This window comes from Mytilus galloprovincialis, chromosome 2 (genome assembly GCF_965363235.1).
Source record: "Mytilus galloprovincialis chromosome 2, xbMytGall1.hap1.1, whole genome shotgun sequence".
NCBI lineage: Eukaryota > Metazoa > Mollusca > Bivalvia > Mytilida > Mytilidae > Mytilus > Mytilus galloprovincialis.
This window is the reverse complement of record NC_134839.1, coordinates 19134195-19278373: the sequence shown is the minus strand read 5'-3', so window position 1 is coordinate 19278373 and position 144179 is coordinate 19134195. Positions and strand designations below refer to the sequence as shown.

At 32.6% G+C, this 144179-nt stretch overlaps 2 protein-coding genes across 2 annotated transcripts; one reads left to right on the top strand and one right to left on the bottom strand.

The window, feature by feature from the left end:
- Positions 1–50141: 50141 nt before the first annotated feature.
- Positions 50142–91817, bottom strand: LOC143063057 (L-fucono-1,5-lactonase-like). The gene is made up of 8 exons (XM_076234979.1): positions 91670–91817; positions 61656–61817; positions 60267–60343; positions 58956–59113; positions 57775–57822; positions 53979–54092; positions 52908–52974; positions 50142–50403 (listed from the first exon to the last, which is right to left on the bottom strand). Exons 1-8 carry the CDS (start codon positions 91692–91694, stop codon positions 50215–50217), a joined length of 840 nt encoding a protein of 279 aa, XP_076091094.1. The 5' UTR covers positions 91695–91817; the 3' UTR covers positions 50142–50214.
- A 7193-nt stretch (positions 91818–99010) lies between these two features.
- On the top strand, positions 99011–115521 carry LOC143063056 (6-phosphogluconolactonase-like). Its single transcript, XM_076234978.1, has 5 exons — positions 99011–99168; positions 104862–105062; positions 106001–106143; positions 114476–114616; positions 115311–115521. Exons 1-5 carry the CDS (start codon positions 99042–99044, stop codon positions 115425–115427), a joined length of 729 nt encoding a protein of 242 aa, XP_076091093.1. The 5' UTR covers positions 99011–99041; the 3' UTR covers positions 115428–115521.
- Positions 115522–144179: the final 28658 nt, after the last annotated feature.

Below are 144179 nucleotides of genomic sequence, written 5' to 3'. Positions count from 1 at the left end.
AACTAAGGCTTCCAGCTCCCTCTTTTTTATTCTATTATATTACTTAACTTTTTTATAAGTACACTTAGTTTGTGCAAGCGAATGTACTTCCAGTGTGACTCAGTTTCAAAAATAACTTGATAGTTGCTTAAAGTATATCATATTTTTCAAACGACATAATATATGTATAGAGACACCTGTCTTCTGTTGAATACAATATAAGTGCTTCCCAAGAGACTTTTGGTTATGTGTTTAGTTGGGTTGTTATTTCGCCTTCGTGTAAGCGACATCTTTTTCTGTTCATATCAGTATATATCAAATGGTCGTGTTGCGATGTAATAGAAAAAAAGGTATGAAGAGAATTATAAAGCCATAGTTTTAATAGAGATTTTGTTGATAATACTAACTTACAGAAAAAAAAACTGATAAAAAATTAACGGCCGATATATTTGAAACACAATTGATTTATAATCCTAACAGGTGTCGATAATAAAATTACAGTAATTTTTTTTGGTCAAAATCCATTGCAATTCTAATGACTGATTTTATAGGCTCAGACACATGATGGTTTATAGGTTGTTATTCGCTTTGAACTAACTATCACAAACTTCGAGCACGCTTGTATCTGTACTATGTGTTAAGCCTTTTTTATAACTTGTTTCTTGGTTTTTATACGCCCGTCTAAAACGGGACATATTAATATAGTATACCGTTGTCCGTCCATCCGTCCGTCGTCCACACTTGGGACAATAAATAAAAAACGCTTCCACCAACTTTTATGAAACTTTGTTGAATTGTTTATATCTATTGACGTGAGCTCCATTTCGATTTTTATAAATTTTAAAAGATTTTACGTTTCCATGTCATGAATTTTTATGTTTAAAAAAGGGGGGATTTTCCTGTTTTCGGACAATCACTAGTAAACACTTTCACAAATTTTATGAAACTTTAGTGAATGGTATATATCAGTTGACTTAAGCTACGGTTTTGTTACCTTTCAATTTTTATAAATTTCAGATTTAACGTTTATCAGTTCTGAATTTTTACATTGAAAAAAGGGGAATTTTCCCAGTTTTGGGACAATAACTCAAAAACACTTTTACCAACTTTTATGAAATATTTACATTTTTGGAGTAATGAGGTATTATGAATAAAAAAAATAGGCCTTTTTTCCAGGTTTTTCGGATAATAAATCAAAAATGCTTTCAGCATTTAATGATGAAACTACGATGACTGGTTAATATCTATTAAGCTAAGTACCCTTTTGTTTTTATACAATTTCTGATTTGATGTTGTACAGTTGTGGAATTTTTCTTTCTTCTGAAAAAACGTCGGAAACGGCCAAGGAAATTTATTCGTTGAAAAAAAAAATCATTTAAAGCATACAGAAAAGGGGAGTATCATGCGCTTAATGCGCAGCTCTTTATTTATTTATTTGATGAGTCAAGTCTTTTCAACTGATTGTATAAGAAGTTTTATAATATGCTGTTTATCACTGTTCAATGTTAAGGGGTTGGTTGTGCACCTAAAACAAGTTTAATCACTAAGAGTTATATTTATGCGCCGTAAAATTATTTTTTCTCGAATGAATTGAATTGTTTTAAATTTTTCATTTTGGAATCTTTTGTAGCTTGCTGTGCGGTATTGGGTTTCCTCAATGTTGAAGACTGTACTATGAATTATACTTGCTTACTTCATCATCATTTAATGTCTGGTGGAAAAAAATGTTTCTCTTGCAATCATACCACATCTTTTTTTTTTTATGAAATTATGAATAAAACAAATAGTATTCGTGAGTTTAGTTACAAAGCACGCCATTCACGAATTGAGTAATAATACACCGAGAGCGCGCGGCAGCGTTATATATTTTCATGTGCCATACATGCTATACATATATGAATTTTTATATATGTAAATGTATCAATTGGTGATGCTTTTTGTACTTGCTATAGGGGAAACTAAGAAAAAATAAGATAGCAACGTTTCTTCGGTATTGATTACGTACGGTACCAAAAATACAAGACGAGAACCAGTTACTCATTTTGATTAGTAGGAAAGGTAGAAAAATAAAGGGTCCTACTAAAATGCGCCCGGGAGCGCCCGGTTGAAGAAAAAGCGCCCGGGGAAAAGAAAAAGCGCCCGGAGAAGAAAATATAGCGCCCGGGGACAGAAAAAGCGCCCGGGGAAAATATATAGAAATTTTATTGGCATAAGACAAGTTTGTTAAGTTATGAACATTGATACATTGATTTTTTTTTATTTTAGACAAGTAATTTGCAGATTCAGATAATAGACATTTGTAATAAAGCACAAAAACAAGTATGAATGTTTCAATTTTAACAATAATATACGAATACTTTTCAAAAGATTGATAATAATGGATCACAGTTTTTGCTGAAGATTTATAAAATGTAAGACACCAAAAGATATGTTTTTCAAAAACGATATCAAAATGAAAAATGTATAAGACAACCCAAATTTCACAGATAAATATTAATTTAATCAAAATTAAAATTAAAAGAGGTACACATAATAAATCAGCACATGAAAAAAGCAGAACTATACATGTACCGTAGTTAAAACAAGGGGGTAAAACATAGGTGTTTGGTTTAAATTTAAGTCTAAGCATTAAAACCCTGATAAGCATAGCCATTGAACATGTTGAAGCAGTTTTAGTTTTATAAAATGATATAATATCTGTATAAAAAAGTGTTCACCATGCAGTTGCGAAAATATTAGACCTCAGGCACCGATTATTTTTAAATAACAAAATATACATTTTGATCGAGGACAATGTCTTTCATGATTCTTCTATATACTCTTATTTATATTTATTTACTTACTTATATACAATTTTGAAATCTAAAATGTTAAAGTGCAATTACACTTTAGATGTAGCATCGTACATATCCTCATTTATATTAAGGACAAAACAAGCAATCATTAGTTATTTTCTAAGGAAAAAAAATATTGTTATAAAATATTATTATTTTCTTCACCCGGGCGCTAATTTTCTTCTCCGGGCGCTAAATTTCCTTCTCCGGGCGCTTTTTCTTTTCCCCGGGCGCTTTTTCTTTTCCCGGGCGCTCACGGGCGCTTTTTAGTATGACGTTTAAAACTTTGGTTTTATGCCCAAGTCACACTAGACCACTATTGCGCCACGCTCACCGCGATCTAAAAGGTGGGTCACGGTACAAGCAGAATGAAAGTTTGGATTTTCATTGTTTTCACGATGCTATTACATCCTAATTACGCTTCTACAATGATCCAGCTACGGGTCACGTTCTCATCACGCTTATTCTACGACTTCAATGCGATAATCACGATCTTATATGTAACGTATAAACGACAATTCGTGCTCGATTTATTCGATGCAACACGATCTAAACACGCTTCTTCTGCGATTATAGAACGCTCTTACATCGATCAGTCTACGACCTTTCCACTTTCATACCGTGATCTAACTACACTCTCGTCAATATCGTCAACATCATATTCCATATAAATACTGTTTATAAATACTGTTCCATTTAATTCCTTCTAAATGTCATTAATACGTAGAATTCTCGAAAACAACACACTCAGGCATACCACCAAAATATACCAGAACTAGTGGGCGTGATAGTAGGGATAGAGGTAGAATCAGAGGAGGCTCTGATACGAATTCTGATCCAGTAGACATGTCGGATCAACCTATCCAAGCTGAGTCACGCCTCATCCATCGAGATCAAATAACGATATTTTATTGAACAATAGAGAACATGATATAGATGTGTCAAGCATGGTTGTGCTTTATCAGACCTTGACCAAATTTCATGGTTCAGTGGTCAAAGTTAAGTTTTTGATATTTAGTCTTTTTTTTTTTTTTTGGACACTATATGCAATGTGTCATCTTTATTTGGTGTATGGAAATATTTAATGATAAAATTATGCATGTCAGTCTGGCAGGTTTTATTTGGCCTTGACCTCATTTTCACTGTTCATTGCTCACTGTTCAGTTTTTTTAGTTTTGGTCTGATTTTCTTAAACTTTAAGCAATAGATTAACTATATTTGCTGTATGGAAGAATTGTAAGCTGTACACTTCAGCCTGTCATGGTTCAGATCCTTGACCTTAATTTCATGGTTCATTAGTCAGTGTTTAGTTTTTTCGGTTATGTCTGTTTCTTAGAAACTATTAGCAATAGGTCAATTATACTTAGTGATTTATTGTCAGGTGTACATGTATTTCTTGTTTTGTTTATATGACCTTGACCTAATTTTCTTGGACCATGTTAAGTTAATGTAAGAGTTGTAGTAAAGCTTTATATTTAGGACTATCAACATAGAGGGTGGGCAGGATCTTTTTCGGGACGTCGGGATCGGGTGTTTTTAAGCTCGGGATTTCGGGATTGACCCTTTCGGGATCCGGGATTTCTTTTTTTTTTTAAATTCGGGACCTCTAGATTTCATTTTTGTAAGACCGGGATTTCGGAATCAGGACCCCTCCGACCCCCTCAACAAAATATCAATGATTAGTAAAGAAGGCGAGACATTTCAGCGTACGTGTGAACTCTTGTCGCAATTTGAGAAATTTTAAATAATTTGATTAAAGCATTTATCGATATCGCCTCTTGGTTGATACTAAATAAAAAATTATATTTTTTGTAGCTCGTCCGCTCCCATTTTATATTCGTTATGTAAACAGAAAGTCACAACTGTTTTGTTTTACCGGGATCACGAAACTTTAATCCTGTTCAAAATCAGGCTGATAATTTTGGGCATAAAAATCTATCTTGATCAAAATAAATCTTGCAATTAGCCCTCGAAGTGGGATATAGAGAGGGGGTAATGTTGAGGTTACAAAAAGGGGATGTTGGATAAAGGATTATAAAAATTGGGGTAATGAAATCAAGGGAACAACAAAGATGGGATCTGGAGAACAAAAAAAGTGGAATTTAGGAAAAGGCGCACACCGAGTCACTCCGACCTCATTCACGTGAATGATATAAAATTCCACCTGTAATGTCGGAATAAGATTTAAGTGTTGTTTACTTTTTGTTGGAGGGGAGGAGGAGCGGGCATTATGGAAAGATCTCCCATCTCTGACTCAAATATGTATAATTTTATCATATGTCAAGGGTTTTATAATTCTCCCTGACAGCTTCAGACATAATAATTTTGTACCTTTTATTTTTTTAAATAGACAATACCCTTTTCTTAAATTGAGAATGGAAATGGGGAATGTGTCAAAGAGACAACAACCCGACCATAGAACAGACAACAGCAGAAGATCACCAATAGGTCTTCAATGCAGCGAGAAACTCCCGCACCCAGAGGCGTCCTTCAGCTTGCCCCTAAACAAATATATATATATATATATATACTAGTTCAGTGATAATGGACATCATACTAAACAAGTTAAACACAAAAAACTAAAGTTAAAAATAATACAAGACTAACAAAGGCCAGAGGTTCCTGACATGGGACAGGCGCAAAAATGCGGTGGGGTTGAACATGTGTTTGAGATCTCAACCCTCCCCTATACCTCTGGCCTGATTAGTTTTCCCAAAATAATGTATTTCAGTTAAAAACAGAATAATTGCTGTAAACCTCGCGGGACCAAAATTTAGCATGAGTAATTCTGATTGAGATTCGGAGATGTGGACCACAGCTTGTTCTTGTTGTAAACAGAGACGATGGATGCCAAATGTTAAAACACTATTGGCATCTGAATAGCTAAGTAAATAAAAACCAAAAACAGTGAAAACATTATATAATTCATTTTATCTAGTTAAGAAACTAAAGCCGTCTTTAGAAGGAATATGGCATATTCATCAACCTTATACAGGGAGACTGGGAAAAGAACAGCTTTCCTGGGTGTTGTTTTTATCTTTTCACCGTTTTTTTAGGTTGCCAACGAGGATATATCACCAAACCGGTAGCCAGTGCATGAAATCACGAAATTTTATGTTAATAACATTTCCTGTTACAATATTTTTTATTTACTTTACATTCAGGAATATTTCTCTCGGCTTCGGTTAAACTATTGTATCGTTTAGGGCTTTATAGGCCAAATTGTAATTGCTTTCAGCTATGAATAATCCTTTGAAAGGTTACATTTAATACGTGTTTTAAGAGCAGGCATACATATGCTTTGATTACTACAGACAACAAATGGAAGATTTAACGATGTTGACTGGCTATATAGCCCTTACACGATCGGCTTACATAAACGTAGATATATATGTTATATTAAATGCACATTTACTTTTTAAAGAAGTTTACAAATGTTTTGCAACGATGCAAATACTAAACTTGGGAGTAAAAACAAATATCTTTATCAATGATTCAACATACCAATATCTATCTGATTTAACAGATATATAGAAAATATTTAGTTGACTCTTGAACGCAAATAACAAAATAGGGAAATATAAAATTCATGGTTTTAAACAAGGGAAATAACAATTGCATAATAATCCTGCGCCACATCACAAAATTTTGCTGGTGCGTTGTTGTTCTATCTTTTCGGGGTAAGGTAATTAATGTGTACATACGGGTTCACACATACACACATATTATATATTTAAAGCATAAAAACAAAACTTCTAAAGTGTAAACAATGAATGAAAAAATAATTTGATTATCCATTTTTTCAATATCTTTGATTAAAAAAAATTAAAAATGAAGATGAAAATTCAACATTTTTCATTTTTCAATATTTAAAGGCAAATTGAAAAATGCTCTACGTTGGAGCATTTTTCATTTTTCAATTTTTAAAAGCAAATTGAAAAATGCTCCACGTTGGAGCATTTTTCATTTTTCAATTGTTAAAGGCAAATTGAAAAATGCTCCACGTTGGAGCATTTTTCATTTTTCAATTGTTAAAGGCAAATTGAAAAATGCTCCACGTGTTAGCATTTTTCATTTTTCAATATTTTAAGGCAAATTGAAAAATGTTTAAGGTTAGCAATTTCAATATTTTGTTCTTTAGAGGGCGGTTGAAATTTGTTTTTTTCTAAAACAATCAAATTCAAATGTTTTGATTTATTCAAATTGTTGATAAGATGAAATCTTTTAAAGACAAACTTATCATTACTTTTTATATTATCCTCGTGAAATCAAATAATGTAATCTCATGAAAATTACAAATTTCAAATCGCATCACGAAAATGATTTGTCAGAAGTGACTTCAACACATGTTTGTTACATTTATCAAACCAATTAATTTTAAAATTTGTAGAGTATTTTGCAAAATCTATTTTTTCAGCTTAAAATGAAAAATGTTTGGCGTAAATATACACGGTCTGTTTACCAGGATACAGTAGTTTTCGTTTGTTACTGTGTTATGTTATTGTTTTCGTTCGTAATTTATTCATAAATCAGACCGTTAGTTTTCTTGTTTGAACTGTTTTACATCTGTCATTTTGGAACCTTTTAATGACTTTGCATTGTCATTCATACCCCAACTTTTCCCAAAACACGAAGTTACATTCACAAATATGTCAAATTAGTCTGATTAATAAGACAAGTTAGTTTGACTTAATTTTAACTAACATCTAATTATAAAAAATAAATATTAAAATGAATATAGATATTTTTGCAGAAATAAGTGATTTTTTAATAATTTTTAAACTTTTTCCCCAAAATGGAAGTTAAATGGCACAATATGTATAAAACTTGTTTTCCTAATTTTTGGCAGGTAATTTTTTGATAATATTCATTTGAAATGAATTCATAGTAGTGTATATTGAATAAAATAAGGATATTATCCAGAAATCTGTGATTTTTTATTGTTTTTTTTTCATCTTTTCTCCCAAAAATTAGGTTAATTCCCTTATAAGTCCAAAAATTGAGTTTGAATACTAAGACATGTTTGTTTGAGTTAATTTTAACTAACTACTAATTATCGAAATTGAATATTTAAAAAATAACAAAAATTTTCCAGAAATCATGGGATGTTTAACCTTCATTGCATTTAAATAGTTTTATATTGTCTAATAGTTTTATATTTTAATTTTTGTTACACGATGATAGAATGTTGAGCAAGTAAGCAGAACAAGAATAGTAATTTTCCAAGGAAAATTCAAAAAAGAAAGTCCCCAATCAAATGGCAAAATTAAAAGTTCAAACACATCAAACGAATGGATAACAACTGTCATATTCCTGACTTGGTACAGGCATTTTCTATTGTAGAAAATAGTGGATTGAACCTGGTTTTGTAGCTAGCTAAACCTCTTAATAATACAATAGATAAAAAATTTTACTTTTATTTACTACAATTTTGTTTGTAAATACACTGTATCAATATTTCGAGGTTTTGATAATTGCTGTTCATAATAATAAAAACATATTGTTATGCGTACATTTTTGTGTTACCTTCATATTCAATTCTAAAATTATATATATATTATTTTTTAGAATATACAAGACTATCAAACGGAGTTAATTGAGGATCGAAAAACCCAGAGTTTAAAACAAAAAATGAACATACAATACCTTACACGTAAGATGAATACGTTAGCTGTTGATACGGCTCTATGTAACCCAAAGACAATTGTAAAGAAATTTTGGGCCCTTTAATATTTGCTGTTCAGTGTGAGACAAGGCTTCATGTTAAAAGGCGTGCTTTTACCTATAAATTTTTACTATTTACAATTTATGACATGGATTGAGAGTTTAACTCATAAACACTTACACCATATTTTCCAATTTTTATTAATTAAGAATTAAAAAAGTGATTTGAAAGTTTTCAAAATCATTTATGTTTCAACTACTAATATTCAAGATTTTGCATTGTTGACTGTCGTTAAAAGCCAAAAATCTTTCAATTTTGTGTTTTTGTAAGACCCAATCCACTCTGAATATCTATCAATAGTTTAGTGGAATAGAATGAAGTGCAAAACACTAAAGAGTGGATACAAGATTCCGAAAATACACAAAACTCCACAATTGTTACTCTAATTACATTTTTTGTTAATTTGGAATTTTACAAAATGTGTATAATTCAGCTTTGTATGGAATGAAATGATACTACATAATGGCATGAATACAGGTTTCCTATCCAGTTTATACATTGAATATCTCAATACATGTCATTGTATCATCATCGGAACATAGTCATGTACGTTTTGAGACTGTCATCAAAGTGAGAGGTTTAACCCTATAAAACCAGGTTTATTCCACCATTGTCTACATTTGAAAATGCCTGTACCAAGCCAGGAATATGACAGTTCTTGTCTATTCGTTTTTGATGTGTTTTGTCATTTGATTTTGCCATGTGATTATGGACTTTCCGATTGGATTTTCCTCTGAGTTCAGTATGTTTGTGATTTTACTTTTTCTAACTAAGCCGTAGCTGGTTAACCAGTGTGCACCACTATTTTGTATGTTATTTCTTCATAGACAAAAATAAAAAAACAGTCAATCCTTACATATAAAAATTATGGGATCAATGAACATCGGTCAAAATTGTTAAAAAAGTGAAACAATTGACATTTGTTTTCTTATTTAGTGGGATACGGTGTTATACATATTGTCCTTTTCATTCTATATTTATAGAAAACTAATCACTTTAAATAAAGAAAGAATCTAAAATATTCGAAATGGTATTGTTCTGGTGTGTCATTTCATATTCATTCATATACTTCTTCATTAATGGATTGGCTACCAATTATTACTGCATTAAAGAAAGACTCAATATCTAAAAACCCAGAATTTCCCTACGTTTTAAAAATTTAAAAAGGATAAAATGAAACTAGGATTTCTAAAACAGATCAAGAAAAAAAATGTTCTTTACAAGCATGACTAGTTTATCATAAAATACACTTAATAATTATACAATATACATAGATCTGTGATAAGGGTCTTGTTGTTGTGGGAATATATAAATATTTGTCCACGTCCACTCTGTGTTTTTGTTAGATATATTTTTTACAGTTTGTTTTTATTTTGTACTGTTAAACCACTGTCCAAGGTTAGGGAAGATTGACACCCTCTAATTAGTTTAACTCCGCAACATTCTGTGTGTGCCTGAATCCAGTAAGGAACACGTAATTGAGTGGTTGTTATTTGTCGCTGTATTTTATATTTGTTTTTTCGTTCTTTATTTGTTAAGAATTTTGGCCGTTATTTTTTCTCTTTGTCATTTCTGGGCCTTTAATCACTACAAAAGTCAAAAAGTCTGAAAAGACCAGTTTATGTCTTGATTTGCATGAATTTTTACTCGACATTCTCCAACAGTATGACTTGTGTCCTAATTTTTCTTGACAAATTCTCATTTATATCAAATTTGTCTGAAATTTTCTGGACATATTCTTGACATTCTGAATATGGTCTTAAAATTTCTCGACAAATTCGTGACATTTTAATACTGTCTTGAAATTTCTCGACATATTCTCGACATTCTTATTTTTTCTCAGTATGGTTTGAATATTCTGAACATTTGGAATTGTGTCTTAAATTTACTTGACAGTTCCGAGTTTTACAAATCATGATCAATATTCATGATAAAACTTCAATCTTTATTTCTCTTTACATGATATACTGCTGTTTTAAGTTACACTACTTACAAAAAATATGAAAGTTAGGCATGAAAAATAATTGGAAATTTGGGTATCTAAATAATTTTACAAATGCAAAATATGGCTATGAAATCTAACGTATAAAATAATTTAAATGTGAGTTTTTAAAAAAATTCAAATTTTGATTCCTAAATCTTATTTATTAAATGATTAAAACTGTTTACATATTTCATTCTACATTCATAATATTGAATGTTAATATGGTAAATAATTATTGTACAAAAATGTGGTGTATATAAATGGCAAATTATGGTGATATACAAAGCATTCATTTAGCAAAAGAAAACTGTGTGTAATGTCATATATTCCTTTATTATTGGTTTGGCTACCAATTATTGCTGCATTAAAGACATATTCAGACATTATTAAGAATGTCAAGAATATGTAAAGACAGATCTAGACAAATTTAAGACAGTCAAGAATTGGTCGAGACTAATCCAGACTCTTATCAGACGAAACAGGAAGTGTCGAGAAATTTTAAGACAATGTTCAGACTGTCAAGACACTTGTCAAGAAAAATCAAGAAGCTTATTAGACAAATTAATACTATGTCAAGAATTTTTAAAAATTATTCAGACAAATTAATAATGTCGAGTAAAAATTCATGCAAATTCAGACAAAAACTGGTCTTTTCAGACTTTTTGACTTTTGTAGTAAATAGCTGACTGCGGAATGGGCTTTGCTAAATTTTGAACTTCTCCAAGTTTGCTTTTCTTTATCCTTTGGATGAAATTTCGTTATAAAGACATTGATGTCATTCTGGCGTTCAATACAGTGAAAAAAGATCTAGTTCTTCATTTGGTTGAAATATTGGAGAAACACAGAACAGATCTATTAAAAAAGAGGGACGAAAGATACCAGAGGGATAGTCAAACTCATCAACCGAAAATAAACTGAAAACGCCATGGCTAAAAATGAAAAAAAAGGCAAACAATAGTACACATGACTAGGGGTGATCTCAGGTGCTCCGGAGGGGTAAGCAGATCCTGCTCCACATGTGGCACTCGTCGTGTTGCTTATGTGATAACAAATCCTGTAAATAGTATAATTTATATTCACGATTTATATATGTGTAAGTGTAGTGCTGGTATAATTTGCTACGTATTCTAAAATACTCATAAAAAATGAAAAAAAATATATCAGTTAAGTAATTTGAAACCTATTTATTTGATCATTTACATTCGCGAATTCTATAGTTGGTTATACTTTTTATAATACTTTTGGCGATACTCTTGTGTAATTTAAGTATCACTAATTTTGTTTCTTAGCATTCTTACCTATTTGTCTTTTTAATTGTCTGATCTTCGAAAATGATTTACATTTTCTTACAATTTATTATCACCATTTTACTACATGCACTTTCTCATGAGTTTACAACATACAATGTAGTATTATATAGTTGGTGTATGTATTTCACGTTACAAGACGTGATTTCTAAGAATGAATTCAGTTCCCGGTTAAAAGCTCTGTTTTTCAGGATAGAACAATCAATAAGTTTAGATAAAGATTTTATTTATTTGTTTTATTTTGACATTCTGTACAGTGTAACGTATAAACATGTCGAAAGCAAGGCTTATAGAGGACGAAATTCAAATTTAAATTGAATATAAAATTTAAGATTCTTAAAATACAGTTATAAATTCTTATGTAGGAATAATTGTCCAATCAAATCACATCTTTTAATGTTTACATCAACAACTGAATCATTATTGTGAAGTCCTTAGATGATGTAAACTTCCCACTAACACCATATTCCATTACACCATTTATCATAAATTATTACACCATACACTTTGTGCCATTACACAATACAAGTTACACTTTTGCACCATACACCTGACACATGCTTTCTACACCATCCGTAATTACCCATAATGCAATTTGATTTCAAAGAAAGCTTCAAATTTATTTATTTATTTAATTCACAATATTTTAAAATAATATATAAGATTAAAAAATCAGTTATATATTTTGCATAGTTTTAAACCTTGATAACCACACTTTATATACACGTTACGCAATCACATCATTGTCATAAGGACAATCTGAAAGGAAAATATCAATATTTCTGTTATTTCGCATCAATGAATATACTTTCAAGGAACAAAGGAGAAGGTTCACGAAGGGTTAAAATTGGCCCTGATTTTTTATGTTTTATAAATCGGGCCAAAAAATTACAAATTTCACATAGGAATACTTGTGATAATACTATTAAGACAAAATTAGTTTTTCTGGCACTTTCCATTACAATTTATGGAGCTATGACCCCTTAAATAAACATTATAAGTATTTAAAGGTCAATTTTGGTACTTTTTTCCCATTTTAAACAATTAAAGGATGATTAGAAACCATACCACACGTACCGTTAGTAGTCCTTTGTTTATTGTAGTGTCATTGTCATTTTTTTTAGTTTCTTTTAAAGCACCCCTTCTGACATCGGACTCTGACTTCTCTTTAAATGAGTTTTGCTCTGCGTATTGATGTGTGTTTGGTTTTTTCTACAGGAGGTACTAGAAGAGGGGGGAGATCTAAAAAAAGGATGTTTAATCCCGTCGTGTTTTTGCGCTTGTCCCAGGTCAGAAGCCTCCGACCTTGGTTAGCCTTGAATTTTGTTTTTATTTTGTTTTTATTTTATTTCATTTATATGTTTCGGAGATAAGCGTAACGTCTATTTCTACCGAATTAGTACAGTTTGTTTTAGAAGCCAGCTGAGAACCATCTCCGGGTACGGGATTTCTTCGCTGCGTTGACGACCCGTTAGTGGCCTTCGGCTGGTATCTGGTCTTTGATCGGGTGGTTGTGTTTTTGATATATTCTTCATTTCCAATCTTAAGTCATTACATAAACATTATTTTTGTTTTGGAGGCAAACAACGTAAACAATTACCAAAATACATGAATGAATATATATATTAATGAAACTCGCAGAACTTGCCAATACCATTTTGAATAATAAAAACCACTCTTTTCATTAAGGTCAATTTTTTTCCTGTTGATGAAAGAAAAGTTAACAATATCAATAACATTTCAACTCGTTCAATAGTACAAAAGAAATGTCAAGTGTTGCAACTTTATTTTCTATATTTCAATCTGCTATTTTCTGAATAATTTGAAATTCTTAATTTAATGTCAATATTTTTTCATTGGTCCGTATTGATTGAAATAGAAAACAACATACTTAACACTTATCGAAGTTGCTTATAAAAAATCTGTTTGCTAAATAAGATAACATACTATTTTTTTTATCTTCTATTAAAGAACATTGTAAGTTCATTCCAAAGCAGAAAGCGATGTCGATAGTTTTACCTTCAGTCCTTAACTTGAGTGAACAAAAAGCAGAGCGCTATATTCAATGTGAATATTTTAGAAGTTTGCATGAACAAATGGGCATATCTTTGGTGCAATCTATGTATCTACGAGGTCCGTTTGCAGACAGTAATAATGATTTATTCGCTGACACTGTTGCATCAAGGGTGACAGTATTTTGAATACTTGAGGAACATTAACCAGGAAATATTACTTCGATTAAGAACGATGAAACGTACTTGAATTGGAATACGATGATGATATCCTGATTGAGAGGAAGTGACAAATTCTAATGTTAGAATGGATTGATTTCCTGAAAGAAGAAATGTATTACGACCAAAAGGCAACCACAAAAAGGCTATTGGTATGATAATGGTATCTCGCATTTAATATAGACCATTCTACTTCTGAAATAGCATGTATGAACATACTCAGGATGATTGACAATATCTTTTGTTGTATATTCACTGTTCAATATTTTGAGATATAAATACATGCTGTGTATGATAATAAAAAATATAATTATAAGTATATATATTTTCTTTTCTATTCATCTTTAATTACTTCAATAATGGTTGCAATTTGATTACAATACCATTAAAAAAACTTTGGGTTAACACACGATAGCTCAAAGAGAAATTAGATCAAACCAGGAAATAATAAAAACATATATATCAAATTTAGTCCTGGTATCTATGATGACTTTATATAGGTCAGTTGAAAAAAGAACAAAATATGGGAAAGATATTCCATAAATAAAGGCAACAATAACTGTTCAAAATTGATAAATCGATTGAGAAAAGACAAATCCGGGTTACAAACTAAAACTGAGGGAAGCAAATTAAATATAAGAGGCGAACTACGAAATAACAGAAAAATAAAACTGAAATGTAACATACACAGAAACACAAAAACGAACAATAATATAACAATGGCAATTTTCCTGACTTGGTACAGTTCCTTTTTTTAAGAAAAAAAATAGTGGGTTAAAACTGGTTTTATTAAAACTCTATTAGATGACAAAACCGTTATAAGTACTATATTAGCAAAATAAAATCTTTTACGTATAGGTTACAAAATGTAGAAGTTGACAAATAATCTTGCTTTCATCAAGATTTCGACCCTGTTGCAAGGTCCGACAAACTTAATATTGAAGTCCGATAGTTTAGTGTTTTTAATGCTTAATTTTAAAGTGGGTATTTTTTTCTTGCTGATGCCGGCACTCTATCATTTTGATTTTTGTTTTGAAACAACGAATATTCCTCTGGAGAAAAAAACATCTGTTTTTACTAGATGACCCAATTTCTTGTTTTTTTTCTGCTTTTTGTATGTTTAACAGTAACAAAGATAGCAAAAGCGAAGGAAGTAAAAACAAAAACCTGAAATCTAATGCTTTGTAAGACGAATATCACTTTTACAGATTATGATTTTGCTATAATGGCAAAAGAATCTAACTGACATATAAGGGATCGTTTATTTATATTAAATTGATAGTGTATTTACGTAAACAAGTTTGCTTAATATGTAGTTTATAATTATACAAGTTGCTATCACAGTTAATCATAAAACGATGTCTCATTATATAAAATGGTAACTAAAATAAGTTACGTATTTTGTATGACATTTTGATGATACTTTATTATTATTATTGTCATAATTCCCTCCTGTCACTTGTGACGTTAGCCTTTAACTTTTTAAATCCTGAATCCTGAATCCTGACTGTTTGTAACACTAACTTTACCAGCCCTCAATATTTTTTGAACATGTCAAAAAGTTTGAGATTTATTACGTTCATTTCTATAGTTTTACCATATAAACACAAAATACATTATTTTTTACTTTTCAGTAGTAATGTTCATTTTGTCAAATGCCTGATTATAAAACTATAAAGAAAAGAATCGGGACACCAATATTTATAATTGGCTCATTATTTGAGGAAAAACATACGTTAAAAAATACCAAATACCCTCTTTTTGATGTATTAAAATAGAAGGGATCTTTTTCCCAGGAATTGATTTTACACCAGGGCTATTTCTACAATGTATTTTAATATTTAATAATATTCAATAAATTCCATTGTCATTAGTACAGTAGCAGAAACTGAATGGTATAACTGTTTCTATCCATTTTATTTTGGTACCATGCAATCATTTAACATGTCAACAGATTGCCTTCCTTTTTTCATTTTAAAACTGACTATATGGTATAGTTGTGCTCGTTGTTTCAGGCCTTACATCGACCTATAGTGACTTATATTAACGTGGCTAACACTCTTTAGATTGTTGTCTCATTGGTTATTCTACCACATCTCCCTTTTTTACATGGACATATTTACTAGGATAGCAAAATGTAGCAAAATCATACCTTCAATCATCAAAACAGATAATATACTTTTTGGTGTATATATTATTTATTTATATTTACAAAAATAAAGCACGAAAATGTAGCTTCATCGACATCTAGCAACAAATTTCACTGAAAGCGATAGCATATCAGTTCTGGATAAGATGCACAAACGGCATATTCACTAATATGTTTTTGATCACCTGAAATAACTTATTACAGTGACTTGACTGATAGTGTTGCTATCCAACAATTGCAATTCATTCAAAATTTTGACCAAATTGCAATTTGTTTTATTAAACCAAATTGTTCAACTGGTCAGAAATTTGAACAAATTGTTCAGTCAAAATGTGAAAGTGCAAGGTGATAAAATAAATCATACTTACAATCCTATAAGACTTTAACTCCACTGTGTTGATGTTATTTTTAAATTAGTTTATCAATCTGTATAGTTATATATAGCTATTACCATACTAAAGGTGAACTGTTTTATTTGTAATTGCTATAAAAATGTCCAAACTAAGCTTTTATATAGTTTTTCTTTCAAAATGTATTCTATATTCATAAGAATCACACAGTATATGAATAAAAACATCATATTGAGTAAAATAATTTGTAAAATTGCAATATATTTGTAGGAAGGGGAGATAATCTTTTTTGGTTTCAAAAAGTCTTTATTCAAAAGAATAGTATTTTAGGTTATTTCCCAAAGGAAACTTATCAATAGCATATTGTTATTTCACATATAGTTTACTGAATATATGATGTATTATTTTAAATGATATATGATTCTTATAAATATAAAATCCTTTTCGAAAGAAAAACTATATAAAAGCTTAGTTTGGACATTTTTATAGCAATTCAAAATAAAATAGTTGACCTTTAGTATGGTAATGGCTATAATATAACATATATGATATAATATAATTATACCAATTGCAACTCATTCAAAATTTTGACCAAATTGCAATTTGTTTTATTAATCCAAATTGTTCAGCTGGTCAAAAATTTGAACAAATTGTTCAGTCAAAATGTGAAAGTGCAAGGTGATAAAATAAAATATACTTACAATCCTATAAGCCTTTAACTCCACTGTATTGATATATTATATCATATATGTTATATTATAGCCATTACCATACTAAAGGTCAACTATTTTATTTTGAATTGCTATAAAAATGTCCAAACTAAGCTTTTATATAGTTTTTCTTTCGAAAAGGATTTTATATTTATAAGAATCATATATCATTTAAAATAATACATCATATATTCAGTAAACTATATGTGAAATAACAATATGCTATTGATAAGTTTCCTTGGGGAAATAACCTAAAATACTATTCTTTTGAATAAAGACTTTTTGAAACCAAAAAAGATTATCTCCCCTTCCTACAAATATATTGCAATTTTACAAATTATTTTACTGAATATGATGTTTTTATTCATATACTGTGTGATTCTTATGAATATAGAATACATTTTGAAAGAAAAACTATATAAAAGCTTAGTTTGGACATTTTTATAGCAATTACAAATAAAACAGTTCACCTTTAGTATGGTAATAGCTATATATACCTATACAGATTGATAAACTAAGTTAAAAATTACATCAACACAGTGGAGTTAAAGTCTTATAGGATTGTAAGTATGATTTATTTTATCACCTTGCACTTTCACATTTTGACTGAACAATTTGTTCAAATTTCTGACCAGTTGAACAATTTGGTTTAATAAAACAAATTGCAATTTGGTCAAAATTTTGAATGAATTGCAATTGTTGGATAGCAACACTATCAGTCAAGTCACTGTAAGCATAGAGAAAACTAACGCCAAGGAGTCGTTCATATATGATATATACCCTATTAGCATCACAACATCAAACATTCATCGTTTAGTCGTTCCTCTTTATATCCATATCTGCTGTTATTGTTCTGACTATTTTGATAAGGACTTTAATCTGCATTTACTTTAAAAAGTAATAATGTCACTAAAAAATGGTCAACCAGTTAAATATATAGAAAGGATAATCAGAAACCATCCTACTAAACTTTTCTGTTATGTAGGCAGAAAATGATAGTCTTTACAAAATATACGAATAAATAAATGTTAATGAAAATGACAGACCTTGTCAATACTATGCCCAATAATAAAAAAAAAAAACATTCTATATTCAATATTTTTTCTTTAAATCATTTGAAGGAAAAGTTAACAACATCATCAACACTTCCACTTATTCAAAAGTACATAACAAATGTCATTGCTTTACTTTTATTTACACATTTCAATCTACTTTTATTATTATAACGTTTATTTTTACATTCTTTATGTAATGTCATTTTTTTTTATATTGGTCCATATTGATTGAAATTGTAAACATCACAATAAACACTCACCAAAGCTACTTATAAAAGATCTGTTTGATAGATTAGTTATCTTACTTTTTTCTTCTATCTTCTATTAAAGAACGTATCAAGCTCATTCCAAATTAGAAAACGATGTCGATCGTTTTACCTTCAGTCCTCAATTTGAGTCAACAAAAAGTAGAGAAATATATTCAGGATGAACATTTGAGAAGTATGTATGAACAAGTGGGCATTGGTATGGCACAATCTTTGTATCTACAAGGTCAGTTTGCAAATATTAAAGATTTTTTAATCTTTGACAAAATTGGATCAAGGGTGGCAGTATTTTGAACACGTTAGGAAAATGAAACATGAAACTGCAGAGTACTTCTACTCTTTGGAAAATTTATTGGAAGATAATAACCATAAGACCCATTTGAATTGGAATAATCTGATGACATTATGATTGGGAAGGAAATAGTCAAAGGAAGTGAAACAAAACAATAAAGTGGGAGTAATTGTTTCCAGGAGACGAAATATGTTTCGACCACAATGCAATGAAGAAAAGGCTTTTAATTTTGGTGTATCGCATTTGAAATAGACTAATCTTTTTATGTATGGACATGTGTTCAAAACATGAACATGAACGAAAAGGTTGACTTTTATCTACAATAGATTTTGTTGTATATTCACCGAATCAATATTTTGGATATGAATAATTGTTGTAACTTATAATAAAACATATAGTTCAATAAAACTTGATTAGATGACAAAACAGTTATTAGTGCTACGATCATCTACATAATTATCAAATCGCTCTTAGCTGGTCATTATTTCATATCTTTTTCGTGTATTTTAAAAAATGATAACAAAATCATCTTGGTTTCAACCAGATATTGGGCTAGTTGCGTTGTTCGACAAACTAAATATTGAATCAATGAATGTGTTTGTATATAGATGTTTTTGTGTTCTGATAAATTGTTCCTTTTAATATTGTTACATGATGATGACTGATGTACCCATATTTTGACTATCTTATTTATTATGCCTCTTTACTTCACGCATCATTGTAAATATATCGGAATTTGATGAAACTGTCATCAAAGAGAGAGGTTAAACTCATCATAGATACCAGGACTAAATTTTGTACATACGCCAGACGCGCGTTTCGTCTATAAAACCAGGTTTAATCCACCATTTTCTACATTTGAAAATACCTGTACCAAGTCAGGAATGTGTCTATTCGTTTTTGATGTGTTTTGTTATTTGATTTTGCCATGTGATTATGGACTTTCCGATTGGATTTTCCTCTGAGTTCATTATTTTAAATCATTAATTTTCAAGAGGGGGGTTTTGCTGACACATGCACTTAATTATTTTGATTGTTTTTAAACAATAAATATTCCTCTGGAGACAAATCAAAACATAGCTGGTGGACTTTTAGTTTCAATGGGTATCACCAGCTTAGTAGTCCGTGTTTCTGGGTATTGTATTGATTTTAAACGTATTCTTTTTAAATTGTCCCTTAACAAATTATTTAAGGAACTAAGGTTCCAAGTACCGTCAGCAAAGTTACTATTTTGTCATTATAACGGGACTATATACTTGCTGTAAACCAACTAGTTTTCGCGAGCAATTTATTTCCCGACTTTCGCGAGTAGAAAAATATCCTGAAAATAAATTGTCTCGAATATGTAGAACTTGTATATCTACTAACTTACCTATAACAAGTAAATTTGAAAATCGTGAAATGAGCTAGAAAGGGCTAACCGCAAAATAAAGTATCCGCGAAGATAAGTTGATTCACGGTATCGCATGTTGAACAAGTAAGATGATTCAAAAAGTGTGGAGCTTAATTAAGATTTAAACTACCTCATGTATCGTTGACCTTTACTAAGATGGATTGAGATTACATTAAAGTCCATTCTTGATTATATAGCTTTTAAGCGTTTCGAATTATATGCGTATATAGCTATGGCATAAATTATTTTGAAGTTGAGAGTCCTGATGAAGATAAATCCAGGAAAGAACTCTTATTTTTGTCATATCCGGAATATGCATGAAACGTTTGTCACTGGAATAACACACACTACTTTAAAGCAATCAAACAAATCTCAATAAATAAAAGTTTTTTCCTCACCATTTATTATAAATAGCTGTATAAAACTGACAAGTATCCTGAAAATTCGTGCAATGGCCCCTGTGTCCCTCGGCATGTTCTTAACTCTTATTAAGGCATCTAGACACAGATAACAATTGTTAAATATAATGAAATCGTCATACTTTTTTTCAAATTAAACAAAATTGTATATACCATAATATGTAAGTTAAGTTCGGTTTACACACTGCAAATTTACCTTCAAACAAATTATAATCTGACAATTCTAAAAAATATCGTCCTAAATCATGTCAGTACCGAAGTATTGACCACTGAGCGATAATACCCTCGAGGGCGGATAATCCACCAGAAGTATTGACCTAGTAATGTAAAATTTCAAAACAGTCCGTTATAAATTCAATGTGTCTGAAGCGCTTTTCTTGATTAACCTTCATCAGGAACGCATAATGCCAATATTTTTAGAGCCAATAATGCATAAGAATTGCGATAAGTGTTGAGCCTTACGACCAATGTGATGGATAGTAGTGCATATAAGAACAAAATAACTGAGTTCCCGTTGGTATTGAAAACTGTGTAATAAACAAAGCTATCCTGATAGTTAACTTGAGGTTGTTTACCCTAGTCCTTTTTTTTTACATTTTTATATAATATCAAAGTGTTGAAAACAATATTATTCTAACTTTTTTCAAACATATGTTGGATAGTTAATAGGATGTCAAAAATCGTTTTCGAAACCCTCCAAAATAGCAAGTGGCACTAGATGTGCACTCATCGTTTTTATTTAAAATAGTGGGAACATTAATGGAAGATAACAACAATAAGACGTACTTGAATTTGAATAGCATGATGGATTTCTTATTGGGAAGGAAGTAGTAAAACAAACTTTAATATCGGAAAAAAATTGTGACCACAAGACAATGACAAAAGAGCTATTGTTTTAGTAATGGTGAATCGCTTAAAATATGCAGTCTTCTAATTCTGTATAAACATACATATAAGGAATTGTTATTCATATTGAATTGATAGTGAATTTGTGTTAATAAAAATGCTTATGTTGTTTAGTTAAATCTTAGTATATATCACAGTTGATAAAAAGGTGTTTCATTATTTTAAAATGGTAACTTTAATGTGTCGTATCTATTTGTGCTTTTTTTCAGGTTACTTATGACGTAAGCTTTAAACTTTAAAAAGCTTCTTTATGACCTTAAGACTGCATCTGGAACGTTTCAAGCCATCAATATCTTATTTACGTGTGAAATACAAACTTTTGGAAATTAATTTATCTTTAATTTTGAGATTTATTTTCTTTTATTTCTTAGTTTTACCATATCAACGCAAAACTTGTTGTTTTGAACTTTTCTGTAGTAATGTCCTCTTTGTCAAAAACCTTATAATAAAACTGCAAAGAAAAGTGGTCAGGTTTTGAGCCCAGAAAAATAGAGTTTTTGAAAACTATTTCAAATTAGCAGATTATGCTTGGAAATGAATAAATGTAAATATATAACTTATTTGATGTTATGAGGTTACAAAAACATATATATTTTGATTATTTGTAATCATCGAGTTTAATACATGTGAAGCCATTAAAATATGGATAGAATAGTAAACACAAGTGTTCAATAAGTGCATAATTTGTAATATAAAACTTGATTAAATGGCAAAACAGCTTTTAGTACTATGATTATCTAAAGAATGATCGAATCGCTATGAGCTGATCATTATTTCAAATCTTTTTCATGTGCGTTATTTACTGTAAAATAACAAAATCATCTCGGTTTCAACCATATTTGGAATAGTGCGCGGTCCTACAAACTTATTAATGAACTCTGATAGTTGGTTGTTATAGCATCATTAATATACAAGATTTATTTTTTAAGCTTACACTTAGCAATTGTTTCTTTAAGAACAACAATTATCCTGATTTAGAGTTATTTCTCGCAATTTGATTGGCTGATATTGTCCTAATAAACTTCCGTACAATTTTTTATTTCGTCAATTCGAATTATCTCCCTTATTTATTACGTCAATTGGAACTATCTCCCTTATATCATTGACATAATAAAACAAATGAGTGGCTTTATATCTTTTGTAGTCCTAATATTTTTAATTTTTCTCAGTTTTAGATTAAATATCTGAAATATATTTGGTTGATATTGTCCTAATATTGAATTTGAATATATTAATATGTAATATAACAAAATCAAGATAAATTCGTTACACAGTGTCTAATTGTCCTAATACGAAATTTATCGCGTCAATACAATTCATATCTGGTTCGGCTTCGCCTCACCCAATAAGAATTTTATTAACCCGATAAATTCTCGTATTAGGACAATTGCACACTGTGTAACTAATAATATTCCTTAGGCGGGAAATTTAAAGCTTGATGACGAAGGAAATCATCCTCTCAGTAGTCCGTGCTTTTTGGATTATTGCATTGATTTCAAACGTACTTTTCCTAAATCTTTAACGTTTACGAACATTTAAGAAACTAAGGTTTCAACTACTTCCATCAATGTTTACTTCTTTTTCAAAATAACGGGACTATATCCCTGTAACGTGATGAATATGTGAGACGATTCGTTAGTTTTGGAACCTGACTAAGATTGAAACTTACCGAGGCAAAGTTGGCCTTTAAGATGGATTAGGAAATAACATGTTAAGTCCCTTTTTGATAGTATAGCTTTTAAGCGTGTCAAATGTTATGCACAGATTGCTATTAAAATTTAAAATTTTTGTGTAGAATCCAGAATCCAGACAGCGCATTGAACTCATATGAACATATCATTTTTCATATTTTCTGAATATGCAGTAGAAATTTGTCACTGGAATATCACAAACAATATCAAAACAAGCAAACAGACCTAGAAGAAAATAGAATTTTCATCATCAATTTGACTTTTTCTGAAACTACTGGGCCAAATTTAGCTAAACTTGGCCCCACTTATCATCGGGCATCTTGTTTAAAATTGTGTCCGATGATCCTGCCCATCAATCAAGATGGCCAACATGCCGTTTTTGGCTCATATATCTGAAACAAATGCATTAGTAAAAATGTTCATCGGGTTAAGATCTTTCTGCCCTGATATTTTCTGACGAATCAGACAAACCGTTGTTTTGTTGCTGCCTTTGCATTGGTAATTTTAAAGACATTTTGCAAAATAATCAATATACAGATTGTCCAAATTGTTACTGTGTTCCCTATACTAATGTGTCTATTCTTTATTTCAACACTTGCCCAAATATACCGCGAAATCGCGGGAATCTTCTAGTTTACATCAAAATAATTTTATTTATGTGTTTACAAGTTAATATCAGAGTTGATAAAACGTGTTTTATTTGGAAATGGTAACTTATATAAGTCGTATTTTAAATTTGATAACTATTTAAATGTCAATTTGGTTATGTTTTATTTTTATTTGTAAAAAATATGGTTACTTGTGACGTTAGCTCTGAACTTTTTCAATCCTTTTTAGACTGTGTTTTTCTCACTAACGTTACGAGCCATCAAAACACATGCATTGTACACAAGAAATGTCAATCATTTTACTTTTATTTTCTATATTTCAGCCTACTTTCTTATTGTTCTGATTATTTTCATGATCTTTATCTAATGTCATATATTTTTTTATTGGTCTTTATTAATTGAAATGAAAAACAACATTATTAAAACCTACCGAAGTTTCTTATAAAAGCGTTCGTCGGTAAATAATTTATCATACAATTTGCTTCTCTTTTAAAAAGCACATTGTAAGCTTCCTAAGCAGAAAACGATGTCGATTGTTTTACCTTCAGTCCTCAATTTGACTGAACAGAAAACAGAGAACTATATTGAAGATGGTGATTTGAGAAGTATGCATGCAGTTGACATATCAAATGTGTACTGCTGTTATCAAGGAAGCCAGTTTGCAGACGATAATGAAGTACTTCTCGCTTACAACAGTTCACCAATGGGGAAAGTATTTTAAAAACTTCAGGAGGAAAATAAACCAGGACATTTTACTTCTTATCCCTAGAACATATACTATGGAAACTGAAAACGATTAGAAGTACTTATACTTCAATACCTGATGACATTATAAATTTCGAAGGAATTAAGGAAGCAGTGAAACATATTAATTATGATGGAGGCATTGTTTCCGGTAAAGAAGAAATCTATTGTGACCACAAGGTAATGAAGAAAGAGCCTTTGTTTTTAAAATGGTGTATCACATTTTACATATAATATTTTTACTCTGCATGAACAGGAATTAAGAGAAAGAAAACAAATAGAACGGTTGACCTTCATCTGCAATAACTTGTGTTGAGTAGAAACTGTATGAACATTTTGTTATATGAGGTATTTAACATGTTTTTGGAAAGATTGGAACTTGTAATAATAATAAAATATATATTTATACATATATCTTGCTTTTTTTTTATATTTATGTTCCCTTCTTAGATTCATCATTTGCAAATCTGTGTGATACTTCAGTTTTTGGTGGGATTCGTGTTGCTTAGTCTTTTGCTTTTCTATGTTGTGTACTCTTATTTGCCTGTTTGTCTTTTACTGTTTTATTTTGAAGTTAGTATCCACTTCGGTTTTATTATGTATATCTATAATAAAGTCAATTTATAAAAATTAACTGTTTGCAAAAGAATGAATTATTTTAAATATTATGGATGTTCTTATCCCAGGCAGAAACCCCTAGCCGTATTAGATAAAACTTTTTAGAACTTTTTGTCCTCAATGCTCTTTAAATTTATATTTATTTTGGCTTTCGAACTTTTTTTATCTGGGCGTCACTGGTTAGTCTTGTGTGGACGAAACGCGCGTCCGGCGTATAAAATTTTAAACATGGTATCCTTTGTTAGCTATAATTCGTGTGTTTCTCTGTTCTATAAGTTTTCCAATTTATTTGTATTGTACTCCTGTCATGTAATGTTATCATTTTAATGTTATGTTTAACATTGTTATAAAAGCGGGAGGTTTGGCATGCCACAAAACCATGTTCAACCCACCATTTTTTTTTAAATGTCCTGTACCAAGTTAGGAAAATTGATATTGTTATATTATAGTTCGTTTCTGTGTGTGTTACATTTTAATGTTGTGTTTCTGTTGTGTTTATATTTGATGTGTTTCCCTCAGTTTTCGTTTGTAACCCGGATTTGCTGTTTTCTCTATCGATTTATGAATTTCGAACAGCGGTTTACTGCCTTTATTTAGCCATGGCTTTGTCAGTTTATTTTCGACCTATATCTTGACTATCCCTCTGGTATCTTTCGCCCCTCTTTTCTAGCGTCACTGATATGTATTTATTCGGGTTTTTACAAATTATGATAAGTACTTAGTTCTGTCATCATTACAACACAATATTGGTTGATGCACGATATATCCATACACAAAATTCGAACAATAAAATTGAGAATGGAAATGGGGAATGTGCCAAAGAGACAACAACCCGACCATAGAGCAGACAACAGCAGAAGGTCACCAACAGGTCTTCAATGCAACGAGAAATTCTCGCACCCGGAGGCGTCTTTCAGCTGGCCCCTAAACAAATATATATTGGTTCAGTGATCATGAACACCATACTAAACTCCAAATTGTACACAAGAAACTAAAAGTTAAAATAATACAAGACTAACAAAGGCCAGAGGCTCCTGACTTGGGACAGGCGCAAAAAATGCGGCGGGGTTAAACATGTTTGTGAGATCTCAACCTTCCCCCTATACCTCTAGCCAAGGCAGAAAAGTAAACGCATAACAATCCGCACATTAAAATTCAGTTCAAGAGAAGTCCGAGTCTGATGTCAGAAGATGTAACCAAAGAAAATAAACAAAATGACATTAATACATAAATAACATCAGACTACTAGCAGTTAACTGACATGCCAGCTCCGGACCTCAATTAAACTGATTGAAAAATTATGTCTTCATCATATGAATATCAGGCACAATCCTCCCCGTGAGGGGTTTAGTATCATACATGCATTAAAAACATAGATAAAATGAAAATAGAACAAAATAAGAGAATTATTTGTCGGAAAAAGTGCCAAAAAGTTCAACATCTGCTATAAACACTTTTATGAAAAGTTAGCAAAAATGTTTTATTATCATCTTAAGAATTATCAAATCGCTATGAGTTGATCATTATTTCAAATCTTTTTTGTGTAAGTTACAAATTTCAAAAGTAACAAATCATCTTGGTTTCAACCAGATTTCGGTTTATTTGAATCTATTCATTAAAGTTGGGTGCTTTAAAACTTTAATGGATGAGAATATTTTTTTCTGTTGACACGTGTACTATATAATTTCAATATTATTTTTTTTAAACTACAAGTGTTGCTTGGGAGCAAAATGGAACACATTGCTGGTGGCCTATAAATCTCAAAGGGTATCAGCAGCTCATAAGTGCTTTTTGTGGTATTGCAATGATTTCAAACGCACCTTTCATAATTGTCTGTTTAAAACATGTCCAAGATACTAATGTTTCAACTACTTCTAGCAAATCTGATTTTATTTCGTAAAAACAACGGGATCATATACTATATACTGTCAAGTGTTGTACAAGTCATACGATCTATTAGAAAAAAAACACCAGATCTAGATAAAAACTACCTCAGGCAAAATTGACCTTAAGTAAGATTGATTTTGAAATTACTTTTTTTAAGTCCCTTTTTGATAATATTGCTTTTAAGCGTTTCGGATGTTATGTTCAAATGACTATAACATGTAAACGTTTTTATTAAAGTGTCTTGGTGAAAACAAATCAAGAAAGAGCTTTGGACGTAAATACACTATTGTGTTTATGTTCAAATGACTATAACATGTACAAGTTTTTATTGGAGAGTCCTTGTGAAATTAAATCAAGAAAGAGCTTTGGACGTATATACACTATTCTTTTTATATATTTTGAATATCAGAAAAAGGTTGTCACTGGAATAATACAAATTTTGAAAAAAGACACTTGTGTAATAACCAGTGATAATAAATAGCTGTATGCAAATTAGATATATTCTGACAAATCATTCAAAAGCCTCTCCGCTTTTTGATATTTTTCTATATTTTACCATGTTTACGGAGGTATCTAGACATAGAGCATGTAAATATGGCTCCTTTCTCCAAAAGCCAATATATTCTAATTGCTATAAAAATGGTGATTAGTTGGTTTTCAGATATTAATATTTAATTAAATCTGTGTTTTCATATTCAACACAATGGCACAGCCATCATATGCAGGTCAAGTTCGTTCTCGACAGTGTATATGTTCCGTTCAATAATTATGCTGCTAGTGGGAGAGGAGGGGTCTGTTTTTACTAGATGACCAAAGTTCTTGTTTTTTCATATTTTTCAAATGGTTACCAGTAACAAAAATACCAAAACCCAGAGCAGTAAAACATAACCTGTCTGAAATGTGTATCCTTTTGCCACGAAATACACGTTTACACATTTTTATTTTGCCTTAATTACAGAATAATTTAACTGACAAATAAGAGATAACTTATTTATTTTTAATTGATAATCAATTTATGTAAATAAATTGCTTATATAGGATTTTTTTTAATCAAGTTTATATCACAGTTGATAAAAACAAGTCTTATTATGAAATGGCAACTCAAATGAGTCGTATTTATAAATGTCGTTTCGGCTATATTTTTAATATTATTATGTGTCATCGTGGTTACTTATGACTTAGCTTGGAACTTTTCTAATCCTTTAGAATGTGTTTGTACCACTTACGTTCCAAGCCATCAACATTTTATGATCTTGTGCAATACGTTTTTAATTTAAACCGGAATGTTTCTGAAGGTTTGAGATTTATTTACGTTTACTTCTACAGTTTTTCCATAATTTGTTATTTTGTACTTTTCAGCAATAATGTTCGTTTTGTCAAATGCCCGACTTTAAAACTATAAAGAAAAGAAAAGAAAAGGGGTATACAGGCCCGGTTTTGGACCAATAAAATTTAGTTTTTGAGAACAATATATAATTTTCACAATTGTACTAAAAAATGCATAAATAAAGAAATAAAGACAAGTACATAAGATTTTTAAAAGCGTTTGACCCTCACAAACATGTTTAGCACTGCCACATTCTATTAGTAAAAAAATAAAATTGAGAATGAAATTGGGAATGTGATAAAGAGACAAGAACCCAAAAAAAGAGCTAAAACCAACAAAAGGCCACCAATGGGTCTGTGCCTGTCTGAAGTCATCAGCATGTAATTCAGTGCTTGTCTGCTCACGTTTATCACATCTCTATTTTATTATCAATTACACTGTTATAAATAAAGTTAATAGAAGTATACCGCTGTTCAAAAGTCATAACTCGTTTGAGAGAAAACAAATCCCGTTAAAAACTAAAACCGAGGGAAACACAGCTCTCGACAAAGCAACATATATAGAAACGAACTATTAGATAACATCATTCATATTTCTGAATTGAAACGGGACATTTTTCGGGAAAAAAATGAGAAAAAGTTTTAAAAAGGAACATTTTAAGAAATAAATATAAACTAGCTTATTTATTTCTTTCATTTCGGAGCCTTCTGTAGCTGAGTACGGTACAGGGTTTTGTTGTTGTTGAAAGCCGTACAGTGATTTATATTTGCTTGAATCTTCTTAACTTCTATACCTTTTTGGTTATAGTCCAGTCAATATATGATTTAACCTCAAACTAATTGCAACAGGGAATGTTTTAGTTCTAATCTATAGCATTATGCCCTTTATATACACACAAAAAAAGTCCCATATAATCTAACTTGAGGAAAACTCAAAATCAGCATTTTTAATTTCCTATGGAAATTAACTTGGAAGGGGAGATAACTCTTGTAAAAATGAGTCTTTTTTGGTCAGTTTTTGGTTGTTTTTCTTGAAATTTATGCTAAGTATGATACTTTGATTGGGTTAAAAGTTTGTATTTGACTAAATTATATAATCTTCTGCTCATGAAATGTACAAAACCGAAGTGTTATGGGTAGTTTTATTTTCTTCGTGCATTTTTCATTAAAGAAATTGCAAATTTGAAGCTTTGTGACAATTTAGAAAAAAAATAATGTGAAAATTTAGTATTGTTTAAATATGTATATTATATTTTTTCAGCAACTTACTTATCTAAAGAAACTTTAAAACACAAAAAGAAGAATACATGCTTATTTTTTTTCATTAGATTTGAGATTCTTTACATTTACATTTTGAAAAATTCAATAAATGGTCAACAGTTATCTCCCTTTTCAATGCAAATCTCTATAGGAATTTTAAATGGTGATTTATTTTGTCTTCCTCAAATTAATTTTATGGGACTTTTTTCTGTGTATATTTGGAATATAATGCTAAAAATTAAAACTTAAAAATCGTCTGTTGCAATTACTTTCGGGTTAGGGTCAAATTTATGCTAGATTGTCTGGACTAATAGTCGTCTCATTGTCAATTGTACCTCGTTATTAAATTTGAAAAGACTAAATATACTAGTATTGCAATATGAAGTCAAACCATTTCTTCAATCTTCCAACCATATATATATATAATATATAAATTGCGATAGATAAACATAAAGCATCTTTGATACCTAAAAAAGAGTTTCACAAAAAGATGGTTGCTTCGCCTGTTTTTGACTTATTGTCAGCTATTTATTATTTGTAACCCTCGGTTTTATCCATGTACTGCCATTTGACACGTTGTATGCTAACCCTATATTTGTTTGTCTCTCATTTATAACCAAGAGACAAACAGAAGTCAATTCACTAATGTTAATTATTTCTGTTATGCAGGCAGCAAGTCATAACAAATTTTTAAATATAGGCATAAATAGATTTAAGGAAACTGACCGCCTTAGTTTGTCGATTCCATTTTGAATAATAAAAACAAATTAATATGTCAATATCTTATCTGTTGATCATTTACAGAAAATGACAATTTGATTAACACTTAAACACATTCAGTTGTACTCAAGAAATGTCAATTATTTTACTTTTATTATGTTCCATATTTAAACCTACTTTTTTATCGTTCTGGTTATTTCAATAGTCTTTATCTAATGTTAGTTATTTTTCTTGGTCTATATTGATTGTATTGGAAACAGCATAATTAACACTTACCGAAGTTCCTTATAAAAGAGCTCCGCCGTAAATAATTTATCATACTATTTGCTTCTTTAAAAGAACATTGTAAGCTTATTCCAAAGCAGAAGATGTCGATAGTTTTACCTTCAGTCCTCAACTTGACTGAACAAAACGCAGAGAAATATATTCAAGATGGCGAATTGAGTATTATGCATGCACTTAACATATCAAAAGTGTACTGTTGTTATCTAGGAGGTCGCGCTAATGATGTTTTACTCGCTTACAACATGATGAAAGTATTTTTGAATACTTCAGGAGGATAATGGACCAGAAAACTGCATTTTACTTCTACATGTTATCACTAGAACATATACTATGGAAACTAAAAACGATCAGAAGTACTTACATTTGAATACCTGATGATATTATGTTTGGAAGGAATCAAGGAAGCAGGGAAACAAAATAGTTATAATGAAGGAATCGTTTCCGGGAAAGGAGAAAGCTATTCTGATCACAATGCAATGAAGAAAGATCTTTTGTTTAAAAAATTGTGTATCGCGTTTGACAAAGAATACTCTAATTCTACATATTCTGCATCCACAGTTGACTTAAATCTGCAATAACTTGTGTAGATTAGACACTTTATAAGCATTTTGTTATATGAGGAATTGCTGTAAATAATAATAAAATATATATATATGTATACGTATATCTGCTTTTTCTATTGATGTTCCCTTCTTAAATATATCTTACAAATCTGTGTGATACTTCTAACGTCACTTATACGTATTTAGTTGTTTTTTCTAAATATGACAAGTAATAATTTCTTAATTTTTAAATTAATTTTTACATCCTTTTGAATATATCACTTTGAAGCGTCTCGGATCTTATGCTCAAATGGATATAACATTCAAAAGTTTGAATTTGAGTGTTTCGGTGAAAATTATATATCAATATACTAAATAAAAAAATGATTGGGAATACGTTAAAGTAATAAAAAGTCAAGAGAATTTCAGAACGCAATTTGGTTCCGAACAATATCTATCACGCTTTGTGCATGCAGACTCCATGCGGCCTTCACGTGATTTTACTATTTTTAGAATAATTGCATAGTAACCAAATGCACTAGATTCAACCTTTACTAATTATGCAACATTTTCGAATAATTCTCTAGAAAATATTTCAATAGGTTCTAAAATTTATATTGTAAATATACACACTGCAGTTATTAATAGATAAATAAAAAAATAACTTGTACCCTTTAATACATCCAATCACAGCGTTCTTAAGTTGACTTCCTACGCCCTGTCTTGGGTACACAAAAGGCCAACCTAATGCTGGGAAAATGTAATACTACCGTTTTCCCTATACATCAAACATCATGAAATTGAATATTTTGTCCAGAACTATACGAATGAAAATTATAATAGATCCAAATTTTATTCAGATTGTGTACTATAAAGAAACCAAAGTTTTTTTTCCGATTTATTTACATAAACTTATTAAATCAGCTGCAGCATTACTATTATATGTAGACCTTCATTACATAAAACAATGGAAATAACATTGTATATTGATATAAACGATAAAACTTGTAAAAAATAAATAAATAAATGAATATGAATATAAATAAATAATATTAGATATTTCTGTTTTGCAGGCAGTAAGTGGTAACCAATAATAAAATATATGGAAAAATTAATTAATAAAACTGACCGCTCCCTGTCGATTCCTTTTCCAATAATAAAAAACATTAATATGTCAATATCTTATCTGTTGATCATTTGAGCAAAATCACAATTTGATTAACACTTAAACACATTCAGTTGTACACAAGAAAAGTCAATTGTTTTATTTTTATTTTCCATACTTCAACCCATTTTCTTATTGTTCTGATTTTAACATTCTTTATCTAATGTCATTTATTTTTATTGGTCTATATTGATTTAAATGGATAACAACATCATTAACACATCAAAGTGCCATATAAAAGAGCTTCGCAGTAAATAGTTTATCATAGTATTTGCTTATATTACAGAACATTATAAGCTTATTCCAAAGCAGAAAAGATGTCTATTGTTTTACCATCAGTCCTCAACATGACTAACCAGAAAGCAGAGAATTATATTGCAGATAGCAATTTGAGAGGTATGCATACAGTTGACATATTAAACGTATACTGTTGTTATCAAGGAAATCAGTTTGCAGACGATCATGATGTTTTATTCCCTAACAACAGCTCATCAACGGTGAAAGTATTTTGAATATTTTAGGAAAATTTACCAGGAAACTGCATTTTTCTTCTAAACACTAGGACATATACTATGGAAAAAATAAACGATCAGAAGTATATAAGATTGAATACTTGATGACATTATGAATTTTGAAAGAATTAAGGATGCAGTAAATCAAAATAATAATGTTGGAGGAATTGTTTCCGGGAAAAAAAATCTATAGTGACCACAGGGCATTAGAGGAAATGTTTCCGGGAAAGAAGAAATTCATTATGACAATAAGGCAACAAGAAAGAGCTTAAGTTTTGCAAATGGTGTATCACATTTAATATAGAATATTGTAATTCTGCATGAACATGTGTTAAGAGAAAGAACACAAAAAGAACGGTTGACTCATCTACAATAACTTCTGATAAATAGACACTATGTCAACATTTTGAGATGATGTATGGCTGTATAATAATAATAAAATATTTATTTATACGTACATCTGAGTTGTTTTTTTCTTTCTATTTATGTTACTTTATTACGTTTATCTTGTACAGATCATCGTGATAAAGTCCGTTTGACTTCTATAAATCTTCATAAAGTAATTCTTAAAAATTCATTTTTAGAAATAATTTTTTTTTCTTCGTGTTTGTTAATGTTTGATATATACGAACTCTGACTGAATATCACATTTTGAACCAATAATCAAAAAAATTACTCATTATGTCTCTATGTTACTTCTATATTTTTGTAATATAAAATACTCTATTTTTTTAATACAAAATACTCTATTTTTTAATATAAAATACTCAATGGAGTAAGTATAAGTAGTGTAACAGCCTTCCATTCATAACAAAAACATTAGACATGTGCTTTAAACCTGTTTCATTGCACACTGTGTCTTTACTCGTTTAAGTAACTCTGGTCATGTGATTACTGAGCTTTCTGTATACAATGAAAAATACAAAATCCATTATCATTAAAACAACATATGGGTTGAAATATGTTCGGATAAACAAAATCATAAATACATCTGTCAATTGTAATAGAAAAAAATAGAAGAGCAAACAAGTTCAATATACAAATGTATGTCATAAAAACTTCATACGATAGTTAACCAGTTATTAGTACAATGATCACCAAAAGAGTTATAAAATCCCTATTACTTGAACATTATTTCTAAAATGCTTCGTGTATGGTACAAAATGCAAAAGCTAGCATAATCATCTTGGTTTTAAAACTAAAAGCACCTGCACTATGTAATTTCGATTTAAAAACAAAAAAATTGGTGAAAATTGAATACATTGCTCGTGGTCTATTAGTGTTAAAGAGTATCATCAAACCCCTTGATATTGGGGTACTTATTGATTTTAAACGTACCTGTTTTTACATTTACGTTTACAAATTATAAAAGTAATTGTTAATTATGACGGAGCCTTTTTATATTTAAAACAATAAAATGGACCATAATATGCAAGTTAAATTCGATCTTAACCGTATGCAACAACTGTTTCAGAGATACGCTGCAGGCGGGGTATCTGTCATCACTTGATGAGCAATATGCTTGTTTTTCAAATTTTTCAAATGGTTACAAGTTACGAAGATAACAAAAAAAAATTATAGCAGTAAAATCCTAATTTGTTTGGTTTGAACTATTTTTGCGACAAACATTACTTTTACAAATCATAATTTTTGTTCTAATGACAGAATAATCTAACTGACATATAAGGGATGGTTTATTTACATCAAAATGATTGTAAATGTATGTAACAAATTGCTCATGTTGTTTAAATTTTATTCCAATTGTATATCACAGTTGTTAAAGGTGTCTCATTATAAAAGTGTAACTTGAATGACATTTCGGTTATATTTTATTATTATTTGTCATGATTATTTCGGGTTACTTGTGACGTTAGCTCTGAACTTTTCAAATCCTCTTTAAGACTGTTTTACCACTATCATTACAAGCCATCAATATATTATGAACTTGTGAAATACAATTGCTTGAAGAAAAAAAAAATTTAAAAAATGCATCCACAAGACAGTTTGAGATTTTCTTAAGTTCACTTCTAATGTTTTACTGTATAAACGTTATGCTCGCAGATACTTTTTTTCATTATAATATATACTTAAAAAGTTAGGCAACAGAAAGACAATAAAGAATGTGTTTAAAAATACTTTTGTTAAGGTTTTTTGCAGTATTAAAAAATGATTTTTTTTTTTTATTTCTGAATCCCTTACACATAAGTGTACTTTTAAAAATATGTAAGGTAACTTTTAAGTGAACATCAATATGCGGGCCAAATAAAAGACTTTATGTTCCTATTACTTTTCATTCGTTCATCAGCTCTTGACAAATATGTCGATAAACCAATATACTCAATTTAATTGATCGGTTTATTTAATTTTGAGAAGATTCAAATTATTTAATTTTATGGTGGATCATGATTCACTATACTCCTCAGTATAAACAAAAAGAGATATGCTGTAATTACCAATAAGACATGCATCAATATTTCGAAGCTTTGTATCTAGCATGATTTGTCGAGTTTATTTTACAAAAAACGTTCAAACGAGATCTGTGTATTCAATTACATTGTTCATCAATAAAATCATTACACATGTATCATCCAGCTTATTTATTTTTTCTGAAATTGTTTAAATTTCACAACGGTTTAATAATGTTACTTTAATTGTTCGTCCATTTTATTGATTTTTAATTTACATTGTGTCAAAGACCAAATTTTACATTCAGCGTATGTTCACTTGTGTAAAAAAATAAAAGAGGGACGAAAGATACCAGAGGGACAGTCAAACTCATAAATCGAAAATAAATAGGTCTTTCGATTGAGTAAAGCCATTTCAATTGATATTTTATAGTGTGTCTTTCTATGTTGTGATATTACACTAGTTTTTCAGATAAGGGTACCATTAAAACGTTTAAACCCGCTGTAAATGATCGCACCAGTTTCCATTTAGAAATCTGATGTTCAGTAGTTGTTGTTTGTTTGATGTGGTTCATAAGTGTTTCTCGTTTCTCGTTTTTTATATAGATTAGACCGTTGGTTTTCTTGTGAATGGTTTAACACTAGTGTTGGGGCCGTTAGAGCTTGCTGTTCGGTGTGAGCCATGTGTTGAAAACCGTACTAAGACCAATAATGGTTTACTTTTATAAATTGTTACTTGAATAAAGAGTTGTCTCATTGGTACTTATACCACATCTTCTTATATCTAAATACAAACAAGTTAAAAAAAAAAGAAGGACTTTAAACAATTTAAACTACACGTTCCAGATGACATCTTTATTAATTAGTTGAATATCATTTAAAAACTTAAAACCTCTTGGGTGTCCTCTTCTCGTGTACAAGAGTCGTACTTTCGTCCACTGGACAGATCAATTCAAATATCTAAAATTGATTTTGCTGTTTATCAGACAGAAGTTCATTACGTTTCTGAGTAAATGTTTATGATTTGATGATTATTTTTGGAACGATCACTAAACACTCGAATATTATCAGTAACATAGTGTGCTAGTAACCTATTAACCTATATATGTATACAGACAGTAAAGTCCAAATGGGAATTCGATTGAGTAAAGCTCTCAACCCATATGGAATGTCCTGTTCCCATATATATCGTATAAGGTCACAAGCTAACTTTGTAACGAATTTATCTTATCGACTATCTAGTATCTAGACTAGTGGCCTATCAAAGTGATCAAGTCTATACTATCAAGACCTACTGCCATTGGGTTGTACAAAAGCAAATGTCAACAATAAAAACTTGTTAGCTATTAATGTGTTATATGAATTTATTTTAATCGTTCATTACCAATTTCTTCGTCTGTTTAAACTTTTCAGATATTTCCTCAACACCGTGTTTTTGTACATTGGGACGTTACACCACTACTAACCGTGACATGAAATAAACCACGCCGACCAAACCCATATGAAAAATTACTTAGTCTCCGCGCGGTTGCTTTTGACCAGTCAAATTCATAGAAATTCATAGCAGGTAAAATAGTGGTAGATTCACGCTGATGTTCTCTCATGGGCCTTGTAGCCCAAGGTACTATATTTGTTTCCCATGATGATATTTGAATACGGTTTGACAATAGAATGTATTGTTTGAATGGTCATTTAAGAGGACAACCATTTTAATCATTGGGGAGGGGATTTGTCATCATATTTCTCATGTTTCTTTCTAACGTAAATATGGTCAGATCTTTTTTTTATCACAAATCCAAAAAATGGCTTAAAAATTTTAAGACAACCCCAATCCCCCCCAAAAATAGTATTCTCTGAAGAATAGTTTAGATGTATTTACTTAAATGACATCGCTAATCTGTTTAAATTGATACACATACAAACCAAAAGCGCCGTCAAAATGAAGTATTTAGTTTAAATTTCATGAGATTATGAAAATCTAATAGCATAATAATACATCTGTAACTAGCTTTGTTATTTGGCGAGCGAAATAAGACATAAGTGATATTATTATGAAGCATATATAAACAACTTGACATATAGATATTCCAAAGAACTATTAAAAAAATGTCAAAATGATGACTTTCTCATGTTTCTTATCCGATAAAAAAAATTATAACATCTACGGTCAGTCATTGGGAATTGCGTGTGATATACAAACTTGCAAGGGTCTTCAAACTGTGAAGTTAATCAATTGTGCTACTTGAGATCCCCTCGGCCCTGATGCAAGTCTTCGAGTTGTACTTTTTAAAGGTGTCGCATAACACTAAAGGGAGATAACTGTATATTGAACTACTTTTCCTCGACTTTTCTCATCAATATAAATCAATTAAAAGTATAACATCAAGCCGACTCTTTCTTCATTGCAAGGGTTATATTCCCACTTTTATGTTTTAAAATCTGTCGAAAATACTAAGTGTATGTATTGAAAAGACAGTGCAGGCGATTTGGTGTCACGATATCTCAGTAGCATGGGTTCGAATCCCGGTGAGGGAAGAACAAAAAATTTGCAAAAGCAAATTTACAGATCTAACGTTGTTGGGTTGATGTTTAGACGAAAAACAATGCTAGACACAATTTTTTTGTTCTTCCTTCGCCGGGATTCGAACTGATGCTTCTGAGATATCGTGACACCAAATCACTTTCACTGCATCCGGCGCGCTAGATCACTCGACCACCTTGGCTTAAAAAAAAGCTTTCGGTGGCCGGGTGTTACCTTTCCTCGTCAGTTTTAATCTAGCGTCGTAATACAGTACATCATGTATAAGGAATGAAGATGGTATTGCTACACATCAGCTGAATTATCAATAGTAAAGGCTCCTACAACTTTATGCAAGATACAGTCACAGAAATATATATATATATATATGGTCAGTAAAGTCCATATGGGGATTCGATTTAGCGAAGCTCTCACTCAATATGGAATATCATGACCCCATATGTATCGCATAGAGGCCTATCAAAGTGATCTAGTCTTTAATATTAAGACTTACTTCAATTGGATTGTACAAAAGCAAATACCAACAATAACAACTTGTTACCTTTGAATGTGTTTAATAAATTCATTTAACCGTTCATTACCAATTTCCTCGTCTGTTTAAACATTTCAGATTTTTCCTCAACACCGTGTTGTTTGTACATAGGGATGTTACACCACTTATAACCACGAAAAGAAATAAACCACGCCTACTTACCCCATATAAAAAATACACGGTCTCCACGCGGTTGCTTTTAATTGCAACCTGTCTTTTTCCCTAGAAATGTTTGGGAGGTAAGATAATGGTAAATACAGGCTGATTTTTTTTCCCAAACGCACTATAGCATCATATTACCATTTTTTTCATGATGCTATTTAAATATATTTCATAAAAGAATATTTTGTTTTTCTGTTTCTATAAGAAGACAACCATTTTACCCATGGGGGAGGGTATTGGCAAATTTGATGAGGGCAGAATATATATATATTTCCAACGTAAATATAGTAAGAATATTTCTCATCTCAAATAAAAAAAAATGCATCAAAACTTCAATACAACCCCCAATTCCCACAAAAATGGTCATCTTCTTTACTTAAGTTTGGAAAAAATTTAACTTAAATGGCACGGCTCACCTTTTTGGATGGCTATACATACAAACCAAAATGTGCGTTAAAGTGAAGTATTTAGTTTAAATTCAATTGGATAATGGAAATCTAATAGCATAAAATGATACATCTGTACCTATGGTCAAGCTTTGTAATTTTGCGAGCAAAGTAAAGTATAATCAAAGAGCAGATTGCTCTGAGGGATACGATTGCCGTTGTTTCATTGACACATGTACATGTATACATGTAGCTGGATAATATTATTTTCAAAACTAATTCAACTGTACGTTTAAAATAGTTACAAAATAGCCAATCACGGATAAAAGTGTATGAACAATGTAATCAGGCCTATGTTTTATTTTTGTACTATCAATTCCAAGTTTACTTTCCACAGCAGTCACTGAGACTCAGACTCACAGGCACTTGTTTCTATCCATTGAAAGACCCACTATCAATGTATATTTACTCGTAAATATACGTTGATAGTGGGTCTTCCAATGGATAGAATTAATTGCCTATGCTCAGACCACAGGAGTTTGAAATCCTATCAATAAGGGAGTAAAAATATACCAAAGTCGACTATCACAGTAGAGCTTCTCTCGCTTCTCTCTTCGATGTGCTCAGACTGAGAGAAGGTATTTCATTTCGTATCTTAATATGAGGCAGGCATTACCTGTAAATGGGGACGAAGTCTGTATGAATTATTTTTTTGTAACTTAAATATTTGTTAAAAAAAAAGAAACGGAAATACGGTAACGTTTCCGATTTTGGTTCTGTTGTTAGGGATTTTAATTGTGACGTTATTTAAGTTATGACGTCATATGCAATGTAAACAAAGAAACGCTATCATCAGGTAACGTTTTTTATTCATATCAAGGAATTATTAAAAATGAAATTGGAATTGTGTTCCTTCCTATTTTATACTATACTGATAAATATATATTTTACTCAAAGTTTCATACAAACGAGACCGGAAAAAGAAAGTACATTGTAGATTTCTGCGCAAATCCGGAAATTCAAAAACGCGACAAAAAAAAAATTGAACGATTTTGAGTTCATTAGTACAATGAAAATATCGGGAAAATTTTCCCGACTTTTTTTTTTTTTTTTATTTTTTTTTTATTGAATTTTCTACTGTTATTGGGGACTTCGTCCCCATAATATGAGGCAGGCATAACCTGTGAATGGGGACGAAGTCTGTATGTATTATTTTCTTACCTCAAACATGTTAATAAAGGAAACGGAAATACCGTAACGTTCCCGATTTCGGTTCTGTGGTTAGGGATTTAGCTGTGACGTTGTTTAAATTATGACGTCATATTCAATGTAAACAAAAGAAACGCTTCCATCAGGTAACGTTTTTTTCAAATCAAACAATTATTAAAAATAAAATTGTATTGAGTTCCAATCTTATATTTTACTAGACTGATACATATAATTTTCTTTTCAAAGTCTCATGCAAACAAGACAGATTTCTGCGCAAATGCGGGGAAAACCGGAACAGGAACTAGATCTAAAAAAAAAAGTTAACGATTTTGAGTTCATTAGTAGAATGAAAAATTCGGGAAATTTTCCCGATTTTTTTTTTTATTGATTTTTCTACCGTAATTGGGGACTTTGTCCCCATCACCTATTTTCCTACATTAGTTCTAGGAGGAACCCCATTCCTAACTTTTTAAATATGTAATTTCCTTTGGGTCAGTGATCATGACTCCTTTCCGTACACATTTATCGGTTTAAAATGCGATCGTTTTTAATATGACGTTTATTGACAGAACGAGCTGATACTCGACGTGTTGTTTTGATTTAAAATTCACGGAAGTTACTTCCGGAAGGGAGACAACTCGAAACGATAATATGGAAGACTCCATTTCGTCTGAAGGGGTGTTCTACAATGAGGACAACCTTTATTTTAATTTAAATGATGCATATGATTTAAAATTATGCAACAACAACACGTGAAACTGCGAGCTACTGCTCACTGATGATACCCCCGCCGCAAGTGGATAATATTAATAGTGTAAAAATATGCAAGTGTTCGGTAAACAGGAAGTTGTCGAGTGATGAATCTGAAAACGCATCACACGGTATAGCTGACTTATAAAAATCCTGAAACCAAATTTCAGAAATCCTTGTATTGTAGTTCCTGAGAAAAATATGACGAAAATTTTAACTTGGTTATCATGTGTAAAATCATACAAGTGTTCGGTTAACAGGAAGTTGTCGAGTGATGAATCTGAAAACGCATCACACGGTATAGCTGACTTATATAAATCCTGAAACCAAATTTCAGAAATCCTTGTATTGTAGTTCCTGAGAAAAATGTGACGAAAATTTTCAACTTGGCTATCATGTGTAAAATCATACAAGTGTTCGGTAAACAGGAAGTTGTCGAGTGATGAATCTGAAAACGCATCACACGGTATAGCTGACTTATATAAATCCTGAAACCAAATTTCAGAAATCCTTGTATTGTAGTTCCTGAGAAAAATGTGACGAAAATTTTCAACTTGGCTGTCATGTGTAAAATCAGACAAGTGTTCGGTAAACAGGAAGTTGTCAAGTGATGAATCTGAAAACGCATCACACGGTATGGCTGACATATATAAATGTTGATACCAAATTACAGAAAGGGTGGATGTGTAGTTCCTGAGAAAAATGTGACGAAAGTTTCATGGGACGGACTGACAGACGGACTGATGGACGAACGGACGGACTGACGGACTGACAGACAGAGGTAAAACAGTATACCCCCCCCCTTTTTTTAAAGCGGGGGTATAATAAACTTCAATAGCAGAAATACATAGAAAAGATCCCATGAGTTATAAATTAATTAATTGAGTGGAGAATCAACAGCAACCATTCAATCTAAAACCCCTTGAAGTCAAGAAAACTATACGCATGCGCATAATTTCCAAAACAAACCCTGGAGCAAGAACGTATATTAAATGTTTATTAAACGACCTAGATGGTTCTCTATTTCTTTATGGAAGTACAATCTCAAATATCAGTTTCATAACGGTAACATATAAAAAAAATTATATAATTTGGTTCACAAATTTGAATTTTGTGAACGGAGTTACACTTACCTGATACGTTTACATAATTGGATATTCTCTCCGGTATTTGGTCTTATCTCGCTCAAGCGCTAAGCTGATCTTTTAAAAATCATCTACATCTATATCAGTTAAGCGCTTAGAACCTCAGTTTTCTCCGGCGAAAATCCAGCTGAATTCACCAATAGAAATTACTGAGGGGAGGAGGTGAGTAGTATATCAGGTGAGTGTAACTCCGTTCACAAAATTCAAATTTGTGAACCAAATTATATAATTTTATATTCACTCCGTTACACTTACCTGATAGGTTTACATAATTGGATACATCCAGAATTCAAAGCAGTACTTTGTTCTGTGGTTGGTAGTAATTTCTTGTTCAATTTATATATATACATTGTACAATAAAATCACTCCTCCTCTTCTCCATGTAAAACATCATCCATTATTTACACAATATTAAAATGAATATTCTGTTTTTCTATCATTCAAACACTTTTTGACTATATTCATCATCTAAAATTCCATCGCATCTCGTCGGAAATGAGGATTTTAATATCTATATATTATATATATGAATGTACAATATTTTTTAATGTTTATTTTTATATATTTTTCTTTCTTTTTTCTTATTCAACAATTAAAACAAGTGAAACTGCGAGCTACTGCTCACTGATGATACCCCCGCCGCAAGTGGATAATATTAATAGTGTAAAAATGTGCAAGTGTTCGGTAAACAGGAAGTTGTCAAGTGATGAATCTGAAAACGCATCACACAGTATAGCTGACTTATAAAAATCCTGAAACCAAATTTCAGAAATCCTTGTATTGTAGTTCCTGAGAAAAATGTGACGAAAATTTTTAACTTGGTTATCATGTGTAAAATCATACAATTGTTCGGTAAACAGGAAGTTGTCGAGTGATGAATCTGAAAACGCATCACACGGTATAGCTGACTTATATAAATCCTGAAACCAAATTTCAGAAATCCTTGTATTGTAGTTCCTGAGAAAAATGTGACGAAAATTTTTAACTTGGTTATCATGTGTAAAATCATACAAGTGTTCGGTAAACAGGAAGTTGTCGAGTGATGAATCTGAAAACGCATCACACGGTATAGCTGACTTATATAAATCCTGAAACCAAATTTCAGAAATCCTTGTATTGTAGTTCCTGAGAAAAATGTGACGAAAATTTTCAACTTGGCTATCATGTGTAAATTCATACAAGTGTTCGGTAAACAGGAATTTGTCGAGTGATGAATCTGAAAACGCATCACACGGTATAGCTGACTTATATAAATCCTGAAACCAAATTTCAGAAATCCTTGTATTGTAGTTCCTGAGAAAAATGTGACGAAAATTTTCAACTTGGCTATCATGTGTAAAATCAGACAAGTGTTCGGTAAACAGGAAGTTGTCAAGTGATGAATCTGAAAACGCATCACACGGTATGGCTGACATATATAAATGTTGATACCAAATTACAGAAAGGGTGGATGTGTAGTTCCTGAGAAAAATGTGACGAAAGTTTCATGGGACGGACTGACTGACGGACGGACTGACGGACGGACTGATGGACGGACTGACGGACAGACAGAGGTAAAACAGTATACCCCCCCCCCTTTTTTTAAAGCGGGGGTATAATAAAACGCTTGGTTCTAGATTTCTCAAATAGAATTTCGTGAAAGTAGACTCTCTACTCCAGTCTGCTGCCTCCATGATGGATTTCATAGATGACCCATTAAATAGGGCCAATGAAGGACCATTAGCTGTTGTCATGGTTGTACTATGTGCCTTGACAGACTTATTTTTGTCATTATATGCCATTTGGATGGTTTGGCCAATCCAATTCGAAATTGTCTGACTAGAGACCGGGTTGTGCGGACTATTTACACTTAAAAACAATTTACTGTTACTTCTGTCACAATTACGGAAGTTATCTGTCATTTTCATATAATAAAACAATGACCTTTTCGGATTCAATAATTTGTTGTCCTTAAAACTTGGAACAAATATTTTCGAACCATTATGTCCAGGACGATCCTGCTTTGAAAGGCCTTCTCTAATGAAAAACACACCAGTACTATGTACACTAATATTACCATCTCCTATTCTCAATGCTTGAAGATCACTACAGCGTCTGAAAGTAGTAATAGCGAATAAGAAAATAGTTTTCCAAGTAACATATTTTAAAACACTGTTTTTCATTGGTTCAAACGGACTTTTTTGTAACATGTCTAAAACTTTCAGAAGATCTCATTCTGGTAAAAGTTTAATTTTAGGTGGTCTTGAATTGAATACACCTTTTAACAGTCTTATTATGTATGGATGTTGGCCTACAGGAATTTTGTCTATAGGTGGTAGCACTGTAGATAACATGGACCTATATCCAGCTATTGTTCTATATTGAAGTCCCCTAGTGAACAGACCTGTCAAAAAATCTGCTAACTCTGTCAAAGAGGTAGTATAGGGATCAATTTCCCTTTCATTACACCAGCTACAGAATTTTTTGAATTTGCCAGAATAATCTTTTTGGGTTCCTGTCCTCCATGAGGCAGACAATAATTGTCTAGTGTCCTTAGAAAAGCCTCTCTTTTTAAAGAGTCTGTTGATAGAGGCCATACAGTTAGATTGAATATTTCTGGATTTGGATGATAAATCCTTGATTCTGGCTGGTGTAAAAGATTGCTTTTGATTGGAATTTTTAAAGGGTAATCTACTAGTAATTTCAACAGGTCTAGGTACCAAGGTCTTCTTGGCCAATGCGGTGCTATTAGAAGAATTTGACACCTGTACTGGGACATGTGTTGTAGAATTTTTGGTATTAGGCATATTGGAAGATATGCATACCCGAACAGGTTCTGCCATGGAATCGACAGTGCGTCTAGAGCATAAGCTTGATTGTGAGGAAACCATGTGCAAAAAATCTGAGTCTGTTTGTTGTGGATTGATGCAAACAGATGTATTTTTGGTGAACCTAGCTTTAGGAATATTTTTTGTGCTATAGATTTTTCTAGTGGCCAATCACGTGTGTCTTATTTTGTTTCTTGACAATAAATCCGCTAGAATGTTTGCTTTGCCCGCAATGTGGGCTACTTTCAATTGAATCTGATGATCAATTGCCAAATTCCATAATTCCCAAGTTTTTAGACAAAGAATCATTGATTTGGTCCCCCTTGACGATTGATGTATTGTACCACCGTTGTGTTGTCGCACCGAATTAATACATTTCCCCCCTCAGTTGGGATAAGAAGTGTTTTATCGTTCTTATCACTGCTTCCATTTCTAAGCAGTTGATATGGAGTTTACGGATAGGTTCCAAGTTCCTTGTGCTATCTGAGTCCCCATGTGACCTCCCCAACCCACTGATGTTGAGGCATCCGTTGTCATATTGGCATGGGTTTCCCAATGATTTAATGATCTCCCCTTTTTTATGTTGGTTTGATTTAACCACCATTTTAGATGGCTTCTTAAATGTGCAGTAATTGGGACTTTGAACTCCAGATTCTGAGAAACTGGTTTCCAAAATTTCAACAGATGTATTTGAAAAGGTCTCATGTGTAATCTTGCATTGGGAATTATTTCTAAGCAGGATGATATTATCCCTAGAAGAAAATCTCTGGCTTTTACTTGATTTTGAAGGATTATTGCTTGGGCTGAAGTTATTAATTTGGACGTTCTTTCCAATGTTGGCAAAACGATCCCAGATCCAAAAAAAAACATTGCCCCTAAGTATGTTATCTGTTGTGATGGATCCAAAGTGGACTTTTTAAAGTTTATTATGAATCCTAGTTCGACAAGGAGATTGAGTACTAATTCTCGATCTAATATTATTTGACCTTTTTCCTGATTCAGAAGGAACCAGTCGTCTAGGTAGACAACCAGTCTTATGCCCCTTGACCTTAGATGGGCAGCTACTACTGCAACAATTTTTGTAAAACCTCTTGGGGCTGAGGTTGGACCGAAAGGTAGAACCTTGAACTGAAGAGCTCTCCCGTTTTTTAGACAAAACCTCAGAAATTTCTTGTGGGTTTTGTAAATTGGGACGTGTAAATATGCGTCCTTTAAGTCCAGACTGATTCCCCAATCTCCTTGATTCATCAGATTGAGAACCGTAGAAAGGGAATCCATTTTGAAATGTTGTTTTCGGAGATACTTGTTGGGGGGTTTTAAGTTTATTACTGGTCTCATGTCCCCTGTTTTTTTTTGGGGGGGGGACAAGAAAAAATGTGCTGTAAAAACCGTTTTCTAATTCGTTCAGAGGTACATATTCTACAGATTCCTTTTGTGCTAGCTCTCTTACTTCTGTATCTAAAATATCTAGATCTTTTGCAGATACACAGGAGTATTTTATTCCTGTGTTCTTTGGAATCTCTAAGAATTCCAGTTTGTAACCCTCTTTTATAACAGAAAGCACCCATTGATCGTTTGTTATTTGCTCCCATTTTTTCAGAAAATAAATTAGACGTCCCCCAACAGGTATCTCCGGATGACAAGCCATGATATTGCTTACCTTTAAATAGTCATTTTCTTTGTTGGTTTTTTCCCTGGTTGCCCCATGAGGGACAAAAATTAGTTCCAGATTTCTCAAACTTATTGTCACTCTTGTCAGGTCTTGAAACAGTGCTTGTTCTCTGAAAAGAACGCTGAGTACTTGGAGTAGATTTAAAACTGTTCTGATTAACATATTGCTTTACACGTTTTGCTTGCCAATCACTAGAAGCAGCGTTTTTTTCTTTTACCTAGAAAAGACCAAGGTTAATTTCCAATATGTAACTCAGGAAGTAATTCCTTAAGTTGTATGTCTTTTTCTATCCTATCTTTCAAGGTTTGTTCACACTTGTCACCAAACACTCCACTGCTTGAAAGTGGTAAAGAAATTAAAGAATTTTTAAGTTCTTTTATATCATTTAACCCAGTATCTTCCATTACTAGTTTTCTTCTAATAAGGTGATGAAAAGCACCTGCTCTTGCAACCTGATCAACACTTTTTGTTGACATAGCAAAGATATCACGGACTTGTTGTACTGCCCTATCCATATTCACCTCTTTGTCTAATAATGTTTCTAATAATGTACCTAATGCCTGTTGCATGTAAGACGATGAAACAATACCCATTTTTGCAGCAGCTTGTCCTTGATAAGCCAATTTTTGTACTGATTTTAGATAAGGTGTATATAAAGACTTTTTCTTATTAGACACTGTAAAAGCTTTTGGACCATGTTTTTTAACTAGTAGGTCTGATGTAAAGCTATCTAGACTAGGTATACAATGTTTTTCAGAACTTTCATGTACTGGGAAACACAACTTATATTGCTCATTGTATACAGTTATCTTTTCTGGTTTTTTACAATGCCATGATCCAGAAAGAATATCAATCTGACTTTTGTCTAAAACAAGTCCAACTGACTTAGAAACTGATTTAGTTTTGGCGTCGTCACCAAATAACTGTTTAAGATTGTCAATACCAGAGTCTGTTTCCTCAGTTTCTTAACACTTTAAATATTTACTGAACCTAGCTACAGTATTATGGTTTTCATTGTCACTTCTCATTGAAGTCCCATCTTCTTCATCTGAGAATATCCCAATGTTAAGTCTCTCTGAATTACCTGGTGTCAGAGACATAACATCTCCATATAAATTTTCCTCTGCCTCATTATCTGTAGGCAAATTTACATCAGGAGTTTGTGTTTCTTGTAAAGGTCTGCGAGCTCCCGAAGAGCCGCTATCCTGTTGATTACAAGCAGAAACATTTTGTACCTGCTCACCCGAAGTGCCAGGGTTTTGACTAGTTTCCATAAAATTACAAATTTTATCTAACCTTGAATCAAATTGGGCAAACCTGCTTTCCCATTTCTGTTCTAAGGCGTCTAGTTGGTCGTCCTTTTTCTTAGTAGACCTGCTTTTGCTCTTCTTAGATGAAGAAGAAGAACGAGTACGAGCCGCCATCTTTGTCGTTTCGTTCGCGTCAGTTGACAAACTGGGACGTTCCTGCAAAACGTCGTCTTCGCTATTTGAACCGTTCAAAGCGACTTCTGCCATAATGTCAATTATTTTAAGACTTCTAAACTCATAAACTAAATATTTCAATATATTTTCTCAGAGCGAAAACACGACCGGCTGGATTTTCCCCGGAAAGAAGATTGAGATTCTAAGCGCTTAACTGATATAGATGTAGATGATTTTTAAAAGATCAGCTAAGTGCTTGAGCGAGATAAGACCAAATACCGGAGAGAATATCCAATTATGTAAACCTATCAGGTAAGTGTAACAGAGTGAATATAAAACTCCACTTCAGTTCTTAAATGACGGAAATAGATTTATCGGAATTCAGAGAATTCTCGCATTTTATCAAAACTGGGAATTCCCTCTGACGTGTTTCTAGATTTATAAAAATACTAAATATAAATACTGCTTAATTCTGATTTTCCGTGTTGTTTAAAACACGCATATAAGTCAATGGAATTATCAAACATGAAGATTATGAAAAGAACATTATAGGAAACTTGTTGAAGTTCAATCCCTTTGTTTGTTTTTACTTTTTAAAGCAAGACAATCATAAGAATCTGAGATGTTCTTTAATGTTTAGAATAAAACGATTGACGTGAGGGCAATGCTCTGTACCACCGGTATAAGTCTACAGATTGCTTGAAAGCAATCGTATCCCAAAAATAATATTTTGAAGAATCTATAAACACCTTGACACGTAGATATTCGCAACAACTATTAAAAACATGTAAAAATGTCGACTTTCTTATTCGATAATGAAAGTATAACACCTAGGGTCAGTCATTTGGAATTGCATGAGATATACAAACTTGCCAGGGACTTCAAACTGTGAAGTTTATCAGTTGTGTTACTTGAGATCCCCTCGAATCTGATGCAATTTTCGAGTTGTACTTTAAGGTGGCAACTTATTGAATGGGTCCACATATAAACGAAACGTGTTGGCAAAATGAAGTATATCGTTTAAATTTAATTAGATAATGAACATGTTATAGCAACATAATACATCTGTAACCATGGCATAGCTTTGAAACTGTGCGACCGAAGTAAGGCATAACAAAATATTATCAGAAAGAATTTATAAACAACTTGGCATAAATATTTATAACACTTTCTTATCCGATAATGAAAATATAACACCTAGGGTCAGTCATTAAGAATTGTGTGAAATACTAACTTGCAAGGGACTTCAAACTGTGAAGATATTCAGTTGTGTAACTTGAGATCTAGGGTTGAACTTTAAGGTTGCACATAACACTATTTGGAGATAAAAACGAGGTGAACGTAAAAAAAAAGTAACAGCTTCATAATGATAAAAAGTAGTGTCCTATGAATTTTTTGCAATAAAGTATGTGTTCAAATTTGTGAAAGTTTATATCCTTGTCAAAGTAAGTATTTTGTCAAAATTTAATGAAAATAAATTTTCATCAAGGTGTTTAGTACTATCGAAAGATATCTATAACGAGTCGAAAAATGATGATTCAACTGTTCGCAATAGTCATATCTACATGTTCGTCAATATATGAATATTCATGGGTGATTTTTAATATTTGATTCTATTGGAATTTCTTGATGTCATAGTCCATGATTCATGGGGTCTATCTGAGGTCTTTCTTTCTAGTCGTTTTGAGAATGTGTATACAGTTATCAAATTAAAGGTACCAGGATTATAATTTGATACGCCAGATGTGCGTTTCGTCTACATAAGACTCATCAGTGACGCTCAGATCAAAATAGTTATATATAACTAATTGTAATGAATTATAACTATACAGAAAAAAAAAAGAAAAAAAAATTCTTAAGAGGTAGAGATTTCCAGGTTGAGCATTAAAAGAGGGGCATAAATCCTGATAATTATATACATAGCCAGGCGAATTTATTTTGGACTCTTCTCTTTTCTCTATGAATCCACCACTGGTTTCAAAGATATAAACTCATGATCTATGGTAATGTACTTATGTAGTTTGATAAATAAAAAATGACGTAAAAATGTTCAATTGTTACACAATTAGGCAGCCAGGTCAAAGTGTGGTAATGTTCATTGTCAGCTTCAATACATTTCCAACTTAAACAATGAAGACTAACGGATAAAACATAAATGGCATAGTTGTTTATTTATATACGATTAATCTGTCATACAATCATTATTCTATACAAAATAATATTTTTTATAACTGTAATGAATAAAACTTCTGGCCATTTTCTTTGAACAATTTTTCTTTATCTTCATCAGAAAGGGATGGCAATAAGTCATTTAACAAGCTGTATACATCCACATATTTACAACCAGCTTGTGAACACACTGGCCAATCCGAACCATACATACAACGGTCTATACCAAAACATTGGATTACGTGCTGTAAATATAAGAGCTCAGATTAGAAAAAAAGCACAGATTATAAACTTCGAACATGCATGAAAAAATAAATGAAGGATCGAATGGATTGATATTGTTTACTGTTGATTCCTCATTATACATCAAATACCATTTTTCATACATATCGTGGTTACAGGTTCACCACTAATTTAAATGTTAAACGGTGTTCAAATTTCGATGAAAATACTTTTTTTTTGAATCTACGAACATGTGTACCTACGAAAATAAATGAATCAACATTAACAACAATCGACAATTAATGCATGAATATTCAGAACGAATGCATGTAAAGTTGCAATATCCTGATTTTAAATAAGATCGATTGTGAATGTGTTGAGTGGTAGAATACATGGTATCAATCTGCTGACAGCAGATCACCTCACATGGTCACATTATCTTCAGGGGTCTCATGGGGGTTTCATTGGAGGGGGTATAATACGCATCACGCTTAGACCCTGATGAGACCCATTCTGTACTCTGGTCCGTCATGTCTTTACTCTTAAACATGTTAAACGTTGCTTGCTCAGTATAGAACAGCAGCAAATAGCATCCTTTTACGGTCTTAAGTTTCAGCAAGTAGATTGAACATAAGACCTCCCGTATTCGGAACAGCATGCACACTATCCAAGTTAGTTAAAAGACAGATAACCACATAATTCAGTTAATTTTTTCCTGTTTAATTTGATACAGTTAATAGAAATAGACTTAAGTGTTTTTAGTAATTTTGAACAAATTTGACCAAGACGCGGAACATTTGATGATAGCTTGAAATAACCCATTTGACGATGGGGAGATATATTTTAACAATGGCACACCGCCATCCTAAAGCAGGTCATAGAGATCACAGTATGCAAGGATTTAATTGTGCACATTACTAATCAGTATTTCGTCTACTCTGCTTCGTTGTGTTATAGTCTAGTGTGATGAAAGACAAATACCGATGAGGGTTAATTATCAACCAAACAGCAACGCAACAAAAATATCAAAATGATATTTCATAATTGTGTTTACATCATATTAAATCAATTTACCATATAAAAAATATTTGCAAAAATTGGTGTGTTTATTTTGATAAAAGCTGTTTTCCTAACTAAAACATGATATTTAAATATTTTTAAAATATCTTTTAATAAAAGATGTGGTAAGATTGCTAATGAGACAATTCTAAACAGGAGACCAATTGACATGGAACTTAACAACAATAGGTCACTACACAGTCTTAAACAACGAGTAAAACCATACCGCATATCACATATAGTCAGTTGTAAAAGGCCCTGAAGTGACGCATGTTAAACAATTGAAGCGAAAAAATGTATGACATGATTTATATTCAAAATAATAACCAAAAACACATAGAGTATTGTTCTTTATTGCTTTTATTAGCTTTCAACGTTTAAATATTTAGTTTTGGAATTGAAAATATTTTGGCCTGGAGCATGACTGGATACAAATAAACAGCTGCGCCATGAGCTCATTATACACCCGACGTCTTGTGTGGAAGTTTTATGCAATAATCATCAATAGTTTCTGAGAAAATCTTAAGCAATAACCATTTATTGTTTTTGAGACACGGCGGGACATGTGAAACCCCCACCCTGTTTTTTTTTTACAAAAAACTAAATATCCCTAAAATAAAATTTTGAATCAAACCAAATTTAGATTAATATAACAAAGAAGTGTGTAAAGTTTTAAGCAATAATCATAAATCGTTTTTGAGATACGGCGCAACATGTAAAAACCCCCTCCCCCTTTTTTACAAAATACTCAATAACTCAAAAATGAAATTTTGAATCATCACCAAAAAGTATACAGATCTTTAGATTAATATAACAAAGAAGTGTGTAAAGTTTAAAGCAATAATCATAAATCGTTTTTGAGATACAGCGTGACATGTAAAAAAACCCTCCTCCCTTTTTTACAAAATACTCAATAACTCAAAAATGAAATTTTGAATCATAACCAAAAAGTATACAGATCTTTAGATTAATATAACAAAGCAGTGTGTAAAGTTTTAAGCAATAATCATAAATCGTTTTTGAGATACGATGCGACATGTGAAAAAAAATACACCCCTAATTTAGTTACAAAGTGCCGTAACTCAAAACGTTTAAATCTTATTTTCACCAAAAAGTATACAGATCATTTGACCATTATAAGAAACAACTATATTAAGTTTCATGAAATTTGGATAAGTCGTTCTCAAGTTACGGTGCAACATGTTTACGCCGGACAGACAGACGGACGGACAGACAGATGGACGGACACCGGACATTTGTATACCATAATACGTCCCATCAAAATTTTGACTGGCGTACAAAAATTGACAAAGAGTGCAGCTGGTGCAAGTAAATGTATTTCGTTAATGTTATTACATGTATGGCAGGAACTCAGAAAAAACACCAATGGTAAATAGTAACTTGCATCATGATTAGTTGATTTGAGAGGTCCTTATACATGATAATTGTCTCAACTATTGTAACTTACGTCAACATATGGTTGGAAGTCTTCTTTCTTCCAATGTTTTAGATCTCCTTCATTTACTAGTCCAGATCTATAAAACATTTTATTTATTTTTATTTCATTCGTTTGCTACTTGATAACTATATCTGTTTGATTTTCATGTTATAATACTTTAACAAGCCTTCATCATTGCCTCACACAATATAATTGTTTCATATGTCTGCAACGCGAAGGTTTCAAACAGTATAGATAGGAGTATTCTGGAAATGCATAGTGTCTGTTCTGATATTTCATTTCATTGTTTGATTATTCAAGTGATTGATTTTTGGTTGCTTATTCCATGCATTAGGAATCTAACCATACATTCTGAAACTTACATTTTACACCATATCCTACATGTACTAGGTAACTTACATTTTACACCATACAGTGAGAAACTTTTTCATTTTACACCATACAGTGAGAAACTTTTTCATTTTACACCATACAGTGAGAAACTTTTTCATTTTACACCATACAGTGAGAAACTTTTTCATCTTACACCATACAGTGAGAAACTTTTTCATTTTACACCATACAGTGAGAAACTTTTTCATTTTACACCATACAGTGAGAAACTTTTTCATTTTACACCATACAGTGTGAAACTTTTTCATTTTACACCAAACATTTGGAAACTCACATAATTTTTACTCCATACATAAGAAATCTTACATTTTACAACGCACATTTGAAAACTGTCATTGTAATGTTACATTTATCATTCCACAAAAGTGAGGGATTTGGCTAGCCATAAAACCAAGTTCACTCCATTATTTTTTTCTTAAAATGTCCAGTACCATGTCAGGAAAATGGCAGTTGTTATCTTTCAGTTTTCGTTTCTCTACATGTGTTGCATTGTAGGTTTTTTTTTTTGTTGCACTTCATTGTTTCTGTTGTTTCGTCGTGTTTTCCTCTTATACATGTAGGTGATGTATTTCCTTCGTTTTAGTTTGTAACCCGGATTAGTTTTCTCTATCGATTTATGATTTTTGAACAACGGTATACTACTTTTTGCCTTTATAAACATTTTACACCATACATTAGGAAACTTACATTTTACACCATACATTAGGAAACTCTGCAATAGCTGCTATTTCCTCTTTCCAAGGCGACATTTTTCCATCTTTGACGTAGGGTTTAGCAATATGATCAACAACAAACTTTAATCTGTATAAAATTAAATTATGAAAAAAGCAGTACAGGTAATCATATAATTAAACTAGAAAAAATACCAAGTGTAACTAAACGTTTTAAGGCGAAGTGTACGTAATTAAACTACACAATGGATTTTTTTTAAATTTTACATGTAGATTCTGCTTGTAAAAATAAATCAGAAAATAAAATAAAAAAAGGGGGTAACCGTTTTCGTTTTTGAGATACGAGCTGTTGAAGTTAACAGCATCATACACCAAAATTACAAAGGATATATAGGGAAAATCGTGAAATTCGGCAGAAATTGTTACATTTCCAAGATTTTCTATTATATTAGACAATCGATTTTTTTTAAAATTTATGAGACGATTCTAAAATGTCTGAGGAATCGATTGGTGCAAAGAAAGTCCTTAGCAACCGTGCTACTTTTCAAGCTATAACCTGTTAAAGTTGAATCTTGAGTGTAAAAAAACAAAAAAACAACGACAACGTTATTGACGTCGCCGCAACAGTTACGACGCTTCATATAGTTCTATACTTGTATGAAATATATACCGTTTTGTTGGAGTTTGTGTTGCTCGGTCTTTAGTTCTTTATGTTACGTCTTGTGTACTATTGTATTGTATTTGTCTTTTATATTCGGGTGCGTGCGGAGATCGCCAAGCTAGAAAACTGTCTGGCACAGGATAACAAATCAATATTTAAGCAAATTTAAGTTGTGTGGTAATTCTTAGTACATTTGGGTAAATTAATCTTATCTTTGTGCCGCATAAGCATCTCTATAATTCAACACATCGCTGAGCCACGACATTATATATTTTATGCATTGCATGCGCTTCTTTTTATCACAATCCAGACCGGCTAGTAACCGTTGTATAACTTTACACGTCTGAAGACGAATATTTGCGTGAAACATTTTTGTATGATTTTTATTTCTGAAAATCAATCTGAAATCTACAACAGTCCTTTCCCGAAAGTAGGGCTGGACCTTTACTTTTATGTGCATTCGGGATTGACACAAATTGTAACCCGAATAATTCAGTCGTATTATTCAGCTAATGTACGATTACTCCATTTCTCGTGTGGGAGAAAATCGGACATGGAAAGGGCTTGAATTATTCGAGCTACTCAAATTAAAACTCGGGAATATATTTCTAGCTGTTCGGAATTCGCGGAAACAAATGATTGTTTTTCGGCATTACGGTATTGAATCAATATGAGAGATACCAATTTTTTCTTTTAACAAATTCGAATACTAGTCAGTTTATAGGACTTTAGTTTGAAATAGGGGCGGTAATCCATTCATTTTATCCAATGGGGGGGGGGGGGGGGGTCAACATTGATAGTCAAAAAGCCTTGAAATATTCGATAAAAAACGTTGAATGTAAATTATATGAACTCCAAAGTCTCATATTATAAGACTAGTAAACCACAGGCTTCTCAATTCTTGTATGATCATGAACTAGGTGGAAAACTATAGCTGACCGAGTGCGAGATCCTCATGGATAATCATCGAGGTCGTTAAACACACCTTGCCGTAAACTTGGGTTAAATTTAAAATAAAATCGAAATGTAATAGTCTGAACACATTTCACCTCTCATTCCACTAAATATCAAATTGCAGTTACAAGTATTACAAAACTTCCCTGACCTCTTTTCTTTAACCATAATAGAGGGAAAGGGGGCGGAGGGATCCAGATCCCGTAATCCCGGGCTTAAAAACACGACATCCCGAGGTTCTGAATTAAAAAAAAAATTAAATCCCGACTACCCGAAATTCGGAAATAGAATTCCCGGATCCCAAAAGGGTCAATCCCGAAATCCCGAGCTTAAAAACACCCGATCCCGGAGTTCCGATAAAGGTCCTACCCCCCCCCCCCCCCCCACCTCCTCCCCCCCGTAATTCTATATTCTATTCATTCATAATCTTGAATTGAGACTTGATACTTCAAAATTACATTCTCTAATTTTGAATGATGCACACAGCTAGACACAATAAAAGAAAACAGATTTCGCTATATATCTCTTCGAAATTGGAATTTGTGAAAGAAGAAATGACATGTTATATTTTATCTTACATGTGTACTTTCAATTTCAATATGGTTCTTAATTTAGATTTAGTTTTCCCATAAATTGCGGACGGAATAGAAGACACCTGTTTACTTTCTGCACATGTAGAAAAAGTTGAAAACTGGGAGTTGAATGACATAATTTTTACTTACTTTTAAGATAAATGTTAGAGTGAGACAACTTTTAAGTTACTGAATAATTTTTGGGGCCTAATTTGTTTATTTTTTGTTTGTTTTCCGTATTTGTTCTTCCGACCTGTAAGTGTTGCACTAGTAGTCAAATTATTCTCTTGGTATCGTCTGATTTCTTATATGAATATAAATCATGTCCTTAAATTTTCAATTGCACAAAATACGAACATTTCAACGTCTTTTAAATTAAACAATTAAATACACACGTCTTTCATTAATTATTTGTAACCTATTATAAAACTTTACGTTGAGTAGCCTACTGTGTTTTCCGTTCAAGACTACGGCTTTTTAAAACGAAATTGTTGGGTCCATTCAGGTTCATTATAATTAATTTGATATCAATAGAAGAAAATTGTTACATGTTTATTTGTTTATTGTTTATAATTTTGTTGTGAGGCGTTTTTTTCTTTCTGTTGATATCATAAACACGATATGCCTTCTCCTACGCGTCTAAAACAAAAAAACCCAGTGTTTTTAAATAAGTCAAGCTGCACACAGAACAACGTACAGAATGATTTGTAATTGGAGTTATTTAGATAATTTCTATGAGGTTTAAGACAGCTTTGGAGTGCTTGTTGGATTCATTATAGACCGCAGAAAGTAGTTTCTCTTTTGTGTGTCCTTTCTTGGAGTAAGGGAGATAACTTGCGTAACTAACGACGAACGTTTTTAATCCCGTATTCCGCTAGAGGCGTGCAATTACGTACACTTCGCCTTAATAGTATCATACTAATTATAAGATGACTATAAGATGCAAAACTTTTGTTTGAAAGCACATGCAAATAAATAGAACAATGTTTATTGTATTGGAGGTCTGTAACATAGAATTATACATGTAGTTCAAAAAGGTTCTAGGAATCGGGTGTTAAGTGTTTGTCGTTTGTTGATGTGGTTCATAAGAGTTTCTTGTTTCTCATTTTTATAGAGATTAAACCGTTGATTTCCCTGTTTGAATGGTTTAATACAAGTCGTTTTTAGGGCCCTTTATAGCTTGCTGCTCGGTGTGAGCCAAGGCTTTGTGTTGTAGACTGTACTTTGACATTTAATGGTTTACTAGCTATAGTGCTATTACAAATTGTGACTTTGATTGAGAGTTGTCTCATTGGCATTATACCACATCTTCTTATATCTAGTTTCTGTAGCAATTGCATTATTAATAATTTATTTTATGGCTATTTGACCTTAAACTAAAATGCTAACATTAAGTTTTGACATCAGTGATTTACAATCAGTGGTACCCCTCAAACTGATCTAATCACAAAATTAAACAAATTTACTACGCTGATGACACTGACGCTAGTAAAAGCAATGCAAAGTCTGGCAATTTGACCGACTCCATTATATCACTAGATGTAACACTTTAAACTAATTTGATCTAGTTTTGTGAGCATTATTAGGCATTTAAAGTGCTTATATGTCAGATAAAAAAATCTTACTTTGGTAAAAGTCTTATAATATCCGGAATATACTTCAGCAAATGTGGCCTAGATAATATATAAAATATGTATAAAATTTAAAGTCATATGAAACCTCAAATTAAAAAAAAAATAATGTAAATGTTTTTTTTTATAACTAAATGGATAGTTTTCATTATAAAACTTATGTACATATACATTTTTCCAAATTTAGAAGAAGTTTACTATTGTAATTGTTTGCTTCCAGGAAGCAATTCTCTGACATTTTTTCCATATGCAAGTGACCTTAGCGTGACCTTAGCTTGACCCTACTCGTACAAATCCGGTGATCGCAGTACGCATGGGTCTGTCACTGAAAAAAACTATAATTATCTGATTGTACATGTTATACATGTGCTCAATATCTATGATTCTTTGTTGATTGTTTACTATAAGGTGACAATCGGTAAACTACGGCTTCAAAACACGACAATTATAAAAAAATATAATTATCTGCCATATTTTCACATCATAACAGACGGAGAGAGAAAAAATTGACGATTATACAATATGTTTGAGGTAAAAATTATAAAATCGTGCACTAAGTTTATGATATATAACATGCATTGGTTCACGAATTAGATAAAAATTATTTTTTCACCAGTCACTCGTTTCATATTACTTTAATCTTATTGTTGATGTAAACTTAAGAATGATATCTAGTTTACTGTTATTTTTTATGTTAATCAATTGAATATTAACAATGTTAATGTTATTTTATATGTAATGTAAACTTATTGAATAATAATTTTAATGTTATTGATGATATTGATGTAAACTAATTGAATAATAACAATTTAAGGTAATGTTATTAATGATGTAAACTTATTGTGTTATAACAATTTTAATGTTTTTTTTTATGTAAATTAATTGAATAGTAACAATTTCGCAGTATTCATTTGGGTTGTTGTTTTATAATCAATGGTCAGCACTATAGATGGTTGACATCAATCTGTAGAACAAAAGACAGACATAAAAGTTATGCATAGTTTGTTTTTTTTTTTTCTAAACAATGAAACATTCTAAAACTACTAATATGATATGTTAGTTTATAATGAGAACAACACTATTAGTTTTTTTCTATAAGTTACTTCATATGTTCATAAGTTAATATTTGACCCTCAAAATAAAAAAAATAATGTTGTGTTCCATGTTTGACAAACCTGAGTAATAGGTCAAATGTCAGTCCTCTGTCTTCGAGAACTTTTAATCCTTGAAAAACATCTTGGCGAGTTATCCATTTCTCATCCTCAAAATCTAAAATGTGTCGACATCCTTTGAACAGCTGATTTTGCTGCATGTCGTCCAATACTTTTGGCAGCTGAATCAAAAAAGAAAAAAAAAAGATATGCTTGTTACGGGATCTTTAATAGTTGAATATGCAGTATGGGCTTTGCTCATTGTGGAAGGCTGTACGGTGACATATGGCTGACAATGTCTGCGTCATTTGTTCTCTTGTGAAGAGTTGTTTCATTGGCAATCATACCACACCTTTTTATATGTAATATATTGATAGCTCTTTTAATATAAAAATAAGAAAATTTAGTACTATTTTCAACAACGAGACAACTATAACATAATATAAGTAATAATAAGTCACCGTGCAAACTTTCACAATGTGCAAAATGCATATCCTATAAATGCAAAATATACAGAAGGAAAATAACGACAAAAACAATGGCATGATCTATGACACAAAAATAGCAGTATTATCATGCAAACGCGTATTAAGCTATGGATGTTATGAGTATCGTAAAACTTTTTTTTATATTTTAAAGATTTTTCTGTAAGAAAATTAGAGAGTATGAGATTTTTATAAACACTATGAATAGAGCATGAAAACGCATTTATCAAACACTGTCAATCTGAACAGTATATTTTCAAGTTTAGTTTCAGCAGTTTAAAAACAAAAATTCTGAATATTTATTTTTTTAAATTGCGAGACAATTCAACCTAAAATAACTATCCAGAACAATAATGAACCATAAAGGCCTCTAAAAGTCTAAGTTATCATTGGCAAAAACATCTAAACAACCTTTTGGAAGACTTTTGAAGTTTGCAGTTTGTCGGATATCTTTTGCTTTTCCAAAGTTTTTCAAGATTACAAAACTATCTGGTCATGTATCATTTTTATCCTACCTTTGTCCCTATTAATATTCATCTTCATCTGCTTTTGATTGCTAAATTATTCAATATAAAGTGGAACCTTTGTTATCCGACGCACTACGGGGCCAGAAAAAAATATTTATGGATTATGCAGGATGTCGGAATACTCGGGTATTTTCTACAAGAAAAACCATATTTTGGAATCATCATTATGTGTCAGTTAAAGCATGATGTTTCAAAAATCATGTGTCGAATTAAGCAGGTTACACTCTACTCAATGACACAAAATCAATGCACTAGTAAGCGTGTTATAAGCTAAGCTGTCATAAATAAGTAAATAAAACCATGAGTATTGCATGAGTACGTACATCGGTACTGGTGAGATCGAGGCCTGCTACAACACCTTTTATGATACTGTGGTTCTTTGCTAGTTCCATTACCCATTCTTTAAATAAAACGAAAAGTAAAATAATGTTTTCAATGTCGATCTTTAGAACGCATCATTCCTTCCTGTTTGGCTAAATACATACAATAAACTCATCAAAGATACAAAGCATATACAAATAATGTAATGGCCAGACACACAAAGACATGCTAAAAGAGGAATCTTTCAACTGCATTGAGGACTCGATTGAGGACCTACATATAATAACCCATTTTAATGTATAATCAAAATATAAAGCCTGCGTCACAAAAGTTCGCTTGATACGGCGCTTGATACGCGTATTTAACGAATATACACTTAAGGTATCAGTCTGCGACGATACAATGCCAAGCTACCCCCAAGACTCCTTAATCATTTAATAGCGCATGCAAAGCGAGGAAGCTGCATTTAACAATTTGAGGAATAAATGGTTTGACTCAAAATGGTATATTAACATAAACGACTTCTAGCAACCTAGGCGAGTACGCTTCCACGAACCACAGAGATGGTCTTTTAAATACCAAGAAAACAGAAAACACGCACTTATATATGAAATGTTCATGCTTTATCGGTATTAAAACATTTTACTACTGTGGATTCATTATTATTCTTAAAATATTATTGTCCTCGCATTTCGTGGGTACAAGACTTAATAACAACCACGAAATATCAACGAAAATACATCTCGAAAATTGGTACCAACTAAAATGAATTAATCTGTAATCAAGAAAAGAAACATAACATAACCTAACTTATCTGGAACATTTCAAATACCAGTAAATATGCAAAGTCTTGCTTATTAGTAAAAAGTAAACAAAAAGACCCAGATATATATATTGAATTATAGAAACTGAAGTGTGAGTGATAAAAACTACATTCATTATAAAACCCATCGAAACGTGAATATTTTAATAATGATAAACAATTAAATGTAACAGTTGTTGTCAATTTAGAACTTTTTTCTTTTCCATATGATATTACATTAAAAGTTTGAGCCTCTAAATCATCATTGGAAAATTGTCATATATAATGCGTTTATGCAATATAATGTAATTTGATGGGACTGTCATACAAGTGAGAGTTAGCTAGCTATAAAACCAGGTTCAATTCACCATTTGCTACATTTTAAAATGCCTGTACCAAGTCAGAAATATGACAGTTCTTGTCCATTCGTTTTTGATGCGTTTTGTTATTTGATTTTGCCATGTGATTATGGACTTTCCGAATTGATTTTCCTCTGAGTTCAGTATTTTTGTGATTTTACTTTTTTCTTCATTACTGCACCTGTAGCGATAGTTATCCCCCTTTGTTTTATGTACTCAAGAATACTCACTTGCTTCCTCAGGTTTGTTGTTCAAACATTGCACAAATACAGCATATTTTACCGGGGTAGCTTTTACCGCTTCTTCAATGTCTTCTATTTGAAAATTCTTGAAAAGTGTTTTGTAATCTTTTGTCGGCCATGAATATTCAAATCTATCCAACTCCCAAATATCTGTGAAATATTATACTTCAATTATTGCATCATTGGCATTGTTTACTAAATGATTAAATTCTAACGCTTCCTGCTTTTTTTTCTTTTTTTTTGAAGAACCTGGTTATAACTGGTTTCTGCAAAAAATCTTTAAATTCGTGATACATTTACATTGTTTTTCATCCCCCATTTCTTTTATTAATATTGTTATAGATGATAGTTCAGGCAACGATATTACAACAACTGTTCATCCATTACATTAACCCTCTTGCTGCCAAAGGGACATTTATGGCTTCTACACACAAATCTTGTTGATTGTGTAGAACGTCAAAGGTCCATTGTAACGTCACAATACTCAGGGGCACTGACAACGTCAAAATACGGCGTCAAAAGGGCGATTTTTGCGGGAATGAATCAAACTGAATAAAATGCTTTAAAAGTATACTTAAAACGGATGTCAAGAAATGATACAGGATCATAAGCTTGTTAGTACTATAATACCAACTTATTTAACGTGTCTACGAATTATTTAGTTCGTCATTTTCATGTAAAATGTTGCATTCTTTCGAGAAATTTGTTTTACGGTTTTTTTTCGTACATCTGTCAACCAGAATATCTCATATAAATCAAAAATCTTCTCCCTGATAAATAATCATAAAAAAGGTAACTTTATACTTGATTACGTTAAATATTAATATTCATTCACAATACACCATACACGCTTTATTTAAAAGAACTGGATAATTTATTTAGGGCTCAAATACCACGATTGAAATCTCAGTTAGGATTTTTGTTTATAGAAGTACACACATGTTAATCGATGTACTTGTATTGCCATACGATATTTCAATACATTCTAAACCTGTTTCATCATGAAAGCACTGCCTTATAAATGTTTATTTTCATTCGAAATGGGTATTTTAAATTAGTAGTAGACACAATTAATTCCTCATATATATCATAGATATCCTTTCCCAGTGGCAACCTCTTTTTTCTGGCATTCACAACAGATCTTTTACTTTGAAGGACTCATTGAGCAATAGATTTATTGTATATTGAATTTCTGACGTCATTAATATTGCATGAAATTTTTGCCACTGAACGTTGAGAAGAGAACAATTTATCAATTAACAGATTTAAAGATATTTCGTGTATGTCAATTACAGTGTGTACTTTATCATAGTAAATGAAAATGAATTATAATTATTGAAGGTTCACTTGTAGACAATAGAAATTAATTTTAGAGAATTTCTTTCCTCGTTTTTACTATGTTTTTTTTTATTTGTATTCTCTAAAATTTTGAGCAATAAGTGGTCAACAAAATTATAATAAACATGATTAAAAAATAAGCAAAATGAATATGGATAATAATTTTCATATAAAAAATATTTCCTCGCCTACCGAAACAAGGATTGAAATCATCATGATAATTTTAATCTGACACGTTTGATACTTTACAACAAGAAGTAGTTCATAGAATTATAGAACAGCTGCTCGGAGATTTTATTTATTTTTATTTATTTGTACACGCTTTGTTTTAATTTTCATTTTCATTGAGTGCCGTTGTTTGCCGTTTATATAATGATTTGAGAGATTTTTTTACAGTATTTATACCAAATATCTAATAAAAAAAACGAGAATACATATTTTACTATTTTATAGGTGGTTAAGAATCATTTATGCAGTTCACTTGACAAAGATAAAACAAAGTCGCCTTTAAAGCTAGTATAGCAATTGGTATATTATTTTCACTTTATTTCAAGACATGAAAGATAAAAAAAATATATTCCAAGGTTAAAAGTTATATTTTAAATAATCTTGTATTAAAAACATCGTTTATGACAATCTTAGAGCATATTTAACTTCCGTAAAATTACTTATACATCGTTTTCATAATTACGGCTACATTGATGATGGAAAAATTATGGACGGCGGGAAAGCGCGGTTCTACAGAGAGGCACAAGTTTTGCAACGTCACAGATAAGTAACGTCAAGATGCTTTTGGCGCGACAAAGCAAGAAAAAAACTCGGCAGCAAGAGGGTTAATTAATATACAATTACGTATTTCCGCCCAAGGCGACGTCACTGACCATACGACGTCGACAATAGACATGTACAATAGTTGGAACGTTATGTTCCCGCGATAATCTCAACATACTTGGGCCGCGAAAAAGTAAAAATTATCACAATTTTCTAAAAATCTCAATTGTCCATTAAAAATAATATCACTTTGAAATTGTCTCTCGCGTTGTGTTTTTCTTTGTAATACTGAGCAAAAAATCATATAAAAACGGAAATTACATTTAGCGATTAAATTCAACTAAAGTCTCTCATGAAATAAAATAAAATTCAACTTTGCACTAAAACGTGTAATTGTTAATGTTCATCGCTAACATCACTAGTGAATCCACTTCTGTATCGTCTGGCGGGCTTTTAGACTTGCTTTTCGTTTCGGTCTGTCCTCCATATGTTCCTGTTCACCAATTGGAAAGTTAGAATTGTTTGTCATCGTTTGTGTTACTTCCAACGGATACAATTTTGCGATCGTTCTTGTAGTTTCTCCTGTGCTGGTCCTTATTCGTGCTGATCTTACAAGTCCATCATTACCTCTGGCTAGTTCGGTTACGATCCCAATTTTCCAATTTATCCTCGGACATTCGTTGTGAATTTGTACGATGTCTCCTGTATTTATTAATTGTTCATTTTTTCCGATTGTCCTATGAAATTCACGTAAAGACGTAAGGTATTCGGATTTCCATCTTTTCTAGAAATGTTGAATCAATTACGTACACTTTTATTAAGATCTTTATGTCCCATGTAAGTCGGGTCTAGGATATCCTCAATTTCTGATTGCGGGTACGGTAATGTTGAAATGCGCCTTCCGTATAGTAGATGAGACGGAGTTAAAGCTTCACAGTCTTTGATATCGGACGATGGATATGTTAGCAGTCTGTCATTTAAGATAGTTTCTATTTCCGTAACAACTGTTTGAAGTGTTTCCATGTTTACTTGGGATCGTCCAAGCACTTTCTTCAAACTTGTCTTCGTCAGAGCAATCAAGCGCTCCCAGAATTCACCATACCAAGGTGCACGTTTCGGTATAAATCTCCCCTCTACACCGTGTGTTGATAAAATATCTTTTACTATATCCGATTCACATAATCTTTTTTATTTCTGCAGATCATGCAATGAATGTAGTTGCATTGTCAGATACTAGAATTTTAGGTAAAGATTTACGGCTAACAAAGCGTCGAAATGCCTGAATAAATGAATGTTCGCTCAAATTTGGAACTACTTCGAGGTGAACTGCTCTTGTCGATGCGCATGTAAATAAACATATATACGCTTTCCTTAAAGTTCCTTCTGAGTTCTTTATGTATAAAGCACCTGTATAATCGACTCCTGTGACGGTAAATGGCGAAGCTTCCTGCACTCTTATTTTCGGTAGGGGTGGCGGATCCAGTTTGTTGTAAGATTTTCCCATAACTTTGCGGCAAGTTACACATTTGTTTAATAACTTCTTAACAAATTGTCGAAGTGTCGGTACCCAATACGATTGGCGTACATAAGTAAGCGTAGCATTTAGTCCAGAATGGAGTGAACGTTCGTGTGCGTCTATCACTATCAGTTTGGTAAGTGGGTGATTTGCAGGTATAAGATATGGAAATTTAGTATTCTCTGAAATCGGTGCATTGTGAATCCTTCCGTTGCATCTCACAAGGCCATCGTCATCTATGAAGAGTCCTAATTGTCTTATTCTTGGATATTTTATTGTGTTTTTATTTCGTGTGTCCTGTAAACCTTTTATTTCGGCGGAATATGAAGAATTTTGGCAATCTAATATCCATGAACGCACCGCGGTATTAATATCATTTGTCGTCAAGACTCCACTTTTTCTCAGATGTTTGGTAAATCGGCAATTAGATATGAACCGATGAACGTAAGTGGTTACTCGAATCAATTTCCTGAAAGTCCCATATTTCGAAATGTCTATGATGTTACCAATACCATAGTAATCAGTATGAACGTCATTGTTTAGAAATTCCTCGTCGTCGTTTTCTCCTGTAATTGTCAATACTGCTTTACTTGTTGGAGTTATTTCTGGCCATTTTGTCGGATTCGTTAACCAATTTGGTCCTTTTTTCCAAATGACACTATTGATGTATTGATCGGCTTCAATTCCTCGTGTTAAGAGATCTGCTGGATTGTATTCTGTAGGACAATATCTCCATTCATGTTGATTTGTAGATTCCGTTATTTCTCGCACTCGATTCGCAATAAATCGTTTTAACGGTTTCGACGATTTTAACCAATGTAATACTATGCAGCTATCCGACCAGAAAAACACGTTTTTACATTCAAAAGTCGATTTTAAATGTGACGCTAGTCTAGTTCCAATAACTGCGGCCATAAGTTCTAGTTGCGGTAATGTTAGGTTTTTCACTGGCGCTACTCTGCTTTTCGCCATCACTAACGTGGTTTCGGTTCCGTTGTTCAGATATGCAGTCGCTCCATACGCTTTTGGACTCGCATCGCAAAATACGTGTAGTTCAAATTGTTCCGAAGTAGAATTACCGGAGAAATAATATCTCGGAAATACGATTTGTGTCGATTTCTCTAAGTCGCTTGCTACATTAATCCAAGTAGCCTTAAAGTTTTCCGGAACTGGTTCATCCCAATCAAGTTTACTTTTCCATAGCTCCTGTATGAGCATCTTTGCTCGTATTGTTACGGGGCTGAGTATTCCAAGTGGATCGTATATTTTCGAAGAATGTTTCAAAATCTCCCTTTTTGTTACAATGTCTCGTAGTTGAATCTCACATTTCTGGTACATCAGATCATCGGATTTGCTATTCCATAACATACCAAGTACTTTTGTGTTGATGTCCTTATCTAGTACATTTTCCGTCTTAGCTAGCGTGCGTATATTTTCACTGTTCGATGTCCACGATCGTAGGTTGAATCCGGCTTCCTTCATCATTGTTCTCGCTTCCTTATAATACGTATTAGCTTCATCCTCGTTCTGTAAACTTGTCAGAATGTTGTCCACGTACAAGTCTCTTTCCATCAACGTAGCTGTTGTACTATTGTAACGTTGTAAATGTTTCAGTATCGTGGCGTTAAGCAAAAACGGCGAACAAGTCGCTCCGAAAAGGACGGGTTTGAACCTGTAAGTCTGTAGATTACTTGTTGGGTCAGATGGGTTACTGAGCCACAAGAAACGTGTAGCGTCTCGGTCATCTTCGTTTAATCCAACATGTAAAAAGGCCTTTTCAATATCCGTTGTTATGGCGACAGGGTTGGCTCTAAATCTCATCAGGATTTTTGTCAGGTCGTTTAGTTTCGGCGGTATGTCCAAGAGGCAGTCATTCAAACTAGGCGAATTAGGCGACTGGCGGCAACTGCAGTCATAAACGATTCGGATAGGTGTAGTGCATGTAGTGCTTGATTCCTTCTGTACTGGATGATGAGCAATAGTGTATTTTTTCTTGAGTTTCAGCTGTTTCATCCACTCTCTCTATGAATCCCCTTCGTTCCTGTTCTTGTATAATGTTCCCGTACTTCTTTAACATATCAGGTTTTTGGGTAAGGCTTTTAATGAAGTTTTCTGTCCTTCTCTTCGTGACTGCTAAGTTTGCAGGCAATTCATCATGATCCTGTTTCCATGGTAACCTAGCGAAATACTTATTTTCTCTGAACTCAATTGATCTGTCCTGATATGATTTAATGTAGGCATCGTCGTCTTCGTCTAACTCCTTACTATTTATACCTATTGATTTTAAATTCCAAAATCTCTCTAAATTGTATTCTTCATTTTTGTGTGATATTAAAACATTAAACGTGCTAGTTTTCGACGTGTTAGTTTTCTTACTGTATGTAGGTCCCGAAAGCAAATATCCTATCTTTGATTTCACGGCGGTCGGACCGTTTCCCCGTACAATATGGTCTTCTACAATGTCCCAGTAGTGATCTGCACCTACAAGCAACGATATCTCAAATGAATCTTGCTGCGTCATCGTGTGTGCTAACTTCAAACCACGTAAATAACCGTTCTGTGTATCAATATTACGTATGTGATTCTGTAGAGGCGTGGCGATCATCGGTTCTATCAGTACTTTGATTGGCAATATGTGTCCTGCATCGGTTTTCAGATAGATTGTTGTTTTTTCTAAGTGTCTCGTGTGTTTCTCTTCACCTCCAAATGCCGATAAATGAATTATCTCTGTTCCTTCTATCTGTAAATTGAGTTTATTGGCTAAGTTCTGCGTCAAAAACGATCTTTGAGCTCCTTCGTCAAAAAGAATATTCGTATCGATAAAGTGCTGATTCGAACCTACTTGAGATACGGCGGTTTTTAATAGTACATTTGATCGCGATTCTGTCGATTGAGAATACAAAATGGTAGTATCTTCTTCTGTATCATGAAGTTCATTTACGAGTTGAACGTTTGTCGATGGCGGGTTTGACGGGTTGCTGCTCTGGTTATCTTTCGCGTGGAAGTTCGTATGCGCTGAGTTACTACTCCCGTTTCTATGGTTTACCTCATTCACTGGTTTTATGTTGTTTGTTGGACGTGCATTACACAAGCTCGTATGGTGCTTCTTACCACAATTTCTACATGTGTGTTTAGATTTACATTCATTTATTCTGTGTTTACCAACGCAGTTAAAGCATAACTTATCACGTTTTACTATCATCATACGGGATTCTGTGTCGGTTATTTTACTGCACTGGGTAGGTGCGTGTATTTCATGACAAAATACACAAGGTCTTGTCTCAATATTCTTGAAAGATTTGGACTTTGCCGATTTCGCTCCGACAAAGAAAGACGATGTTGTGGGCAAATGGTTTGTCGACTCTATCTCTTGTCCTGCGTCTATTATATTAATATCATTTAAAATGCTTTTACGGAGGTCCCGTAATACCCAAGTTTGTATTCTATGTTCTCGCACGAGATGTTGTCTGACTTCCCCGGGTAATTTCTTCATAATAATTGGAACAAGCAGAGTACCGTATGTTTCTTGTGTCTGACCTAAAGCTTCTAATCCCCTGACGTAACTTTCCATTTTATCGTAAAAACTTCGTAAGCTTGTTAGATGATTTCTGGGCGAAGGGATTTCTAATAATGGCTGCATTTATGATTTTGTCTTGTTGACCGAACCTCTCTTTTAATAAATTTACGGCTTCATCGTAGTTTACATTTGTTAGTGCGAACCCTGCTATAGAATCTAGTGCTTCATGTTCTAGCTGTGCTTTCAAGTAATTGAATTTTTGTACATTTGTAAGTGACAAGTTGAGGTGTACGGCCGACTCATATGAGTCCCAGAAAGTTTGCCATTCTAAGATGTTGCCTGAGAATATTGGAAGCGAAAGTTTTGGTAGGCGGTGACTACTAGCTGACGACAATGTACTTTGCTGTGTGTTGAACGTATGACTGGCTTGTACAGACGGGTTTTCAAACGACTGTGCGTTGTGTGGGTTGGCTATGTTGTGAGTTGGAACAAACGGTATAGTTTCTGGATTTAATGCGTGGGTTGTTGTATGTGAATCAATATGACGGGACTGTGGTGTTTGGACATTTTTTATGAACTTACGTATGTGGCGAATCTTTGTTTCTCTATCCACTGAATATTCATCTGAATCTATTATCTCATTTTCCACATTTTCCGGTTCTGTTAACTTTAGAATTTGTTCGTTTAAGTCCTCAAACAATGTTTGTTTTTGCACTAGTTTTCCGAGTGTTGCAATAACTTCTTCTTCGTCGAAATTCGAATTTTCCTTGGCTTCATCTAATCTACTGAATAATCTGGTAACAGCGCTTCTGTTCCCCGATCGGACTGATTTCAATTTTACGAGATCCTGGTCACGGCACCATAAACATAGATGATAGTTCAGGCAACGATATTACAACAACTGTTCAGCCATTACATTTAATATGCAAGTACGTTTTTCCGCCCAAGGCGACGTCACTGACCATACGACGTCGACAATAGACATGAACAATAGTTGGAACGTTATGTTCCCGCGATAATCTCAACAATTGTATTCATATTGTGTCCAGGGGCGTAGCTGCCGTTATGTACTTTAGGCACGTGCCTACACATATCAATCAGTTTTTTTTTTCACAAATATTGTTTTTTATTAAAAAAAATAATAAACAACGTTATCTGTAGACGAATGTTATGTGCGTACTACACACTAGTCTCTCGTCCTTAGTGGTCCTTAGTGAATGGAATATTGGATAGAATTGAATGTTTTTACGATTTTACCTTATATAGAAACTATCAACTAGAACTTTGGTTCAGATCATTTCACGTCTATCAACAAAAACTTGAATGAACCTCAACTTAGACATATGAGTTTTTTAATTAGTTGTTGTTAGTTTTCAAATAGCTTTCCACATTGTCTTCACCCGACTTGCCAATGTTGGTCGTCCATTTGGCTGTGCAGGATGTATAAATACGCAGTCAAGTCTTGTCAGAATGGGGACATTAAATCCGATGCCTAGTTATAGAGAGAATGCAACTCTTTGAGGAGTTCGTAGTTGGTCTACTGAAAGGCAAAATGTCTGCTTCTATCCAATAATCCTTCATTGTCCATTGCATGGCAGTTTTAAATTTCCAGACCTTCGTCCTGGACGACACCTATTACGGTACCGAGCTCCAAGTTGTATTTATTGTAAAAAAAAATCAACAGTCCTGAACTTCCATAAATATTTGACACTGGATGTATAAAAATCAATCAATCAACAATTTTGAGTACTCTCAAATCTGCGTGTAATGGCCACAATTATTCAAAATTTCTAAGCAGGTAGGTATTTTACATGTTTTACAGGAGATGATATAAAGAAATGCGAATTTCTTGAATTTTGATAGGCATCGACTATGTCTGTAGGTGTTTGAGTGGCTAGGGTAAAGGTTTAAGATTCAAAAGATTGATGGTTGGTCTAGCCAAAAGGATAGTTCTATTATATAGTAGCACTTATTTTTTTAATGAAGGATCGTCAATATGTACTATTAATAAAGTTAAACGTATATATCAATCAGAACGGAATAGATATAGATATACCAAACAGGGTGTCAGACTTGGGGTCAATTACATTGGAATGGAATTAATTAAATTACACATTACATTGCAAAAATGGTCAATTACATCAATTACACATTACACTGTTTTTGAAATGTGATTAATTAAATTACAATTACTTTACTAAAGTAATTAATTAAATTACACATTACATTTCATCATAATATTTTTTAACAATATTATATAAACATGTATATATAACGCATGTGTAAACTATTCATGTAAGCATAGTAAAGGTTGCATTTGATTATCATTTGTTATTTTAATGTTTTTTTCATTTAGTCTACAATCCCCTGTCTGAACACTTTGACAGCAATTCTAAATAGTCTTTTGACAGGAGCTAATGTGGCAGGTATTGCTTTATTAGAACATGGAAGTAAGGGGGTATTTTGACATCTCAAAAATGAAGTCATTTGAATTAAACATAATATAAATTAAGAAATTATAAATAAATCAATTTTTTTCTTTTTTTTACTATGAAAATATTTAAAAGTATGCTTGTTACAATATTGAAAATATTTTTAGTACAAACAATGTAAATAATGTCTAAATATAAGCAATATTTTGCTAATAAGATAAAATACATGTAATAGTGGCATTACCCCTGGACATTTTAATCTGATTAATTGCTGTTTGTTTTTACAGCGGTTTATTTTTATTTTCATAATCCTTTTTGTGTCTATTAATTTGACAAAATGATTGTGTACAGTGATTTTAAATTCTAAATGAACTGTGTAAGAAAGATTTTTTACACATTTTGTTTTGTTTTTGTTTATATTAACAAGGTGCAGATTAGTTACTTATCAACCTATTTAGTTAAAGATCTTTCTTAAAAACTGAACAACACTATTATAAGATTCTCACATTTTTTTTTTACATAATAAGGCTATATATTGAGAAAAAAATGTGTAGGTTAAATAAAAACTTCAGAATAAATTAAAGACTTCATATATTTAGAAAGTATGTGATATCAAGATTCGAAAAATAAATATAATTTTACAATTTATATTATTGAAAATAAATCTGTATCATTAACACCATAAAAGTACATGTAATTGAAATGTAATTCAAAAGTAATTGAACATTACATGCCTTTTTCATTGTAATTAATTAAATTACCATTACATGTAATTGAAAAAATGCTCAATTACACATTACATTCAAAATTGTAATGCATTACACTTAATTACCATTACATTTTCAATTACCCCATCCCTGCAGGGTGTACTACCTAATTAAATGGATACCCTGATCTACGCTGGGCAATGCATATTGTAATTTTTTCTTTTATATTACGGATTGTACTGCGTTATTTTATTCACAAGTCAGATGTTATGGTACATTATTCATAATTCGTCGAACTTTTCATCATGTATATTATAATTATCATTATTAAATAACCAGTAAATTTAATATTTTTGTAAATAAATTTGGCAGCGAAAACGCTGAAAACCGTTTTCCGTCGAAGGGCTTCGCCCCTCCTGAACCCCCTACCAGGGCTCTGCCCTCGACCTGATGGGGCTTTAAGCGGCCCCAGACCCCTTGCCGATTGGTGCCTACAGTTGACTGAATACCTAGCTACGCCCCTGGTGTCATGGATCCAATTTATTCGTTCAGTGCATGTTTACTTGCTTTGTTAATATGTCTTTTTGGTTTAGTGATATCTTATAGTATGTATTTCAATGTTGTAATTTTACACCACCGTTTCAGATTAGGCCGAAGGTTAACGTCTGTCTGTTAAACCCTCTGGATTTGTGTGCACCTGTCCTAAGCCAGTGGTGGTCGTTTGTTGATGTGGTTCCTAAATGTTTCTAATTTCTCATATTCATATAGTTTAGAGCATTGCTGTTTGAAATGTTTCACACATCATTTTTGGGCTTTTTGCTCCTTCTCTGTGACCTAGCCTTCCGTACTGTCCTTACTTTGACCTATAATTGTTACTTTACACATTGTGAATTTGATGAGGAGTTGGAAATGTACAGTCAAGTAAAGGAGATTCAAATCAAGCGTTAGACTTATAAAATCAAGCACTAGAAATCTCTATCGTAGACTTATTGTATAAGAATAGCACTAGCGATTACAAGTTCAGCGCTAGACATTATAGATCTACTGCGCTGGACTTTGGATCTCCAACCATATTTTTTCTCATTTAAAAGCACAGGCACTTGTCTCAGAATGTTTTTTCCAATATACCTTATGTCCAGTTGACGTTTACCTTTACTGTAACATTTTGTGCAACAATACTGAAGAGCTCAATCTATAAATAAATTAATCTAATTGATAGACAGACATTTTCCCCAATCAAATGACATTCGTTTGTGCAGATTTTTTTCTTTAAATACATGAGTTTGATGTCACTTGTTCCTTCCAGCTACATGCAGTTGCATGTGATGATCATGGCTGCATTGATACAACTTATCTACTCAGAGGTTCTTGTTGACAGGATATACGGACTTCCCATATCTGGAGTATCCCATATTCATGACCCCCTTTAAGTTTGATTTTGATTTATTTTTTATCGCAGTCATTCCGAAAGTGTCTCACACATGTTGCAATATCCTGTAATAAATGGTTAGGTCCAGTAATATGTCATCAATTACTGTCAGAATCAAATGACTAGTGTAGATGCAAGAATTTGTTTTATACTCATTACTGACGTCAAAGACTGCTAAACACTGCCTGGACCCGTAATGGTTGAACAATTACTGGACCAAAAGACCACTGGAGTAGAAACCTTTGGAAACTCAATCTGTTATCAAACTTTTACTTCAATTGTTTTCGTTTGAATCATATGTGGAAGTTACTGACAGACAACATTTAACGCGTTTGAGATAGTTGCAGATGATGAATCAGTCCAATCCATTATGTAGCAACTGCAGCCTTTCAAAACGTCATAAATATTTCGGACTATATATTCTTACCCATTTTAACTAAAGATACGTTTAATAACCCAATCATGCATGTCATGTAAATGCTTAGAATGATTAAAGAACATTAAGGGTGTATTCTTCTGAGGTTTCAGTCTGATTGAAATCTCGTTCAGGAATTATTTCTAAAATATGTGATACAAGTGGAAAATATCAATGAATTTAAAAAATGTTATAATCAAACTTAACTCTGTGAAAAAATTGGGTATTTCCAATGAGTAGTTTTTGAGTATATAATCAATTTTTGAAATTTAACAAAGAAGTTGAAAAATATGGGTGTCACGGGGTATGACTATATAGGTCTTGAAGAGGAGAAACAGGCGCTTCTTTTGCGCAAGGTATCAAAGGGCGGTATGTTCAAAAATCTGAAACTAGAGCTCAAAATTTGAAAACAAATGGTAAAAATAGTGTAAAGGAGAGCTCGATATACGATAATTTCGAGGGAAACAGAAGGGAAATGTGTAAAAAAATGTTTAAAGTCAATTTATTCATTTGTGTCTCCCCATCTCATCATTCTTAGTAAGATTTGTTGGGGGGTTTTCCACACAATAAAAACAAAATGAATGATGTGAGGGAATGTCACTCTGGTCAACCCCATTGGGGATTGACGGCTTGAAGACGTCTTCCACAAAAACTGGAGGGTCGGCCTATTCTAGGGCGTCTAGAGAAAAATAATGAGGGGTGTCTGCCTATATAGGTCTTGTAGAGGAGAAACAGGCGCTTCTTTTGCGCCAGGTATCAAAAGCTCAAAATTTGAAAAAAATGGTAAACCAGGTGCTCCGCAGGGCGCAGCTTTATACGACCGCAGAGGTCGTACCCTGAACAGTTGGGGCAAGTATATGGACAAAACATTCAAGCGTGATACAGCTCTCAATTTGGATTTTGACATTATATGTTTTTTCACACAAAACAAATGTCAAGATTTTACAAATCAATTAAAGATTTCTTCTTTCAACTTATTTAAATCTAAAATTAAATAGTTGACACAGCATAGGTTTCTGACACAGAATGAATGTGGTCTAATGAATTTAATTTTTTTTTTTTGCCTTTGAGCATTTCACTATGCTGTTGAATATTAATCCTCTCAAAAAAATGTTTGAAGAAATTTTCTTTTTATTTATGAAATCAGAAATGAGAAATATTTAAACCCCCCCCCCCCTCCCCATTTTTTTTCACATCCCCCTTTTTCCAAAACTGATATCAATTCAAATTTCTAATGGAGTTTGCAACAATAACTACTCTTTAAATACATCACAACATATTAAAATGTAAAATAAAGTGCTTGTTATCACTGAATGGTAAAGATTGGTTGGTAGTAAAAGTGAATATACATTGTATATTGTATAAAACAATGATTTAAGTTGATTCAACTACTATTCTGAACAAAGAAAGATAACTCCAATTGAAAATTTCTTGCTATTGCACAATAATGTGCAATTAGATATTTCTTGCTATTGCGCAATACTGTGCAATTGCAAATATTTGCTATTGCACAATATTGTGCAATTGAAGATTTCTTGCTATTGCGCAATACTGTGCAATTGAAAATTTCTTGCTATTGCACAATACTGTGTAATTGAAGATTTCTTGCTATTACACATACTTAATATAATAATTTTGGATCCTGATTTGAACCAACTTGAAAACTGGGTCCATAATAAACAAGAGTGCACACGCTGAAATGTCTCGCCTTCTATACTAATCATTGATATTATGTTGATAGTCCTAAGTATAAAGCTTTATTACAACTGTCTCATAAACTTATCATTAACCAAGATAACTAAACAAAGACCAATGAACCATGAAAATGAGGTCACGGTCAGATGAACCATGCCAGGCAGACATGTACAGCTAACAATTGTTCTATACAACATATATAGTTGACCTATTACTTCTAGTTTAAGAAAAATAGACCAAAACACAAAAATTAACACTGTGCAATGAACCGTGAAAATGAAGTCATGGTCAAAAGAAACCTGCGCTACTGACATAAAGATCATAAAATATGTCCATACACCAAATAGTGTTGACCTATGGCATATAGTATTAGATAAATAGACCAAAACTCAAAAACTTAACTTTGACCACTGAACCATGAGGTCAAGGTCACATGACATCTGCCCGCTAGACATGTACACCTTACATTCATTCCATACAACAAATACAGTAGACCTATTGCATATAGTATGAAAAAAACAGACCAAAACACAAAAATTTAACTATAACCACTGAACCATGAAAATGAGGTCAAGGTCAGATGACATCTGCCAGTTGGACATGTACACCTTACAGTCCTTCCATACACCGAATATACAAGCCCTATTGCTTATAGTATCTGAGATACGGACTTAACCACCAAAACTTAACCTTGTTCACTGATCCATGAAATGAGGTCGAGGTCAAGTGAAAACTGTCTGACAGACATGAGGACCTTGCAAGGTACGCACATATCAAATATAGTTATCCATTTACTTATATTAAGAGAGAATTCAACATTACAAAAAATCTGAACTTTTTTTTCAAGTGGTCACTGAACCATGAAAATGAGGTCAAGGACATTGGACATGTGACTGACGGAAACTTTGTAACATGAAGCATCTATATACAAAGTATGAAGCATCCAGGTCTTCCACCTTCTAAAATATAAAGCTTTTAAGAAGTTAGCTAACACCGCCGCCGTAGCCGCCGCCGCCGCCGGATCACTATCCCTATGTCGAGCTTTCTGCAACAAAAGTTGCAGGCTCGACAAAAATCTAAGTACATGTTTAGATTCAGCATATCAAAAAAGCCCAATAATTCATTTTTTGTTAACATCAATCTTAGTTTAATTTTGGACCCTTTGGACTTTAATGTAGACCAATTTGAAAACGGGACCAAAAATTAAGAATCTACATACATTTTTATATTCAGCATATCAAAGAACCCCAAGGATTCAATTTTTGTTAAAATCAAACTAACTTTAATTTTGGATCCTTTGGACCTTAATGTAGACCAATTTGAAAACCGGACCAACACTTAGGAATCTACATACACAGTTAGATTCGGCATATCAAAGAACCCCAATTATTCAATTTTTGATGAAATCAAACAAAGTTCAATTTTGGACTCTTTGGGCCCCTTATTCCTTAACTGTTGGGACCAAAACTCCCAAAATCAAACCCAACCTTCCTTTTATGGTCATAAACCTTGTGTTTAAATTTCATAGATTTCTATTTACTTATACTAAAGTTATGGTGCGAAAATCAAGAATAATGTTTATTTGGGCCCCTTTTTGGCCCCTAATTCCTAAACTGTTAGGACCTCAACTCCCAAAATCAATCCCAACCTTCCTTTTGTGGTCATAAACCTTGTGTTTACATTTCATTGATTTCTATTTACTTATACTAAAGTCATTGTGCGAAAACCAAGAATAATGCTTATTTGGGCCCTTTTTTGGCCCCTAATTTCTAAACTGTTAAAACCAAACATCCCAAAATCAATCCCAACCTTCCTTTTTTGGGCGTAAAACCTTGTGTCAAAATTTCATAGATTTCTATCTACTTAAACTAAAGTTATAGTGCGAAAACCAAGAAAATGCTTATTTGGGCCCTTTTTGGCCCCCAATTCCTAAAATATTGGGACCAAAACTCCCAAAATCAATCACAACCTTCCTTTTGTGGTCATAAACCTTGTGTTAAAATTTCATAGATTTCTATTCACTTTTACTAAAGTCAGAGTGCGAAAACTAAAAGTATTCTGACGACGACGACGCCGACGACGACGCAGACGACGACGCCAACATCATACTAATATACGACCAAAAAATTTTCAATTTTGGCGGTCGTATAAAAACTGGGGGGTCGGCCTATTCCAGGGCTTCTAGAGAAAAATAATGAGGGGTGTCACGGGGTATGACTATATAGGTCTTGTAGAGGAGAAACAGGCGCTTTTTTTGCGCAAGGTATCAAAGGCCGCTATGTTCAAAAATCTGAAACTAGAGCCCAAAATTTGAAAACAAATGGTAAATAACAGAGGGGGTCGGCCTATTCCAGGGCTCCTCGAGAAAAATAATGAGGGGTGTCACGGGGTATGACTATATAGGTCTTGAAGAGGAGAAACAGGCGCTTCTTTTGCGCAAGGTATCAAAGGCTGCTATGTTCAAAAATCTGAAACTAGAGCTCAAAATTTGAAAAAAATGTTAAAAAATTGGGGGTCAGCCTATTCAAGGGCTTCTAGAGAAAAATAATGAAGGGTGTCTGCCTATATAGGTCTTGTAGAGGAGAAACAGGCGCTTCTTTTGCGCAAGGTATCATAGGACGCTATGTTCAAAAATCTCAAACAAGAGCCCAAAATTTGAAAACAAATGGTAAATAACAGAGGGGGTCTGCCTATTCCAGGGCTACTCGAGGAAAATAATGAGGGGTGTCACGGGGTATTACTATACAGGTCTTGAAGAGGAGAAACAGGCGCTTCTTTTGCGCAAGGTATCAAAGGCTGCTATTTTCAAAAATCTGAAACTAGAGCTCAAAATTTGAAAAAAATGTTAAAAAATTGGGGGTCAGCCTATTCCAGGGCTTCTAGAGAAAAATAATGAGGGGTGTCTGCCTATATAGGTCTTGTAGAGGAGAAACAGGCGCTTCTTTAGCGCCAGGTATCAAAGGACGCTATGTTCAAAAATCTCAAACTAGAGCCCAAAATTTGAAAAAAATGATAAATAACAGAGGGGTCGGCCTATTCCAGTGCTCCTCGAGAAAAATAATGAGGGGTGTCACGAGGTATGACTATATAGGTCTTGTAGAGGAGAAACGGGCGCTCCTTTTGCGCAAAGTCTCAAAGGCCGCTATGTTCAAAAATCTGAAACTAGAGCTCAAAATTTGAAAACAAATGGTAAAAAAAACAGGGGGCTCGGCCTATTCCAGGGCTCCTAGAGAAAAATAATGAGGAGTGTCACGGGTAATGACTATATAGGTCTTGAAGAGGAGAAACAGGCGCTTCTTTTGCGGAAGGTATCAAAAGGTGCTATGTTCAAAAAATCTGAAACTAGAGCTCAAAATTTAAAAAACATGGTAAAAAACTGGGGGCTCGGCATATTCCAGGCCTTCTAGAGAAAAATAATGAGGGTGTCACGGGGTATGAGTATAAAGGTCTTGTAGAGGAGAAACAGGCGCTTCGTTTGCGCAAGGTATCAAAGGCCGCTATGTTCACAAATCTGAAACTAGAGCCCAAAATTTGAAAACAAATGGTAAAAAACTGGGGGGCTCGGTCTATTCCAGGGCTCCTAGTGAAAAATAATGAGGAGTGCCACGGGTAATGACTATATAAGTCTTGAAGAGGAAAAACAGGCCCTTCTTTTGCGCAAGGTATCAAAGGGCGCTATGTTCAAAAATCTGAAACTAGAGCTCAAAATTTGAAAAAAGATGGTAAAAACTGAGGGTCTGTCTATTCCAGGGCTTCTAGAGAAAAATAATGAGGGGTTTCACGAATTATGACTATATAGGTCTTGTAGAGGAGAAACAGGCGCTTCTTTTGCGCAAGGTATCAAAGGCTGCTATCTTCAAAAATCTGAAACTACAGCTCAAAATTTGAAAAAAAGATGGAAAACAACTGGGGGGTCGGCCTATTCCAGGGCTTCTAGAGAAAAATAAAGATTGGTGTCACGGGTAATGACTATATAGGTCTTGAAGAGGAGAAACAGACGCTTCTTTTGCGGAAGGTATCAAAGGGAGCTATGTTCAAAAATCTGAAACTAGAGCCCAAAATTTGAAAACAAATAATAAAAAACAGGGGGCAGGCGGGAGGCCTATTCCAGGGCTCCTGGAGAAAAATAAAGAGGGGTGTCACGGGGTATGACTATATAGGTCTTGAAGAGGAGAAACAGGCGCTTCTTTTGCGCATGGTATCTACGGGCGCTATGTTCAAAAATCTAAAACTAAGAGCCCAAAATTTGAAAAAAATGGTAAAAATATAAGGGGCGGGTGGCCTATTCCAGGGCTCCTCGAGAAAAATAATGAGGGGCGTCACGGGGTATTACTATATAGGTCTTGTAGAAGAGAAACAGGCGCTTTTTTTGCGCAAGGTATCAAAGGGCGCTATGTTTAAAAAAATCTGAAACTAGAGCCCAAAATTTGAAAACAAATGGTAAAAAACAGGGGGGGGGCTGGGCGTATTCCAGGGCTCCTAGAGAAAAATAATGAGGGGTGTCACGAGGTATGACTATATAGGTCTTGAAGAGGAAAAACAGGCGGTTCTTCAGCGCAAGGTATCAAAGGGCGCTATGTTCAAAAATCTGAAACTACAGCTCAAAATTTGAAAAAAATGGTAAAAACTGGGGGTCGGCCTATTCTTCCAGGGCTTCTAGAGAAAAATGATGAGGTGTGTCATGGGGTATGACTATATAGGTCTTGTAGAGGAGAAACAAACGCTTCTTTTGCGCAAGGTATCAAAGGCTGCTATGTTTAAAAATCTGAAACTAGAGCCCAAAATTTGAAAACAAATGGTAAATAACAGAGAGGTCGGCCTATTCCAGGGCTTCTAGAGAAAAATAATGAGGTGCGTCACAGAGTATGACTATATAGGTCTTGTGGAGGAGAAACAGGCGCTTCTTTTGCGCAAGGTATCAAAGGGTGCTTTGTTCAAAAATCTGAAACTAGAGCTCAAAATTTGAAAAAAAAATGGTAAAAAACAGGGGGGTCGGCCTTTTTCAAAGCTTCCAGAGAAAAATAATGAGGGGTGTCACAGGGTATGACTATATAGGTCTTGTAAACGAGAAACAGGTGCTTCTTTTGTGCAAGGTATCAAAGGGCGCTATGTTAAAAAAATTCTGAAAGTAGAGCCCAAAATTTCATAAAAATGATAAAAAATAGGGGGGTCGGCCTATTCCAGGGCTCCTAGAGAAAAAATAATGAGGGGTGTCAAGGGTTATGACTATATAGGTCTTGTAGAGGAGAAACAGGCGCTTCTCTTGCGCAAGGTATCAAAGGCGGCTATGTTCAAAAATCTTAAACTAGAGCCCAAAATTTGAAAACAAATGAAAAAAAACAGGGGGGGGGGGGGTCAGCCTATTCCAGGGCTCCTAGAGAAAAACAATGAGGGGTGTCACGGGGTATGACTATATAGGTCTTGTAGAGGAGAAACAGGCGCTTCTTTTGCGCAAGGTATCAAAGTGCTATGTTCAAAAATCTGAAACTAGAGGTCAAAATTTGAAAAAAAAATGGTAAAAAACCGGTGGTCGGCCTATGCCAGGGCTTTTAGAGAAAAATAATGAGTGGTATCACGGGATATGACTATATAGGTGTTGTAGAGGAGAAACATGCGCTTCTTTTGCGCAAGGTATCGAAGGGTACTATGTTAAAAAAACTGAAATTAGAGCCCAAAATTAAAAATAAATTGGTAAAAAATAGTGGGGGTCGGCTCAATCCAGGGCTTCTGGAAAAATAATAAGGGGTGTCATGAGGTATGACTAAATATAACATGTATAAGTCATGTAGAAGAGAAACAGGCGCATCTTTTGCCCAAGTATTCTAGTGACACTATGTTCGAAAATCTAAATTTTAATTGCTCAAAATTTGAAAACTAGATATAAAGGATACATTAGATACAGTTAAGTCTGCCTCATATCTTGACTTTCGTCTAGAAATTGACAATGAGGGTCGGCTGTAAAACTTTCTGAAAAAAGAGATGATTTCAGCTGCCTTATTTAGAACTTTCCATTTCTAAGTAGCAACATTCCAGAAGCGCCTACATACTAAGTACATATCTCCAAATCGATAATATTTTCGTAGGCATGTATAAAATTTCCTATCATGATTTCCTTGAAAGAGTGTTGTTGCTCACAAGGAAGCTATTAAATCAAGAGTTCGAAAATGTATAGTTGAAATCATCCTATCGTAAAGTTAACGGACGCCATCACGAGTTGGTTGACAGTTATGGAATAACCGTTTCACAGATGAAATCGGACATGTTCCTTATGTCGTAACTACAACCCATTCCCCCATTAACCACGAATATCACCTACCGAATTAAAACTATTTACAAGGTTTGTAATAACACTATCAACACGACGGGTGCAGCATGAGGAGCATATCTGCTTACCCTTCCGATTCACCTGAGATCACTCCAATTTTTTGGTGGTTTTCGTGTTGGTTAGTTATTAGTTCTCTATGTTGTGTTCAATGTTAAAGGGTGCATATCCGATGTGTTTATCATTATTTTCAGATCGTTGTCCGAAGGTGAAGTCTGCATCATTAGTTATATTTAAATATAGATACTCCTGTTCACGATTTCTGAGGATAGCACGTTCAATTGATTCGATAGGTTCTGCATTTGCAAATTAGTAGTTGGAGAAGCCAATGAATGTAGCGGTAAGATCGCAAGTCAGTCGTCATTCGTATTGGTGGTGTGATAAGCAGTTTTTTTTCTCTGGACAAGCTACGAATTGTTGGAAGACTAGTTGAGTTCATTACTCAACCTTGTTTGCTAAGTATTTTTTGTAAGTTACTAGAGTTGATGGTGTGCATTTATCCGGGACCTCTTGCAATTAAAGAGCTTCATGGTATTTGGGATCGGTAATTACTAGTATTACAAACATCATTTTAAATCGTTTGTAAAAACTCCCTTTAAAAATGTTTTAGAAAACATCCCTTAGTGTTTGATAGCGTTTGAAAAAAAACATTCAATGCAACTGACTGTCTCTGTTTCATGTCATATGCTCAAAATGTTTTATCTTTAGCATTTGATAGCTTTTCAACGCATGCCCCATAGTGTAGTTGAATATACGTGAAGGTAATTCAAAGTCCCATTTTCTCTCCTTCGGTTGCTGTTGTAGTTTGTAGATTTCTTGTACTCTACAAATCGGCCTGCATGATGATATGTATACAAATGTTTATGTTGAAATTATCGCGGGAACATACCGTCTAAACTATTGTACTTGCCCATGGTCGACGTCGTTTTATCAGTGACGTCGCCGTTCTGGGACTCATATGAGTCGGCTGTACATCTTAACATATATGCATGTCACTTACAAATGTACGAAAATTTAATTACTTGAAAGCACAGGTAGAACATCAAGCCCTAGGATCAATAGCAGGTCTTGCACTCACTAATGTAAACTACGATGAAGCCGTATTTTTTTAAAAGAGAGGTTCGGTCAACAGGACAAAATAATAAATGCATACATGCAGCCATTATTAGAAATCCCTTCGCTGAAAAATCAACTAACAAGCTTACAAAGTTTTAACGATAAAATGGAAGGTAACGTCGGGGGATAAGAAGATTTGGGTCAGACGCAGGAAACATACGGCACTCTACTTGTTCCCATTATCAATAACAAATTACCCGGGGAAATCAGAAAACTGAGCGAAAACACAGAACAAAAACATGGCTATTACGGGACCTCCGTAAAAGCATATTAGATGTGATCAATATTATGGACGCAGGACAAGAGATAGATTCGACACACGATTTGCCCACAACATCATCTTTCTTTGCCGGAGCGAAACCGACAAAGTCCAAATCTTACAAGAATATTGAGACTAGACCTTGCGCTTTCTGTCATGAAATACACGCACCTACTCATTGCAGTAAAATAACCGACACAGAATCCCGTATGATCATAGTAAATCGTGATAAGTTATGCTTTAACTGCGTTGGTAAACACAGAATAAATGAATGTAAATCTAAACACATGAAGAAATTGTAATAAGAAACACCATACAAGCTTGAGTAATGCACGTCCAACAAACAACATAAAACCAGTGAATGAGGTAAGCCAAAGAAACGACGGTAGCAGCTCGTCAGGAATATGGCCATTCTTATATTACAGTTCTTTGTGTGTGTGATACATTTTAACGTTGTGTTTCTGTGTGTCGTTTGTTTCCTCTCATATTTGAGTGTGCATTCACATTACTATAAGACGTGTCACGGTACTTTTCTATCCAAAATTCATGTATTTAGTTTTCATTTTATATTGGTTATTCTCATCGGATTTTGTCTTATGCTTAGTTCGTTTTCGTGTGTTTTACATTTTAATGTTGTGACGTTGTTCTCCTCTTATATTTAATGCGTTTCCCTCAGATTTAGTTTGTAACCCGGATTTGTTTCTCTATCGATTTATGAGATTCGAACAGCGGTATACTACTCATTCTACTGTTGCCTTTATTTATTCAGCGCATATGAATTTTCGCAAAAAAGATAATTAGAGCAGCAACCCGCCAAACGTGCACGTTGTAAATGACATTCATGATACGGAAGAAGATACTACCATTTTGTATTCTCAGACGATACTTTAGACAACCGCCGTAGCTCAAGTAGGCTCGAAACAGCACTTTATCGATACGAATATTCGTTTTGACGAAGGAGCTCAAAGATCGTTTTTGGCGCAGAACTTTGCGAAAAAGAATCAATTTACAGATAGAAGGAACAGAGATAATACATATACCGGCATTTTGAGGTGATGAGAAAAAACATGAGACACTCAGAAAAGATAACAATATATCTGAAAACTGATGCAGAACACGCATTGCCAAAGTACTGATAGTTCCGATGATCCCTCTACAGAATCACATACGTAATATTGATACACAGAACAATTATTTGCGGGGTTTAGACACGGCAAGATTCATTCGAGATATTGTTGCTTGTGGGCGCAGGTCACTACATGGACACTGCAGAAGACCATATTGTACAGAGAAAAGGTCCAACCGCCGTGAAATATCAAAGATCGGATATTTGCTTTCGGGACATGCATACGGTAAGAAAAGTCACACGTCGGAAACTAGCATATTTAATGTTTTAATATCACATAAAGATGAATCATACAATCTAGGGAGATTTTTTGAAATTAGAATCAATAGGTATAATTAGTAAAGAGTTATATAGAGACGACGATGCCTACTAGTATATTAAGGCATATCAACACAGATCAATTGAATTAAGAAAAAACTAAATTATTTCGCTTAGTTACCATGGAACAGGCTCATGATGAATTGCCTACAAGCAGTCACAATGAGAAGGACAGAAAACACCGTTAAAAGACATACTCAAAACTCTAATATGTCAAAGAAGTAAGGGGACATAATACAAGAACAGGAACAAAGTGGATGCATAGAGAGAATGGATGACATAATACAAGAACAGGAACAAAGTGGATGCATAGAGAGAATGGATGAAACAGCTGAGCTCAAGAAAAAATACTATATTTCTCATCATCCAACACAGAAGGAATGAATCAATACGCCTATCAGAATAGTTTATGACTGCAGTTGTTGCTAGTTGCCTAGTTCACAAAGTGTGTATGACTGCCTCTTTGATACGCAGACGAAGCTAAATGACCTGACAAAAATTCTAATGAGATTCAGACCCAACCCTGTCGTCATAACAACGGATATTGATAAAGCCTTATTGCATGTTTAAGGATGTTTGCTACTCTGTTTTAAAATAACAAGCTTTTTAAAAGATCGTTATAAATTGGAAGTATATAAATAAAGAAACTAAAAAAAGCGAAAAAATGGAGGGTCCGTGTGCTTGTTTTCGAGATATAAGCCGTTGAAAATTTGGCGGGAAATAATTCTCTCTAGATTTTTCTTTTTCTTAACATTGGCACCTTTTTTGTTTAAAAAACTATGAAAAAATAACAAGGATTTTATAAGATTTTGAAATATGGCTTTATAAACAATATGTAATAAAAATATGAAAAGAAAAGTAGGGGTTAGTGGGCAAATTTTTTTAATGTTAATACATGGATAAAACCAGAGGATTCCGAAAATTTGGCAAACATTTAAAAAGTGGAGGAGCAAACATCCTTAAACGAGGATGACCGAGACGCTACACGTTTCTTGTGGCTCAGTAACCCATCCAACAAAACACGTTATCCACAAACGAGGAGTTTAAAACCATTACGTTCATACTGGTTACTATGGTATTAGTAACATTATTGACATTTCGAAATATGCGACACTCAGGAAATAGATTTGAGTAACCGCTTATGTTCAGTGGTTCATATCTAACTGCCGGTATACCAAACATCTTAGAAAAAGTGGAGTCTTAACGACAAATGATATTAATACCGCGGTGCGTTCGTAATTATTGCCAAAAATCTTCATACGCCGCCAAAATAAAAAGTTTACATGACACACGAAATAAAAACACAATAACATATCCAAGAATAAGACAATTAGGACTCTTCATAGATGACAATGGCACTGTAGGATGCAATGGAAGGATTCACAATGCACCGATTTCGGAGAATACCAAATTTACTTATCTTTATATACCTATAAATCATCCCCTTACCAAACTGATAGCGATAGACGCACACGAACGTTCACTCCATTCTGGACTAAATGCTACGCTTACTTATGTACGACAATCGTATTAGGTACCAACACTTCAACAATTTGTTCAGAAATTATTAAACAAATGTGTAACTTGCCGCAAAGTTATGGGAAAATCTTACAGCAAACCACCACCCCTAGATAGCCTCGCCATTTACCGTCACAGGGGTCGATTATACAGGTGCTTTATACGTAAAGGACTCAAAGGGAACTTTAAGGAAAGCGTATGTAAGTTTATTTAGATGCGCATCGACAAGAGCAGTTCACCTCGAAGTAGTTCCAAACTTGAGCGAACATTCATTTAAGGATTCCGACGCTTTGTTATCCAAAAATCTTTGCCTAAACTTCTAGTATCTGACAATGCAAGTACATTCATTGCAGGATCTGTAGAAATAAAAAGATTATGTGAATCGGATATAGGAAAAGATACTTTATCAATACACGGTGTAGAGTGGAGATTCATACCGAAACGTGCAACTTGGTATGTAAGATGCTGGGTGCGCTGGATTTTTCTGACGAAGACAAGTTTTACGAAAGTGCTTGGACGATCTCAAGTAAACATGGAAACATTACAAACAATAGTTATGGAAATAGAAACTATCTTTAACGATAGACCGCTAACATATTCATCATCCGATATCAAAGACTGTTAAGCTTTAAAACCGTTTCATCTATTATATGAAGGCGCATTTAAACATTATCGTGCCCGCAATCAGAAATTTATAATATCCCAGACCCGACTTACGATCTCAATAAAAGTGTACACATACAAACTCAATTGATTCAACATTTCTAGAAAAGATTGAAATCCGAATACCTTACGTCTTTACGTATATCTATCTAGATCTGTTGGAAGTAACACAAACGATGGCAAATAATTATAACGTTCCAACTGATTAGCAGGAAACTATGGAACATAGACCGAAACGAAAAGCTAGTCTTAAAGCCCTTGAGACCACACAGAAATGGATACACCAGTGATGTAAGAGACGTACTCGTTTTTTGCAAAGTTGAATGTTATTTTTATTTCATGAGTGATTTTTATTGAATTTGATTGCTAAACGAAATTTCCGTTTTCTAATGATTTCATGTGCACAGTATTTCAACGAAAAACACAACGAGGGACACTTTCAAAATATTATTATTTACTGAAGGACAGTTGATATTATTTCTAAAAATGTGATAATTTTTAACTTTCCGCGGCCCCAGTGTGTTGAGATTATCATTGAAAAAATAACGTTCGAACTATTGTACTTGTCCTTGGTCGATGACGTATTGTCAGTTACGCCTCCTTCGCCTGAAATACGTACTTGTATATTAATTATGATGGCTGAACAGTTGTTGCAGTACACATTACCTTAACTATCATCTATAGTTTATATGATTTATCGAAAAAATTTGCAGGTTTCATGTGTCTGGGACATTTGTTTTTACCCCGTTGACACGATGATTGCATTGATGTCCTTGTATCGCTACAGAATGGTTGTTTAGATTTCGATTGCTTTTCATTTTTATTCTTAATTGGGCTATTAAAGACTACCCGTGTGATCTTTTCAGCATTGTAGTATATGCTACAAATTTAAAACCTGGGACAACCCCATGAAGGGATCCTACTCACACACGAACATACATTTGGAGGACCACCTATTGTTCAACCATCACTGCATGGTTTTCTACGAAGAAGTATTTGTATAGATACTTTCTTTATCAAAGATAACATCTGGTTCGACTTTTTTGCTCTCCGTATATCCAAATCTCATTGGTGCTGATAAATTGAAGGTGACAATCCATAAGGCTAACACTAGCAGCTTTTGCATAAGGTTTTGAAGGCTATGTCCGAACAATGATCATGATGAATGTGTTGGATATTCGTGTTGTCTTCTTAAAAGCTTTATTGACACACAAAGTTGGATCGACTTGCGCGAGAGTGTTGTATCTAGAAGCCTTGGAATAGTTCGACCCCCCTATTTTTTACCATTTTGTTTCAAATTTTGTGCTCTAGTTTCAGATTTTTGAAAAAAGCGCCCTTTGATACCTTGTGCAAAAGAAGCACCTGTTTCTCCTCTACAAGACCTATATAGTCATACCCCGTGACACCCCTCATTATTTTTCTCTGGAAGCCCTGGAATAGGCCGACCCCTGTTTTTTACCATTTTTTTCAAATTTTGGGCTCTACATTGTAGTTTCAGATGTTCGAACATAGCGCCCTTTGATACCTTGAACAAAAGAAGCGTGTGTTTCTCCTCTACAAGACCTATATAGTCATACCCCGTAACACCCCTCATTATTTTTCTCTGGAAGCCCTGGAATAGGCCGACCCCTGTTTTTTACCATTTTTTTCAAATTTTGGGCTCTAAATTGTAGTTTCAGATTTTCGAACATAGCGCCCTTTGATACCTTGAACAAAAGAAGCGTGTGTTTCTCCTCTACAAGACCTATATAGTCATACCCCGTAACACCCCTCATTATATTTCTCTAGGAGCCCTGGAATAGGGCAACCCCCTTTTCTTCAAATGTGTATGTTAGTTTAATTAAACAAAGACAGCACAGGTGCGATATTTTACAGGGTAGGACTACTTTTACATACGTTTTAAATTGAAGTGGGTGTATTGGTGACTCTACACCTACAAATAATCCGTTGAAAGATGCAGATTTACTGTGGTACTGAATATTAGCCTTTAAAGAGATGTGACTTGTTTAATCAATAAATGGTATAAAAACCATTTCAAGATTGAGTTGAAATTGCAATATTTGGACTGATTTTCTGCCTTTTTGAATATTTTTTGAAATAACGGCCGTTGCTGTCTTATTCATATTTTTGGTTTCTCGATATATCACCTTATTGTTCGCTAGCTATTGTTCGCTAGCTTCTGCCTGGTTTTGTTAAGTCAAGTTCGACACCGACGAAGTTGGAAATAACACACAAATATATATACATTATATACATGATATACAAGACTTACGATTGGGATTGATTGTGCCTTTTTATATATGACATGTACGATGTAATTCCTTTATTTTTTTTGTCAAATATTTTTTTAGATACTAAATTGTTGTTTGGTAATGCAGTTTGCCATTATTTAAGCGTTGCCGCAAATTAACATATGCAACAGCAAAACAGTTCCTTCATTTTTTTCTCGCAGAGCAGTAGTCTATAGGTTGCAAAAGTATTTCTTTGGTGTTAAAATAAATAAAATGCGAATGTGGGAAAGTTTTAACTGTTTCTAATTAGAAATTTTTTATCATCTTTGCATAATTTAGCATTTATTAACAGGTGAGCTCGGCGAGACTAATTTTTAACATCAGTTAAGTATGTACAATGTAAGACACAAATTAGCTTATCACTGATACATGACTATATTATACCTGCAAATTGGAACATCCCATGCCATTGTTTATTATAACACCTGTAATCTAAGTTCTTTTATCTAGTCTAGAGAGAATATACTGCAGTTGTTTACTTTTTTTCTTCCCTTCATATTGATTTATTAACTTCTTTCTTTATCAGTCACATTTCACAATTGAAAAGTCATTTAGTTACATTTTTAGAGCTCACCTGACCTGAAAGGTCAAGTGAGCTTTTCTCATCACTTGGCGTCCGTCGTGCGGCATCCGTCGTGCGGCGTCCGTCGTCCGTAAACTTTTACAAAAATCTTCTCCTCTGAAACTACAGGGCCAAATTTAACCAAACTTGGCCACAATCATCCTTGGGGTATCTAGTTGAAAAAAAGTGTCCGATGACCTGGCCATCAAACCAAGATGGCCGCCATGGCTAAAAATAGAACACAGGGGTAAAATGTATATTTTGGCTTATATCTTTAAAACCAAAGCATTTAGAGCAAATCTGACATTGGGTAAAATTGTTGATCAGGTCAAGATCTATCTGCCCTGAAATTTTCAGACAAATCGAACAACCTGTTGTTGGGTTGCTGCCCCTGAATTGGTAATTTTAAGGAAATTTGGCAGTTTTTGGTTATTATCTTGAATACTATTATAGATAGTGATAAACTGTAAACAGCAATAATGTTCAGCAAAATAAGAACTACAAATAAGTCAACATGACCAAAATTGTCAGAGAACTCCTTAAGGAGTTATTGTCCTTTATAGTCAATATTGAACAACTTTTCGTCATTTTTGTAACTTGTACAAAAATCTTCTTTTCTAAAACTATGGGCCAAATTTAACCAAACTTGGCCACAATCATTACTAGAGTATCTATTTTAAAAAAAAAGTGTCTAATGACCTCGCCTACCAACCAAGATGGCCGACATCAGTAAATACAGTAACAGGTGAGCGACACAGGCTCTTGAGAGCCTCTAGTGAAAATTTCCTTTCTTTTGCATAAAAACTATTTAAAAACTCATAAATGTCTGATATCATCTGATTGTGACATACCTTCATGAAAATTCAAGATAAAAATTAGAATAAAACGTTTTTCATAAGTAACTTAGCCATGTTAGCATGTGGTCGTATTGTTATAGTTTTCTTTTTGCTGGATTAATTTGATTTATCACCTACTATACCACGTTCGTACTGCACAATGCAACTTGCACAATGTAAGTACCATTACACAATACAATATGTATTTCGAATTATCTTCTAAATAAAAACAATATGATTTATTTTATACCAAGCAAATTGAAACAGAATGCCCCTCAGAAGGATTTTAGTTCATTTTTTTATTACAGAAAAATGCCTAAGATGAAAAAATATCATTGATAAGTAAACTAACTAGTGTCAGATTAAATGACCACGTCGATAACTTCTACCAGATAAGTAATGAGCCAGTTAGAGTGATAGGGTGTAATTAACACCCGGTCAAAGCAAGAGATGCATCATAATATTTTCTTTGAAGTCGGCCGCGTTTCCATTCCTTTTAAATATACAATTCCTTGGGAACATATACTGTAATATTTATTCCTGCTGAAATAATATTCCAGAATATTTCTTCCTTTTGGAACTTATATTATGAAGAAACTTATATTCCGTGACACCACCATATGATTTTTTTTCTTCACCAATTATTGTTTTACAGTCCTTTAAGGCAGCAACCATTTGATTTTCTTGGGGGGAGGGGGATGGCTATGGATTTTTTTGAAAAAAAAGTTTGTGTCCAGTTTTTGGAGAAAAAAAAATTTGTTTCTGATCCTGAGAGAAAAACATTTTTTGTTTCACCCTCAGTTGCCACTATATGTAATGCTAAAATTGAAAGAAAAAAATAGTTTTCGACTTCTCGCAAAAACAAAGTTTGTAATGAAAAAAATCCATAGCCAGTGGTGGATCCAGGGGGGGGGGTTCGGGGGTTGGAACCCCCCCTATTTTTTGGCCGATCAATGCATTTGAATGGGACCATATAGTTGGACCTCCCTCCTTTACTCTGGGTTAGGAACCCCCCTTTATAAAATGGCTGGATCCGCCACTGATAGCCCCCCCCCCCCCCCGATAATCAAATGGTTGCTGCCTAAACCAAAAAAAAACAGGTTAGAAAAAGTTTAACATATAAACAATTTCATTGACAAAACATTAAAGTATAAATGTGAAATTAACTTACGAAAGTGGGTGTCTACGTATGCCATATTTCAATTCGTTCGTGTACTACTACTAGGTCACAAGCTTTAGCAGGGGAATATAAGTAAGGGGAGGGAAACCAATGCTAATATGCTGGGAAGATCTTTAAACTGGTCCGCCGTTCTATCTATAGCTTCGCACCGAAGGTCAGTGTAGCGATAAGTGAACACAACAGGGGTCCAGTTTAGGAAGATCTTATTCGAACCTGTTTGGACTTTACCATATCAAATGACTAAATATCAGAGATAATCGAAAAATACGTATCTTGCCCAATCGTAACTACTCGGCCATTCTCGCTATGCAGTACAATATCTTACTGCAACCAGAAAGGCCGAGTAGTTCCGATTGGTATCTTGCCATTGGTTTAAAAACATTTACGTCAAAAAAACAATAACCTCCAACATGAATAAGCCCTGTAATTGATGTATTTTAACTCTATTATTCTAAATTCTAAAATTAAAAGGTTAATACACAGTTTAATAACTAACTAACGCGTATATATTTAATAACATCCATCAGCGCTTGTTCGAGTCGTGATATATGATTATAAAATGGCAACTTAAAAAAACAACCTTCAATTTATTTATTTCCGTTGTGCACACAACGCACATATTTTTGAACATTATTAACGAATCTAGTGACAGGTTATTTGCAATCTACCTGCAATGCTCCTTTCCGCGTGCACATGTCACCAGGTCGTTGTATTATTTGAACTCGGTTCGATGGCTCTTTACTTTAAATTCGCGGGTTACGCGATCTTGAGTCAATGATGATTATATAATGTTTATCGCCGGTCTTCATTTTTTATAGACTTTTCTTGTTCTAAAATATGAATGCATAATTTAGCTATTTATTACACTGAAAGCGGCTTGTTAGTATGTGCTTATGACAGCACCATAGACAACAGAATATTTCAACATTCCAGTTTTCTGATTTTTCTATATTTTTTGGACAACTCGATCTGTATTTGTCAATGTGAAATCATAAATAAACAATAGTGTGACCTTTTCTTTTCTTTTCATCTTTATATCATTGAAAATATTATGATCTGTATTAAAGAGCTCGTTTATAGAAAAAAAGCATAAGAGTTACGCGGAACCCAGTGTCTCGCCAACTTTCAGTGTTGTAAAAGAGTGCAAGTACAAAATGTAGTAGACTCAACAACAAAAAAAAGAGAAAAACATTTTTTTTCTCTTTAGATACTATATATATATCTTGATTCTGTCCAAGTGTGGTCAAAATCCATATTAGATTATGAATCCAAGGATTTGTATAGTTACTATAGAATGATCCTTGATGAATTTAATAAATGTTTCTAAAACTTTTACTGCAGACTGTATGTAATGTGAAAAAAGTCCATTTAAAAGTAATTAATATACGAAAAAAATACTGAGGAAATAAATTATCCTAAAATATCCTTCTAGATACTAGCTTTTGGTCATAAACTAGATTCTATCCAAGTTATGTATAAATCCAGGGTAGTAAGTTAAGTGTTATTAAAAAAAATAAAAATCCAGAGTGAATGTAAATGTTTAAACTGGCAGAAAAACTAAGTCCATTTATAAGTAAAATACTGATAAACCGATTTTTTTTTCAAAATTTAATTCTGGAAAGTATTATCTTTACATCATAAACAAGCTTCCTTCAAAGTTTGGTAGAAATCGAGGACAGTTTAAGAAAGTTATTACAATGAAATTCCATCAAAGAGTGAACATTTGTGGACACAGCACCCGACGAAATGTAGGATCGCTTTCTCGCTTTTTCTACAAAAGGTAGGCTTGACAAAAAGATGGAATGGCTGTCAATGAGACAACTCTCCAGAAGAGATAAAAATGACACAGAAATTAACTTGACAACTATAGATCAACGACGGCTGATGGCCTTCAACAATGAGCAAAGCAATAACAATATTTCAACTATAAAAGGCCACAAAATGACAAATCTAAAACTATTAAAACGAGGAAACTAACGGTATAAATATGTACAAAATAATGAACGAAAAATAAGTATGAAACACAGAAACTGACGAAAACCACTGAATTACAGGCTCCTGACTTGGGAAAGACACATACAGAATGTAAGGTTTTAAACATGATATCAGACGCCAACCTTCCCCTAACCTAGGCTATGGTAGAATATTCCAATATAAGAACAAACCATATTATTAATAAAATCAGTTTGAAAAGACTCAACTCATCAGATGGATACAAATAGATATACATTTAACAAAAACACAGAATGTGCCATCTATTCTCCTTGCATTTTGATATTTAATAAACAAGATAGCCCTACCCTTTGACCACAACCTGTGATATATTCCAGGCGAGGATCCAGTCATTTTGAAAAGGAATTTCGACCCCAGGAAAACTCCTTAGATCTGCCAATGATTTCACTGGGTTCATTGTGTCTAGTTTATTTTTATTTGAGGAAATAGGAAGTCGAATTATTTGTAGGTTTTCTTAGCATGGATTTTAATTGTGTAATCTCAGCAGGCAGATGCATGTAAGGAGCACTATTAACACTTAAAACACTAAGTATAAAACTCAAACACAGACTGTATGTACATATAGTTTGTTAAACTGCATTCCCCACTTTGCTTTATTTCCTGTCATTCTATTATATTTTTGTGTTCCAAGAATTACAGAATACAAACCCTGAAAACAACCAGCCAACTGCTTTTTTAATGGAATATACCATGCGTAACGTCATATGTCTTCGCTGGGGCAAAGCATATTGTGAGCAAGTACACTACCAAGGTTGTGAAGCACATCTTCAATGATAAATATGAGATTCTCAAGGGTAAGCGATATCTTCCAGATAATAATAATAAAATTCCAATAGTAAGAAACCTTGACAGCTTCATATAGAAACTTTTTAAAGCAGAGAAAACTGTGCACCTTATATACAAACACACAAAATCAAGGATAACAAATTTAATAAGGTAGCAGTAATTTAGTTCCATTGCTATTATTTTGATGAACTATTTCAAATATGAAGTCACAAACAATACTTTATGTACAGTATGCATTTTGTAGCTCAATTTCCAAATTGTTATCAGCAGGTTAAATCTTTGCAATGTTGCAAAGCACAAAACAATTTTTCAAGTGTTGGGCATGCAGCCGGAATATTCCTGTAACATTTATTCCATTTCATATGTTCTTGAAAACTGGAACCATGTGTATTAAACCTACACAGCTACCATGGCTACTTTTGTATAGGTACTATTTTTGTACAAAAAATATGTAGTTAATGGGAAGCTAAAACATAGAGAATACAGAATAATGGGGAGCTGATTTATAAAGAAAAGAGAATAATGGGAAGCTAAAATATAGAGAATACAGAATAATGGGAAGCTAAAATATAGAGAATACAGAATAATGGGAAGCTAAAATATAGAGAATACAGAATAATGGGGAGCTGATTTATAAAGAAAAGAGAATAATGGGAAGCTAAAATATAGAGAATACAGAATAATGGGAAGCTAAAATATAGAGAATACAGAATAATGGGAAACTAAAATATAGAGAATACAGAATAATGGGAAGCTAAAATGTAGAGAATACAGAATAATGGGAAGCTAAAATATAGAGAATACAGAATAATGGGAAGCTAAAATGTAGAGAATACAGAATAATGGGAAGCTAAAATGTAGAGAATACAGAATAATGGGAAGCTAAAATATAGAGAATACAGAATAATGGGAAGCTAAAATGTAGAGAATACAGAATAATGGGAAGCTAAAATGTAGAGAATACAGAATAGTGGGAAGCTAAAATGTAGAGAATACAGAATAATGGGAAGCTAAAATGTAGAGAATACAGAATAATGGGGAGCTGAAATATAAAGAATAGTCAGAGAATAGTAGAGAGCTGAAATATAAAGAATACAGAATATTGCGTTGGGCATAATAAAAATAGAATATAGATCGAAAAATGGCAGTCCTAATTATTATAGAATATAACTTGAATAAATGAATGACCCCAATCAGACTCTACATCGACAAATGTACATCTACATGCATGGGTAATCCATGACTAATCTCACGAATATGTTGAAATTAAAGTTGTTGTGTCATCCAAAATATGCCATTTTAAAATCATATATACAGGTGTTTCACATAATTATATACAGGTGTTTCACACAATTATATACAGGTGTCAGTGCAGATAAAAACATTTGTGTGCTGATTTACAGATATATGTATACTTTATATATGAGGTTGGTCTTGAATGTCTCGTAGTCATCAATGTCCAATAGGCTATAGGCGGTTGTCCATTCCAGTTTGTGATGGTTCTTACATTTGCATAGGCGGATCCAGGGGGGCCTGGGGGGCCCGGGCCCCCCTTTCGTTGGAAAAATTTGGTTGATTATATAGGGAATCATTGAAGCATGACTGGAGCGGGCCCCCTCTTAGGTCAGTCAGCGGGCCCCCCCTTAGGAAAAGTTCTGGATCCGCCACTGATTTGTACGAAGAATCTGTGTTTTCTTTGTTCAGATCTTGATCATCAGACATATCATCTTTGATGGAAATGACGCGTCATTTTTGCTAGTGTCAGTGATGCAAGTAATATCAGTGGCGGATCCAAAACTTTTCATGATAAAAGGGGGGCTGACTGACCTAAGGGGCCCACTCCAGTCATGCTTCAGTGATTCCCTTTATAATCAACCAATTTTTTCCCACGAAAAGGGGAGGGAGGCCTGGATGTCCCTATGAGTATTCTTGATATTCTTCCTACCAGCTTGGTTGACGTGATGTTTCTCGACTTTCGCGTCTCTCCTGTATAGTTATACATATAAATCTTCGATAAGTTAGGAAATGGCGCACATGTGAGACAGTTTTAACAACTCGCAAAAAAATTAAAAGATTATAAATCTGTCATGAGGTACGAAATGGTATAAATATAAATTTTCCATTAGTTACGATGTATAGCGCAAATTAGTGTTATCCTATAGCTATGTATATGTGGTAGTGTTAGGTCCTCTAATCATGAACGAAGATATGATATAGGAATATATTGAATTATATCATGGTCATGACTGCATGTATTCGAGTTGAATCTAAGTAGTCGCAAAAAAATGAAGAAAAACTAGGGACGGTACGCCCTCCTCTGACATAGTTATCATGATAAATATAAATAAAATTGAGAATGGAAATGGGGAATGTGCCAAAGAGACAACAACCCGACCATAGAAAAAAACAACAGCAGAAGGTCACCAACAGGTCTTCAATATAGCGAGAAATTCCCGCACCCGGAGGCGTCCTTCAACTGGCCCCTAAACACATATATACTAGTTCAGTGATAATGAACGCCATACTAATTTCCAAATTGTACACAAGAAACTAAAATTAAAATAATACAAGACTAACAAAGGCCAGAGGCTCCTGACTTGGGACAGGCGCAAAAATGCGGCGGGGTTAAACATGTTGTGAGATCTCAACCCTCCCCCTATACCTCTAGCCAATGTAGAAAAGTAAACGCATAACAATACGCACATTAAAATTCAGTTCAAGAGAAGTCCGAGTCTGGTGTCAGAAGATGTAACCAAAGAAAATAAACAAAATGACAATAATACATAAATAACAACAGACTACTAGCAGTTAACTGACATGCCAGACTTCAATTAAACTGACTGAAAGATTATGATTTCATCATATGAACATCAGGCACAATAATTCCCGTTAGGGGTTTAGTATCATACCATCATAACATATATGAGAAGAACATAACCCGTGTCATGCCAACAACTGGTTTTTGAATAAATGTGTTTAGTTCCGATGCAAAGACCCTATAAGTGAATCAATATTAACGCCAAAATATTCAATCTTTAATGACCTGACAACAGTATCGTAACTATATCCCTTCTTAATAAGTCAATTCAAAGGTTTTGTTAGTTTTTGAGGTGAATACTGACACCTTTGTGCTTTATAAAGAATATTTCCATAAAAAAATGGATGTGAAATACCTGAACGTATAAGAAGTCTGCATGTTGAGCTATATTTACGAATGATGTCCTTATACCGATGATAAAATTTAGTAAATGTTTTGACTAGTTTGTGATATCGAAAACCCTGGTGTAATAATTTTTCAGTAATACATAAATTTCTCTCGTTAAAATCTAAAACATTGTTACATACACGAGAGAATCGTACAAGTTGAGATATATAAAAACAGTAAGATGGTGACAAGGGAACGTCACCATCTAAAAATGGATAATTAACGATAGGAAATGAAAAATCATCTCTTTATCATAAATACATATAGCTGACTATTGCCGGCTATGCGGTATGGGCTTAGCTCATTGTTGAAGGCCATACGGTGACCTACAGTTGTTAATTTCTGTGTCATTTTGGTCTCTTGTGGATAGTTGTCTCATTGGCAATCATACCAAATCTTTTTTTTAATGTGTGTAATTTAGAAATGGTGGCTAAGTGGTATTAATGCCAATGAGACAACCGATATGCATGAAAGGGACGCGCCCACATATATTGGCTTCAACACGAAGCAAAACGAATTCCTTATATACCCATGTTATCGTAAGATAAAAAAAAAACAATCCTAGATACGCAATTGAAAAATAACTGAAGTAAATTTAATTTTGAAAGATCGAGAAAGAAATCAATTTTACTTAATATTTTGTTCAATCAAGGCAATAATTGTTTTTTGAAATTTTTTACCGTTTTGGAATTATCTTCATAATAAAAGTATTGTATTTTTTTTTTTAATTATACACGAGACCTTAAATTAATTGTAACTCTTTATTAAGAGACCGTTTGATTCAAGTTAAAATCTAATTTTGAAAAAATTGAGGAAGTGTCTGAGGACACGATTGCCCCGCTCAAACTTTGCAATTTTAAAAAGTTAGAAAGAAATATATTAACTCAGGGACGATAAATAACTCTCTGACAAAATTCGATCTCCTATCTGCAAGTTTTGGTACCGTCAGCATTGAGTGGGTGAGTTCCATACCTTTTGGACGATTAAAACTTTTAAGTTACTGTCAGTGCTGAACCAAAAATGGGACTAACGTTCGGACAACCGGACATAAGGACGGTCAAAGGTAACACTTTTAAATTCCCCTGTTAGCTACTGCGAAAAGGGGGGAACACACTTGAAAAATATGAAATAAACTTGCATTGACTGAATCAGTGTCTGTCTATGGTGGCTGTGACTACTGCTGAATAATATCACATGTGTGCTAGCTCTTATGTTCGGCGTTATTTTCCCATATTTTCCTTTAATTCATAACAGTAAATCAACATTGACAACAATTTATTTTTGGTTTTCTTAATCATGTATTACTCCATACCAGCGTACTTCCATTGTTCAAGTCAAGCGAAATCACGGTAAACAACAATGGCGGCGCCCATCATTCGAGTTAGGAGTACGGATAAAGAAGTTTCAAATGATTTGTGTCAGTTTGTTATCGACAAATCAACTTCATCAATACAAGAAAAGGGAATATTTACAGTTGGAGTTTCAGGTAAAACGAACACGAATCATTGTCATTTATTTTATCATGAAGGAGGAAGTCAATATTTAGGACGTTTTTTTACTATTTTTTGTTGTCTAGAAATATTACCTTATATTATAAATATATATATATTGATCAACAATTAATATTAAAGACACACAAATTTAGTGTGTCTCTGTTTATATTTATATGGCCTCTAAATGAAACAGAATATAAGACGAAAAAATATTTTATGTTTTGAAAGGTTTATGTTCTTTTAAAAAGTTTCCTCTACATGTTTTTATTAAACATTGTTAAAAGAGTTTTAACAAATACCAAATATTTGTACTTTTAGAACTAATTTTTCACATAAGCCATTTAAGGGGAGATAAATCTTTTAGTACAAAATTTATACTGGATATATACATGATATAGGGAAAACGGTACTATTTATTCTGCCATACCCATAGGCGACAATATTAACATTTTATAAAGGAGTAGGGACATTAAAGGCCTAATTTTAATTTTTGCCCAAGAAAATAAAATGTTTGATAGCCATTTCAAATTTGCACATAATGTTTGGAAATGCATACAGTCAAGAAATATAAATGAAAAACGTAAAGATTTTTATCTGATGACGTCACAATTACGTAATTATATGTACTGTTTTCACAAAAAGGATGAAAAATACAATTTTTATGCAGTTTTCTATATTTATTTCCGTTGTGGAAACATCCTACGCAGCCGAGAAACGACAAAATAATTTAACAGAAGCAATATTATAATTATTGGCATATTCTCACCAAATATAAAGTTGTTTCTTGGGTGCGCACATACTTTTTCAATCTAAAATATAATTAAAATTTTATGAAAAAACAAGGAAAATCAAGAAATTTAACAAAATATGCAAATTAGGTCATGATTTGTTGCCATGGTATAAACTTGTTCCAATCGGACGTCAGATTAATCTCGGACTAGTTTATGTTATCCATGCCCACTATCATTTTGCACCAAATTTATGAAATTTTGGAAGTCTTTTCGAATAATTCCCTAGAAAATATTTCAATAGGTTTCAAAATTTATATTGTAAATATACACACTGCAGTTATTCATAGATAAATAAAAAATATATTGTATACCCTTACATCCAATCACAGCGCTTCTAATTTGACTTCCTTCACCTGCATTGGGTACACAAAAGGCCAACCTAATTATGGGAAAATTAAATACTCCCGTTTTCCCTAAAGTGGAATATTCATTTTTTACTTGTAGCAAGAAAACAAGTTTGGTGACACCAAGGATATGTATTGTACTGTACAAATCCTTTGTGACACTATTTATTCTTTTCATTTTTTTAAAATATATTAAAAACCTATCTTCTCATATTCTATATCAAAATTTTGTCTCATTGAGTTCTTTTTATGCACAAAATTGTGTTCTTTCTTGAACAATCTAAGTAAATTTTTGCAATTTTGGACTATTCGTACCTTGAATAATAGCACGATGACCCATACTTTTAATCATTTAATCATTTTTTTTAAAGCATAGTAAAATCTTTATTTTGGCAAAGTATAAAAAAGTTCTGTCATTTTTTTCTATACCCCTGAACTACCTTAAGGTGGTGGCTTGGGGTCCTCCATCGTCCTCCATCTTGAATCTTGAAGTCGCAGATAACATTGGTCTAGATATTTGATAAAATGTGCACATTTTGAGAGGAGTATGTAATTATGTGTAAGAATTTTCTTGTAAATATAGAAAATGGTGTTTTTTATCATATTATGACTGTAATTTCTCAAATACACCATATTTGTGTTTGATTAAATTTTTTCAACTTTGCCAAATAAGGGGAGATAACTCAGATAAAGTTATTTTTATAATAGAAAGTGTTGTGACTTGACCAATTCTAATCTGTAGCAACAAAACAAGTTTGGTGACCCCATTTTTTTTCTTATATGAAAGCCTGTTACATGTATAAGAGCTATCTTCTCAAATTTTATCTTAAAATTCAATCATGAAGTTTTCTTTTTATCACACAAAACTTGATTTTCCATGCATAAACCTGTAGCATGAAAAAAGTCCTGTGACCCATACTTTTAATTATATTTTATTTTAAAAGATGATAAATACTTCATTTTGACAAATTATTAAAATATTATATAAATTTTAATATATCAGTCAGGGTATTTTTTATTTACTTGAAGAAATAAATATAAGTATACTTGTTATATATAAGTAAATTTATAAGATATACTTATACAAGGAAGCAATTAATCTGAACAAATTGGTCTTCACCAAATCACCTCATTCTTGTTTACCAACTGGCCCCACTGAGGTTTACAATCTAGCCCCAGTTATCATGGTTATGAAAAGGGTTAAATCCTGTCCTGCTTACTCAACCCATTTATCATGTTTATGAACAAGGTAAAATCCAGATGACTATATATTTAATTGAGGTCTGCCAACTCCGATTCAAAAAAATTCAAAGTTGTCTTTCTTTCTATAGGCGATTTTACAATATCATTAGAACCTTTATGGAGAATTCCAATGTGAATGTACATGTACATTGTATATATCTTTTTGTACGACTTTGCCCCCCGCAGAGCTATAGAAAAATAGTACATTAACGGGTGTTACACGGACTCTTTTTAGACGATACACAGACTCTTTTTAGTTGTTACACAGACACTTTTTATGAATAGAATCACTCGTGCATGATCAGTAAGTTCATGGGCACTTTAACTTTCAATTAGATTTGAACTTTTTGGTTCACCGACTTATTTCCTGTCTTTTTATTGAACAAAATATTTACGTTAACATCAATATCTTTTTTCAAACATTTCCAGTTAAATACTATTCACATCAGTACACTAAGGGATTAGACATTTAACTTCAATAGTGGGGGTATGGTTTTCTCCTAAAATAGATATTTTGATCCCAAATTTTATGAGAAAAAAATTATTATGGTCAAACAGATGACAAATTAATGTTTTGAATGATTCCTGATTTTCCAAATACCGGTAATAGTGCTCATTGCATTTGGCGGATCCAAAAGGGGGGGTCTGGGGTTGGCCGATCAATGCATTTAAATGGGGACATATAGTTGGAACCCCTCTTTTTAAAATGACTGGATCCGCCCCTGTTGCTTATTTAAACAAAAACATTTGGGTGATGGCGTTGAAAAGTAAATAGTTAATATACTCAAAAAAGAACATACGCCCCCTTTATGAAGCAAAATATTCGGTCAATAAATATTTTCTTCAATATATGGACATGAATAGTATTTTGGACAATGCTGAAAGTAAAGAAAGGATAATACTGACGTGAACATTTCAATAAAAATAAGACAGGAAATAAGTAAATAAAAATCAAATCTAATATCAAAAGATAAAATCCCTATCAACTCACCAATGCACGATTGATCCTATAATCAAAAAGTGTTCATGTAATACATGTCCAAATAAGCACCAAATCTAGAAGAAAATCATTCAACTTATGTCATCAATTTTGGGCGGTAAGCTGCTATTGGATCATATAGTAACACGTGTTTAATCCCAATCAACACTTGCAGATCTAAAGACGAGCATAAATTTTAAAAAAAATCAAAGTATATTCCTGAATATATATAATATTAAGACAAAATCCAACTTTTTTCATAAATATTTCATTCACTAATGAAGTATGAAATTCATTCTTTTGATACCTTTATATTGTTATCGAATTTATATCAGTGGCGGATCCATGTCTAAATCCAGAACAAAACAGTAGGTCCAACTTTATGTCCCCATTTACATGCATTGATCTTCAAAAAGAGGGTTGTTCCAACCCCCTGGACCCCCACCACTGCATATTAAATTCATGTATTTGGCAACAGACGCGCGATTTTTACGAATTTTTTTTAAGGGGGAATGGGGGGATTGAATGGCTCATCCTGCATTTTTTCATCAAAAATAAAGATCACAGCCTGTGTATTTTAAAATGAATTAGCCCCCACTCCCCCTCCCCGCTTTCCGTTTTATTCATAAAAATCAAACGTTATCTTACTTACCACTAAAATATTCCTTAATATATTACCTTTTTACAAAGTTGCATTTTTTAAAAAAATCTTAAATGTGTACAACATTTATCTTTTACTTGAAATGGTTCTTTTTTTAATCAAATTATTTATATAGATTCCTGATTTTTTTTCTTGAAAAAAAATCTCAGTTGAAGGAAATGAAAAAAAAAATGTGTTTATACTATGATAACTTACATTTACTGCTTTATGACTATCTAAGTTTCTCAAATTTTTAGTCTTGCTTAAAGTATTATTACTTGAAACGTCGTACAAGTCAGATAAAAAAACAAAAGTAACAAAAGAAACAGGGCGGTTACAACCAGCCGAATAGTTTTTCGGCACTTGTAGTCAGGTAAAGGTCCTCGGCTATCGCCTCGGACCTTGACTTAACTACTCGTGCAGAAAAACTATCCAGCAACTGTTGTTACCGGCCTGTTTCTTTGTTACCTTTGTATTTTATCTAATACTTATTTCTATGTAGATAGTGTAAAAGATTACAAACATGAGATATCAAGTATATTACAAAAATAAGCCAATTTAATGCAACAGACCTGGCAGGGTTATGGGAAACAAATAATCATTTTACATGGCCTTAATGTAAAAATAGATTTTCATTTCAGGAGGAAGGTGTATGATTCAAATTTACTCTTATTCAATAAAATCAAAGTTGTCTTTCTTAGCTTTCTATAGGCCATTTTACCATATCATTGGAATCTTTATTGAGAATTTCAATGTAAATCATGTATATATGTCTTTTTATTTGTATGTAGATAATGTATAACATTACCAACATGATATAACAGAAACAAGCCAATTTAATGCCACAGGCCTGGCAGGGTTAGGGGAAATAAAAACTGTAAATTCTGAAAAACAGATGGTTTCCTGATAATAACTTTACTTCAAGTAAATAGAAATCAATTAAATTTTAACACAATATTAATAACCAAAAAAAAAGGTTGGGATTCATTTTGGGGGTTATGGTCCCTAAGGTTTAGGAATAAGGGGCCAAAAAGGGGCCCAAATAAGCATTTTTGTAGTTTCAAGTTTCCATGCTACACAGAGGGGGAAAAACAATTTAGATAATTCAAAAGCAGGGTAAGGGAGGTAATCCAATTCTATTTAAAGAATACTGTTCTATATATGTTTGATTTTCCTTACATGTACACTGCTTGAAAGTTATGTATTTAGAAATGATGATTGTCTTGAGATGATTAGCTGTAAAATAAATTTTAGAAGTACCTATAAATTAAAATTGAGATAAGTTTTGGAATAAGGAAAAGGGGGAGGTGAGAAAAAAAATTGAGGGGAGGGAGGGTGGGTACAATTTTTCTCATTTCAGATTTCAGAAATAAAAAAGAAAATTTATTCAAATATTTGTTTTTAAGGGGATTAATATTCAACAGCATAGGGTTTTGCTCAAAATCAAAAAAAAATATTTTAAGTTCATTAGACCACATTCATTCTGTGTCAGAAACTTATGCTGTGTCAACTATTTAATCACAATCCAAATTCAGAGCTGTATCAAGCTTGAATGTTGTGTCCATACTTTCTCCAACTGTTCAGGGTTCGACCACTCCAGTCCTATAAAGCTGCGCCCTGGGGTGCATCTTGTTAAATTTACAGTCATATCTTTACATGGTCTAAACATAAAATTTAATCTTCATTTTAGGAGGAAGTTTAGTTAAATATCTGTGCAATGGTTTGCCTTCATCCACAACAGACTGGACAAAATGGAGAATATTTTTTTGTGATGAAAGACATGTGCCATATGATAATTCAGAGTGTACATACAGTTTATATAAAACTGGACTTGTTGACAAAGTTGGTATGCCTCCAGAAAATATATTTCCCATAAACCCAGACCTATCAGGTGAGTTTTAAGTATTAGACAGCCCAAAAATATACCAGATGCTTATACAACAGTCAGAAAAAAATGGTACCATTTGATTTAAATTTTTTTTTTTAAATATTATACAGGGCCAGAGATAGAAACCAATAAACCAAGATCAATTTCTAACAAAATATATTTTCAAATATATTTCAACACTATTTCTATTTTTGGTCTTTTTATGCTGAAAGACAAATTTTGTTTGAGATCCCTATACATATTCAGAGAATAAAAACCACAAGAAACGTCTTGACTGTGTTTGAGGGAGATACTGCATTAAGTAAGCATGTCTCCTATTTTGTCTCATGTTAATAGATTTTTGTTTCACAATGAGTTTGATAACTTGCAAGAATCTTAATACATATAATACACAAGATCACAACTAAGATTTGGTTGGGTTGGTGGTGCTCAGTCTCTAGTTTTCTATGCTGTGTTTTGTGAACTATTGTTTGTCTGTTGGTCTCTTTCTCTTTCAGCCATCGTGTTGTCTGTTTTTTTCAACTTATGAGTTTGAATGTCCCTTTGGTACCTTTCACCCCACTTTTAGTTGAAAAAATCACACCTTTGACCTTATTTTCAAGGTTCTTTGGGCACATTAACTATTTATAGAATATTGCTATTATTACTTATCAATCATTTCAGCAGTAAAACTTAATAGAAAAGAGTGCTTTCATGATGTTCACAAAAGAAGAAGGGTAAATTGCATAATTGACCTATTGTTTATACTCAAAAAGAAAACCCACATTGAAAATGACAAAAGAACAATGAAGTCCGAAGAAACCTGGCAAATTGACACAAACACTAGTTCATAAATGAAGTAACATAAGTATGCAAGATGATGATATTGTCAATTAAACATCTTGTAATTCTCAACAACAAAGACCAAAACAAATAATGTTCATTGTCATTACTTGTTTCAGTTGAAGATGCAGCTGTTGATTACGAGAAAAAGATACGACTGGTTTTCCCAGGACCAGATATTCCAAGATTTGATCTGTTGCTGTTAGGAATGGGACCAGATGGACATACATGCTCTCTCTTTCCTGGACATCAACTGTTGGAAGTAGGTTCAATTGATATATTATTGCCCAGAATTGGATATTCACTCAAAATCTGTGTTCCTAAGAGAACATTTATTGCAAGAGGTAGAACCAAGTAAACAGTTAACTAGGATTACAATTTAATATGCAAGACGCACGTTTTGTCTACATAAGGGGCCCACATAAGACTTATCATTGACGCTCACTGTTGTTATAAAGCCAAACAAGTACAAAATTGAAGAGCATTGAAGACTCAAAAAGCTAAGCTAATCTCTGCCTGGGAAAAGAAAATCCTTAAAATATGTTTGCTTGTCTTTGTTTACAAAAAACAAATGGTTTTACTGAAAAGAGTTCATGAATATTTTACGAGTTTTGAAAAACGTCTTATTTTCTTGATATAGTCCATGCATATTATCTGAATTTTCTGTATTCCAAAATAAATAAATAATAGATGTTGAAGGGAATACAATGTAAAAATCATTCAGATGGGAAATATCTGAAACATGTTGTGTCTGTATCATGGTGAAGGTTGTTTGGTAATGTTTACAGTGGTTTTGTTATAATGAACCTGATGATTAATCACAATGTTAATTCAAAACAGAATAAGAGATGACCTGTTCAAAGTATAATTCCAAGGGTTGGCGTGGCATCCATTTCGTAGGAGGCCATTGATTAAATATGTTTTTCTAACTGGCAACATTGTCATACTATATATATTTATCTTTCTTCTCATGACCAAACACATAGGTACAGAGAATACATGCATGTGAAATACAATATATTAACTACATAAACATAAATATAAAATATATACTACAACAACAAATACAAAAAGAACTTATTCAGAAGGACACACTCACTTGTTTATAATTCGTATAAACTTACAGAAATTAATGAGATCTGTCCTATTTGTAGACGACATAATTTCAGTGAATAATATAATATTTGGCATTTAATATACTAAAATCTCGATGTATAATTTATATCTCTCTTTTCTAAAATGTGAACAATCAATGTAAAGAATTATTCATCTACAATATCTAGCTTACATAAATTACACTTTCTTTTTTCCCTTTCAATATTGTACCATCTTCCAAGTTTGACTGGAAGTTTATGGTTACATATTCTAAATTCACATAATGCAAAAAAATCTTTTTTGTCTAAAATATTGATATATTCTTCAAAACACAATAAATTCTTAAAAATACGATAATTCAAGGCTTTTGAACAGTTTTAATAGGCTCGTTCTATGTTCGTTTAAATTGATCACACAATCTTACTTTGATGTTATATTTCAACCATACATCATTTAAAAAGAGCTGTGTGCTACAGATATAAAAAAAATCCATATTCATCGAATATATTTTTAACACATACTAACCATTTATAATCCATGATTTTTTTTTGACAATACAAGTAGTACAGTAGCCTATAAATAATACAAGAATACTTTGACTGATTTGCCATAAATAATTGAGACCAGTAGGATATCATCCTTAATTTTACATCAAAAGCAACTGGGAAACGTCCTAACTCACCGTATATCACACAGTTGGGAATAGAAGATTCTAGATTAAGGAGCAACTTACAAAATTTTAGATGAATTTTTCGATAATATCACAGTTACTGAACAGGTTTTACCTCTCTATCAAAAAGATCTAACTGATAAGAAACTGATAGGCTATGGAATTCTCCCCTTTTCAGTATCTCATACATCGCTTTTATCCCTTTTTCAACTTGTGATTTAATCGCCTTTATTCTCTAACACATGTATATATAACTGTCTCCATTGGCTTGTGACATGCTCTCCTTGAGTGATACTTCCAGGGTCGAAAAACTAGTTATATAAATAAGTAAAAACTGCTGCCAGCTTCTCTGACATTAAGGATGCATTAAGAAGTAAAATCAAAAACTTATCAACTGAGCATCCGTTCACTGACATGACTGAGCGAATGACTATTTTTGTGTATTTATTATTGCAAGTTGGCCACACATGCTTGATTTATTATTAGATTATATGAAATCATGCATTTAGTTTTTGTTAAAATGTATTTATGCAGCAGGTAATGGAACCTTGTTGTGTTCTATTTTAAGACACCAACTTGTGTACGGTTGTTTACTTATCGTTTGGTTTATGTTGAAAAGTTAACTCGTTAGATATCATGTCGACACATATCCTTATTCTTTTATAAATGTTACAAAATATTTATGCTTCCTGATCAAACCAGCTTTAATCCTTTCTTTCGTCTTTAGTCAATTCGGATTTGCTTTTTGAATTGTCCTTTGCAACTCTTATAAAAATTTGTCAGTGCTTTATGAAGCCCGTTCGGTTTGCTATAGCAAAAAACAGGAAGGTGATAAGTATTGTAAATCAAATTCGTGTTTATAATAATTACTAAAATACAACAAGGCCGAAAGAAAAATCATATTGATTTCATACTTAACCTTTTACCTTTCTTAATTTGAGCATAACTAATTAATCTTTTGTAATTAATTAAAGTCTATCGTATGTTCGATCAAATTAAGTTAAATTAGTCGTACTTTCATAATTCGTAATTAATAAAAAAAAAAAAAAAAAGACTTTCGTATGTTCGTTCTAATAAGAACGTAAATATATTGTATTTTCATTATTCGTAACTATTTTTTAAAAGAAACCGTACGTTCGGTCAAATTAAATAATACGGAAGTCGGAAAAGCGTCCTAGACTCTTGGTGAATTAATAGGTTATAGAATGTAAAAAATCTCATTATTTTAATTCGTAATTAATTAAAGGCTATCATATGTTCAATCAAATTAAGAAAAATACCAAGTCAAGAAAGTGTCCATCGACTGCTGTTGAAGTTAAAGGTTGTAGGATGTGAATAAAATCGTATTGTTAAAAAAAAATCGTAATTAATGGATGGCTTCCTTTTTATCTCCTTGTTTTTTTTCTTTTATAATCTGGGATGATTTTTTATGGATTTTCATAGAATAAATTATTATCAATTATTATAAAAGAATTTCAATGGGACATCAGTACTGTCATTCTTTCACATGTTTGTATTGTCTTTTCTATAATTGATTTCTACAAAAAACATTAACAAACCATTAAAATGAGGTCTTTCATTATTGAAAATACAATAAATGATATTTGGTTTGACAACATTATAAGTTTGTTTTTCTATTGTATGCTCAAAGAAATAATAACTCCCCATGTGAATTCTGATAACTTGTCGAGTGTCCTTAAGAAAAATGATATTGATTTTTATACTAAAAAGTTTACCTCTTTTGATTTGAGAGTCACTACTTAGTCTTTCGTAATTAATTAAATGTGGTCGTATGTTCGATCATATTGTCGAAATGCGCATCTGGTGCAACAAAATTGGTACCGTTAATTGTATTACTACCACTGGGTCGATGCCTCTGCTGGTGGACTATTAGTCCTCGAGTGTATCACCAGCCCAGTAGCCAGTACTTCGGTACTGGCATGAAAATACGGATTTTTTGTGTTATTAAAATTTGCTGTTACAAAATGATGGAAATTATTATAAATTAAGGAATGTATCTCCCTCATGCAAAGCTCTGATTCCTTTCACGGATTTGGCTATAGTTTTTGGACCTCTTGGATTAAAGTTCTTCATCTTTTATATAAGCTTTGGATTTCAAATATTTTGGCCACGAGCATCACTGAAGAGACATGTATTGTCGAAATACGCATCTGGTGCAACAAAATTGGTACCGTTCATTGTATTACTACCACTGGGTCGATGCCTCTGCTGGTGGACAATTAGTCCCCGAGGGTATCACCAGCCCAGTAGCCAGTACTTCGGTACTGGCATGAAAATACGGATTTTTTGTGTTATTAAAATTTGCTGTTACAAAATGATGGAAATTATTATAAATTAAGGAATGTATCTCCCTCATGCAAAGCTCTGATTCCTTTCACGGATTTGGCTATAGTTTTTGGACCTTTTGGATTGAAGCTCTTCATCTTTTATATAAGCTTTGGATTTCAAATATTTTGGCCACGAGCATCACTGAAGAGACATGTATTGTCGAAATGCGCACCTGGTGCAACAAAATTGGTACCGTTAATTGTATTCGATCAAATACAGTTAATTACAAGTCCGTAAAGCGTTCAACAATTCTTTTTGAATGACCAGGTTATCGAATGTAAATTATTCGTATTTTCAAAATGCAACGTAAATAAATCGTATTTTCAGAGCTCGTAATTGATCTTAAAAGGATATCGTATGTTCGATCAAATTAAGTTAAATACATAAGTTGTAAAAGCGTCCATCGAGTCTTGTTAAATAAACAGGTTATAGAATGTAAATAATTTTTATTTTCAAAATTTGTATTGAATTTCTCATCACTTTGCGTCCGTCGTCGTCGTCCGTCGTCGTTAGCTTTTACAAAAATCATCTTCTCTGAAACTACTTGGCCAAATTTAACCAAACTTGGCCACAATCATTATTAGGGTATCTAGTTTAAAAAATGTGTGGCGTGACCCGGCCAACCAACCAAGATGGCCGCCATAGCTAAAAATAAAACATAGGGGTGAAATGTAGATTTTGGCTTATATCTCTGAAACCAAAGCATTTAGAGCAAATCTGACATGGAGTAAAATTGTTAATCAGGTCAAGATCTATCTGCCCTGAAATTTTGAGACGAATCGAACAACCTGTTGTTGGGTTGCTGCCCCCGAATTAGTAATTTTAAGGAAATTTTGCAGATTTTGGATATTATCTTGAATATTATTATAGATAGAGATAAACTGTAAACAACAATAATGTTCAGCAAAATAAGATCTACAAATAAGTCAACATGACCAAAATTGTCAATTTACCCCTTAAGGAGTTATTGCCCTTTATAGTCATTTTTTATCAATTTTCATAAATTTTTGTTAATTTTTGTATGTTTTTAGGAAATATTATCCACTGTTACAGTAATTACTGGGCCAAGTTCATTATAGGTAGAGATAATTGTAGCAACAAGAATGTTCAATAAAGAAAGATTTACAAACACCTTATCATCATCAAAACACCATTTTGTCATGAATTTATCTGTGTCCATTGTTATTATGCACATAGACCAAGGTGAGCGACACAGGCTCTTGAGAGCCTCTAGTTTATATATACCGTATTTTCAAAATTCGCAATCAATTCAAGGATATCGTATGCTCGATCAAATTAACTAAATAACGAAAGTCAGTAAAGCTTCCATCGACTGATGTTGAACTAACATGTCATAGAATGTAAATAAATCGTATTTTCATTTTTTTCATAATTCGTAAATGATTAAAGCCTTCCTTTTTATGTACTTTTCAATTCTTTTATAATCTTGGAAGATTTTTGTTTATAGATATTTATAGAATAAATCATTAAAAAAGAATTTCAATAGAAAATTTGTACTGTCATTCTATCACATATTTACATTGTCTTTCCTATAATTGACTTCGACAAAAATACATGAACAGACCATTAAAATGAGATTTTTCATTATTGAAACTAGACAAGAAATGATATTTCAGGTTTGGCATCATTTAACAGAAGTATGTTTTTCTTTTGTATGCTAGAAGAAATAACAACTCCCCATGTGAATTCGGATAACTTGTTGTGTCAAAGTGTATAACAATGCGCAGATGTCTCCTACCTGTATTATTGCAGAATATTATTTTCCTTTTAATCACGTTTAATGGTTCTTACAATATTAACGCAGTTTTGGAGAATCTCATGGGATTTTACAATATCTGAACAAAACCTTTGTTATTTGTAAATCAAAATGAACTTTTATTGTTTTGATTGTCTGGGCATTAGGTAGTTCAAATATAATTTCTCAAAAGTACAAAGTGTTTTTGTGAAATTTCAAATTTGGTTAAAGTTCCAATGGTTACTTTATGATCGTTTAAATGCTGTTGATTAAAATGTTTACTCATACTATTGTTTAGTGTTCATCATACTTTAAAGAGATGGGATAAAGATACCAAAGGGATAGTTTATATCCTTTTTTAGCTTTTCTGGCCATAAAGCCACGTCTATCATTGACAATCCTTGGCTTCGAGCGTCGCTGACGAGACATTAATTGTCGAAATCATGATCTGGTGCAGTAAAAACGATACTGGTAATGCAGCAGGCTTACGTCGTTGTCATTCGCAAGGATCCTCATAACAAATTTCCTCTAAGCTTGGAGCGAATAGTCCTTGGATATCTATTATAACGTTTGTGTATTTTTCAGTCCGAAAACATACATGGCCTCACATGATTGTAGAGTATAATAGGAGAAAAGTACAGTAATGGTATAAATACTGGAAAACCATATAAGAAATAACCAAAAATGTTCCAAATGTCAAAATCTATCCACTTCGTTTTTCACCAACATTATCAGATTACTCCTTAACATGAGTTATTAACCTTCAATTTTAAACTACTTTACCATTTTCAATAAAATTGAGTTAACAATATAGGGTTTTTGACAGTATTAACTTAGTGCTTATTCCTTTCAGTCAACACATTGGCTACAATAGCTAAAGTTAGAATAAAAAAGATAAAGGGTATAATGTATTATTTGTCTTTTATCTTAAAATCATAATTTATAGACAGAAAAATAAATCTGATATAATGCTCAGAATGTATAGATCTACATCTCCAATTTTCCCAAATAACCATTTGTCTTCCTATGTTTGTATTTAAATTAGCTAATTTAAATGTAAATTGCATGTGATCGTTACAGGTGTCTCGTTGACTCTTATTTCATATGGTCGTTATTATCAGGTTGAAAATTTAACATTTGCGTTTATTAGACTATTTACCGGATTTGTTATCACATAAGCAACACGACGGGTGCCCCATGTGGAGCAGGATCTGCTTACCTTTCCGGAGAACCTGAGATCACCCCTAGTTTTTTGGTGGGGTTCGTGTTGTTTATTCTTTAGTTTTCTATTTTGTGTAATGTGTGCTGTTTTTTTGTTTGTCTTTTTCATTTTTAGCCATGGCGTTGTCAGTTTGTTTTAGATTTATGAGTTTGACTGTCCCTTTTGGTATCTTTCGTCCCTCTTTTATATCGCATATATATATAATGTAGAAATTTAGATGGCTAACAATGGAGCCAATATTCCTTGTAATTGTTCAATCTTGGTGAAATGAATTAACTTTTTATGTGATAGTCCAACATGTCCAACATGTCCAAGGTTTCACTCCAAATTTCAAATCGAAAAGTTGTAACCTACCTGATTTTTGATAAAAAGTTATGACTCTGGTCTGGTTTATCGTATTTTTTATGAAACCAGGTGTTTGGGAAAACGCAAACATGATGTTATTTTTGTTTTTGTCTAATGCTTGGTTCGTTTCTGTGTGTGTTGCATTTTAATGTTGTGTTGTTGTTCTCCTCTTATATTTAATGCATTTACCTCAGTTTTAGTTTTCTAACCCGGATTTGTTTTTGTCTATCGATTTATGAGTTTCGAACAGCGGTATACTACCGTTGCCTTTATTTTTAAGCGTGAACACACTTTATACAATTTTTTATTCAACTTTTTTTTATTTTCAACAGATTCAAGAGGGGCTATAAAGTTTTCATCGTGCTGAAATTGTGCCACATCTATTGAATATTTATAGCTTAAGGATGTACTTAAGTGAGGTTTTGGAATTTTTGTCAAATGTTCGGACTCCTTAGTATTTCTCCATATAATACAATGTAAAATATATTACCTCATAGCACCCATTTATTTTTTTCATATAAGACTTAATAGCTCATGAAAGGTCATTTACCAAAATTTTAGAAGATTCTTGATTTTCTTTCTTTTGAGACCCTAATAATACCAATGCAAATATAAGGTAAAAGTCCGATTCAGCCCTTTCCCACCATATTTTAAATCTCAAATATTTCGAAAAGGAGGTCCATGACCTATCAATATTTTAAGATTATCTTTATCCTAGATTGATGCTCTACCAGCTTATAGTATCAATTTTAATTTCTTAATTTCTTAATTTTCAACAAACCTCACCTAGGTACATCCTTAATTCAACTTTGAATTTAGTCGGATGAGGTGAAATGATTAAAGTTTACGTTACCCCACTATCAACATACTAATAGTTCGTTTGATTTATATGAGCGTTGTTTCTGAAGTGAACCTTATGCTGCACGAAAATCGGAAAATACGAACTTACCTCCAGTGTTTGCACTCTTTTGCTAACAGTGAAGGTTAGGCCGAGAATACCTGTATTTCAGACGATAAATATACATCAAGTTAATACCGTTAAGTGACAGGTTGTCAATAAAAAATTTTAAAAAATGTTTTGACCTTGCAAATATTACATATTTTAACGGTTCAAGTTCACCAAATTTAAACAGCAAATGTGTCACTATTTATTGCAGGAAAAGATTAGAATAATAGCACCAATTACTGATTCACCGAAACCTCCACCTGCACGTGTTACCATGACTTATTCAATTATAAACAACTGCTCATGTGCTGTGTTTGCATCGTGTGGAGAGGGTAAAGGTGATATAGTCCAGGTATGCTTAACTTTATTTTAATTGAACATAGTGTAACACTTTATCTGCATACATACTTTGTCTATTCAGACATCTAAGAGACTGATTTTGTGGGTATATACCGTATATGTGAGTGTGTTATGTTGAATTTATCATTTGAAATATAACATATAAATTATCTTCTACTAAAATCTGTTATTGTATGTGATGGGTTTGTACTTTTATTATAATAACATGTATTTATTTACACAAACTTATGGGGATAAGAAGTAACCAATTGATATATAAGAAACGTCTTGAAAGTCATTCACATATTCGGAGAGGAAATGAAAATTATATATTAATTACATTGCCGAGTAATCAATTGAAAGTCTGTATTTACTGAGAACGGTTGTTAACTTGTTGATCTACCAATTACTATCTAACAATTGGTAGAAATGAAAGCAAGATTAACAACCATAAGTCTTTGATTCTTATAATGAAAATCAATGATTAATTAATACAGAATATGACGTTGCCTTACAGTCATTTACGACACTATTTCGTTTCGACTAGAAAAAATAAACTGATTTACACAAATGTCAAATATTATTTGATGTTCTTGTATTGCTCGAAGATGTTGTGAAATTCGAAAATTTGGTGAAATTAGTTCTTTAATTCATTATTGCATGATTTATTTTTTCTATCATTTTAAGTTACACATGATTTTTTTCAGAGAGTTTTAGAAGGAAAGGAAGAAGTTCTTTTACCAGCTGCCCGTGTACGGCCAACCAACGGAGATGTAATTTGGTATTTAGACAAAGGTGCTGCATCAAAACTGAAAAACATTTGACTAGGAACACCAATTAGTAAAATATAGAAGGAGCATACTTTACATTGCTGTCCAAATTCAGATATGCATAATAAAGACACATTTTACTAGAATATATTGCTTACATTCTCGATTTTTCTTTTAAGCTGCTTACATTCTCTTCCAATTTTTTAATCTGTTAAATATCATTCCAGCTTAGTTTAAAACTTATCTCTTATGTTTTCATATTATTATATGAACTTTAATATTCCATCATGGGAATGATGGAATATTAAAGTTCATATAATAATTGATTTCCTTGTTTTGTTTCAAAACCTTTCTTGAGTTTTTGGTCATGAATGCTCTTCAGTTTGTAATGTATTTTGGCCTTGAATTTCTTTTATAATTGGTGCGCCACAAAGAGTCTTTTGTGGACCAAATTCGCGTCTATTGTACAAAAAGTAAATCTGATATGTTTGATCAGGCATTTGTTTTTATATCAGATATTTATTTTGCATTTTACTATTTGAAAATCCCGATAGCAATTTATGAATGTCTTGGAAGTAACTTTATGTTGACTTTATGGTTTAAAATTTATTTATCAGAAGAGAGCGAAGAGAAAATGCATTTATGGAAAGTCTTATCAACACTTATTTAAAGGAAAATACAAAATGCATGCGATATATACTATAAAACGTCGACGAAATTCTACAATTAGGTCTGTTTACGGGATATTTTGTATGCAATTGTAGCAGCATTGGCACATCCCATTTCTATAGAAAATATTTGTGTCTGTCCCTTCCGTCATGATCTATAGTTTATACCTGTTTTAAGTTGAAGTTTAAGGGGGCCACTTATGACAAGTAAATGACACTTGGTATGTATTTTATAAGCAATGAGGTCTCACATTTACATAGGAATTATTTGACCATGCCCTTCAGTCATGTACTATCGACCTCAAAACAAGTTTAAATGTTATTGTGTGTGAAAGTCAGTTTACAAGGAACCACAACTGGTAAAACAATTATATCTTATCTGCAATTGAAGCAGCATTAGTATTTATTATTTCCATATGAATAATTTAGCCCTGCCACCTAAGACATGGTCCAATGACTTTGGTAGTATGCATATATTTTACGGTAGTTAACATCTTAATGTTTATGATTCGGTCATTAAAGGGTCATCATTGATATTTGGTATGCATATATATAAGCTTTGACACAACTTATTTACATGGAGATCAGTTTGCTACCCACTCAGTCATAAGTTTACATGTTGAAATGTTGATTAGGGCAGTTTATACTTTGTTAATATGACATGGCTCTGTACTTAAACATCCTGTCATTGTGTTATTTTTTTACATATTTGTTTGTTTTATAATGATTGAGATTGGGATTCAATGTTGATTGCTGTACCCAAATTTTTGTCTCGCTTGACCATGGATATTGTTTGGCCCGCCCCCTCAGTTATGGTCTGTTGACTTTGAAACTTTTCCTTAGTTTTCATGTAATTGTTTCTGATTAGGTCAGTTTATGGGGAACCACTTATGGTAAGTTAATGATATTTGACATACAGTTGTATAAGCATTGTCATATCTCATTTCACTTGGGACTATTTGGCCACTCCCCCTCAGTTATGGTTTGTTGACTGAAAAGGAGTAGGTCCGGTAAGGACCGATTTTGGCCTCAAATTTCAGGTTCATCTAACGAAAGTTTTTGGACACTTTTTAAACACTTAAGTGTCTACTTTAATTGATTCGATTAGTTTATGTAAACGATTTTAACTGATTTAGTCATAAAAAAAAACGCTCTGATTCAAGCTTAAATACGAAAAATCTATAAAATACGCCAAAAACGTCACTTTTGTGATGGTTTTTGTCAAAAATGAAAGTGGCCGCATCCGTGTTCATCCTCAACCTTTATATATGTTTTGTATTATCATCAAATACAACTTCCATTTCAATATTATGAATGAACACGAATGCGGCCACTTTCATTTTAGACGGAAACCGTCTAAAAATTAACCAAAATGCTTAAATTTTGAAGATTTCAGTAATTTAGCATGACTTAATGATGCTAGTACGCGATATGTGTGCATTTCATTGTCAAAAACAGCCCATATTTATGTAGCAGAAGCATTATACTTTCCAAAATATAGCTTAAAGATTGCATTTTCACAATTTTGTAAAACCGCTATATTTTGGGGCCGAAAAGGGGTCTTACTGAACCTACTCCTTTTCTTAGTTTATATGTATAAGTTTGTGTTTAGGTTTGTTTAAGGGAACTAATTATGATAAGTCAATGGCATTTGGTATGCAGTTGTATTAGCATTGGCACATCTCATTTCCATGGAGATTACCTTCAGTCATGGTTTATTGACTCTAAATATTTGCAAAACCTAAATGTTAAAGTGTTGCTGTTTTAATTTAAACATTTGCATTATCTAAATTACCAAAAAAGATCTCTGTGATAGCAGTTTATTACCTATTATGTCTGTTTGTTTAGTTCACACATCGTTGTCAATATAATGGATTTTTTGGCGACTGTCCTACAATTGAGATATTTTGCTAGCTATAAGGTTTAAACAAACAGTATTTTGAGCTCTCCTTTAAACTATTTACGTTTCTTTTACAATCCGGAAAAATCAGTATGACGAGATATTCAGAATTCTAAATATATCCAACCTACATTGTATTTTATAGTGACGTCATTGTTGGAATGCCACACTACGCAGAAGCAGGGATATCCTTCACTGGTTATTTAAATCATTATCAGAGATCGTGTACTAATTAAAAATTGGTATTTGTTAAATGTTCGCTAAATGTTTTACATAGTAATGTTTGCTGTAGATGATTCAAACATCAACATGCAATACTTTAATTTGTAGGTCAACAACTTTCAAAGTAATCACAGATCGTGGGGATACATGAGATAGGGGAGAGAAACGATTTTTTTTCATTTTTTTCTGTTAAGTTCTGTTTTGAGAATCTTCCTCCAATTCAGGAGCACATAAATTGATTAGTAATTATCCACTAAAATAAAAGTTAATGTATCTGAACACTTAAAATGTGACATTTCATTTGATATATGATTAGTAGTCTTCCATTTAAACTAAATCTGTGTGTACCAACATAATCATTGTAATGGTAAAAATAAATTGAATTACATTAAAAATGTTGCAATTTGTTGTGTTTACCTATTTATTCATGAAATTTAGAAATATTTCAAAATGTAGGATTTGGAAACAAGCTTCACACAGTTTACATCAATCATATTGTTTTTTATTAGTACCTGTATCCCTGTGATGAGAGTTGTAACTGGGAACTTTATCACTGGTAATCTAAAACTGAATAGATTTTTCAGTCCAAACTTTCCAAAGAAAAAACTCTAAAATCTTAGAGTACTGTCAAAAAAATGGAAAATGGCCCTAGCCTTCAGTTCAGTGGTACACAGTTAAGATTTCCTAAAATATTGTAGTTGTTGTTAAATCTCTTCCATTGGTCCAAATTGGATCCTAAACTAAGGAAAGGGAATTACATTAAACAACAATTGATTTCAATATTGTCAACCTTTCTACATGTTCTAGCTGTTCTTTTTTCATTCTTTTTATGAAGACTATCAAAAGATACCCCCCCCCCCCCCCCCAAATGAATAGAAACAAGGGCCGCCTTTCCACTCAGAGCTATTCAGCTCTTTGATTATTCATGACAGCGATTTTCATTTTGTTCAACCGCTAGCTTTATTCATCAAATCGCCGACAAATAATGTGTAATAAAATTAACAGTACCAATTTTCTTGCACCAGATGCGCATTTCGACAATACATGTCTCTTCAGTGATGCTCGTGGCCAAAATATTTGAAATCAAAAGCTTATATAAAAGATGAAGAGCTATAATCCAAAAGGTCCAAAAAGTATAGCCAAATCCGTGAAAGGAATCAGAGCTTTGCATGAGGGAGATACATTCCTTAATTTATAATATTTTCTATCATTTTGTAACAGCAAATTTTAATAACACAAAAAAATCCGTATTTTCATGACAGTACCGAAGTACTGGCTACTGGGCTGTAAATTCGAGTAAAATCGTATCTGATTGACAGAAACAACATTGTAAACAATAACAATGGATGCCGTAAAGACAAAACTTTACAATATCGGATCCTATTCCGGAAGCGGATAAGGGTAATTCCGGGTTTTGGCGATTAACTACAAAAAAAATCCAGGCAGGTGACAAAATACATCTATGCATGGTGAAGGAATATAAATACTTGAATTGAAACCCAAAAGATATATGTAAAAGAAAGAAAAAGCAGAAAATATTTTATACAGAAACTCAAAATACTTTTTGACAAATTTTGATGTCAAAATCCAATACAATGTGACAGCTGGGAACAGTATATTTAACAATATATATGGTCATGTCATAGTATAACTTTTCTTTATGAGTGATAAATGATGATAATGCATGTGAGATGATTTTAACGTATAAACATATTACTGCAATTTTGAAGGGGTATTTTTTTCCTCAATTTTGAAGAGTCAATTATAGTAGCTGGAAGTATTTTACTTGATTTTCACAAATAATGCAACTATATTATATAATACCTGAATGTAAGCAAATCATATGATATATAGGTGGCGTCCTTTGGGCCACTCTAACCCTCCAGTTTGATAACTTGGAAGCGGTCGAGTTCCCCACCCCTAAACCATATATTCAAGTATAGGACAATATAATAAATCAAATAAAATATAGGGGAGCCACCCCAACCCCTCCTGTTTGAGAACTTGGAAACGGTCGAGATCCCCACCCCTTAACCATAAATATTCATGTTTGTGACAATATGAAAAATCAAATGATTAAGGGGGAGAGTCGCTGGATGTCACCCGACCTCCTGTTTTAGAATTTAAAAACGGTCGAGATCCCCACCCCTCAACAATATATATTCATGTATGGGACAATATAACAAATCAGATGAAATATAGAGTGAGTCCATTGGGTCACCCCACGCCCTCCTGTATGAGAATTTGAAAACCGTTGAGATACCCACCCCTAAACCATATATATTCATGTTTGTGACAATATGAAAAATCAAATGAAATATAGGGAGAGTCGCTGGGGGTCACCCCACGCCTCCTGTTTTATAATTTAAAAACGGTCGAGATCCCCGACCCCTAAACAATTTATATTCATGCATGGGACAATATAACAAATCAGATGAAATATAGAGGAGTCCTTTGGGTCACCCACCCCCTCCTGTTTGAGAACTTAAAAACCGTCGAGATCCCCACCCGTAAACCGTATATATTCATGTATTGGACAAAATAACAAAGCATTCAAATTTACTATGGGCAGGCCAGTCAGACCTCACCTTTGATCCCTTTTGTAGTGAACATTTGTCCGATTCGTGCCTCATAACTTTTGTACTATAGAACACAAACTCAGTTTTCTTTCCAGGGAAACCAGTCCATTTCTACTACTACATGTTTGTACTAAGTCAACTTGTACTACTAGTAGTCAACTAAAACCAACGTTAACTACCAAGTAGAACAACTGCAACCATTGCGAACTTGTACCACTTTAGACTCACCATAAAAAATAAACATTGATATATGCATTGCTTTTCAAACCTTGAAAACATATAAATTATTTGCCTTAATAATTAATTCATTAGATAGACATAAAGGTACTATATATGAATGTTTAATGTTGAAGCACCACAGTTTTCATATTTGCTTTTGCCTTGGTTTTTGGTTAACTGCCCTCAGCGCTTATAGCGCTTTGATTTTTTTAGTTTTAGCATGTTGAGGATTTTGTCTTTGCCTTCTGGTTTAATATTGTGTGTATGCATTTTTTTCTTTTGTCTATGGAACAGATTTCCCAAAATCAGGAGAATATATACACAGTAAGGAGCTTACATAGTTTTTTGACATTATACGAGACATACTGATTCTAATTTTAACGGTTGACAGCGGTGTTGATAATTTGTGTAAAGTACACATTGTTAAAGATTTGTATTGATCATATCTCGTATACTCATGCCGTATGTTATGTTATGCTATGTTGCCACATGTGGAGCAGGATCTGCTTACCCTTCCGGAGCACCTAAGATCACCCCTATTTTTTTGGTGGGGTTGGTGTTGTTTATTCTTTAGTTTTATATGTTGTGTTATGTGTACTATTGTTTGTCTGTTTGTCCTTTTCATTTTAAGCCATGGCGTTGTCAGTTTATTGTCGATTTATGAGTTTGACTGCCCCTCTGGTATCTTTCGTCCCTCTTTTATAAAGTTTCTGTTTTGCGTATATCTATTAAAGAGTTTTAACGTTGATTTCTCATTCATTATGAGTAATAACTGTATTTAGTATACAAGTATGTATAGTTAAATTGCAATATATAGTACCTATAGGGTTCTTTTCCACCGTTTCTTAGCCTTCTTCAGTTACGTTCGTTTTTAAGATAAAAATAGACAATACATCGTCTGTATTTCGTGAATTGAATAATTGAAAAGTGTAAGTGTCAGTCTGGTAGGGTTCATATTTTTTGCATTGACACAATTTTAATGCTTCATCGTTGTGGGTTAAATATTCTTAATTAGTTCCGTATTTCAGATACTATAAGAAAATTGTCAACTGTAAAATGTATTTGGTTTATTGAATGCATTTTATAGGGAAAATGCAGGATTCTTCATTGATTTATGTAAGTGTATTTGGGAAAAACTTTGACTCTTTTAAGAATCAACATCAATCATTATCGGTTAAGCAAACGACACATTTTACCGTGCCCACTTTTGTATGTTATGTAAATATTTCATGTATTCATGTAAGTGGCAATTCTGTAAATATAGACAATGCAATTTTCCATTGAAATTCATTTTTGGCTTAAACTGTACCACTTTTATTATAAAGTTTCGGAAAAAGTATATATCCTACAATGGAAAGCTCATTTGCACTACTACTTTTTTAAAGTTCAAAATAAAGTGTTGTGCGGCATATTCTTAACATTTATATCCCCCAAAATTCGAAGAGTTTAAACTTATAATAAAATATTGTACAACCCCTCCCTTCCCTTTTGGTCTTCCGCATATTTTAATTTGACCGCTTTGCATGTTTATATTTAATGGTACCATATCCAAGTTATATCTTTACAAGATGGAACATTGATATCATATCTAGGAATCAAGGTTAAATAAAACAAATTATCTATGGATATTATACATTATCCCTAAAACAATCCCTCTGGAACGATGTGCCTATATGCATTCAGGTTTTAAAGCCCGAATTATGTGATGCTTGCATCGAATGATAGTTATTTATATGTACAGTTTCTATAGTTCTTAAATTATTTCTCTGAAAGCTTTCGGGACGCCATAACAAGTTTGTTTGGATGTGCCAATTGTCGTAACCACGAGCATGTTCTATTTTCCCCATTGAATCCGACCTACCGAATTTGACTTATTACCGGATTTATACTTATACGAGCAACATAACGGGTGTCACATATGAAGCATAATCTGCTTGCCTCTGCCAAACACTTCAGATCATCCGTAGTTTTGCTGAGTTTTATGTTCTGTGTTGTTTTAGTCTTATTGTGTTTGTTGTGATTTTTATACTGTTGTTTGTCTCATTTGTCGTTATTCGTTTCTTGCCATTACATTGTCAGTACGATTTAGACTTGTGCGTTTGATGATCACTTGGGTTACTAGTACTTATGGTAATAACTGATAAGTTGAATTTGACCAAAAACGCACACCTTACACACTAAATCATAGAGTTGGTATATATATTTGATTGGTATTTATAGCCAATGTGTCAATCTAACTGCTGGTGTATGTTTTGTAGGCGAGGTTATTAATTACCAGACTAGTTTTCAGAACTCCTTTGGCGACACAAATATTGAATCAGTTATGGTTTTGTCAATTCTCTTTTCTTGAAATGAATGTTTAAATCGTTTGAAACACTGCGATTTTTTTTCCTTCAGATACAGATTGCGTTTTGTAGACTACCACAACTTTTTTTGGAAAGCTTTGCTTTGTGATTACTTCATCTTGATATTGATTTTCTTTTCGAACTGTTTAAATTCGAATGTCACTGACCAGTCTTATGTATACAAAAATAAAATCTGGTGTATCAAATTATTAACCTGGTTTCTTTTATCAGTTTATATGCCCAGGACGCTGGTCGAAAGGGGCATTTAGTGTTACCCTTGATCGTCCGTCCGTTCGACCGTCCCATTTTCGTTTCCGATCATTACCGTAAGTTTACCTTATCCAATTTTTAAGAACTGCTAAGAACCAAAATGTACAGACAGAGTACGTGTTTTGGGGAGCTTTCTATAGTTATGCCAATTATAACTTTGTTTTATTTCCGCACTCTTACGTAGATAAAAGTATAATCACAAAAATACTAAATTCCGAGAAAATTCAAAACGGTCCATAATCAAACGAATGGATAACAACTTTCATATTCCTGACTTGGTACAGGAATTTTTAAAGGTAGAAAATAGTGAATTGGACCTGTAGGTTGCTTTATGAAAACCTTATGATTCTCATACACAATATTAAGAACCAAAACTTGCAAACAGAGTTCGATTCGGTCAGGAAGTTATTTGCCATTCTAAAGAAATGCATCCCTTAACTTGGAAAATTGCAAAGCTTGAACGTGAGCATTCACGTCCTTTAAAAATTGAAATTAAGGACACGAACACGCCTACTTAGTAACGAAATATAGATTCTTACAGAAATGCAACAACATTATTTCATTGAAATTCTAGACGTTTTGATGGAATAATAATTAGTAGAGTTTAGTAATGTGATGTTACAACAAGCAATAGGTATTTCTATTTGTTTCAATGTGCAACCCTACGGATCATTTTGTTTTAATATGTATTTTTCAAACAAAGCAGAATTCGTTCAAACCAGTAAGACATAAAGAAAAAGTATCGAGTTCTTTAATTTCACTTTCAAATATATTTTTAATATTTAACACAATAACCCACGTTTCAGTGAGTACGTGCAACTCGTGCATCCTAGAGAGCTTGCCATTAAGGCAATAGCGGAAACAAGAGCGTCTACTTTTAATCTAGAAGTTTTCTTGAAAGTGAAAAAAAACATTTAAATTGGGAAATTAAGGATAGTTCTTGAACTAGAAGGTCTTGGTCATATCTAGATGATTTGCAAGTGACACAAAAAGTGCGACGTCAAACTAGGAACTATAACAACTGTGATTGATAAAGTTTTCAAATTGTCAACATCTCATTCATAAGTAGTTGCACAACTATCATTGCCTAACCGAATAATTACTGAAATCTACACAAGTTTTATGGTATCAATCAGGACTTGTGTTTCGTTGTCTTACTTTTGATGTATTTATTAACGAGATCCATATTTGGTACTATTAAATCATACAAAACCAGAAGTGATAGTTGAAGGAGTGACCACCTTTAATGTGAAAATAATCTTGTCCATTAATTCTACATTCACGTGCAGACTCGGATGAATACACATTATGATATGGCACCATTATATTCATATTCAAATTTAAAACCCTGTTCATTATGTAACAATAACTCATATGCGATTTTGAAAATAATAGTTTCTGCATTTTGAATTTCATATGTAATTATCAAAGCACACACACTTGCCAATAGTAATACGGCGTGTACAACATGTGGAGAAGGAGCTAATCCCCCTGCACTCCCCTTTCCTGAACATCAATCATCAACGCTAGTTTTAGCAAGATTCATACGCATTCTTAAGCTCTTCTATGTAATGTTTTGTAGACTGCTGTTTGTCTTTTGGTCGTTTTGAATTCTGCATGCATTGTTGGTTTTCTTCGACTTTTTGATTGTCGCTGTTGTATCTTGTGTCTCTTTTTTAAAGCACGGAGATCTTTGGAATAAAAAAAATTAGCTCGTTTTGTGCGATGAGTCAATTGAGTGGTGCATACTCCTGTATTGCCTTTTTTTTATCCGGTAAAAATTTGCTTTTTAAGGCCTATTGTGAAAAGCAACTTAACATTGTGGAATAGATTTTATCTATGTTATGCCCATATTATTTAAATGAATTGTAGATGGGAAACCAAAACTCGATCCAACATCTACAAACAGTTGATCTGGAATCATAAAACTTAACGTTTCTCATTTCCCATTTGATATTTTTCTCTTGCAATAAACATTTGACATCAACATGGAACTGAAAAATGTCAATTGGAACTAAAATAAAATGTGAACTAATAAAATACAATTTTTTACTCCTTTTGTTATAACAAGGAACAAGCAATCACATATAAAGTTTGATTTAAAACTATTTTATACAAAACCCAAACAAATGTAAGGATCTTAGTTACAACTTGTCTTTTTTTGTATTTATTATTGTCGCCTTAATTAACAGTTATAAAACGATTTAAATAAACTGAATCAAATCTTAGGAAATAAGGATATGTTGGTAAGTCTGTTTTCTATATAAGTATATCGTTGGTTCGTTTAATTAACTTCAAATTGATAAGACCGTGAACAAGGATAATTTATATCAATTGATCTATACGCCCATTTAACATAAATAATAAATGTACTAACAAATGTGAATTCCATTAAACCCCATTAGCTCATTTATTAAACATCTTTACTGCTGTATAAGTAGCGTAAGACATTACATTTTCTAAAAACAAATACTATTGAACAATAAAAATAACTAATATATCAATTGTTTGAGGTAACTTTTATTGCTTTGTATTTGCAAAAGCATGAAAATATCAAGATTTTACGTCATTTGAAGATAATTCACCTTTATAATATCAAAACTTTAGGACGTTTTAATGTGTTACTTTGCGCTTTTTACAGTCAGTAGAAAAGTTACATTGAGGGATGTTTCATTATTAAAAGCAATTTTTTTTATACTAGTTTATATTGGGATTTATTTCAATTTAGAACAAACATACCTTTGATTAGTTGAACACCTAATATAAATTGATAATCAGTCAGTGCACTTGGAAGTATTTTGAACATAACAAAAACAAAACACATCGTCCCTAATACCAATTATGCATCAAACTTCGGTTGAAGAGTATCACTAGTTAATCAAAAACTTATTACCCTTCTGAAGCATCTCAGTTCACACCGTTCGGTACCGTATTGCTTAGCCTATAGTATTATATGAAGTGTTTTATGAATTTTGATTGTCATGTCATCGTTTTTCTTTTGATCATAGTGCTGTCTGTTTTTCTATTAATTTAATTAGTTATCAAAGGTACCAGGTTTATAATTTAGTACGCCAGACGCGCGTTTCGTCTACATACGACTCTTCAGTGACGCTCATATCAAAATATTTATAAAGCCAAACAAGTACAAAGTTGAAGAGCATTAGGATCCAAAATTCCAAAAAGTTGTGCCAAATAATGCTAAGGTAATCTATGCCTTGGATAAGAAAATCCTTAGTTTGTCCAAAAATTCAAAGTTTTGTAAACAGGAAATTTATAAATTTATAAAAATGACCACATTTATTGATATTCATGTCAACACCGAAGTGTTGACTACTGGGCGGGTGATTGTCCCCCTTTTAATATCCGTGCTTCATGTTACAGAATAGATGAATGAGTAACTATGCCATTTTGAGGGGTTTGGTGAACAAGTCTCTTTGAAACAAGTGAGTAATATACATGTGTAAATATTATTGAAAACACCAGCAATAAGATACCGGTCAGATTACCGCCATATAAAATAACAGCTTCGGACAAAGTGAAATTAACACACTATGTAGATATAAGAAGATGTGGTGTGAGTGCCAATGAGACAACTCTCCATCCAAATAACAATTTAAAACTATTATAGGTCAATGTACGGCCTTCAACACGGAGCCTTGGCTCACACCGAACAACAAGCTAAAAAGGTCCCCTAAATTACTATCTAAAACCATTCAAACGGGAAAACCAACGGTCTAATCTATATATAGAACGAGAAACGAGAAACATGTATAAATTACATAAACAAACGACAACTACTGTACATCAGATTCCTGTTTTATAATTTGTTTAAAGAAACTTCTGGGTCCTAAACACCATAATTTCATAGCTAACGAGTGCAGAAAACGCCAAAAAAATATCAAAAGTCACACCATTTAAATGCAAACCCTGATCGACTGTTTTGCTTCATTTGTAATTGTGCAAATGAAGTCTCTTTGTTTCGTCTTCCTACACCTTGAGCGACCGGTAATGCATTTATTTCTTTTTGCAGTTGATTGTTTTGGTCCTTTTGACAATCTGCGTTTAATCTATGTCGATTTTTAATGGAGGATCAGAGATATCTACCTATTTTTGGAATTACAACAATAGATGTTGAAGGGCCAAATGTAAATTGAAGTATAAAGACCTTATAGTTATGTACATTGCCGTCGGAAATATATGATTTATTTGGGCCGTAGAAAAAACAGGCGAAAAGCTCGGCGATCCTCAAATTACATCCTGTTCCTTTACTTTGTACAAATAAAACTAATAATTCCGACATTTTATATACATTAAAATTGAGAAAGGAAATGGGGAATGTGTCAAAGAGACAACAACCCGACCATAAAGCAGACAACAGCCGAACGCCACCATGGGTCTTTAATGTAACGAGAAACTCCCGCACCCGAAGGCGTTCTTCAGATGGCCCCTTAAAAACTATGTATACTATTACAGTAATAATGGACGTCATACTAAACTCCGAATTATACACAAGAAACTAAAATTGAAAATCATACAAGACTAACAAAGGCCAGAGGCTCCTGACTTGGGACCACCGCAAAATTGTGGCGGGGTTAAACATGTTTATGAGATCTCAACCCTCCCCCTATACCTATCTAACTAATATAGAAAAGTAAACGCATAACAATACGTACATTAAAATTCAGTCAGGAGAAATCCGAGTCCGATGTCAGAAGATGTAACAAAAGAAAATAAATAAAATGACAATAATACATAAATAACAACAGACTACTAGCAGTTAACTGACAGCTCCAGACCTCAATTAAGCTGATTGAAAGATTATGTCTTCATCATATGAATATCAGGTACAATCCCTCCCGTTAGGGTTTTAGTAGCATACCATCATAACACATACGAGAAGAACATAACCCGTTTCATGCCAATAACTGTTTTTAGTTTAAATAAATGTGTTAATTTAGTTCCGATGCAAAGACCCTATAAGTCAATCAATATTAAAGCCAAAATATGCAATCTATGACCTGACAACAGTATCGTTACTATATCCCTTCTCAATAAGTCTTTTTAAAGGTTTTGTAAACTTTTGAGGTGAATACAGACATTTTTGTGCTTTGTAAAGAATATTACCATAAAAGATTGAATCTGAAATACCTGAACGTATAAGATGTCTGCATGTTGAGTTATATTTACGAATTATTTCCTTATACCGATGATAAAATTTATAAATGTTTTAAATAGTTTGTGATATCAAAAACCCTGGTGTAATGTTTTTTTATTAATACATAAATTTCTCTCTCTGAAATCTAATACGTTATAACATACAAAAGCGAATCGTACAAGTTGAGATATAAAAACACCATCAGATGGTGACAAGTGAACGTCACGATCTAAAAATGGATAATTCACGATAGGAAATGAAAAATTATCTCTTTTATCCAAAATTTTTGTATTAAGCTTTCCGTTAATGATATAGATATCAAGATCGAGGAAAGGGCAGTGGTCATTTATTTAAAGTAAGTTCAACAGGATCAATTTATTTAGTATACATACTGAAGTCGTCATTATTGAAAGCCAATATATCATTCAAATATCTAAAAGTATTGTCAAATTTTTGTATCAAATGTTGTTTCGATGGGTCTTTGCTAATTTTAGTCATAAGTTGTAACTCCTAACAATACAAAAACAGGTCCGCAATAAGTGGTGCACAGTTAGTCCCCATTGGAATTCCAATAACTATATGCGGAATCTCCAAAGCGAAAAAGATGTTATCGAGTAAAATTCAAGCGCATATACAGTATCGTATTAATGGTTTATTTCACATGATACTTGTCATTATTTTTAACCTTCTATACTAAATCTAATTATATACCAGACGACCTTTCCTATTTATTTATTTATTTAATCATGTGATAATCCGAAGTAGGCAAACATATTAAAAAAATGTTTTCTTAAAAACTTTGCATATACTGAATATTTGAAGACAATGAGTTTCAATAATTTATTTCGAAGACTTACTTATGTGACAAAATGCATTTATTTGTTTGTTTAAGTTTACATTATTTATACAGAAGTTAAATTACTTTTCGATAATAAACAGTGAAAATAATATTCTGAGACCAATTTTTATTAGCCTGCTACAATTTTCCAGTTCTTTTGCTATAGTTATGTTTTCATTCCGTTATCCGCCAACACAAAGACGACTACACAATAATAATTTTAACAAAACAGTGTCTACTCAGATTGCATAAACTCGGTATATCACAAATGTTAAGGTAGTAAGTTTTTATTTTCGGCCATATCTAATTTTGTGTATGGAACCGATTCCATTCCGACTGAGAGGCTGACCAAACGATAATCTTGTTTGAATTGGAATATTTCCAGAACTATGCCTAAACCACATATGTGATCGTTTTGGTAGTTCACTGAACGGTTCCGTATCCTCTTCTGTTTCATGTTGTGCGGAAAGTTTACCTAAATAGTCCACCAATAAAAGTTTTCGTTTTATTTCCGGGTCAATGTCTGATGCCAACAACTTATATAAAATACCGCTGACGTCACTTCCTCCTTCTTGTACAATTTGTGATGAAAATATAACAGGCGACACTGCAAGTAGTAGACAGGGAATAGTGTAGCAAAGCATTCTGTGAAAAATAAAGAAAAAAACAAGTTATAAGGCATGATAGTACATACACTTAAAACCCGAAAACAAGCTTTGCACAACGTATTTAATGTTTTATAACTATTTTGATATCTTTATAATTATTTTGATTTGAGCGTCACTGATGAGTCTTATGTAGGCGAAACGCGCGTTTGGCGTACTAAATTATTATCCTGGTACTTTTGATAACTATTGATACATTGAACGAACAGATGGTTAGCACGGGTGATTTTTGTAAATGCTGTGTCGTGTTTATTATTCCCACTGACTCATATTCACGTTACCACCAAAATATAATTTGTATTATTAAAAACATGTTTTTTTAAGTCGTATTTTTTCTTTAAATGCTTTATTATATTTAATAATGCCTGTTATATTGTCAATTATAAGGATTCCATTAATCGTCTTTAGGTAAATTTGCTTATTATTCAAAAGAAACAACTTCGGATTTCATACTTTTCATTAAAATTTGAAATATGTCACAGCGACATTGTAAACCACATTTTCCAATAATTGTTTTAAATGTATGTGTTTTTTATTCCTTGCCTATGGTATGCTTATTTTATTGTTGTAAATATTGTTTCGCAGTTAAGACTTTCATCCCAGGATCTTTTTTTTAAACTATAGCTTATATGCTGTATTGGCTTTGTTTGTTGTTAAAGGCTGTTTTGTTATCTGATGATGTTCACATCCTTGCCCTAAGTCTTTGTTGGATATATATCTCATTGGCAATCTTAATACATTTTCTTAATGTTATTAAACGCATTCGATTAAATAAGAACAATCTTTCATAATTAAAAATATTTTAGAATTATTGATTAACCGTAGCAAATAAATGTAACAAAGTTTTACTAGAGATTTTTGTAGGATTAATTAGGCATGGAAGATATTTTTGTTATTTAACATTAACGTCATTAGCTGGCTGATAAGTCATGTAAGGTGATAATCATGTTTGTCTGTATGATGTTTTAGTTATACACCTTTCCGTTCTAAAATTGGTTTGAAATTGAGGGTTAATTTATGGATTTACTTAAATTCATATGGGATCACCATCTACTCAGATTTTTTTTAAAGGAGAATACACTTAAGGAAATTAGATTTAAATCCTGCGGTCAAACATATGACTTTCAAGAGTGAGTTAAAATCATAAATATTAAAAGCCCTGTTCTTTCATGGTGTTGTGCCTAATCGCGTTGAAGACAATACGCTACTAATGTAAGAATAAACGAGACGCTCATAGTAACCTAAAAACTCACCCGGCAAATTTTTACCAATAAATTAATTTAGAAATTATAACGTTTGAGAATTCAGCTACATAACGTATGTTTCCATCTATCTAATTTAGCTTCAGAAATCTTGCCTTGTTATGTTATACCAGAAGCTTTTATTCAAAATGCACCAATAGAAATCAAATAATGTTTCTGGTGTGCATGTTTTCGTCCAACCAGAACCAACTGAAGTCCGTTTTAAACTTAATATTAGACTTGCAAAAGTTTATGTTTGAATTGGCAGGGACGTTTCATAGAATATAATGAAATGTAAATTGTCTTTCGACGTACAAAACACAAAGAGGTGTATATAAAGGTAACAGAAGTATATAGCTGTTAAAAATTCATAAATCGTCGAAAGTCATATCAACGCCAATAATGGCTCTGTTACTTTTTTAACAAAGTACGCTTAAGCCATGAATATATGTAAAATGTTTAACATATAAATGTGTTGTTTTCATGTTTACATCTAGTGTGTAAAGTGTGCGTTTATTTGTAAAAAAAAATAAATACGGTCAAAAAGTATAAAAATATGTTCAAACCAGGTTTTGTCAACTATTTTCTGCATAAGGAAATGCCTGTATCAAGTCAAGAATATTAAAGTTGTTTTCATGTATTCGTTTGATGTGTTTGAGCCTTTAATTTTGACACTTGATAAGGGACTTAATGTAAAAAAAAAGTAAAAACACAAAAATACTGAACTCCGAGGTAAATTCAAAAAGGAAAATCCAAAATCAAAAGGCAAAATCAAAAGTCCAAACACATCAAACGAATAGATAACAACTGTCATATTCCTGACTTGGTATAGGCATTCTCTAATGTAGAAATGGTGGATTGAACCTGGTTTTATAGCTAGCTAAACCTCTCACTTGTATGACAGTCGTATCAAATTCCTTACATTGTCAACGCTTTCATACTCAGCATTCAGAAGCCCGGCATATGGATATAAAACGAATACACTCTGACCTTCTATGACACTTTGGCAATATTCAGTTTATAAAAAGCACGGGGAAGCCCTGCATATGATGATAAAAACATGATTATACAATGAATGTTTGGTATTCTAAAATCCAACGCGTACAGAATATTGAAAGACACCTTCACGATTCTCCAATACAGAATACTTGATCCAAACAAAATGACACTCAACTTCTGAATTGTTTTTATTATCACTCTCACGCTTGATAAGATTATATTAAGTCCCTGACGATATCAACTCACTCAGGCAAAGTCATCTTTGGATGCTCTATCATTTATACCCCTTTTGTTTTTTGTTTCTCCTAAAAGTTTTACGCTTTTAGCTTCCCAATTATTCGGTCATTAACGTACTTGATGAGGGTTATTAGAAAGTTTGACTTTTAAAAAAGTTTTGAATCTACAGTCACTGGTCACTAGTGAGGCGTTTTTTTATTATACACGCGACTCACGAACCAATTCGACTGCCTTGTTCCAACTGATTAATGTCGGTCGCGCTTAGTATATTATGTATACATATTACGTCTGTATTATTTCTTGGACTTTCGTTTGTCCCTCGGACATAACTGAAGTGAGACACATTGTCGAAATGCACATCTGGTACAGTACAACTGGTACCTTTGATTGTTTTTTTTTTATCCCTTACTCGTTAACACGACTGGTGAACTGTTAGTTCACAAGGGTTTTCTCAAGCCAAAAAGCATCGTTAAATTAAAATACGGATATTGTTTTATCTCAATATGTTGTTATAAAATTTCGATAATTAATGTATTTTTAATGTACTCCCGCATGTATTGCTTTAATTTATTATTCTTGTTTTTGTAATTTTTTCTTATTTTAGTTATATCAGCTATTTAACGATTTATTTATTTTTTTTAATTTTTAAACGTTTCAACTTCGATCATCACTAAAGAGACATTTATTGACAGAATGTGCGTCTATTGCATCAAAAGTGGTTTCGTGAATGTCATAAAGACTTCCTGTTTTCCTTTTATAGTTCAAAAATTTCAACCAGACATGTCTGTCCGTTTAGAAATATCTTTATTTTATACCTTGTCCTTTCTTTGGCCGATACCATAAAATGTGTGTGTTATATATTGTAAAGTAAAGGTAATGTTACTTATGAGTTTTATCACCGATTTATAGATGAAAAGTAATTATTACAACAATAAAATAAGGACGGTGAGCAATTATACATATGTGGCTTTCAAGATAACTTGGGATTAATACTTAAGGGTGAGAGCATTACGGTTTTATGACAACTTGTATACAAGATACTCATAGAAGTATTTCCTTTAATTTTTAATGTGTATTGATCTTGTCATATATTAATGCATATACTGTACATAGATCTAACAGGTTCTAAGCAAACCGGGCATTTATAAAAGTTTAGTATGTCTGAGTTGCACACCTAATCTGTAATGATATTAAAAGATCCATTTAGAAAATAATGCATGTGTTTTCTTTAAAATCCCAGGGTAAAATAAAGTGAGGAATTTCGAAGTTATAGATTGATAAATTATAAATGGTTTGCTTATCATCTAGTGGAAAATATAATTTTTTGAATCCCAACTTACAAAGAAAGTTATCCCACTTGCGGAGCAGTATCTATTTACCCTTCCGGTGTATCTGAGTTTACCACCAGATTTTTGAAGGGGTTCGTGTTACTTAATCTTTTCTTTTTCTTTGCTGTGTTTTGTGTACTATTGTTTGTCTGTTTGTCTTTTTCTTTTTAAGCTATGAAATTGTCAGTATATTTTCGATTTATGAGTCTCTCTTCTATCTTGCGCTCCTCATTTTCAACCATATATTAAAACAAACATTTAAATACGTTATCTGATCATGGTGAAGCCAGAGTTTTTTTAAGAACTTGTTAGATTAAAATAATTCATGTTTTTTATAAATGATTTAAAGCTTTTTCAGTCTTAAAGTCAGCATACAGTTGATTGATTAAGTGGTGGTAAATGCCACTTTTAACATTATTAGGCTATTTCGAGGCGGTCAGATTTTATTGGTAAAGAGGAAGATGGAGTACCCGGAGCGAGATGTATAAAAATAGCGTCCCTTTGTATTTTTTCTGAAATAAAAAGAATATGACTTTTCTATTTATGAAACACAAATTGGTTATAAAACGAGATCATAAGTTGTTTGAATTTGCTAAAAAGTTCTTTTTATCGTATTCAGTTAAAATGTACTGTTATAACTTCAAACTGCTTTGCCTACTTAAGTTTCCAGTGCATGGTTCTTTCAATACATGCTTTTGTGATTTGTCTTCCTGTTAAGACTTTGATCTAAAGGAGCTAATGTAAAAGTACGCGATGCTAGTATCAGTTTTCAGATTTTATCGGCAGCGGAAATTTTACTCCTCCTTGTTTTGTCGTAGAGCTTCTTGACAATAGAAACGTTTGTTTCCTGTATCCTTCCTTCGTGTAATACATATAAAACTCCTGATTAATTAAATTAATCACGGAAAAAAGGATATTATTATAGATAATCTTCATTGTATCAAAGAAGGTAATTAAAAGTGAATATGTATTTACTAATTTATTTTATTTCTTAATAGAGATTGTTTGATATTTTAAGAATTTCCTTTTAAAATAATTAACTTTCTATTATTTATAGTCGTGTATATCTGTAGCTAAAGAACGCTAGAAAAAGAAAATTGACAGGAAAGTTAATATATGATTCCAGTGAAGTAAAATGGATAATAGTAAAAATGTAAAAGTTTTTTTGTGTCTCACAGATATAACTCTTACTTACTAACGTGACATGAAGTGTTTGCTATAGATAATAAAACACTGTTTCCACAGATATGTGAAAATCGGAGAGAGAAAAATTGAACACACATGTTTTTTCGCCATTGCGTAATTTGCGGGGGGAAAATACGAGTCAATAGAAACACACAATTTGGTAGAAATAAATATATCTCCCATATAGATATAAGACCTATGGTAGGGATGCCAATGAGACATCTCTCTTTCCAAGTCACAAAAGTAAACCATTATTACCGTTAAAATTTTTGGTGTTGACATTGTATATTTTATGTCTTCATTTTTTGAATATCGTTTATATCAATAAGGTATATCGATTGCACTGCACCAGATGCGCATTATGACAATACATGTCTCTTTGGTGATCATCAAGGCCAAAATCCAATCTTATTCAAAAATTACATAGCTGATAAACCAAACAGGACAATCATTTTTGAAAAATTCTGACAAGGAATATTAAAGTGCTTTCAATGAGGGATATATTTCTTACTTTAAAATAATTCTGAATTTTACAATACATTTCTGTTGTGTCGTTGTTTTCCTCGTATAGTTGATGTGTTACGCTCGGTTTTACTTTGTATCCCGGATTTGTTTTTTCTCAATCGATTTATGACTTTTAAACAGCGGTATACTACGGTTGCCTTATCTACAATGTATAACACAATATCCGTATTTGCATTGGAGCTAATGGGCTGGTTATACCCTCGATGACTGCCCGTCCATCGGGCTACTTGGCTGGTTATACCCTCGATGACTGACCGTTTACCATCAGTTACTGATGTAGGAATATTGTCGTCGGTACCAACATTTTTGTAAAGATTAGAACTTGTTCTAAATCTTTACTAAGGCACCGGCCTCCCTAACAACACGACAGGTTAGCTACTGTTACTAAATGTATTCACACTGAAATATAGTTCCCTGTGGTTCTCATGTATGTGCTCATAATACACATATAAACTGGGAAACACTTGGTATATTATTGGAGCAGTTTATTTAAGATTGTATGCCATTCAGGTGTGTTGATGTGCAGGCTTTTTTTAAAACATTTTGATTAGGTAATTTGGTATTGTATCTTGATACAATACTTTTATAATTGACAACTGTCATTATCACTAAACAATCAGAGACAGGGTAGACCTTTAATTACAATGCCCGCCTCCTAAACTGTCAATCAAATTGACCACATTACTTATCAACCTCAGTCTTACATAATCATACAATATACATCTTCATATACAAATATTTGACCTCATAAATAAATACACAATTTAATGTATATATTAGATGTGTGATATATATATAAGAATTATAGATTTATTTATTGCCAATTTCTTTTGATCTACATTACATAAAGTGATTCTGTAAATTATATCTGAAAGATAAATGATTAATGGATGAACTAGATCTTTAAAAATATGAAATATGAATATAAATATGAATATGTAAAAGGTATTCAAGTAAGGCCTATGATTTACTTGATAAATTTCCAATAATCATCTGTAATTAATCAACAATTTAGATTAGTTCACTTTCTTTATCAGGAATTGGCTTGAAACAGTTTTAAAATTTTGAAACTTTTAACTATAAAAAAAAACATTGTTTATTAGTTTATTCCCCATCAATCGTTATGTCTATTTTAGTCATTTGAATTTTTATTAGAAGTGAATGTATATTTTTTGCAATCAAGAAAGAATCATCATTTCAATAAAATATTTTTTTTAATTTGTTTACGTAGAAAAAGTACATTTTCAATGCCCTGTGTTGAAAAATACTTTAAAAATTGATCAAAAGGCACTCTTTTTCAACTTACAAAATGCCCCAAAACAAAATGTTTAGCTTATTTTTTGTTGACACTTACAAGTTTTTAGCTGTTGGTATATTTTAAGTCTTACAAGGATAGTTGGTAACATTTGCCAGAAGAATTTTTTATTTGTAATTTTTTGTTTTCTTGAAACATGTTCAGAACAGACAACATTATTTCGATAAGATATAAACTGCAGCTTAAATAAAATAGTGCAAATGAAGAGGCCCATATTATTTGATTTGAGCTCATTTTATCTACATACTGGAAAAGCACGTTTCCTTCTAAAGACCTGCTGTTGTAGCAATTTTCAGCAATAGTGTTTTATTAATGTTCATTTTCCCCACCATACCTTGATATGAAATAATTCAAACTACTCTTCTAATCTTTCAATGAGTGATTTCCATCAATTTGATTTAGAATACCAGTCCTGGCGAATTTCTTTTGTAATTCTAACTTCTCTTGCTTGGTATTTTTTGCAAATATCCTCATAGCATGATTTTTGTGTCCAAAATGATGTCACCTTTTCAGTTAAAACATATGTTTTATCTTCAAATCCTTTGTTTTTCACTGATAAAATTGATGATTAAGTTTGGCTTTATAAATATTTTGATATGAGCGTCACTGATGAGTCTTATGAAGACGAAACGCGCGGCTGGCGTACTAAATTATAATCCTGGTACCTTTGATAACTAAATTAACCAAAACACCTAACAATCTGTACCAGGTGCCAGGCCTATAATTTAGAACGCCAGACACGCGTTACGTCTACATAAGACTCATCAGTGACGCTCATATCAAAAAAGTTATAAAGCCAATTAGGTAAAAAGTTAAAGACCATTGAGGATCCAAAAGTCCAAAAAGTTGTGCCAAATACGGATAAGGTAATCTATCCCTGGGAAAAGAAAATGTTTAGTTTTTTAAAAATTCAAAGTTTTGTAAACATGAAATTCATCAAAAAAAAAAATGACCACATAATTGATATTCATGTCAACACCAAATTGCTGACTTCTGGGCTGGTGATATTAACATTATGTTAATCTTTTAAGAATGGCCGATCAGTTTAATGTCAGTTCCTTTTTTAAAACAGGTCAATCAATGTATTTGTCAATTAAAATTAATTTACTTTCTTAATTGTTCACTTGACAATCCATATACTTTATTAGATAATACAGAGCTTAATTGATAAATTTGAGAAAATCATTCCTTATTTAGGAACCTGTTCTAAGAACTATGTCGTATTTTAACAGATTGAATGTTATCTATGCTCCATGCAGTTTCGCTTTCTTGCAAACAGTCAGACCTCAAGTTCGGCTTAAATAAACAATGAACTTATCATAAATGCAAGGCTTTACGTTAACACTCCAGACGCATGTTTCGTTGAATAAAAGAATCATCAATTTGACTGTCCCTCTGGTATTTTTCGTCCCTCTTTTAAGCTCGAATCGAAAAGAATCAAAAGGGCAGATGAAGAACATAGATAAGTTAAACAAATCGACTTATCGCTGGATGAATGGACGAATGTTTTTAAAATGTATGTTGGAAATCTTCAAACGTGAACCCTGGGTGTGATAACAAGTTCACTGTACATAGAAGAAATTCGAATTGCCGGGAATTTTGCTAAAACTATTTCAGTGAAATGAATACTCAAAATAATAAGTTTTCGAATTCTGGTAGACTATTAGCTTTAATTTCTTTCTATAAATCTCGACACGTGTAAACAGTTATCAAAGGTACCAGGATTATAATTTAATACGTCAGACGCGCGTTTCGTCTACATAAGACCAATCAGTGACGCTCAGATCAAAAGAGTTATAAAGCCAAACAAGTGCAAAGTTGAAGAGCATTGAGGACCCAAAATGTAATGTATTGTTGCTTTAGTAGAGAAGAATGATGTGAAGTAAACATCGACGAGAAAACTACTAAAGGTCGCATTGATTAACCGAACAACATCTACAGGTCAATATAGTACAATCTGCAACAAAAGAACCTAAAAAGTTCAGTTGTGGTCGTTTAAAAGCATTATAAACATTGGTCAAATACGACATATTAATACGGCATGTAAATACTAGAACCTCAAATTAAAGTTTATTCATACATGTGCGTTTGATAATGTCAATTTTAAAACACATTGAACAGTTGATTTAAAAAAAGTTCTGGTCGAAAAAGACTGCAGAGTTTGTTTCTCAGTCTCCTCATTCTCATAGACAAAATTTAAATTTTACTTTTGAATATTTCATGTGACAAAAGTATCTTACATGGTTTTTTTTATAAGATTTGATTAATTGATCACCGTTCTCGGACACCGATCATTCCGACCCAGAGGCCTCAGTCAGTAGTATAGTAGCTCTTACTATAGATTGAGCACAACAATTCCAAAAAAAAAACTTTAAACAAATCAAATGTATTCTACATGTATTATTTGTATAGTACATGTGTGCAAACGCGGCATAAAACTACGTCAGTGAATCAATTAGCCAATCAATTTTTATCGAGTGAACACGTGATTAAGAAATCATTGGTATGCACTGTATCGTCAAATTAAACGGAATATCAAAAAAATATAAAAAAGATACAATTTTTAAAACAAGTTCAGTGAATTCTTTTTATTCAAATAAAAAGGGATTTAGTTAGCAAAGAAGCACAAAACGTTTAAGATATGCAGTTCGTTCTTTCAAATCTAAAGTCATTCTGCTAAAAGTACAAGCGACAAAGTACAAAAACATTCAGGTATTAAGTTTTTTAGCAAAAGCTAAATCAGTATGACATTTACTTATATAGTACTTTCGTATAAAAAGATGTACTGTCATAAAAGTGCAGACATAAAAAAGAAAAAGCTTCTTTCACGTGTTTGATCAAAAAGATAAAAGTTAAATCCATTGAATCAAACTTAACGTTAAACATGTTAAAAGAGGCTAACTTATATTCAACTTGTTGTTATATTTAAATCCCGATTACTCGACTAATGACCCTAACACACATTTTACAATTTGTTCTTTAAGCCTACGCATTACCAGGTTGAATGGACATAGTGTTAAAAAAACTGGCATGCAACCGTTTGTAGCTAAATATATTTAGAGCAAATTCATCATTAACACGTCAAAAGTGCTGAATGAACCATGCTAAAATCTGATTTAAAAATCAAATTCGGATGACATAGCACGGAAGTACAGACTAGAATAAAAAAAAAACATTATACCGCATGAAACTTATGATCTGTGCAAAACCTCTTTCAAACATAACTAGAGGTGAAAAAGCGTGTTCCAAATGGGTCAAAATATCAGGTGAAGAATATTTGATTTGATTTTATCTTTGGTGTTTTAACGTTTTAAGCACTGCTAATATGATATTTTGTGGTAGTCCGTTTTTATTGGTTGCGGAAGCCGGGGAAAACCACAGACCTTTGAAAAGAACACTGACAATCCTAGTCAATTAAGATTGGAGTCGAGCGCACCCGTACGAGCCGGGTTCGAACTCTCAACCTCGGCGTTCACTGGCTAGTGATTACAGTAGTTTCTACTTAGACCACTCAGCCACCGAGGCCCCGATTGTGCAGAATTTAAACTGTATAAACGTTATTATCAGCTCAGTCTGTGTGGAAGAGATGTAGATTTTATTTACCACATTTTAGGAAAGGTATATCTTCTACCTAGTATAAAGTTAAAAGTCCAAGAAAATGGGTAGAATCTAGTTTTTATTTAAATAATTTACTCTGCGAGTAAAAATATAAATTTGTAATTATTGTTAACAAAGTGGTACCAAATAGGAATGTCTTGCATCTGTTGGAAATCTGTCCATCAAATTCAACAGAGATACTTAGATTAAAAAATTTCGGTTTTGAAAATACTATCTTCTTGTTACTTTTCGTAATGATTCATATTTTTTTGATAATTTGTTGGTTTTCTGAAACGAAATATACAACTAGAAATTGGGAATGTGTTTAAGAGACAACAACCCGACCAAAAGCAGAAAAATGCAAAATAACAGAGAAACATACAACTTTACTTTATGAGAGATACTAAACAAAGGTAAACTCTCTTGCCTATATGTATTATACGCCTGTGATTATGGAGGTCTTTCCGAGCGCATCCCAAAATTTGTTTTGATTTGGCACTGGTTTCATTTCCAATGTTGCCTTTCCATGATATAAGAAAAGACTGAAGAAAACAAAACTTCACTGTTTGAATCCGCATTAGAATTAAAATCGTATAGGAATACCGAAAAGAGTGAAAAGTATGACAAATATTCAATTATTTATTTTTCAAAATCAGGATCTGTTATTTATTTGGTCTTCTTTTTTGTGCCCATTATTCTCTATCATTTATTTTAAACAACCAACCGTTCTCTTTCTATACTTGTTTGGTTTTTTTTTATCTGTTTAATTGGTTTGTACTTTATTAAGTACCTTTTGCCCATTATTCTCTGTAAACCCCACCAGTAAATATCCATATATATTAAGACGAATCAATGTTTAATGATGAAGCAATAACTTGAAAAATGTACTGAAATCAAGTTACAGCAGGTAGCAGATAGAAGTATCCATTGATACATTCTCGGGCATACATTTTTCTTATAACGAAAAAGAGATCTTCCCTATTCTTCAGTCTTTTAAACCGTATATTGTTTATGAATACAAGGGGATTATTAATCAAAAAGTGTTTACCTTATCTTATTATAAGATTTTAAAATATCTCTTTTCTCATTGGCTAAATTCATACGATGTTCTCTGATAAAAACATTATATTCACTGTGAGAATACTCCCGAGAGGGTAATTTAAGATTTAAAACAGGTAATGTGTTACAGTACCTAAATACATATATTCCAAGGCAGCGTCAGTGAAGTAAGTTTCATATATGGGATTCAAACATAAGATGTTCATAATGAAAAAAGTGGGGATTTTTTTACAATGATATATCATTAAGAAAGTAGTTAGTTTAAACATATTTATTTATTGTGGATTAAGAAAGTAACATGTCAATGAATAATTAATAAATAAAAAACTCCAAGTAAACAGTTGTTTGTTTCATTTTTTGTTCATCTTTTTGATTTACTTAATTCCATTAAATGTATGAATATATGGAACCAATCTATACGTGATGGTCATTTTATGATACTAAATATGATCTATCTAGATAATGATTAGCCATATCAGTTCCTTGCAGATATGAAAAGTAAATAAAATTGTAATAACGAAATGAAGGCAATAGTAATTGAGATTCTATGATGATTCGAATGTGGTCTCGCAGTTACTGTTTTTCTGCCTTTTAATTGATTGTATTGTCTGTATATTACACTCTCGCACTCAATATTTTAACGCCTTTAATTGATCCTGTTTTTCATCTGCATGGCAAAACAATGTTATGTACAATGCTTTTAAGGTTGATATCATTAAGACATTCCTTGTGAATGATTAGTGTCGATAATTTAGTATATCTTTGACATATTTTGATAAGCTGATTCCATTTACAGTTCATACAAGTCGAAAATGTCAGGGATAGTTGATATCTAATAGTGTATTATATTTCATTGCGAAATGATAATTGAAAAGTAATTGCTATTGATACAAATGGCAATGTTGTTTTACTAACTTAAGGATGGCAAAAAATATTTAAAAGCCAATAAAATTACATAACAATTTCAAGAGAAATAAACCTTTTCCCCCAGTAGGAGTTTACATGATAACTATAGTGTTATTTTGAAATAGCATTGTTAATGTAAGTTTTAACAAGGTTGAAACCTAATTTCCATTTGGAAATGATATTGATTGATGAACTGGTGTTTAACGCCACTTCAAGCACTATTGTGCTATTTCTTTACTGTCTGAATTAGTTTGTGGAGTTATTTTACTAACTTAAGGACGGCAAAAAATATTCAAAAGCCAATAAAATTACTTAACAATTTCAAGAGAAATAAACCTTTTCCCCCAGTAGGAGTTTACATGATAACTATAGTGTTATTTTGAAATAGCATTGTTAATGTCAATTTTAACAAGATTGAAACCTACTCTCCATTTGGAAATGGTATTGATTGATAAATTGGTGTTTAACTTCACTTCAAGCACTATTGTGCTATTTCTTGACTGTCTGATTTAGTCTGCGGAGGAAGCCGGAGTGCACGGGGAGAACCAAGGACCTTCGGTAAGAAAACTGAAAATTCAAATCAATTATAATTAAAATGCAATAAATAAAGAATAAAGTGCGCAGAGAGAAAAACAAGAAACACGCTAGTTTAATATACCGGTTTTAAGTCAAAACATAAAAAGAACACAATCCATTATTTCTTTTTTCGCGACCAACTGACTATATCTTGTCGTGTTCCCTCCATTTTGGAGGATCCGGATCCAATGTATAGAGCCTTGAGTCTACATAACGTCCTTCGTGTTTCAAGTTCAAGCGTCAATTTTTCATTTATTTAGTTGGTCCGATTAATTCATTAGATTTCTAGATAAATTACTTTGATGCAAACCTTAACCGTACATTAAGTCATTCGTTATCTTCTGGTGTTTACTTATTGTATACTAATGCATTCGTTATCTCTCTATTGTTTACCTATTGTAGCAAATCAATTCATATGTACAGTCTTTTATTTTATCAATTCCTTTGTCTCACTCTTCTGTCTGAAACAAAATGTTTTAAATCACGAAGAACTTGCGTCATATTAGATGAAAAACTTTAAGTTGCCAGTTGAATCTCTGTCGAGTACATGTAAAGCCTGTGACTATGATCTACTTCTCTTCCTTGCACAATTTGCAATGAATTGAGGATGACGAGCACACTGGGGGTCGAAATCGAAATTAGGTATAAATTTCTTTACGAAATTGAATGCCAGCACACATATAATTTTTATCATTAATGAAGTTTGTAAGTAATTTAATGAAACAAATTTAAAATTGCTATATGCCATTTGTATTTTACAATGACCAATTACTGCATGTTTACTGCATATTTTACTTTTTGAGCCGATCTGCATTTAGCCAAATACCAAAGTTATGATAATAAACTAATGCTTATGTCCGACAAAAAATACCCAGAAAAATAAAAAAAAAAACCGCACAAGACATTAATATCTTGAATTGTATAATGCACGCAATTTGGTGTTATTAAACCTGTTTTACGTGCGAACAAGTTCTTCA

Excerpts from the sequence above, each read along its gene's own strand:
- LOC143063057 (XM_076234979.1), bottom strand. The coding sequence starts at position 91,694 with ATGGCATACGTAGACACCCACTTTC. Across the intron at positions 54,093-57,774 it reads ATTATAAGACTTTTACCAAA|ATTAAAGTTTGTTGTTGATC; the intron begins GTAAGATTTTTT and ends AATTTTATACAG. Across the intron at positions 52,975-53,978 it reads CCTAATGTATGGTGTAAAAT|ATCTGGACTAGTAAATGAAG; the intron begins GTAAGTTTCCTA and ends AATGTTTTATAG.
- LOC143063056 (XM_076234978.1), top strand. The coding sequence starts at position 99,042 with ATGGCGGCGCCCATCATTCGAGTTAGGAGTACGGATAAAGAAGTTTCA. Across the intron at positions 99,169-104,861 it reads ATTTACAGTTGGAGTTTCAG|GAGGAAGTTTAGTTAAATAT; the intron begins GTAAAACGAACA and ends TCTTCATTTTAG. Across the intron at positions 106,144-114,475 it reads CTGGACATCAACTGTTGGAA|GAAAAGATTAGAATAATAGC; the intron begins GTAGGTTCAATT and ends TATTTATTGCAG.